We start from the raw sequence: 144,179 nt of genomic DNA, 5'->3' as shown, positions 1-144,179 counted from the left end.
CTGAGAGAATTCACCAGAGCCAGAGTGGAGAGCAGAGCAGGCAGACTGACGAAGTACATTGCTGAGGGGAGCAGTGGGCGGCAGGAGGTCTGCGCGCCATGTGGGACCCTCGCCCTGCAGCTGGGGATCGAACCGGCGCTGCGGAGGCTGTGGACAGCTTTGCAACCCAGCCCTCAGCCGCTGCGCCACCAGGGAAGGCCCAAATTTTCTTATTTTAATTGCTATTCATATTTGTTGTTGATAATATGGAAAATATAGAGAAGTATAAACAAATGACCTGTGATCCTACAGGCTAGTGTATTTGCATAGCACACAGTTTAGCACATTTATTGATCATCCGTTTTTCAGTGCCTTTTCTTCCACTACAGATAACATGATTATTTTATCATATCATGAATATTCTTTTAAAACCTTATTTAAAATAATAGTGTTGCATACCATCTTAATGCATGTAGCATTCACTATTTGCACATTTGTTTTTAGTTTTCAGGAAAAAAAGAAATATTTTCTGTTCTTTTAAGTTAATTGATGATTCTGTGCAGCATAGACAAACACAGAAACAGGTAAAAAGTCATTTGCAATCCATCACATAGATAGCCAGTTTACACTGGACCTGTTCAAGTTTTTTTCATTTTCTTATAAACATACGAACATGTAAGTGCTCATATATATTGAATTAGAAATTGATACTGAGCATTTTATCACATCAATAAATATTTTGCAAAATGATTTTAAAAGGCTGTTGTTTGCATGATATTTCATGTTCAAAATAGATCGCGATTCACTTAACTACTTCTCTATTGAATATTTCAACCGTTCATTTTTCTATATCATAAATTATATCCCATGTGATAGGATATTATGCAGTCTTTAAAATAATTTTCTAAAATATTTCACAACTTGATCAAATGCTGATGCTATATTATAAAATGGGAAAATATTATAAAATGTTATCACAAAATAGCTTAAACATGTCAAAACAACAAATTGTATGCTTTAAATATGTATGGTTTACATTCACTACAACTCAGTAAAGGGGTTTTTAACAGTAAGGTTAAATGCATTTCTTTTTAAAAATCTTATATTTGTGTGATGAGCATCTTAATGCATACATCTTTGTCCATTCTTCGAGCAGGTCCTCAGATGTGGAATTCCTTTTTCTGGATTTCTTGACAACTCCTGACAAATTGCGGGGGTATGTTCTAACACTAAATAAGATAGGAGGACTGAAAAAGATACGAGAAAATGACTCCCCCAACACGCACAAAAATATTTTAAAATCTATTTTGACTCCATATTAGAAGAGGAAGAAACAGAGCCCTATGCAAACACTGCACGGGAGGACACTGGAGCAGAAAGTGCCTCTGCCTGTCTGCACCTCCACGCCTTCACCCTTAAGTAGCGTGCAGAAAACCCAATGACTCCAGCCTTGGAGCTGGAAGGGACAAGGATGCTTTCTCCCCTGGATCCTCAGGGGACACCCTGATTGCAAGCTTCCCGCCTTCAGAACTGTGAGAACAGCTTCTGTTGTGTCAAGGGGCCCAGTTTGTGCTTCTCTACCATAGATCCCCTAAGACACTAAAACACCAGGCAAATCTGTCTGTGTCTCTGGCTAGAACAAGGAAATCTCCCCTGAACACAAAAACACTTGCACTTTTCAAATGATTTACACCATTTAAGTCACATCTGTCTCCGACATGCACCTGTAAACTCCACAAGTGGAGACATCTCTCCCTCCGCAATGCCTGGCATGGAACATTAGGACAGCTGGGAAATGAACAAGTTGTGGTCCTTTACCTGTCACCTATCACCTGTCAATTGGAAGTGCATGGGACACAGGAAGTCAACGTGCCACCCTTTCACTCTGGTCCTGGGCACTTTGCAACGGCTGGGGCACCGGCCATACCCTGTGGACAGCGCAGACCCGCCTGGGCTTACCTCAGTTAACCCTTACAGTGGTTCGGTCAGCCTGTCTCTACGTGCCTCCTTCTTTGCAGAACAAGACATGAAGCTTTGCCTAAGATCCCACAGCCAGAGAGCCGCAAAGCCAGAACTTGAATTTAGGTTTATCTGCTTCAAATCCAGGGGTGTTGAAAAGCCCAGAGCTCCCGGTCCCTTCTGTTAACCAGTCCAGGGACTAAGCTATGGGGGTTACACTTGAAGTTCAAGTTGACAAAGGAAATGTGCAAATGGGATTATTCTTTGGCGGGGTTCCTTATTTGCCCTCCATTCTGCACATAGAGTATAGCAATTTCCCTCATACCAGTCACCTGCTTTCCATCCTGCCTCCTTCTATAAGTTCCCTGGTGCTGTGCATGCTGACTCAGCTAATGCTCCCAGTTCACCGGTCTGCCCGCAGCACTGCTGGTCGAGATTCTAGTCAGCATAGGTCATCTGTAGCCCCCCAAGCGCTGCTGTCTACACCCTCCCACAGCCACTCTCTGAAGGAGCCTCTCCCTCTGTTATGGCTACTCCCGCCTGGGCAGGCTCTGTGGTCACCTGCTCCAAGAAACAGCCCCTCACCCAGTCTGGGCTGGACACAGCACTATCATGTTGGCCTGAGCCACCTCTTCACACAGGACTCTTGGTTACCGGCTTCTCCCATCAGACATCTGGATCACCTGTGTGGTTGGAAGGTGGAGTAGCTTCCTGCTGAGGTGTGGGGAGGGAAGTCTCTGGCCCTGGCACCAGGCAGACCTGGCTTTGCATCCTGTCTTCCCCAGATGCTTGCTGGGACACCTAGGACAGTCACTCAGCTGATCTGAGATTTCTTTCCCTCAGTAGTTAACTGGGCATCCTCTTATCTATCTCAAAGGGTTGTAGGGATACTGGATTATATATAAAAAGAATCGTATGTATTAAAAATGCCAGGTATATAGTGAAATTTCACTCTCTGCATCCATTTCCGCAGAGCTGACATCTTTAGCCAATAAGAGTAATTCCACTGAAAGTTCCAGGCATGACTTTATGCTTTTCTCCATCCTATAAGCCTTGGCAAGTCCTGCTGATACCCCCTACATCTGTGCTTTCCAAAGTGGTAGCCACTAGCCATGTGAACCCACTGAACCTTTGAAAAGTGACCAGTGCAAGTTGAGTGAAATGCACCATTGCTTTTGAAGACTTGATTGGAATAAAAGAATGTAGGCTATTTCAAAGTAATTTTGACTATTGATGGTGTATTGTAGGGTAGGCAAAAGTATCAGGCTTTTCTGTCCTCCCACAATTAGGATTGATGATGGATCCCTGTGGTCCTGAATGCATGCCTGATGGCGGGCACCTGGAGTAGGGTGTGGGCATGCGTAAGTGGGTACACCTATGCTGAGAGACTGGGCTTATAAGGGCAGTGTCACAAGGATGCCAGCAGAACCACGAGAGAAGCAGAGAGAACACGAGAAGGCCAGAGAACCCAGAAAGAGTGAAGTCTTGCCAGGGGCTGGGAGGCTTGCCAGCTGGTACCTCTGCCTGCTGTGTACCCAGTAAAATCCCAGTAAAAGCCTGAAAAGCCACTGAGGACTCCAGGACTCCTCCTTTACTCAGTTTGCTCAGATCATAGAGATCCTGCACTGTACCCTTCCTGCCACTACACGTATGCTTATGATCACTGAGATTATTGGGTTAAATGAAGTGTATTATTAAAATTATTGTCACATTTCTTTTTACTTTTTTATGAGTAGAGTAAAAACTACTTTAAATTACAGATATAATTCATGGGCTCACAGACTACCCTACTATAGTGGCAAGGGACAGGTTTTCTATTGATTCAGGGTAAAGGAGAGTCCAGAAGCCTTCAGTGGCTTTTTCAGGATTTTCATCATCTTTCTATGCCATTTGTAGTGAGGCAACCAGGCACAGGGCAGGCAGGGGGCCAGGGGCTGGAAGGCTAGCAGGCCTCCCAGCCCCTGGCAGGATCTTTACTCTTTGGGCTTTCTCTGACGTTGTCTCATGATTATTTCCTCTGGTAGAATCTTTTCTGCTCTCTCCCACACTGATCTCTGCCCCCCTTCTAGGCTCTGTCTCAGCTCAGGTGTGCCCACTTACGCATGCCCACACTGTACTCCAGGTGCCCGCCATCAGGCATGCATGGAGGACCACAGGGATTCATCATTAGTGCTAATGGTGGGAGGGCGGAAAAGCCTGATACTTTTTTCACTTACCCTACAGTGTGTGTACTAAGCTTCATGATTGGCACTCTTCTAAGGGGTCATAGATATAAGGGACCAATCAAACTGAAGCCACAGAGGGGAACTAAGTGTGGGACATTGGTCACAGAAGAGGCTTCATAAAAAGCAGAGTCCACTTCACTTGCTATGACATTGAGTTTTCCTTGGGCTTATATAACTCAAGTCTCCACGTCTTGGGAGGCGCTTTGCTGCTTTGGCTTCTCCCACAGCATCTGGGCCCAGATCCATTCATGCAGGCACAACCTAGGGAGTCAATCAAGTGCCTACCTGCTGAGGCTGGGGGTGGGCGGGGAACTTCAGACTTTCCAAGATGCTTTCAGTAAGATAGTCATCAAATGAGTGGGGTAAACACCCATTTGCAGATGGAAACATGGAGGCCCAAAGGGCAAAAGCCTTTGTATTAAATAATACTATCCACTCTGTGTTAGACTCTTACTCAATCTACATCAAATTAAAAAAAAATTCTGATTCCAAGAATGATGGCTTTGAGGAATTATGACTCACCCTTGGAAATTTCTGAGAAAATTAGGTGGTAGAGACCAGAAGGCAGATGAAATGAGGATCTAATTAAAGAGTGAAAAAATGCTCATTTACCTCAAATGTCTTTCAAGGAAAAGAATTGCAGAAACCAAGCAGTCAGTTGTAAATTAAAAAAAAAAAAAAGGAAAAGAAATAAGTCAAAGAAAAACTACCATACTTCAGTAAGGAGATACATCAAAAAGCCTGAAAGATAATTAAAGATGAGAATCTAATTACAGAGTATAGGTTTAAAAAAATAATCAAAAGCTCTGCAAGCACATGTAGAAAGTGGAACAATAACACTAAATTTAGAGAAAGAAGTCCAACTTGTTCAGTTCCTTCACCTCCAGAGTCTTCACTTCCTCCCTGGTACCGATGTCAAATCTCCTTTCACATCTAAATTTAAGATTCTGTATGAGACAGAATTAAATGAAAAGTATTTAAAAAAAAAGATTTATTTATTTATACAAGCCCTGGGTGCAGTCAGAAGCACGGGAGGGTGAGAGAATTCACCAGAGCCAGAGAGGGGAACAGAACAGGCAGACTGACGAAATACACTGCTGAGGGGAGCAGCGGGCATGGCAGGAGAGGTCTGCGCGCCATGTGGGATCCTCCCCGGTGGCCAGGGATCAAACCAGTGCTGGAGAGGCTGCGGGCAGCTTTGCAGCCCAGAGCTCAACTGCTGTGCCACCAGGGAGGCCCCAAAGTGTTTATTTTAACTCAAAATTCACAAAGGTAATTTTTGTAGAAAAAGGGAAAATATTGCATCTGAGCAAAAAAGGAAAATCAAAATCATCACTCTCACCAACTGGGGAAAGCTACTGTGAATAGTGAAATGTACATTCTCCCAGATTCATATATATATGTATATTTTTGTGTTTTGTATAAATTTTATTACCTTTTTCCACTAAATACACTATTTCAGGGATATTTTTGTCATAGTTTTGTTACCAATGCACCAGAGTATAATATTAGTCACAGGATGTCTTACAGTGCACATCTGAATCGAAGTTGAGCGGGGAACAAACTATGAGTGACGCCTTCTAATTTACAAAGGACTTTTTATGTAATAGCTTTGTAATCCACTAAGTGTTTTCACATGTCTCCTCACTGCCCGGCTAGCATAGTACCTGGCACATAGGAAACATCAATAAACCCTGCTGAATAGATGAAAAATGAATAAATATACATTAGCTTATGTAATCCCCATAAAATTGGGTTGAGATAGGTATTATGGTCATCATTTTACAGATTTTTTATCTTGTTAAAATCCATTCTAAATTGCATTGCGTTTTGCACAAACTCATCTTATTTGAGCTTCAAAAAGGCTGTGTAATTGTAAGGGCAGGAATGGGCACAGTGCAGCTTTTCTATGATTCCGAGCAGACGGGGTAAAGGAGGAGTCCTGGAGCCCTCGGTGGCTTTTGCAGGCTTTTATTGGGATTCATCGGGTACATGGCAGGCAGGGGTGCTGGAGGGCTGGGGGGCTGGGAGGCTGGCAGGCCTCCAGCCTCCCAGCCCCCAGCAAGTCTTCACTCTGGGCTCTCCGGCCTTCTCTCACATTCTCTCAGCTTCTTCTGTGGTTTTGCTCTCGTGCTCTTCCATTAGGCCTCTGTACCACACCACCACACTGCCCTCTGCTGTGCCACCCTTATAAGCCCAGTCTCTCAGCCCAGGTGTACCCACCTATACATGCCCACACCCCACTCCAGGTGTCCGCTATCAGGCGTGCCTTTGGGTCCACAGGATCCATCATTAGTCCTAATGGTGGGAGGGCAGAAAAGCCTGATACTTTGTTTACCCTACAGTAATTTAATAGAATTTTAGTCCCATTAGAGAGAGATCATTTCAGCTCAAGTCGTCAGGGTCAGACAGTAAACACATGGGAGGGCTTGATTTTCAATGCAAACTAAGACACGTTCCATTGCTTCCCAATAGTGAGTTGTCCTGCTCCACCTTTATTTAAGCAGTCTGCATTGTGGTTGAGATAGAATCACCTGTGTGTAGGTAAATGTTTAACATTCAGCTATGGGAGAGGAAGGAGGCCCCATATGTGTTTGCTGATTTTCCCTGGTATTAATCCTTCTACTGTGGCTGCTTTTAAGCTATAAACCAACTTGATGCCCCTGAATGCAGAAATAAATAGGAGATTCCCATTTATCACACCGGTGCCAATGACTATAGCACACTCCTGGGTGAAATAAATTTTTCTATGCACCTGATTATTAATTCTTGGAGGCCAGGGACTGTGTGTCTTTTCATCTTCACAATGTCATGCACATGACAGATAGATGTTCGGTATAAATCTAGCTTGGCTTTGTTATTTTTCCTTCTCTTTGTTCTCTTTTCCAGCTCAGTTCTCTTCCCTTGGAGTAGGCAGAGTGCGGACACAATTCTGTTTCTTCACCTCCATTGTGTTCTGCTCGTGGTCTGGGGCACTGTCATGGGCCTAATGAGAGAAGGGGACCCTTAGGGTGGGGGTTGGAGAGGGGATTCAGGGTCCCATCTTTATAGTCTTTTTTTTTGTGAGGGATTTTTTTTTTATAGAGGCATGTTTTTATTTGTTTATTTGTTTGTTTGTTTTGTTTATACAAGCACTGGGTACAGTCAGAAGCGCAGGAGGGTGAGAGAATTCACCAGAGCCAGAGCGGGGAGCAGAGCAGGCAGAACGACTGAAGTACACTGCTGAGGGGAGCAGCGGGCGGCAGGAGAGGTCTGCACTCCATGTGGGACCCTTCTCTGGTGGCCGGGGAGCAGCCGGGGATCGAACCGGCGCCTCAGAGGCCAGGGGCAGCTTCGCAACCCAATGCTCAACTGCTGCGCCACGGGGGATAGTCTTTTAAGTCCTCTTCTGTTCTGGGGTGCCAGCGCCTCAGTTTCCCAAAACATCTGGGCTGTTGCTTCGGTGGGGATCAGTAGGAGGTGGAGGTGGCAGGTAGGCAGTAAGGCTGGTCTTCAGACCCAGTGGTACATTTCTTCCAAACTGAACTGGCATAAAATCCATGAACAATTTGGAAATCTGGAAGTTGCTAGTTATACTAGCCACGACTCTTACAGGGGATTTTCTGCCATGGATCTTAAGTAGAGTTTATCTGTGCTGATAAAGAAATTTCCTTTTTTTAATTTTTAAAAATTTTCTTGATGGTGAAATTCTGAGTGAAACAGTAAAGGGTAGGGAGGAAGGTGGAGAACAGGCTTTGGCGCCATCTTCTGGAGGCATCTGTGTTTACATGCCATGTATGAGTTAAAATTGACAAAACAATGTTCTCTTCTGATATATGGTCAACTATTGTTATAGGACAGGGAGAGGGGCAGCCCAAACCCCGCTAACCTGCCTATTCTAAATGGGTTCTGCCATCCGCCGCATCAACACAAAACATATGACACTTTAATGGGAAGGAACTTTAATAAAAACTAGAAAACAATACAGGTAAGGCAAAGAGTCTAGTTTCTAAATGAAGCACCCAAAGTTATCCGTCCCCTCGTGGGTAAAAGTCCATCCAAATGGGATTGGCCCAGAGCAAGGCCCCAAAGCCTGCCACAAGTCTAAAGCACCTTCCAGTGGGGACCCACAGAAAAGGGTCAGAAACTACCAGACAAGGCCAGAAGGAAAAGAGCAAAATCAACATCAAAATAAAAGCCGCCATTGTCTCCTCCCCATGGGTCTCACCCACATCTGTGTCACCCAGTCCACGACCAAAAGACAAGCGCAGTTTCTTCATGTGTCTCTAGGCTCCACGTGCCTCCTCCAGGTCTCCTGGCTCCATCCTGCTTCCTTCCTCAGTCTCTTCTGCTGCCTCTCCTCTTCCTGCTCAGCTCCACCCTCCCTTGGGTGGGGCAGGGAACCTCCCCCTTTCCGGGGGACCACCCTGTTACACTATCAGTTTAAATTTTAACTTTTTTTTAAAAAAAGATTTACTTATCTATACAAGAGATGGGGTACAGGCCAGAGGCACATGAAGGTGAGAGGATTCACCAGAAACAGAGTAGGGAGCAAACAGGCAGAACGACTGAAGCACACTGCTGCAGGGAGCAGCAGGTGAGACAGGAGAGGTCTGCTGCACCATGTGGGTATCTCCCTGGCCAGCCGGGACTCAAACCTGCATTGCAGAGGCTGCGGACAGTCTTACAGCGCTGCGCTCAACCCGCTACGCCACCAGGAGGGAGGCCCTAATTTTTAACTCTTATTTCCCCCCTCCAACCTACTCTCCCTCAGATACCAAAAACCCAGTAGTATAGCCAAGGGCTAGAGAAGGGACAAAAGCAAAGACTATAAAAGACCACCAACCTGGGACCTCGCTGGTGGTGCAAGGGTTTAAGCGCAGCACTGTGAAGCTGTCCGCAGCCTCTGCAGCACCTACTGCTCCCCTACTGCTCTGAGTCACCTACTGTTCCCCTCAGCAGTGTTCTTTAGTCTATCTGCCTGTTCTTTTCCCCACTCTGTCTCTGGTGGATCTTTGCACCTCCCGCACCTCTGGCCTGTACCCCAGTTCTTGTATGCATAAATAAATAAATCTTAAAAAAAAAAAAAACAACCACTGGCCTGGAGAAACTGAGAGAGTATTCCATATGTAAAGCAAATACACAGCCCTCTCTGCCAGGAGAGAGAAATGTGCTTCTAACAAGTTCTATAATCAGCACCTATATGATCACAGCAAAATGGAAACAAGCAAAGTGAAAAACAAGAAATCCAGCACCAGCCTACCTGGGGCTTTGCTGGAGCAAGCAAAGGTGGACCCTTTGCACTTGCTTGGGGCAGGTTGACTTCAAGGAGCCAGCTCTGCCAACACCAACCTCCAAAATTTCATTTTTACACCAAAGAGCAGCTTCAGAAGCTGCAGGGGCTTTTAGTGGCACAGGGGTTAAAGTCTCCACACTATAGAGCTAGCACCACCCACTGTGGCCTATCACCAGCCACTGCAGCCTGAGTTAGATCCCTGGCCAGGGAGCTACCCACATGGCACAGCAGACCTCTCCTGTCTTACCCACTGCTCCCCTCAGCAGTGTATTTCAGTAGATTTGCCTGTTCTGCTCCCCACTCTGTCTCTGGTGAATCCTCTCATGGCCCCCTGACTGCCCCCCCAACACCTCTGGCCTATACCCCAGTTCTTGTATGCATAAATAACAATAAATCTTTTATTTAAAAAAAGCACAAGATGCTTCTCTCTTCTTGTGAGTTTTGCTTCATTCAAATGCATTTTTGATGGCTAATTTTTAGGACACGAACAAACATTGCTTCCTTGCCCCCAAAAGACTTGTTTTCACAGAGATGTTACTTGGTATTTGTTTTGCCACCATCCCAGGCCAGGGGTGTCAGTTCTCACAGACGAAAAGATAATTTTGGAGGTGTTGGTAGCCTTCTAGAGTCCATTAATGCTGAGTCAGGGGACAGACCAGCTTTCTCCCTCAGCATTTATCTGGCCATCTCCTGCCCCCACAATCTCGGGGTGACGCTGCCCTTTTAGCCCTTTGCCCCTTGGCACAGGTGTCCACACTTACACAAGCTCACACCTGTTTTGGGCCCAGGTGTCCCTAATCAAAGGTGCTCATGCCTCACACCTACACCCCTCGGTGCCGGGCATACACGATAGCTGCGTGAGGGTACAAAAAAGCCTGATAATCTCATTTACCCTTCAGTATTTGTGCACCATTTGCTGCTTTTCACACGTGGTCATGGATGTCACCTCACAACACCCTGTGGGCCGGTGAGAAGGTGCAGCTCCCGGTGCCATGGATGAGAAAGAGGGCTCCTGGGCCTCCCCTGGTGGCGCAGGCAGTTGAGCACCGCGCTGTGAAGCTGTCTGCAGTCTCTGCAGCGCCGGTTCGATCCCAGCCGCTGGCGAGGGTCCCACATGGTGTGTCAGACCTCTCCTGTCTCACCTGTTGCTCCCCTCAGCAGTGTATTTCGTCAGTCTGCCTGTTATGCTCCCCTCTCTGTCTCTGGTGAATCCTTTTACCCTCCCACACATCTGGTCTGTACCCCGGTTCTTGTATAAATAAATAAATCTTTAAAAAAAAAAGAAAGAAAGAAAGAAAGAAAGAGGGCCCCAAGCAGGCTGGCAGGACACCATGGACCGTGGACCAGCCCACCGGCCCCTAGTCCACTCGGTGCCTTGTGGGGATGCAGGGACTGGCTGACACTTCCATTGTGTGAAGTTGGGATAGGGTCACACTTGACAAAGCCTGAGTGGGCTGCTGTCCCCACCCCAGGCTTCAGAGTGGGTGCTTTGTGGAGCTGAAGGGAGGGATGTAGGGAGAGAAAATACCCCAAGGACATGCTGAAGGCCCCCTGGAGTTGACTCACATCACAGGGGGATTGTTGAGCACTGTAGGGTAAGGAAAAATATCAGGCTTTTCTGCCCTCCCGCCATCAGGACAGATGAGGGAACCCTGTGATCCTGAATGCATGCCTGATGGCGGGTGCCTGGAGTGGGTACACCTGGGCTAAGACTGTGCTTTTAAGGGCGGCGTCACGGGGACGCCAGGAGCAGCCGTAGAAGCCGAAAAAGAAGAGAAGCCAAAGCAGAAGCCGAAATAGGAGCCAAGAAGCCAAAGAGAAGCCGAGAAGGCCGGAGAGCCCAGATAGTGAGGATCTGCTGGGGGCTGGGAGGGCTGCCAGTCTCCTGGCCCCCCAGCGCCCCTGCCTGCCATATGCCTGTTGAACCCCAATAAAAAACCTGCAAAACCATTGAGGACTCTGACTCCTCCTTTACCCGGTCTGCATGGGATCAGAAAACCTGCACTGTGGCATTCCTAACCTTACAAGCACCCTCTTGGTGCCAGCTGTCTGGGAACCCACAGGGCAGGGCAAGGTCAGGTGCTGTCCTCAAGGGGCTTTCAGTTATCGGAGTGAGGAAGGTAAATGACCACAAGGGAAAGCAGGGAGTGGCCAGTACTTAAGAGGGTAAGTAGGAGGCCACAGCAGGGAGTGCTAAATTGGCCTTTAAGCAGCCTCCCAGGAGGGTAGTAGATATGAGGATGGTTTGAGGGCAGTATGCACACGCACTCACATACTCAAGCACACTTACACTCACATTAACAGAGGCCGGCCCCCTGGCCCTCTCCCCCTGGAGTTCCCTCAGGGACACAGCTCTCCTTGAAACCCTGAGAAGCAAGTCATTCAGGGGCTGATGACACTGAAATCCATGCAGGTTTTCTCCAAAAGCGACCAGTGACAAAGAAGTGTCTCTTCCCACTTTTTCACATTGTAGCCTGGATTTTAGCTTTGCTTGGACCAGGTTGTGGGAAGCTGGGGCTGTGTCACTGGCTTTGTCAACATGACAGCTTTGCCTAGTTTCTGGAACCCATAGGTCTGGTGAATTAAAGACCTGGGAGCTATTTTTGTGTTTCCAAACTTTGTAGAGCTGGGTCAGTGGTGGCTGAAATTGTTCCACAGTGGAGTTTGTACATCTGGATGGCAGGAATTCTCCAGCCAGCTCAGCCTAGAGGATACCTGCTGGGACCTGCCCATCATCCTCAGGATCCTATACCTCCTCCTCCTCCCTCTGATGACAGTGGCTTGAGAAGCTCAAGAGAGGCTCAAGCTCTTTTTGTTAGAAGAGAACTGTAAGGGTAAGGTAAAAAGTATCAGGCTTTTCTGCCCTCCCGCCATTAGGATAGATGACGGAAACCTGTGGTCCCAAATGCATGCCTGATGGCCGGCACCTGGAGTAGGGTGTGGGCATATGTAGATGGGATTCACCTGGGCTAAGACTGGGCTTTTAAGGGCGGCGTCACAGGGACGCCAGCAGAAGCAGAGAAGCAGAAGCAGAATGAATAGTAGAGGGGAGAGACCACCAGAGAAGGCCGGAGAGCCCAGAAAGAGTGAATACTTACTGGGCGTGCTGGGAGGCCTGCCAGCCTGCCAGCACCCCTGCCTGTTGTGTGCCTGGTAAATCCCAATAAAAGCTTGCAAAAGCCACTGAGGGCTCCAGGACTCTCTCCTCCTTTACCCCATATATCCTGCCCTGTACCCATTCCTGCCCCTTACAAGAACCAAGGAAGTAATTTCAGGGATTCAAATATGAAGGGCACATGCCAAATTGATATTAACACCTTCATTGAGGTTAATGATATGTTCTGTCAGTAGAAGAAAGAAAAATCCCACTGTTCTGCAAACATCTGAGCAGGGTAGTTTCAGCGTCAGTTTAGGAAGCTTAAAAGAGAAACTTGGAGTCCTTGGCATTATCCTCACAGGGTACGGGTAACAAGCCAGCAGGGAGACAGCAACTTGGGCCTCTGTAAAGGCAGGACTGGACACGGTGCAGGTTTTCTGATCCCATGCAGACCGGGTAAAGGAGGAGTCAGAGTCCTCAATAGTTCTGCAGGTTTTTTATTGGGGTTCACCAGGCATATGGCAGGCAGGGGTGCTGGCTGGGAGGCTGGCCAGCTAAACTGGCCAGCCTCCCAGCCAGTCTTCACTCTATCTGGGCTCTCCGGCGTTCGTTCTGCTGCTTCTCGGCTTCTGCTGCTGCTTTCTCTGCTTCTGGCGTCCCTGTGACGCCGCCCTTAAAAAGCACAGTCTTAGCTCAGCTGAATCCCATCTACCTATGCCCACACCCTATTCCAGGTGCCCGCCATCAGGCATGCATTCAGGACAAGGATCCATCATCTATCCTGATGGCGGGAGGGCAGAAAAAGCCTGATATTTTCTTTACCCTACAGCCTCCCTACAAATCCCTATATGCTCTTTCCCCTGTAGCTGTTCCCTGACACTTTCCACCACTCTCCACTGCACCATACAGTCTTCTGCTGCCCCCCATCCACTGTGACACCACCCTTATATGCTCAGTCTCTATGTTCAGCTGTGCTCACTCACTCACACCCACACCACACTCCAGGTGCCGCATGGGGGGGGGGTCTGTGTAAGCCCACAGGTGTCGATCATAGATGCTAATGGTAGGATGGCTGAAAAATCCTGATCACTCCCATTTACACTACACCTACCACTACTTGGCCTGTAAAAGTTCTATCCATAGGCCTCATGATTTTATCTGGGCCTCGTTAGGGGACCCCAAATGAATCCTGTGGGTCCCACAGTTCCCACTTCCAGTGGCATGCAGGCTCCAAGAGTGTGGTTTGGGGTTTTCTTGGAATTTGTTAGTGGAAAAGCAGGAAGTCCTTTGATAGAGGTTTTACCCTCATTCCCCACTTTCCCCATTTTCAATCCATAAGTTGAGAAGTAGAATTCAGGTTCATTCATTTGACAAATATTAACCTAACACTTGTTCCTGATCACAACCTTCTATCGGGCATTGGAGATACACAGATGATTAGAATCTTGTGCCTGCACTATAAAATAAACTACATGATATTCAAAGGGTATTTAAAATGGGCTCAGCACTCTTCAAGGCCTGGTCCCTTTTGTGTTTTTTCTTGAAAGATTTTAAAGGAAGCTTTATCCACATTTACAGTGTTCAAATGTTTTTCTTGGTGAAGTGATTATCTCTTAATAGTGAAATGAGTTTATATACACTTAACTTTCATGACTTCACATGAAAAATGTCATTTTCGTTATTAATGTTTAAGTAGTTTTAGTTGTATCTGATAGCATCATGAAATGCGATGAAAAATGATGTAAGAATTATATAAAATAAAATACATATATAAAAAATGCACCATAAAAAAAAATGGCACTTAAACTGCTATCCCTTTTGTTGTTTCTTCACTTTATAACTAAAAGCTACTGTAAGTAGCCTGTGAGTTCCTGGTCCCTTTCTTATGCATTTTCTACCCCTTGCACTTAACCTTGAAACTGAGGTCAATCTGCCTCAGGCCAGTAGACTACACACAGCTGTTGTAATTCAACTTATCTAACCTCCTTTTTAAGGCTTGTTTTCCACAGAGGCAGCTAAACTGCAAGTTCTCCAAAGATGCAATTTAGCAAAACCCCAAGATAAGTATGCAATGACAGATACCTTATGAAAACAATGAGTCCATTAACAAGCAAGATCAAATTCATGTCCAACAAATCAAATTTTGCCAAGTCATTCTTAGTCTTCCCTCCCCCCCACACTACCCCATTTGAAAACCAATCTTAGGCCTGAATCAGAGTCAGATTTGAGTCTTGCCTTCTGTCTCCTGCCTGACTGACCTTACATAATATTGCTTCTGTGTGCTAACTGTCTTCTACACAAGTCGGTAACAGCACAGTGTCTGAGGTTTATGTGAAGGAGCTCAGTATGAAATTGTTGAGTGAATAGTCAAAGATTAAGGGTCTACTTGCAACAATAGTGATGTGTTCAATTTACAAGAGAATTGACAACAGTATGTCTCAGAAAGAACTCCACAGTAACATGAGATAAAGGAATGATTGCTTCTGCTTATTTAAAAAATAAAATAAAACATTTCATTGTAGGAAAGCTGGGATGTTGAAAGAAAAAAAACTCTCCTCTACTCACTGCTCTACTCTGGCCACCAAATATGTGTGGGTTTTTCCACACCAAGCAGTCCCCCAACACCTTCTGTGGTCCTAGTTACCCATTCCAAAGAGTTTTTATCTGGCCTTGACAAACTAGTCAGCCACAGATTTTGAAAAGCCAATAATAGTTTCCAATGTAGGAAAATTTATTGTGGATCACACAATAAGGGACTGTAACTACCATGACTGTAACTGCCTGAGACTACAGGGGCCCTGGTTTTATGGGGTCATTTACCAGGGTGGGGTATCTGAGAGCAGCATTAGTGTGTTTTAGGCTGGGCTACACTGGGGCATGCTCAGATGGGTTACATGTTTCATATGTCACATGTCTCATTGTTAGGGAGAAATGATGTCCTGAGCTAATCCCATACAGGCTTTGTGGACCCCACCCCCACTCCAGACTAAAGCCATCAAGACATTGGGAAAGACAAATCCCATCACCACCAAAGGGAAGGTGGCTGGGACCGGAGGGTGGAGTTCGGCAGGCAGGTTGGATATAAAAACCAAACACGTGGGCCTTGGGCTCTCTCGCGATCGCTCGCCTTCTGGCTTCACGGCTCCTAGCTGGTGGCAGCTCTCAGAGCGCCATTTTGGGATTCCTGATCAGCGGATCGGGTAGGACTCATTTAAAACTTTGTCTCCCACTTTTCTCCCAGAGCTGTACATTTCCTCATTTCCCCTTCCCTTGTAAATAAACCTTTTATTAACCTTTCGCGTGTGCCTGCAGTAGAGCATTGATAAGTCCTTTTAAGCGCGCGGGTGAGGACCCACAGTCAGGCACCCCGTTTTGTATCGGGGTTGCTCTACAACATCATTAGCACATTAAGTCTCCATCAGGAATGTGTTTTGGCATGCTAATGAGTCCTCAGTGACTTCTGGTCAACATTCTGCCATCTTTGTCTGCACAGCAATTAGGTTTCAACTGATTCTGGAGCCATTGACAGAAAGCAGGAAGAGTCTCTTGGGTGAAGGATGTGTTTCTCACTGGTGATTGAATTCCTATTAGTGTGGGGCTGAATAACAGGAAGGGTAGGCAAAAAGATCTAGGCAACCAAGGAGTCTTGCAACACTAGCATCTAATTCAATTCTCAAAACTACTAGAGATAGCTTCAGATCTCTAGGTTAAGGGCTTAGCTCAATTTTATAAATATGTATCCTTTTACCCCTCTCCTCACTCCTCAAACTCCATCATTCACTTGAGACTCCATTCCTAAGCCCAGGTGGTTATTTCTGCTTCTGACCAGCTATAAATTGGAGGTTCCCATGATGCCCAACTTGGGTTTGTTAGAATGGCTCACAGAACCATGGAAAAACAATTTACTTGCCAGATTGTTGGTTTATTATAAAAAGATATAATTCAGGAATATTCCAATGGAAATTGCATAGGGCAAGGCATGGGGGCGGGGTATGGTGTGCTCCTGCCCAATCTGAGCACATCTCTCCTTGAAACTCTAAGTGTTCACCAACCTGGAAGTCCTCCAAAACCCAACCTTGGGGGATTTTTATGGCTGTTTCACTATGTAGATAGAGTTGGTCAATGGAGGTAGATTCAACTTCCATTCCCTCTCCCCTCCCTGGAGGGGGCAGCTAAAAGTTCCAACCCTCTAATCACATGTTTGGCTCCCCTGGCACTTGTCCCCATCCTTAGAGACTTTCATAAAAGTCAACTTATTAACATAAACTCTGATATAGTTGAAAGGGGCTTCCTGTGAATAACAAGATACTTCTTTTACTTTAATGCTCTCACTACTTAGGAAATTCCAGGGATTCTTTAGTTCCTGTGCCAGGAACTGGACAAAGACCAACTATATATCTCTTATTGTAAATCACCGGGAAGTTGCCATTTGAGCTGAGTTTTAAGGGACAAGTAGAATTCACAGACTGTTAAGATAGAAAGATCTATCTTGTAGACAGAACAAATAGGCAAAGTCCCTGAGCAGTGAAAGATGACGACCCATGAATACAGAACTACTGCAAGGGTGGGCAAATCGAGAAATGATGCTGAAAATCTGGGTGAAGGAATTTTTCTTTTGCCACACTTAAGAGGTCAGGCTTTCTCCTGCAGGCAAGGCCAAACCATTAGAAGATTTTAGAACTCATTGTGCTAAAAAATTGAGGTAAAGGCTGGATCTGGAGACATTAATGGGTAGTAGCATTTGTCCATGTGAGAAACAGTGCAAATACTAACAACCCAGTAGATGGAGAGAAGGCTGCAGAGGTGAGAAGTGCTTGAGTTGTGTGGGGAAGGGTGGAAATAAAGAGCTCAAATTTTAGAATTGAACAGATCCAAGTGTCTATGCAGTTGTATATCTATTAGCTTTATGACCCTGAGCAATCAATCTGTGCTCTGCTTTCTCTTCTATAAAAGGCTGCAAATAAGTAACCGAAAATATCAAGGATTATTATAATATTGGATACACAGAATATGCTGAATAAATATTTGCAGTAATTATTACTCTAGCTAGGAATGGGGGAAAGACGAAAAAGGCAAATGCAAAGATTGGACTTGGGTCTCTAGACAGAGCAAGTGGGTGGGGAAAGAAGGGTCTCCTGGAGCTAGAAGAAGAATCCCGAAGGAAGAGCACACTGTGGGAGGGAATTATGTGTTCCATTTATCATATATTCGGATGTTGACTTATGATGTACACCTGAAACTTATATAATGTTATAATGAAATGTAACTTCAATAAAAAAATTATTTTAAAATATAAAAAGTAATAGAAATGCTGAATTTCAGATGCCATCAAATGGGACTGTCCATCAGGTATTTGATAGAGAAACCTAGGCTGGCATAGGGGATCTGGAGCACGAAAGAGGAAATTTAAGCTGGTAGATGCCAGGAAGGCACTTGGTAAGAAACCTTTTAAAACAGTACTAAGAGACAGTGCCAAGGTGGGGTGGGGACAGGTCACTGTGTGTTCTCACCTACATGCTGACAATTGCAAGATCACTCACAGTATGGGTCCATAATAACAGGTTTTATTTAACAAACAGGAGATTGGGGGAAAGGAAAGAGTTTCCAAGGTCACAGTGGCTGGCTGTCTCACCCCAGATAGTGCTCACAGTATCCAGTAATCCCAAGCAAAGGCCACTTGTGCAAGATGGACCCATCAATGAGGGCCTGGAACTGGCAGCACACCAATAAACAGTGTACCAGGATCCAACTAACTGCCAGCTAGAGGTGCTCACAGGTGGGGCCACTGAGGTGACACTGCAACAGGGCACATCAACCGTCTGAAGGCCACACTGAATGGTACTGGATGTCACACCAGGTAGCAACAGTGACATCAGCCCCAGGATGTGGTCCCAGATGATCAGAAGCAGTGGACAGCTCTCAAATGTGACCATATATAGAGAGCCAGTCATCTGTCAGCAGTGCTGGTCAGCACTGGTCACTGGGAGGCAGTGTCAGAGACACCAGTGTTACAAGTCTACATGTATGAACCAATAGCCAACAGCTCTTTGAGACACTTGGCTGAGTCTGGCAGTGCTCCAGACATGCATGTCAGAGGCAAGGTCAGAAGCAGGTGCAGCAGAGGGTCTCTGAGAAGGTCTGTGGTGGTAGAGCCTATGGAGGCCTGGAGCCTGCAGAGAGCTGTGGAATCTCTGTCTCTGAGTCTATGGAGGTCTGCAAAGTCACACAGAGGTTGTCTGCTTGATGCTTCTTCTTTGGAAGCGATTTGCTTGATCCTTCTTCTCTCTTCAGAGGCCAGCTACTGAGTTTTCTCTTTGGAGGCCAGCTGCTCGGTGAATCCAGGATGGCTCCTGCTCTGCCTTAGATATTCTTCAGGGTCCCCCGACCCCGCAAGTCTAATTAGATCATTTTCCTTCCTAAGCATTTCATTGGTGCAGTTAAGCGCCAATCAGTTCACTGAATTTTCTATCTGCATGCTGAGGCAGCTGGAGAGCTCCAACCTGATTGGTCCACTTACTTGCCAGATACAAAAGGGAAAACCTAGCAAGTCCCGACTTCCTTTGAGGTCAGGACAGGCTCTGGGTCAATGAACTCTAAGAAGCCACCTCTGGAATCCACTTCAGAGGGAGCCAGAGGCACACAGCTCTCCAACCCCTTCAGTGAGCTGGGTGTAACTACTGGGGAAAGGGAGGGCCACAGCAGCAATAGGTCGGCAACAGCACTGGGACATGGGTTCCAGCAGCTGCAGAGTGGGCTTTGCTGGGAGCCCACCATGTTGGCCCCACTCTCTGCAGGCCTCTACTGCATCGAGCTCCAGAGGGGCCAAAACTCCTCTCCACACCCTGCACTAGTAACTCTGGGGCTGTGGTCGCCTCCACTGCATGCCCTTGGGTGGCAGGGCAGGGGGCCATCGTGCCTGTGGCTGCTACTACTGACCTGGGCTGGCATGTCAGAGCCACCTTAGGGCTGATTGCACTGGGGAGAGCTGGCAGTAAAATCCCCGCCACCGCTGCTGGAGTGGATGTTGCTGGTACCCCGGGAAGCTCCAGTGCTGAAACCCTGCTGGTGCCAGGGGAGGGGCTATTTGCAGGTGACTTGCTTAGGCAGGGGCTGGAAACTCCTATTACCTCTGCTGCCATAGCCTTCTGAGAGGCCTGAGTTGGCTGCTGGAGCCCCACAGGGACTACCACTCTAGATGGCAGGAGGTAAAATGCCCACTGCTGTTGTGTTCAGAGGCCGCGCTGGCCCTCAGCCTACACGCACTGGGCAGTGGCCTGCGGCAGCATGCTTCAGCTCCAACAAGGCTGGTGTGCTCTGCTGCTCAGGTGGGGGGAGAAATCAGCCATGCCCACAGCTTGCACCGTGGGCATCTGGGTTCACTTGGAATAGGCAGAAGGGAGAACTCAGAGGACACCCTGCATATAGGGTGGGAGGAAGGACACCCACTTTGGCTGGAGGGATGATTTCCCTCTCTTGAGAGACAGTAGTCATCTTGACCCTTTGGTGGATTCAGTGTGCGTAGTATAATACTGGTTCTTTCCTCTCGCAGCCCTCTGGTCTTGCCCAACCTCTTGCTTGTTTCCTGCTAGGAAATGCCTTGGATTGTCCATTCTCCTGGTGGGTCTGCTCTTGGACCTTCACCTCTCCACCTTGGGCCCTGCCGGGCTGGCCGAACCATTACCCAAGAAGGAATGGTTGATTTTTAGCATTTGATCTGGAGTCTTTCTCTTTCCTAACCCTCGCTTCTCTATTCCCTTTGAACCTCTCAGATTAAATAACTTTGAGCACATGAGAGTTTGATCACATTGCTTGGTGCACATGGGTAGGCATGAACTGTTAGAATAAGCAACATGGGATTTTCTGCTTAACACTTTGGGGGCCCTGGACACCCTTGGGTTTTGCCCAGTGTCAGTTTTTGTTCCCTGCAGTTTTTCCCAGTTTTGCCTCTCCAACTTTGCTTACTGGCTAGAGACTGCGAGAGAGCAGGTCTACTGAAGACACAACAGGGGAGGGTAAGCCAGACCAGATGTCTCTTGTTGCCTTCCAGTTCCACAGTCTTGCCTGGCCCCAGAGGCGCAAGACATTGAGAAGTGAATTAATTACTCTGGCATGGAAGGAAGGAAGGAAGTCTTCAAGGTCTGTGGCAATGTAATGCAGCTGCTTACAATCTTTGTTTTTGCAAGAGATACATGCATTTCAATAAACATTAAAGCATCTTTAGTTTTTCAACAATGTTATTCCCGGCTAGGACAGCAAGAACATACATTTTTGCAATGTGACTGATCAAATCTAAGTGTGTGTTAGGAGACTGAGAGGGAACTAAGTGATGGGACTCTTTAATATTTGCTCACACCAGGTCTCCCTGGTGGCGCAAGGGGTTAAGACTCAACCTATGAAGCTCACCACAGCCACTGCAGCACAAGTTCAATTCCTGGTCAGGGAGATACCCACATGGCACAGCAGACCTCTCCTGACTTGCCTGCTGCTCCCCTCAGCAGTGTATTTCAGTAGACCTGCCTGTTCTGTTCCCTGCTCTGTCTCTGGTGAATTCTCTCACACCCCCCAACTCTGGTCTGTACCCAAGTTCTTGCATGCATAAATAAATAAATCTTTAAAAAAAAATTTGCTCACACCCTCAGCAGGTTAGTGTGGATCTGTACCTCTTTTGCCCCATTGCCTGTCAAATTCTGGCCCCACTGTGATGAAAGGGTACCCCACTGCAAATACACAAATCCTGATAGATCCTTCTATGGATTAGATAGCTCTACCCCAGAATCAAAGACTGGAGGTGCTTGCCTAATGATGGCTGCATTCCTCAACTCTGTTGAGGGTGCACAGACTGAATAATGTGAAGTTATTTTTGGTTCTATGCAAGGAAACCTTGGGGTGTAAATGGAATTCAGTTTAACTTATAATTGATAAGGATGATAGTTACAGAAAAATAACAAACACATCCCTAAAGTGTCATGATCCCAGCATTGCTTTAAGCACTTTACATACAACAACTTTACCCTTAGAACAACTATGTAAGGTAGGTAATAGGATAGCCAACTGAAAAAAGGAGAAAATTGAGCCAGAGAAGTTAAGGAACTAGCCCAAAATTGCACAGTGAATAAGTAGAGTGTGCAGAAATTGAACCCAAGCAGGTTGTGCAAGTTCATGTTCTCGTTGTTCCTAGTTGCTGTATCTTGCATAATCTCATGTCTTGTTTACCTTTACATAGCTGCTTCTCCTTCTTCTTCTCCTTCTCCATCTCCTTCTTCTTCTGTAATGAAGTCTCTTTTAGCCCCATCCTATTCCCACTTCCACTTTTGCAATTAACTCTCTTGAGTGCCACCCCTTGCCAATTCACGCAAATTTTCCCTTTAGGTTGGCCTTGGTGTCTCTGTTCCCTACTGGCTCACAGCAACCTGGCTCCCTCTTCTGGTAGATAAGTTCTCATTTGCCTCACCTGGATATACTTCCCAAGGAGGGTTATGTCCAAGACCATCCTCTAGAAGGATAGTAAGAGTCATACTTCCTGGAATTGAGAGGAATCAGGAGATTGATGACAGAGGTTGAGAAGCCTTTGATATTAGCCAAGAATGACAAAAATGGGGCCTCCCTGGTGGCACAAGGGGCTGGCCACTGCAGCAGGAGTTTGATCCCCGGCCAGGGAGCTGCCCTCGTGGCATGGTGGGCCTCTCCTGGCTCGCCTGCTGCTCCCCTAAGCAGTGTATTTCAGTCAGTCTGCCTGTTCTGTTTCCCACTCTGTCTCTGGTGAATCCTGTTACCCTCCGCGCCTCTGTCCTGTGCTCTAGTTCTTGTATGTATAAATAAATGAATCTTTAAAAAAAAATGACAAAAATGAAGATGACTAATGGTATCAAGGGTTGATAAATATGTGGAACAACCGGGATTCCTGAAATTGCCTGTGCTACTGCACCACGGTACACTCACTTTGGCAACAATTTGACTTTGTAAGGATTGCCCCACCCCCAAAATATTCAGATAGGTTTTTTCCAAGATGTTGCAGGGGTGCAAAAATTTTCCACCCCCAAACAATATGTTGGTGGAGGTTACTTTTGAAAAAAGATATTTATATGTAAGTTTATCTCTTTTCAATGGAGAAAGCAGAACTTACTCCACATACTTTTGCCTACGGTGCCTTCCCCAGTAGCCTTCCTAACTGACCTTCCTTTTTTCCCTCCTTCCTCTCCAAAGTCCTCTGTCTTAGCTGAACTATTTAAGATTATGTCTGAAGCCATGTGGGCAAGTTACTCAATCATGCTGGATCTCTCCCAAGTATACAGGAAGTATACATATTATTATTAAAATTCAGTTTTTTTCTTTTATCAATGTGCCCGATGCTTGATTATTGGCTGTCTATAAGAACTCAGAGGGGTATGGGATGATTTCCTATGTCCCTGGCAATGTCTAAGGCAGACTATTTCTATTATGTGTCTCCTTGGTGTGTGAAACTAAGATCAATTGGTGCTCTGTCGGTCTTGGGAGAAACTGTTATCATAACTTTAAAGAATGCAGAGTACCCAGATTTGAATTTTTTTCTAGAAATGACTTTTTATGGGAGAAATCTATCTTACCGCAGGGCCAACATTTAATGGTAAGGTTTTGACATGTAAGGCATACTCCACTCATCATGTGAGTCCCCTCCCTTTTTTCTTGATGTTCCAGGCCCCTATTCCATTCCTAAGCTTAGAATATAAAACCTCAGTCTGTCCCATTTACTTTAGAATTTTCAGCTAAGTAAGTTCTCCATCCATAAATATTTAAATGTGTCCTTTTTACCTCTACTATTCTAATAATTTGTTTGCTTGTTTAGTCCAAGAAGAACCCAGATAGTTGGACAAGTTTTCTTCTGTGCCCTGACAGTAGTTCCTTTAATATATACCTACCATAGTGGCCAGCAGTCCTACTCCTGGGAACTTACTTACTCAAAAGGAATGAAAACATATGTACACATAAAACTTGTATGTGAACATTCATAGTAGCTTTACTGTAGTAGCTAGAAGCTGGAAACCATTCAAATGTCCAACAACTGGTGAACGGATAAACAAATGTTTGTATACACATATAGAATAACAATCAGCAATTTAAAAATAGAATACACTACAGCTATATGCAATAACAAGGATAAGCCTCAAAAGCAACATGCCAGACACAAAAGAATATATGCTATTTAATTCCATTTTTGTGAAGATAAAGTGTTATAGTAGTGCTAGCAAAAAAACAAAAATACAAATATAAAGGGATCACATTGCAACTTTGTAAATGCAAAAACATAAACCTCAGTGACAATCAGTAAGGCTCGGTCAAGTCAATTAGGAAGACTCTATCCCTTGGAATACAATGAACTGTCAGACAACATAAGCTAGATCCATATATACAGACATAGGGAAACCTACCCAAAAAAACCTATGTGTCAAGCAACAACAGAATTAAGAAATTATTAAAGAAAAAGTGTGCATGGCAGTGACTTCTAGTAGTTTGTCAGTATCCCTTCTTTATTTCATTTAATCATTGAATTCTGGCCTCCTTTTACTCCTGTCCATTTTAAATGGACAGCTAACAATTACCTTAGCTTGGAAGTATTTAAGAATCCAAGAGGGCAGTATAGCCCAATCTTTCATTTAAGCAATTAAGCTAATAGCGAAAGCTTCTTTTACTAGCCAAGCTTGAGAGGTTGAAATTCTGGCCTATGATTGGAATGTGAGCAAAAATGACATGTGTAACTAAAGGGTCATATCCTTCAAAAGAAATTTGTTCATGTCCTCTGTTCACTTCCCAAAGCTAGACCCCAGAAGTAACATCAATGCAGACCTCTGCTAAGGGATAAAACTTCACAGGACAACTACCCACCATGTCTCATCCTCCAACCTCTTCTAGAAAGAGAAAGAAACTTCTTTCTTGCTTAAGCTACAATAGTTTGGGAGTCTCTGTTACAGACCCTAATTCTATTTTTTTAATTATTTGTTTTTATATATTTTACATCATTGTTCTTTTTTTTAAGATTTATTTATTTATGCATACAAGAACTGGGGTACAGGCCAGAGTGTGGGGGACGAGAGGATTTACAAGAGACAGAGTAGGGAGCAGAGCAGGCAGATCTACTGAATACACTGCTGAGGGGAGAAGCGGGCGAGTCAGGAAAGGTCTGCTGCACCATGTGGGTAGCTCCCCGACCAGGGATTGAACTCGTGCTGCTGTGGCTGCGGATAACTTCATAGGTTGTGTCTTAACCCCTTGTGCTACCATGGAGGCCCTCTTATTCATTTTTGTACAACGTATACTTTCTTGTACCTGTAAAATTCCCACCACCGATTCACCCGTGTACCATCACCGTAGTCCCTTGTGCTCTTCCCACCCTCATTTTGACCCCTCTCCTGCCCGCTCCTGGCAAAATGTCTCTGATTTATAATTGTCTGTTTATTTTTGTTTTGTTGTATTTTTTTATTGTTATTATTTTTTCCTTGATCGCTTATTTGGTTCCCCTATATTCCTCCTAATCCTAAGTAATGGAGTATGTTTACACCATTACACTACTAATAATGAGGACAGACACTTAGACATTTAGTGCCAAGCATTGTTCCATGTAATAATTTATTTAATCCTCCTGACAACCCTATGAGGGGAGTGCCTTAATTGTCCCCATTTCACAGATGAGGAAACTGAAGCACAAGGAGGCAAAGTAATTTACCCAAGGTCTTCCGAGAGTGGCAGAGCTGGGACATGCACCCCCACAGTCTGACTTCATAGTCTGTGTCCCTTAATACAGATCCTAAATGACCTCTAGGGTGTGGGAGGGAAGAAAGAAGGTTTCTTTTTTACATTGTATGTCTTGGAATGTTTGAAGTTTTTTGTTTGTTTGTTTGTTTGTAACAGTTGGAGGTGCTCAGAGCACATCTCCAAGATGTGCCACTTTGGCATATGGATTATTTTGAACCAAGGTCAATTGGGGCCCTGCAGACTCTAGAGAAACTCTTACCACTCCCTTAACTACCTAGAAGAATGAAAATTGGGGGTATTATCTAGATTTTTGGAATATCTCCAGAGATAACTGTTCTATTGAAGAAACCTATTTATGTATTAGGGCAAACATGTAATTACAGAGCATCTGATCCATTTATTATGTGACTCCCCTGCCTCTGTTCTTGAGGCCCCAGGCCTCTATTTCATTCCTAACTCAGGAGATACACCCTCATTCCTCCCAAGGAAATTCTTGTCTCTATATAGATATAGATTCTCTCTACATATGTAATTAAATTAATCTTTTTCTCCTGCCAATCCCTGTGATACTATCTTGTTTACTCAACCAGTTTGAGAAGCAGCTTGAGGGCTAAGGGGAAATTTCCCCTCCTCATTCACAGTCATGCATTATTTTTATAATTTAAAAAAAGGGAGTTTCATTTTTTTAAGTCTAGACATTTTAGAGAAAAGTGAACCCAAAGGAGAATGTTAACATTAACTTAAAATACTCCCACTAAAAAAGAAAAAGTATCCACTTCTCAGCCTGATCTTTACTCAGCATCACAGAGAACAGAAAAGTTGATATTATAATAACACAGTAAAAGATGGATTTGATGCTAAGAAAAGCAGTAAAGAATGGAAAATGTCCTGTAGATAGGCCAAAGGGCCGGCTGATGCTGTGTTGTCCAAACAACCGGTTGAACACAATTCTCATTTTTCATCATTTGTTTTGCCATGAAATATCTTCAGTGTAAACCTAGAAAAGAAAAAACCCAAACCTCTAAGTCACCACTCCTCTCTTGAGAGAGTCTCTTGCTCACCGTCTCTCTACTCATTTGTAAATATTTAGCATTCTAGTTCCTGGAAGAAGATTAGTCCTTGTCTTTCATAAACCTTCATGAGTTTCATGACAACCCCATGCGGTATGTGTTCTGAGTCAAAACATCACACCATATTTGGATGGAAGTGACTGGCTTGCTGCTTGTTTTAGTTTCAGATCTCCTAGTTTGCACCAAGGACATAAGGCCCATTCAGTTCCTGGATCCTCAAGAAGTGGACTCAGGCCTCTGTCTATTTATCTGTAGAGCTTCAGGGTGGAACAGAAGAGTGTGTGCATTACACAGAACCACAAGTGAGCCCCATATTTGCTGATTTTAAGTGAAAAGGGCATTTTGCACCTCAGAATACTTACAGAAAAATAATAGTTGGCCAAGTTGTAGGTTAAAACAATCCACTCATAAGACTGTTTCTCACTTTTTTAAAGATGATATATTAATAAGTGTCTCATCACTGGTGTTCTTATTTTAAGAAAATGACACCACCATAATCAGCTAAGTTTTCTCTTTCATGTTAACTGTGGAATAATGTTAGCCAGACAAATGAAAACTCCATTTCTATGGGCAACAGTTTTAATCCTTCTAAACACTGAGATCAGTGACTAGGTCTCCCATATAGTATTTGGAGTTATCACCCCAAGGAGATGATTTCTTACCTAATATCTTGTGTCTGAGTCACTCTCGTTGAGGAAATTTTACTTTGAACAGGATAGTTGTGACGCAAAATTCACTCAGTGTGGTAAGTACCTCATAAGCTCCGATTCTGTCCTTCCTGCCGTGGTAGAACCTAAAGGTGAACAAGAAACTCAGAGTCCAGTAAGGAAGATTCTCTGTTATCAGCACAACCACAAAATATGAATTCTAAGACACAAGTGATAAAGTCTGTCTTCAAAAGGGTGAGAGAAGGAAAAAAAAAAAAAAAACCCTTGAGACAGGGGATAACAAGTGAGCAGGGTTTTACAGACAAGAAGGTGAGCACACAAAGGCTAAGGAGAGGAGAAGGCAAGAGGCTCAGGAAACAGGTTGCAGAGTGGGGAAAGCGTGAAGTGGGGTGGGGGCAGAGGGAGTCTGGGGAGGGCCTCATGGGCCGCCTTACTGAGTTTGTGCTTCTACAGGCCAGTGGCTCAAAGGCACTGTGCTGGGGCCAGTTTTATTCTGTGACAGAGTTTTCATTAGTCTGCAGTAGAATTGTGGAAAGTTATGTTATAATCACATATTAAATATATGTATATGCACATGTACATAATGCACATATAAGTTATATACATATATATACACATTTACTATGAACTGACATTTTCACATTTCATTATATTCAAATAAAAGGACTCATTTTATTCTGACACTATGTCATTCCTATATTCTTTTCTTTTTAAAGATTTATTTACTTATGCCACAAGAACTGGGGTGTAAGCCAGAGGTGCAGGAGGTGAAAGGATTCACCAGGGACAGAGACAGAGTATGGAGCAGAACAGGCAGATCTACTGAGATACACTGCTGAGGGGAGCAGAGGGTGAGACAGGAGAGGTCTGCTGTGCCATGTGGGTTGCTCCCTGGCTTCCTGGAGATGGAACTCATGCTGCAGTGGCTGGGATAGCTTCATAGTGCTATCTTTAATCCCTGTGCCACCAGGGAGGCCCCATTCCTATGTTCTGGTATTAAAATGACCTGTCCACTTCTCCAAAGAAGACATACAGAAGGCCAGCTGCCACATGAAAAAATGTTTATTATCACTTATCATCAGGAAAATGCAAATCAAAACCAAAAATGAGATAGCACTTCATACCTATGAGAATGGCCCAGTTCCAAAAGCCCAAAAACAAGTTCTGGTGAAGATGTGGAGAAGAAGGAAAGTTGTGCACTGTGGTGGGAATGCAGACTGGTCCATTCCCTATGGAAACAGTATGGGGTTGTCTCAAAAGATTAAAAATGGATCTGCCGTACAACCCAGCAATTCCACTCCTAGGTATCTGCCCAAAAAACACTAATTTGAGAGGAAACTGGTACTTCTATGTTTATTGCAGCATTATTTACAATAGCCAAGCTATGGAAACAATCTAAGTGCCCCAAAAGCATATGAGCGGGTCAGGAAGATGTGATTCACCAAGGAATACTACTCACTGATTGAAAAAGATAAACTCATGCCATTTGTGGTATGGTGGAGATAGAAATTACGATGCTAAACAAAATAAGACAGAAGGAGAAAGATAAATACTAGATTGTATCATTTATATGTGGACTATAGAGAAACTAAACAAAAGATCAGAGAAAGACAAACTGTTAAGTCAACACTTGAAAGATAACCATAGAACTAAGACATCCAGATGCGGGGTGGGAGAGGGAAAGATGAGAACAGGGTGGGGAGACAGCACAACGGACTGTGGTGGAGGACAGGCGGTGCATGGGTGGTGGGAGAGCTATGGTAACTACACCTGAAGGGGGAGATCCTATCCTGTCAAAACACTAGCAAGGATGTGAAAGAATGGTACTTCCAAAAAATATTTTTAAATAAATAAATAAGATGGCCTATTGTAGGGTAAGGAAAAAGTATCAGGCTTTTCTGCCCTCCCGCCATCAGGATAGATGAGGGAACCCTGTGGTCCTGAATGTATGCCTGATGGCGGGCACCTGAAGTGGGTACACCTGGGCTGAGAGACTGAGTTTATAAGGGCGGCGTCATGGGGACACCAGCAGAAGCTGAGAGAAGAAGAAGAGAAACAGAGAGAACACCAGAGAGAGCCCAGATAGAGTGAGGCCTCCCGGCCTCCCGGCCCCCCAGCACCCCTGCCTGCCATGTGCCTGGTAAATCCCAATGAAAACCTGCAAAAAAGCCACTGAGGACTCTGACTCCTCCTTTACCTGGTCTGCTGGATCATAGAAAACCTGCTCTGTGGTCTTCCTGCCTCTACACCTATCATTCATCAAATGATGGTGACAATAAAAAGTTGGCAATTCTACATTGAGCCCTGTAGGGTAAGGTAAAAGGTATCAGGCTTTTCTGCCTTCCCGCCATTAGGATAGATGACGGAACCCTGTGGTCCTGAATGCATGCCTGATGGCGGGCACCTGGAGTAGGGTGTGAGCATAGGTAGATGGGATTCACCTGGGCTGAGGCTGGGTTTTTAAGGGTGGCGGCACGGGGATGCCAGCAGAAGCCAAAAGAGAAGCAGAGAAAGAAGCAGCAGAAGCCAAGAGAGAAGCAAGAGAAGCAGAAGCCGAGAGAAGGCCGGAGAGCCCAGAGTGAAGACCTGAAGGCTGCAGGCCTCCCAGCCCCGAGGCACCCCCGCCTGCCATGCACCTGGTAATCCCAATAAAAACCTGCAAAACCACTGAGGACTGTGACTCCTCCTTTACCCGGTCTGCTGGATCATAGAAAACCTGCTCCGTGCTCCTTCCTGACCATACAACCCCTTCAAGTTTTGCTCAAAAATTCATAGTTGCAAGGATTCCACAATTCTGGGAGTCACTGAAAAGAAGAAGTAGAGGATCAGATGGTCCTTTCTGAAAGCTCAGGCTAGCATTGGAATGCAGGGTAGGTGGGGACTGGCAGGATGGAGACAACTTAGGCTCAAGAACAGAGTTCATGAGGGCCCTGACCCTTAAGGTCCATTTCTGAGTATATTTCAGCACAAAAAGTACCCTTGTAAGCCTGGATTCAAGCAACTCAAGTCCAGCTGGCCTGGATATGCCCTAAAACAGAGAGCCACCTGCCTTCCCTTCCTCTTGATACACATTAATTCCCCCACCCCTCCTTCTGGGAGATCTCGCCTTTCCTGGAAGTAACTCATTTTTCCTCCTTCAGTAAAGATCCTAAAAAAAAAAAAAAAAAAAAAAAAAAAAAAAAAACCAGAAAAACCAACCATTTCCCACCTAGTCCTTTCAAAGCCAGAACCTCTCAGCTCTAATACGAAATCCTTTATTTGTTCCCTTTATTTCAAATTTGAGCAGCTACTTGAATGTTCCAGTGATATTTTCAACTCTCCCTTAAGACTGAGACCCTGATAATCAGCTTGTATTCCCACCTCTAGTTCTTCTCACTGGCCAGTAGCAATGGGAGATCTGGGTCAAGCCATGGCAGAAACTCAAGAGAATCAAATGGAATGTTCCTTCACAGGGCTGGTATCGGATCCTTTCTGATTTAATTGGGATGCACAGAATGCAATCAGGCTTAGGAAATGAGACAGCGTTCAGGCACCAAGTGTGCACCCTCCACCCCCAAAAGCATCCCCTTTAAAAATCTGCTCTGGGCCTCCCCAGTGGCGCAGTGGTTGGGCGCTGGGTTACGAAGCTGCCCGCAGCCTCTGCAGCGCCGGTTCGATCCTTGGCCGCTAGGCGAGGGTCCCACATGGCGCGCAGACCTCTCCTGCCGCCCGCTGCTCCCCTCAGCAGTGTACTTCGGTCCTTCTGCCTGCTCTGCTCCCCGCTCTGGCTCTGGTGGATTCTCTCACCCTCCCGCGCTTCTGACTGTACCCAGTGCTTATATAAATAAATAAATAAATCTTTAAAAAAAAAAAATCTGCTCTGCTCCTCTCCTCACAAGACCCCCCCACCACCCCCACCACGAACCATACACGTACATACCACATACACAAACACACATACCATTGTAGAGGCAGGATGGGCCACTGGGCAGGTTTTCTGTGTTTCGGCAGACCGGGCGGGTAGAGGAGGAGTCTTGGAGCCCTCAGTGGCTTTCTCGGGCTTTTATTAAGCTTTATATGTATTGCAACAACCAGGTACATGGCAGACAGGGGTGTCAGGGGGCCAGGAAGCCCGCACTTGCCTCCAAGTCCCCAGCAAGTCTTCACTCTGGGCTTCTCTGGCTTCTCACTTGCTCTCTCCTGCCTCTGCTTCTCTTGGTGACTGTCTCCATACTCCTCCCACGACCCACAGAAGTAAGTAAGACAGTTTGCAACAATGTAACAACTGCAGGTGCCCCATCAGGCAGGGCAATCCTAATGGTGGGAGGGCAGAAAAGCCTGAAAACTATTTACCCTGCAACACCAACACACCAATGAAATACACTAGCCACACACATATCACACAAACACACCAATCACACACATACCACACACACAATAACCACATATGACACCATACAATCACACACCGACAAACTTATTTCACCTACTATTCCCCTGTCTCACTCTGGCTCTAGCCACTGGCCACCCCACTGACCAGGGATGTTCCTGCCTCAGGGCCTTTGCTTTGACTGTTCCTTTTATGTTCCTCTGCGTGGTTTCATCACTCATTTCTTGACTTCCTTTTAGTCATTGTCAAACCTTTCTGGGCAGGTTTTCCCTGACCACATTTCCCTCCCACTCTGCATTCCCAACATACCCACTCTTTTCTAGTTTCCGATAACACTTACCCCATCTTATACTTATATAATTAACTTATTATATTTGTTTTCTGTCTCCCTCAATGAGAATGTAAGTTCCATTACAGGACTGTTCTCCTACTTCATACAGTGCTGTGTCCTGAGTGCCTAAAACCAGGGAAAGCAAACAGTGGTCCCTGGGCCAAGCTCAGCCCAGCAAGCCAAAGAACAATTTTTACCTTTCAAAATATAACCCAAAAACCCTACCATGATTAGCCTTTTGGAGAGAAAAGTTGCTTCAAGAATTGTGAACGCTGCCTCCTGGATAACAGAGCCTGAAACATTTATGATCTGACCCTTTCCAAAATTTCTGCCTAAAACAATGCCCACCACACAGTAGCTGCAGAGCAGAGGACAAATGAGTGAACTGACCAATGACTATCCCTTTACTTTCAATTGAAAGAACTCAAAAAGGAATTTATGTGCTCCGGAGGAATTTGGTTTTCAGAGTTATGACTCCACTAGAGATAATGCAGAGTTTTTTTTTTTTTTTAAAGAGTAGATAGAAGAGGAAAGAGAAGGTATAAGGGACAAAGTAAAAGGAAGACTAAAAAGAGCATCTTGTAAAGGGAAATATGTAGAAGGGGAAGGGAAAGGAAAGTGAGAACAGAGTGTGGGACTGAGGCATCATAAATGTGTGACATAGATATTAATGTCCCTCCCAGAGACCAGAAGAGCGACTGAGCCAAAGAAGGTATCAACTCTGTTGGGTCTAAAGTCATTCACTGACCAACTTACATGTGCAAGGCCCTTTACTAGGCTCAGTGAGGAGAATTCAGAAATGATCATACAAATACCAGACGATTGGAGCTTATGGACTTCAGCAGTGGGTGTCAAACTTCAGAATCCTCTGGAGAGTCTGTAAAAACACAGATGTGGTGTCTACTCACAGAGTTTCTGATTTAAATTTGAATTCAAAATTCAAATGGGGGGGCCTCCCTAGTCCCCTAGAAGTTAAGTCTCAGTGCTATCACCACTACAGCCTGAGTTCAATCCCAGCCAGGGAGCTAACTCACACATGGTGCAGCAGACCTCTCCTGTCTTAACCACTGCTCCCCTCAGCAGTGTATTTCAGTAAATTCGCCTATTCTGCTCCCCACTCTGTCCCTGGTGAGTCTTCTTACCCACTGCACCTCTGGCCTACACCCTAGTTCTTTTATGCAAACAAAACAAGAACATGAACAAAATTCAATATGAATTTTAACAAGTTCCCAAATGCTGCTGCTGCTTGTCCCACATTTTGAGAACTGCTATGCTAGTGTCTCCTCATCAGAGAAGTCTTCCTCGGTGTTTTTATCCAAGTAGCATGGCCCCCTCTCCTTACTTGCAGCTCCACACTTTCTACTCCATTCTTTTTTTTTAAGATTTATTTATTTATTTATTTATTTATTTATTTATACAAGAATCGGGGTACAGGCCAGATGCGCGGGAGAGTGAGAGGGTTCGCCAGAGACAGAGTGGGGAAGAGAAAAGGCAGACTGACCGAAATATACTGCTGAGGGAAGCAATGGGCGAGACAGGAGAGGTCTGCCGAGCCATGTGGGACCCTGGCCGGCAGGCCGGGATGGAACCTGTACTGCAGAGGCTGCGGGCTGCTTCACAGCGCAGCACTCAACCACCTGTGCCACCAGGGGAGGCCCTCTACTCCATTCTTATCCACAGCTCTGCTCACCACTGGAAATTTTAGGCATTTGTTTATTATCTCTCCCCACCCCCACCTTTAGGAATGTCATGAAGACAGGGGACTTTGCTTTGATCTGTACTATTTCCCCAGAAACACACACAGTAGTTAGTAGATAAGTGTCAGTGAGGCAGGCGCACAAACATGGAAGACAGTACAATACAAAGCACAGTAATCGTGCTATGAGTGAGAGGCAGACATAGGTAGGTATTTGTATTCATCCAGGGAATTAGGAAAGGCTCACTGGGATTTAGAGCATTTGATCTAGACCTAAAGAATGAAGAAGATAGCAACAGAAGCTGAGAGAAGGCTGGGCAAACCGTCCAGACGTTGGCATCATCAGGAGATGTGTACTGGGACACGATGAGTAAATGGGTCCAGTAGAAGAATTATGTAATAGACAGGGCTTCCATGTGGGATTTGTCTAGAGGTTACCTTCCAAGGACTTCACAAATTTGTGGAGTTTCAAAGGAATCCATTTCTAGATCCTCAAATTCCATTGTATTCCTTCTTTAAAGCAATGTGCCTCTCTCTTATAGAGTCTTTGGTTATTTCAATAACAAGTAATTTATAAATGGGAAAAATAATACAACTGTCACATTTTTTATTTTAATACATTGCTATTGAGTTTCCTGGTCCTGCTCACAGGACTGAGTGTTCCTTTGATGGCAGATCCGAAAGCACTAATGGGTAGTGACATCAACTAGTGGGTTACAATAAGCTTTAAATAAATGGATTTGGATAGAATAGAAAAGAAAATAACAGCGTGTACTGCATTTGTGTTTCTTTCACCACCACTATTCCTCTGTCCCCTTGTCCCTTTTCCTGACCCCTCCCTGTTAACCTCAGGGCCCTCGCAGTGTTTATCGATGACCACTGTTTTTTTTTTTAAAGATTTATTTATGCATACAAGAGCTGGGGTACAGGCCAGAGGTGCGGGGGGTGAGAGGATTCTCCAGAGACAGAGTAGGGAGCAGAACAGGGAGACTGACTGAAATACACTGCTGAGGGGAGCAGCGGGCGAGACAGGAGAGGTCTGCTGCCCCATACGGGTGGCTCCCTGGCTGGCCGGGAATCGAACTCATGCTGCAGAGGCTACAGATAGCTTCACAGTGCTGTGCTTAACCCCTTGCGCCACCAGGCAGGCCCTCCACTGGCTTTTAAAAGTGTTTTATGTAATCAAATTGTCTTCTATGTGAATGTCCAGTATTTGTTTTTATTGTTCTGACTTACTTTGCTACATGTAATTCTCTCAGACATCCTCCATTTATGTCACATTCTTAGAGCAGATAAAAATGATTTATAACAGACTCACTCTAGTACATATATTATATATACTACATACAATATATATTATATATTACATATGTAAAATACATATAATCACTATATCACATAGTTGTATATGTAAATAGAATGCTGCTGTTTTCCTATCTTTTTATCTAGGTGTATGTTCTTAGTCATCGTGTACACACAGACTTGAAGGGAAAAATGTTGCCAGAGAGTCCTCCGAAATTTCAGGTGTTACACTGTGTCTTAGCTAGGGCTGCCATAAAAAGTACTATTCTAGAAGCTTAAACAACTGACATTTTTCACAAAACTAGAGGTTGCAAGCCCAATATTAAGCCGTCACTGGGTTGGTTTCCCATGAGGTCTCTGACCTTGGCTTAAAGATGGCCGCTATCTTGCTGCACGTGGTCTTTCATCCCTGACCCCCTGGGGTGTATGTGCACATTTACTCTTCTGGTCTGGACACAAGCCATATTAAATAAGAGCCCATCCTAATGGCCGCATTTTAACTTATTTACTTCAATGCACAAGGTTTAGGGGAGGCTCAGTTCAGCCCATCCACACTAGCTTTTCTTGTCTAGCAATCATTTCAAAATTACCCTCTTCTCACTTCACTGTGAAAGGCATTCTCTTCCTCCGTGCCAAATCCTGCTGTTCACACCTTTGAGGTGTGAACACCTTCCAGGCTCAAAAAAAGAAAAGGAATGATACAAAACACTGGTGTTGAGAAAGCCTGTAACTTTAGTTACAGGAACAGATTCATTTGCACACTACATGGCTCCCAATTCTCTGATTGTAGAGAGCCTGCTCCAGTTGTCACTTCACCTTTATTTTCCATTACCTTCCATCATCAAAAATCATTTATTCAGGCCTCCCTGGTGGTGCACAGGATTAAGCACAGCACTGTGAAGCTATCTGCAGTGCAGGTTCGATCCCCAGCCAGCCAGGGAGGTACACACACGGCACAGTGGACCTCTCCTGTCTTGCTCGCTGCTCCCCTAAGCAGTGTATTTCAGTCAGTCTGCCTGTTTGTTCCCCACTCTGTCTCTGGTGAATTCTCTCACCTCCCTGCACCTCTAGTCTGTACCCCAGTTCTTGTATGCATAAACAAATAAATCTTTTTTAAAAATCATTTATCCGACCTTCCACACACCCTTCAGGCTGACTTAAGTTTAAGAATTACTTTTTCTGTCAAATTTGCTCTTGAGTTTCCTATTAATCTGATTTAATCTGTAGTCAGACATTTAAAAGGGGATGAACAGGGCCTCCCTGGTGGTGCAAGGGGTTAAGATGCAACCTATGAAGCTATCCACAGCTACTGCAAAACGAGTTCGATCCCCGGCCAGGGAGATACCCACATGGCACAGCAGACCTTTCCTGACTCGCCCGCTGCTCCCCTCAGCAGTGTATTTTAGTCAGTCTGCCTGTTCTGTTCCCCACTCTGTCTCTGGTGAATCCTCTCACCCTCTGCACCCCACCCCCCCACACACACACCACTCTGGCCTCTACCCCAGTCCTTGTATGCATAAATAAATAAATCTTAAAAAAAATAAAAAGGGGATGAACAGAAATATGTTGATTTCACACTCTCCCATTTCCTTCTATAAAAGATTTGGGGAGATTTATAATTAAAATTACAATAAATGAGAATGAGGATAGTATGATAGGAGCAGAAGATAAAGATGGGGAGATGATAAAGGAAAATAAACAAATCATAAGTTTCTGCATAGTTATTAAAGGGGAACTTTATATTATGTTCTAATAGGCTCATGAGTAGACAAAACAAAAGAGGAAATCAGTCAGTTAAATTTTTAAGAAAAAATTAGGGAGAGTGAAGCTTTTTCTGCCACTTGGATTTGATGATAATCTAAGACCCCGGATAATATAGTAAGCAGCTGTCTATAGATGATGGAGTATTTCCTGGAGCTGTTTCAGAATCCCCTTCTGTGAGCCAGGAATAACTTTACATTGAGTCAAGGCATGACATAGTATGAAAAAATGCATGGAGTCAAATAACCGGGTGAAGGTGTGTAACTTCTGATATTCCAGAATACTCTGGAGTCAGCAGAAGGTTGAGAAGACCATGTGTTTCCACTACACATTCTTTACAGGTCAACATATGGATTAAGGGTAGCAATCTGGAACATTTGGGGTGTTTTTGCCTACAAGTAACTGAAACTCCTATTCATCACCAGAGAGTAGGAATGGCTGATTCAGTGGCCACAATGTGTTTAGCTATGAGGACCTAGACCTTCAGCGAATCGCCTTACACCCACTTCACTGCCTCCAACAAATAGTGGAAATCAACCAGGGGTGATCTTTCCAAATAGTTATATTAGTTATAGTGCTGTTCAGCATAAAAATCATCTAATACAGAATTAGTCACTCTATCCAAATGTTTCTATTAATATAGGGTATAGGTTAAGAGGTCTAAACTGCCCAGAATGTGGTCGTTTCTTCAGCGTTGGTGGTGATTTTGTCTGTGTCCAACCTCTCCCAACTCCCCTTCCACTCTCAACAGCAGTATGAAAATGTTCACTTCCTTTGACCCAGTAACCCTACTTTGAGGGAAAGATTTGAGGAAACAATCCCTAGAGAGAGAACAATATTTGCTGCAGATTTTTTTTTTAATAGTAGCTCTCCAAGTAGAAATTGCTAAATGCTAACAGTAGGGAATGGCCAAATTAATTATGCTTTAATCAATGCAATGTATGAAAAATAATAATTAGGAAAGCTGGGTCACAACATGTAAACTATTACATTATTATGCAAATTGAGAAAATGTGAATACAAAATGGTGCTTCTGTACTCCCAATACTTGCATAGAACATTTGCATAATAAAATTGATTGGAATACAAAAAAGAAAACCACTTGTATCTAGGTCATAGTCATATGTTGCCTTAAACATTTTTAACAAGCATTTGAATATCAGTACTCCACTGGTGGAAAGAGCATTGTGTTTGGAGTCCAAAGATCACGCTTTAGCCTTAGCTATGCCATTCATTAGCCTTGGAGACCTATGGCAATCATTTAAACACTTTCAGCCCCTGTGAAGGGGAGACCCTGGGGCATACCTTATAGGGCTAGGGTAATGACATCTTGAGCAGATACTTTGTAAATAACACAGGTAATGAATGAACTTGGCAGTGAATGAATTGGCAGTGAATGAACTTGCCCCCTGAGCCTCATGAGCAGGCAGGGAGGGTTGTCAGACCTCAACCCAGATATGCCTGTGAAAGGGTGGGAGGAGGCAGGGGGAAGACTCTCAGGCTGCAATGTGACTCTTGGCCGGGCCTATGGGGACTCTGGCAGTCACCCTATGGAGGAGCCAACTCCTGCAGAAGTAGGCTTCAACAGCACGCCCCTGGGCTTGGAAAGTGGGGACCACCCCCAATTTGGTGGTGGCTTCAGAAGGCCACCAGCTGGCCTTTCACTCAGCTATGCTTTCTGAGTCAGAGCTAAGTGGCATTTTCGCGGCTGCCAGTTTCTTCCTTTTCTCCTACTGATTCCACCTCTAATGTATTGACAACTTTTCTATTACCTCAGACACTCCATTTTTATGTAATTTATCTACTAATTGCAGGCAAACCATCTTGCCAGGAAAATTTTTGCAGAGCACTGCTTAGCCTTGGCACCACTCAACACTCTCAGTGTCTCCAACCTCTAAGCTGGAGTGACAGGCATTTTCCCAGATTTCTTCCAGCCCCCTCTGTGCCTAACCTCACCTTTCTGTGTCCAGACTATGACCTAGCAGCAATGTGACTGTTCATGTGATTATAAGTTAACCTGTACAAAACAAAGTTATTTCTGCTTATTTTTTTAAAAAGATTTATTTATTTATGCATACAAGAGCTGGGGTGCAGGCCAGAGGTGTGGAGAGGTAAGAAGATTCACCACACACAGAGTGGGGAGCAGAACAGGCAGATATTCTGAGATACACTGCTGAAGGGAGCAGCGGGCGAGAGGGGAGAGGTCTGCCATGCCATGTGGGTAGCTCCGTGCCCGGGGATTGAACTCGTGCTGCAGTGGCTGCTGATAGCTTCATTGTGCTGAGATTTAAACCCTTGCGCCACCATGGAGGCCCATAGTGCTGCTTATATAGAAAGAAATTAGACCTGGACCCTGATTTTTATGTTCATGGGATGTGAGCTTTGCAACCTAGTGGCATTTCAGGAAATGTGACTTAATGAGAAGAGGCTTGACAGGATCCCCCTGGAGTTTTCTGCAACCCAGCAACATTTTATCTGGAAAGGCAGATAAACCATTCCCACCAACCCAAGTAGGTTTCCATGAGGCAGGTGGGTGATTTGAGAAATCATGCTCCAGAATATTCTTCAGCCAGTCATTCTGTTAGGGGGAAAAGGATGTCCTACAGCTAATTCCATACAGGCTTTGTGGACTCCACCCCCACCCCAGGCCAAAGCCAAAGACACTGGGAACGCCAAATCCCATCACCACCAAAGGGAAGGTGGCTGGGATCTGAGGGTGGGGTTAAGCAGCCAAGTTGGTATAAAGGCAGACACGTGGGCTTTGGAGGGGTCCCCCATTTTGACTCTCCGCCAGCTTGCAGTGTCCGGCCAGCTCGGAGAGTGCTTTTTGGGTTTCCAGGTAGTTGGATCGGGTAGGATGCATTGAAGACTTTATTTCCCTATTTTCTCCTTGAGTTGTACATTTTCCTTATTTCCTTTTCCCTTGTAAATAAACCTTTTATTAACCTTTTGTGTGTGCCTGTAGTGGAGTATTAATAAGTACCTTGTAAGCGCGTGGGTGAGGACCCCAGCCACACAACCCATTCAATATCGGGACTACTGGGTAACAATTCCCTTTAAAATTCTCCTTGGTGCTTATTCCAGTTGTCCCTAAGTTGCATGTGATCTCTGCATCAAAGTCCTCACTTTGGACAGAACTCCCACTTTCCCTGGGAACATTTAGCATCCTTCTGATTCTGTCCCTAATGTACCTCTCCCACCTTAGGTTCACTTGTGGCTTCCAATGACCCCTTTGTTCTAGTGAGTTCCCTGGATCACTAATTGCTGTTAGAAGGTAATTTTTGCTTTTCATTTTTTTAAAGATTTATTTATTTATGATTACAAGAGCTGGGGTACAAGGCAGAGAGGTCTGGGAGGTGAGAGGATTCACCAGAGACAGAGTGGGGAATAGAATAGGCCAAAGTACACTACTGAGGGGAGCAGTGGGCGAGACAGGAGAGGTCTGCTGTGCCATGTGGGTTGCTCCCTGGAGGGCCAGGGATCGAACTCGTGCTGCAGAGTCTTTGGATTGCTTCATAGTGCGGTGCTTAACCCCTTGTGCCACTAGGGAGGCCCAATTTTTGCTTTTTTAAATTTTTTTATTATTTTTATTTTTTAAATTAATATTTTATTTTATATACTTCTTATATCATTTTTCATTTTTGCACAATGTATGCATTTTCATTTTGGTTATATTCCCCATACAATTGCACCCCCCATTATTTTGACTCTACTCCTTCCTCTCCCCAGCCCTCCCCCGCCCTGTAGTGTGTCTCTAGTTTATAGTTTCTTGTTGATTTTGATTTTTACTTTGTATTAATTAGTCTTTTTCCTGGTCCCTTATTTAGGTTTTCTAAATTCCTGCTATGAGTGAGAATGAGACCATCCAATATTTTTCTTTTTCTTTCTGACTTATTTCACGGAGCATGATCCCTCTAGCTCCATCCATGTTGCTGCAAACTGCATGTGTTTATCTTTTTTGATTGCTGAATAATATTCCATTGTGTATATGTACCACATCTTGATCCAGTCATCTATTTTTTGGGCATTTGGGTTGTTTGCATAGCTTAGTTATTGTAAATAGTGCTGCTGTAAACATAGGGATGCAGGTGCCCTTTGGAATTAATGTTTCTGTGTCATTTGGGTAAATACCTAGGAGTGGAGTCTCTGGATCATATGGAAGCTCTATCTTTAGTAGGTTAAGAAATCTCCACACAGCTCTCCATAGTGGTTGGACCAGTATGCACTCCCACCAGCAATGCAGGAGAGTTCCTTTTTCTTCACAACCTCACCAACATTTGTTGTTGCTAGTTTTTTTAATATGTGCCATTCTCAGTATTGTAAGATCACACTCCCAGACTTGAAACTATACTACAAAGCCATAATTATCAAAACTGCATGGTATTGGAACAAGAGCAAACACACGGACCAATGGAACTGAAAAGAAAATCCAGAAATAAACCCACAGATTTATGGTCAACTGATCTTTGCCAAAGGAGCAAAGAATATGCACTGGAGCAAAGAAAGTTTGTTCAATAAATGGTGATGGGAAAACTGGGTCACTACATGCAGAAGAATGAAGCTTGACTACTACCTTATACCATGCACAAAAACCAACTCAAAATGGATTAAAGTACTAGACATAAGACCTGAAACCATAAAATACATAGAAGGAAATAGAGGCGAAACACTACATGACATGCATCTCAAAGACATCTGTATAGACACAAAGCAGTGATAGTGAAGGCAAAGATAAACAGCTGGGACTACATCAAATTAAAGAGCTTCTGCACAGCAAAAGTGACTGGGAGAAAATTTTTGCATACAACTAATGATAAAGGACTGATCACAAAAATCTACAAAGAGCTGATAAGACTCAACAAAAACAAAGAAAATAATCCAGTCAAAAAATGGGCAGAAGAGCTAAAAAGAAACTTCTCCAAAGAGTAAACGCAAATGGCCAACAGGCATATGAAAAATGTTCAACATCACTTGTAATCAGGGAAATGCAAATCAAAACTACAATGAAATACCATTTTATACCAGTGAGAATTTTTGCTTTTTAAATGGATGACTGTGTGTAGTTTCCAGCAGACAGGAAGCTTTGGGCTAGAGTCCCTTCCTGAGAGATGTGGAACAGGCATGATAATTAGAGAAGAATCTGGAAGGAAAAGTCCCAGGCCTTCTGTGGGAAACCACGTTAGCCCAAAGAGGACAAATCAGTCAGGTTCCCTTCAGTCCCACAGTGGCCTAAATTCGTCACTCTCAAAAATGACATTAGCAGGGGGCCTCCCTGGTGGTGCAAGGGGTTAAGCACAGCACTGTGAAGCTATCTGCAACCTCTGCAGCACGAGTTCAATCCCCAGCCAGCCAGAGAGCTACCCACATGGTGCAGCAGACCTCTCCTGACTCACCCACTGCTCCCCTCAGCAGTGTATTTCAGTCAATCTGCCTGTTCTGTTCCCCACTCTGTCTCTGGTGAATCATCTCACCCCCCACACCTCTGGCCTATACCCTAGCTCTTATATGCATAAAAAAATAAATCTTAAAAAAAAATAAAAGAATGACATTAGCAGATGACATTTTTCCTAACTTGAATGATACCAGACAGAAACGAGTAAGTGGAGCTGATGAAATCTGGATACCACTTTTGGTGTTACCAAAATGTGATAGGTCCCTCTTTGCAATACACACATTTCTGAAAGTCACCCCAGAAATAAAAATCAGAGGGCTTATGGGGACAATGTTTGAGGAGCAACAACAGCCTAAAACTTCATCAATGGCATATAAAAAAGAGCAACGCAGGAACCAATAAAAATAGTAGCTCAGCTGAATACATGAAATGGTTGAGAAATGAGAAATACTACAACAACTATGGTACTTTACTTTGAATAAATCCTGAAGCTCTTTAATGGAAATGTGTCCCTATCTCCTTGCCCATCACCTCCCCGAGGGGAAGAAAACAAAAAAGAGGTAAGGTGAGAAAAATGTAAGGTAAAGGAAGAAAGAGAACAGAGGAAAAATGCCACATGGGCTCAGTGAAGATTAGAGAGGAGAGCAGAGGCCAAGCTGGCCTTCATAAAGATTAACTACCCACAACATACATATTAATTATAAAGAACAATACATACTGGGCCTCCCTGGTGGCTCAGGAATTAAATTTCAGCACTATGAAACTATCAGCAGCCACTGAGGCATGAGTTCGATCCCTGGCCAGGGAGCTGACCCACATGGCCCAGCAGACCTCTCCTGTCTCGCCAGCTGCTCCCCTCAGCAGCATATTTCAGTCAATCCTCCTGTTCTGCTCCCCACTCTGTCTCTGGTGAATCCTCTCACCCTCACCCCCATCTCTGGCCCACATTCCAGCTCTTGTATGCATAAAATAAAAAAAAAAAGAGAGAGAGAGAATAATACAGTAACTTTACAGTGGAGAAATCTAGGTGCTGTGACTATCCCTGGTGACCAAAGTGAAAACCACCATCAGCAGGGCCAAAGGACATCATATGCCTGAGAGAGACACGACATCATTTTCGTGGTATTCCCACCAAAATTTAGGCAAAAATCTGTTCTAATAAAGAAAATGTCAGATAACCCCAAATTGAGATAATTTATGAAATAACTGATCTGTACTCTTAAAAATATTAAGGTCATGAAAGATAAAAAATGATTGAGGAACATTTTCACATTAAAAAAGCTAAAAGGACATGACAACTGAAAGCCATTTATAATCTGGGATATTCTTTTGCTGTTACAGGACATTGTTTTGACATTTGGTGAACTCTAAGTAAGATCTGCAAGTTGTGTTAGAGTATTGCATCAACACTAATTTCCTAATTTTGGCAATAATATTGTGACTGTGTAAGAGAATGTTTCTATGTTTAGAAACATACACTAATGTTTGCAGAGGCAAAGTTTGTAACTTACCCTAAAAGGGTCTAGATAAAAATATGTGTACATGTGTGCATGCACGTGTGCAGAGAAGAGCGTGTGTGTGTGTGTGTGTGTGTGCGTGCACGTGTAAAGAGAGAAAGCAAAACAGAGACATGGAGAGAGAGAAAAAGTATATGTCAAGATAAAGTACTATCACAACACAACAAAAGGCAAGTGGACGCAGTCAGCTAATGCTGGAGGTCTGATAATAATGAACCTGCAAAGCATCTGGCAGAAAAGAGGACTTAGAAGGATTAAACTTATCCTGACATTTTGGCACACTTCCAAACCAAACACTTTTTATCCAAATATCATTTGAAAATATAATAAATGGAGCACCAAATTCTGTTTGAGTGCCATTCTTTGTTCAGGGATGGTCATTTAATTTATGCTACTTATAGAAGAATTGAGCTTAAGTTGTTTAAAATAGCAATCAGGTTATTCACACACTAGAGGAATTCCATTGAATTGAAATACTAACACATTGAGGTCTCAGTGGCATATACTAAACAAAGGGGAGAGTCAGATTAGAATGGCTGCCCCCTTCAGTAAACTAGCCAATAGAGTGATTTTCTCACTCAACTACCTGAATTTTATCTGAATCAACCAAAAGTGTGTTAAGCCAAAAGAGATGTTACTTTCACTTGTTATAAAAACAGCCTGTTTCCTAAATTTTTCTTCCTGCCTCATCTGGGTGACAACAGTCAATGAAAGAGTAAAAGTCTCAAAAGTACAAGGAGAAACTAAAAAAAAACAACACACCAAACTGGGGTGTAATGTATTTGTGGGTGTATATGTTCCTGCAAATATCAAAAGTACTTTTGACTTCTCAGACTGTTAACTTTTATTAATGTGCCTGAAGTATTGGTGTAGGCTCTGTGAACTTTGGGGAAAAAAATAGAACATATGAAGAGCCCCCCAAAGAGCGTATCTCTGGAGAAAAAAACCATGTATCGAATCAAGGGATATACCTACTTATTACATACACTTTGAAAATGACCAGATCACAATATAAAGTTAAGAATTCTGTGATGAGGATGGTGATTGCACACTCGATGTATCTTGAAAGTATAAATTCTCAAGGAGTGACTGGCACATGGCCCACATTGTCCTCATAGGAGGCACAGTATAGATATCACGTCCCCTAAGCACGCACGGAGCAAATGTGCAGGGAGGGTAGAGCTATAAATAGGAAGGGACAGATAGTTTACAGTATATACTAGACTTTCTCAACCAAGACCATTGTGATGAAATCAGGGAACAGAAGCATTTGTAATTAGAGGATAAATATTCTGTATAAATAACAGCAAATATATCTTGTCGTTAGAATTTGAGAAAGAACCCTCTCCTACAGAAAGACAAGAGGGTATAGAAGAAAAAAATAATAGCTTTGATTTCTGATACACTGGGATTCAAACCCTGGCTCCCTTGCAAACTATGAAAATGGCCATATTAGCTAAACTGTGCAAACCTCACTTCCCCAAACTTACTATAAACAACTAGCTGTGCAAAGATTACTAGTATAAAATTTGATGCTCTATTAAACATCTAACAGGAGCAGGCATTCCATAATCTGTGTCTATCACTGCCTTATGTGTATCTGTTAAACAGCCACCAAGTAACTGTTATGTCTGTTTCTCCAATGGATGCAAAAGGGATGATGTCTTCATGGTCTTGTACTTCATATTCCTAACAGTGTCTGACTGATGGTAGGACCTTAGTAAATATAGTCATAAGAATCACAAAAATCAGAGATATAATGTTGGCTTAATGTAATAAGCACTAACTGTGTACCCAGCTGTCAGCTAGGAACATTTCATGTATCACTTTATTTAATTCTACCAATCCTTTGATGGTAGGTATGAATATACGCACATGAGGGGAGACTGAGATTTAGAAATCTGTCCAAGTATATGGGCTGGTAAATGGAGTGAAGCCCAGACCTCAGATAGACTGGATCCAGGCGCTGCTCTGAACCAGCAGTGGAGAGCTGTTCTTGCTCCTGCAGTAGCCAAGGAAAATTCCATGAACCAATAGGAGTTCAAAAGCGTCTGAGTACCAAAAAGGAAGAGAATGCATGAGAGGGGTGACAGCATTCCAGGCACAGGCGAGAGCTTGAGACCTCTAATGTGACAAAAGGTGGGACAGGGTTTGAAGGAGGAGAGCCTGAGGTACAGGTAGGAAAGGCTAGGATTGCACAGGCTGGGAGTTTGGGGACTGACGTGTGCTGGTGAGCACAGAAGACTACGAAGAGCCTCTGTACTGAGTTCCGGGCTGCGGGGATGGTCAGGACCAGAGCCCAGCAGCCCAGGGAAGGATGGTGTGAGTTGAGGCCACCTATCACCCCAGGTAGAGTCAGGAATGCTTCTGGGGTGTATTAGGGTCTAGGAGCATTTCAACTCAGGAAAAATCAAGAGATTTGGCAACAGACTGCAAGCAGTATAAGGCAGTCTAACAACAAGAGGAAAAATGTAGCAAAACAAAGACTGCTTAACAGTGGTTAAAGAGTGCGGTGCCTGGAGCTGGATAACTGGGTCTTGTGCAGGCTTCTGGTGGTGTGACCTTTAACAAAGTGATTTAAATCTCCTGGGTCTCTATGCCTCTCTTCTCTAAAATGGGGATGATCTTTGTCTCCTAAGATAAATATGATTGCAAAACAGACTAGTCCCTGTAGAAACTTGATAAATGTGATCTCCGAAGGTTAATGAATTTAAAGGAAAGATGAGATGTCGTAAGTAGAGAAAACCCTTTGGAAGTTGTGTTTCCTTGGCTTTTTCTTCAAACCTACTCATGCTCCTAAGTACTAGACAGAACTGGCTGTGTACTAGAATTATTCCAAGCTCGGTGTTTGGGCCTTAATTGTAGCTGGCAACAGGCAATGGGGATGCCCTGTTGACTCCTCTGACACCAAACATAAATCCAATTCCCACTGCCCCAGCTCCTCTTCCCTGGCTTCATAAGACAGCACTAATTTTCCAGTCTTGCAGGCACCCAATTTAAAAATCCTTTCTCTCTGATAGCAAATTCATATTCCTTCTACCACTGCAACATCTCTTCATCTCAATTTTCACCTTTTCTTTTCTTTCCTCTATTTTCTCCCCTTTTCAACAGGTCTCTGATGAATTCCCCATCTTTACTTTCAAATTAATGATCAACTGATTATTTAGAGTGCAACTTAAATCGCTTATCTCCCTTTGTTAAGCACTCTCAATAGTGTTTCTCTGTTGGTGAGAGTTCAAATTCTTAGGTTTGGTATTAAAATTTTTGCTTGGAACAGCCCTTTTCCACACGCCCAGCTGGGGAATGGTACCTTGAATCCACGCACAACTAACACCCCCAGCCTCCATTTTACAGCTTCCCTTTCCAGCTACCTGATGAAATTGCATCCTTTCCAGAACACCTGGTTTGATTCCCGGCTCCATCCCACACGAAGCTGTCCTTGGCAATTATGCCAGCATCCCTGTCCTTAAGTGGAAACCCCACTTAACATTGCATTTCGTTCCATACTCCTGACTTTGTCTTGGAGGGTGAGACCCTATTTCAGGTCAAAGTTCCACATGAACACATCACTCAAAGTGGGAAGAGTAGAAGGTTGAGTTAATTGCCATGCTCCAGGCCCGGTGCCTTCCTGCTAAAGTCCCAACACCTACCCCCTCTTCCTCCCAGAGTCTGACCCTGCAAGCCTGCCCACCGGATGGGAGGCAGCACTGGGGTGGCTGTGTTCCCGAATCCAGAGCATTTCCGCGTCCTCTCCACGAATTAGCCCAGACCAGAGGACAATGGTGCAGAGCCTGGCGCTGCGCTCCCAGCTCCCGGAGGGGCGTTCAGGGGAAACCGAGTTGGTTTCAGGAATCGCTGCCACCAGCGCCCACTGCCCTGAGGGAACTAGGGCGATGCTTCACGACCGCCTGGGGGATTCCTCGTCGCCCCTCGCCCTCCCCCTCTTGGTCATTGGACAGCCTCAGCGGCGCGCCCTGTGGACGGGGCGGGGCGCTCCGCATCTCCCCTCGGCTCTCCACCCCTATTTCCCGGGGTTAGAACGTCGGGAGGCGGGAGAGGTGGAGGGGCTGCCGAGGGGCGTCCGGTTACATCTCCGCCTTCCTCAGTCTCGGGCAGCCGAGCCGCGGGGTTTGCGGGACAGCAGCTGGGGACCATGTTGACCGCAATCCGCCGGAGCGGGGCAGCGTGGACGTGGGCTCTGCTGTTGCAGATGCTGCTGGCGGGGCCCGGGAGCTGTTTAAGCCGCCAGGGGCTCTTTCCCTTCGGCCCCGAAGTAGGGGACGTGGAGCTGGAGGCCGGGGACGACCAGGTCTCCCCTGCCCTAGAGCTGAGCGGGGCGCTCCAATTATTCGGCAAATCCGACATCTACTCAATCTACGTGAGTCCACCCGGGGAAGGAGGTGGGGACATGCGGCGGGAGGGGAGTAGGGGAGGGTGTGCGGGGCTGCGCGGGCGTCGGAAGGAAGGCCCGGGCGGGCCGGGGGCGCCGGAGGAGCCGGACGGACGTGGGCGTCGTGGGCGGGGACCCGGACCCGCTGGCCGCGGGTGCGCGGAGTGTCGCGCTGGGTCTGCAAGCCCGAGGGGCTCCGCGCTGGGTCTGCAAGCCCAAGTGGGCTCCGCGCTGGGTCTGCAAGCCCAAGTGCCCACCGCCAGGTCACTGTCGCCTGAGAAGCACTCGGGTCTGGGGAGTCCGCCCCGTCTGCGCGGTCGCGCGCGCGCGCGCCCTGCAGGACGCTGGGACCTGGGACCGCGGGCCACGGAGACCCGGAGACCGCGGGCAGAGGTTCCTCCCGGCCGCCACGGGCAACATCGCGCGTGGAGGTCGGTTCGCGTCCCGCCTTTGTCCCGAAACTTTGGCTATGAGACCCGGCCCAGAGGGAGCCAGGCGGGTGCGCGCAACCTCTGCAGGCATGACCAGAGCCGGGGTGCAGTCGGCGTGCGGGTCCTGGGAATCCTGTGGGTGCCGGGGCTGGAAAAAGGCGGCCCATCCGCACGCTCCCCGGGGGGAATTTATCCGACAGACCCTGCATTCGTGTGTGTGGACTCCAGCTGTTTCCAGCAGTCGTTCTGTCTCTGACTGAGCGCCTTTCAGTCCAGAGTTCAGGACCGGGGAAGCAAAGTGTCCCGGTGATCCAATTTCCTGTATCCGAACACTGTCACCAGTGGGGGGTGAGGGGGAGGGAGTGCGGCGAATGGGGAACGAGGCCAGGTGACCTTTAGCTCTCTGGAGCCTTCTCAGAACCAGGCTGACCGAAGGACGCTGTCAACTGGAAGTCCTTTCGTGCGCCGCCTTCCCAGCCCCGCACCATGTGGATTTCATATAAAGCTGTGCGCATTCCAGAAGTGGGGGCAGCTACACAAACAGCGGCTGGAGTCTGTCCTCGCGGTGAAATGGCTGAGCTAAGTAGTCTGGCTGGGGCAGACTGGCCTCGGACGACACCCACGTGGAGATTGTCTGCTCTGCCTAAAAAGAATGGGTCCTTAAAGTTTTGACCCACGGCGAGCCAGGCCCTTGTTGGTACACAAACACACACACACACACACACACACACACACACACACACACACACACCCGCGCGCCTCTTGGACAGTCTGGTGAAGACTGAATTCTCCCCTTTTATTTAAGGTATATTTTTAAGGATTTATTTATTTATTCATACAAGAACTGGGGTACAGGCCAGAGGTGTGTGTGGGGGGCGGTGTGAGAAGACTTACCAGAGACAGAGTGGGGAGCAGAACAGGTAGACTGAGAGGAGCAGCTGGCGAGACTGGAGAGGTCTGCTGTGCCATGTAGGTAGCACCCTGGCCGGGATCGAACTCATGCTGCAGTGGCTGCAGACAGCTTCATAGGCTGCGTTCTAGCCCCTTGTGCCACCAGGGAGTCCCCTAAGGTGTTTTGTTTTGTTTTTTAATCGAAGTAACTTTGCATTGTAATGTTTTATTAGTTTCTGGTTGGGTGTGCCTCACTGTACATCAGCATGTGTCTGTACTACCTTAAGTTCAGTCAAAATTCAGTTCTATCTTTCACCACAGAATTGCCCTCCTTCCCTCTGGTAACCACTAATTTGTCTAAAAGACCTTTTCTTAAAAGTATTTTAAAATATTTTTAAATGTATTAATTAAAATCCACAGGATTGGCAAGGAAGTAAATTATGCTGAAAGGCAGATAAAAATATTAAAGCAGAAATCTATGGAGTAATAAATGTGTTTATTTTTAACCACATTAACTAGCAAAGCACAGCAGTGGAGCCTATGGTAGGACAGCTAGTTTTTGAAATTTCAAAATCATGAGGATTGTAAACAGTATTTGGAGATATCTGCAGTGATTACAGTGTGATATGAGGATATCTGTGAGTTCTACTAGTGGCAAGTTCATTAGTACTTCTGTATTCTTGACTATATAAAAATGGAAGGGAATGCTAAATATCAATTAGGAATAACTGGAAATAAAAATGGATTTCTTTTTTCCAATTCTATTCATGAACTCCTATAGATTGATCATTGGACCCTGTGTTAAGAACCTCTGTTGAGTTTGGGGTCTCCTTCCTTCCCTCCTTTACTTATGGCATTGGACCAAATACAAAATATTCTAAAGACCTAGAAAATCTAGACCTAAAAATTATTCCTGACAAATGATACTTTATGTTCTATTTGGGTTTAATCTTCATTTCAAAGAGAAGGAATTCCAGAATTCCTCCTTGGATCTTAAATTTCTGCTATATGTTGGGTTCTCAGGAAGCCTTCTGAGATGGAAATTAGTGTGAGGCAGGGTATTTCATTAAAGTGCACACTTCAGATCCACACCTATGAGGGGAGATATATGAAGAAGGGTTGAACAGTGGGAGAAGCTGAGCTGCAGGGCAGTCCCAACGAAGTTCTCAGCTGAGAGCTCTGAAGGTAGGGTGGCATTTCAGATTGCCCTCTGTGCCATGTGATTGGTCTTTGAGTAAGGGCCCTGGAAGGAGGTGTGACTTTTGGTGAGGAAGTTTTTTCAGTGGAGGCAATCCTCAAAGAGAACTGACTGCTGAGCTTAACCAGCAAGGGCTGCATTCCTAGGAGCTGAAGGGGGAACCTGTCCACTACCTTAGGTGTATAAAAGCTCTTTTTTTTAAAGATTGATTTATTCATTTATGCATACAAGAACTGGGAGTGTAAATGCTCTTTTGAGGAGTGTATATGCTCACAGGACCCTGAGTGAGAATGTAAATTGTCAGGGAGTGTGAGCATGAACCAAATGTTTCTGTAATATTCTGGGCACTAGACTAGGAAAATAAAAGGAAGAGCCACCAATTATAAAAACAAGTATTGGATGAGTATGTGTACATATGACAGGGACTTGATAGTTTTATTTTATCCTCAAAACAACTCTCTCCTTTTTTCAGATGAAGAAATAATAACACAAAGTCATACCATCAGTTAAATGCTCAAGCTAGGATTCCAACACAAATTTGTGCCCGACTTACAGTATTTTTAAGCATTAAGCCTAAAACATGGTAGTGGGTGAGAGTAGTGAGGGAAGACTTTACAGCGAGACACATCCAATTTTGGCAGGTTTAGGGTAAATGGAGAAGCCATTCTAGGTGGGAGGTACTGTAGAGGCAAATGCATGAGGATGAGAAGAAGCTTGGCATGGGCTGGGATAAAAGCAATTCTTTTGGAATAGGAGGTTTCTGTCAGATAAGCAGTGGGGTGAGGAGACAGAATGCATCAGTTAGCTTTTGCCATGTAACAATCACAGAAACAGTGATATATAACAATAAATATTTATTGTGCATGTGTCTGAGTAATGAGTAGGCAGAGGGCCAATATAGAAATCTACTCAGTCATCTCACTGAGCAATCAGTCATTTCACATGAACTCTATTACCTTGTCCAGTAAGCCAAACTCCTTGGGTCGGAGTTCTTCAAAACCGTAACAAGGTTATACAAAACAACAAAAACCTTTTTTTTTTTTCTTTTGGCTGGAATTTTATCATCTCAGTTTCTTTATTGATGGTAACCTCATGCAGATCAGAGACTCTTATTGACCATGTAGACCAATAGAATGATGTCTAGAACAGAATTTTATTGCATATTAAATTATGTCATGATATATAAAAATGGAGGAATGAATTAGTTGTTATTAAATTAAGTTCAGTTTATTTTGGAAATAAAAATCCTTCATGCCATAAAAGTGATAAAAGGATACACTTAGTAGCACAAAGAGTGTACACCTCTATCCTGACCTTCTCCCTGCCTCGAACCTTCTCCCTGCCTCCGTCCAGTTAATCTCTCTAATTACCTCTCTTCTTTCCTTGCCTGCTTTCACTGCCACTTGCTTTTCCTTATTAGTGGACCTTATGAATATTTTCACACCCTCCCTTCATTATTTGTTCACACAAATACTTACCAAATACTTGGTAAGCATCAAGGATGTGGTGGCACAGTTGAATATACGAGTCTGAAATTTAGAAGAAAAGCCTGAACTTTGGCTATAAGTTTGGGAATTATTGGCACATCGATGAGAAGAGAGAACTAAATGAAATCAACCAAGGGAATATGGAGATCCAAGGGAGGCTCCAACTGGTCAAGGAAAAGAGGAAAAGCCAGAAATGGATACTAGAAAGGGGTGGCCAGTGAGGTTAAAGGAAAATCAAGTGAGAGTAGAATCATGGAAGCCAAGGGAAGAAAGTATATCCAGGAAGAAAGAGTGAATCACACATTAAAGGCTGCTGATGGGCCAAAAAGATGAGGACTCTGGCAAGATGGTGGCAGAATGACGATGCTTGGCTCGCCTCTTCCAAACACACATGGCAAAACTGATATAAAATAAAGTAAAAAACAAAACAAAACAAAACAAAAAAAAACCCCGTAAGAGGGTTTGACTACTCCCTTAGGGAAAAATTGACTACCACTCTACACAATAGGAACATCAACCCTATGGAAAGGGGTAGGAAAATCTTTAAGTGAACTCTATTGAGAGTGATAACAGGACAGTAAACTCACCAGAGGGAACAGTGATTGTGGTGCAGAGCCTCCTACAGCTATTGGGAACATACCAATATTGGGCTCCTAAGACCTGCTCCTACACTGGATAAGGGGATGCATGAGCAGGCACCTAGGATGGAAGGTGCATTGCTGGAGAACTACAGAGGTGGGGGTACAAAGTGAATACTACTGGCTTGAGTCTGAGGCTCATAACAGAACAGCTAGCCTGAATTGGGTCAGGGCACCTGAACTTCACTGTAGAAGAGGCTACTGCTGAATCTCAGGTGGAGCTATTCAGAACACCTGCCAGCACACACCCCAGGCTGAGAGATCCAAGACACCTGTTATCCTCCACCTCCCCACAAAGAAATGTTTTGCAAGAGTAAGTTCAGATGTCCTCAGTCTACTTGAGGTGATCCTTTGATGCCTGTTGCCCCAGTCCTTTTTTATACCTACTACCCCATGCTGGTACCCCTCCCCCAACTATTCCAGCAGGTGAAAAACAACAATTGAAAGTCTGCCCCTACTAAAACCCATACAAAATCAGAAATGAGGAGACAAAGGAACACAGTGCAAATGTCAGAACAAAAACAAATTTTCAAAAACCATGAAAGAGCCCTGAACACTGCAGAGCATGACAGAGGGAAATTCTGGCAATAATCCTGGCAATGCTGATGGAACTTTAAAAAAAAATCAGGATGTAAAACAATAACATAATAAAGATAATGAAGGCATGAGGCAGCTAAGTTCAGAAATAATGGAGTTATGAACCACAGTGTCTGACTTCAAAAATACAATTGAGGGCCTCAATAGCAGACAGACAGAAGCAATAGAGAGAATTAATGAGCTCAAAAACACAATGTTGAAGAACACAATAGAACAAGGTCAAGAAAATGAAAACGGTATAGGAGCTCTTTAGGACAACTTAAAGAGTAAGAATATCCATATCTTGGAGATCCCAAAAAGAGAAAGGCATACAAAACCTATTTAAAGAAACAATCACTGAAAACCATTCTGCTCTGAGAAATGATCCAGAAGTTGTGATCTAAGAAACCCAAAGAGCTCCAAACAAAAATCATACCAGATAGACAGACACCATGACACACAGACATAATAAGGCTATGGAGAACTAGTAACAAGGAGAGAATGTTAAAAATATCTAGAGAAAGAAAAGGGTAATCTTTGAGGGAACACCAATCAGATTGTCAGCAGATTTTTTTTTAGCAGAAACACTGCAAACATGAAGGGACTGAAAAGAGATATTTAAAATACTTAAAAAGACTTTCAATTCAAAACCCTTTACTTCGCATACTTAACAATCAAAATAGAAGAAGCTAAGGAGCTTCACTGAAAAGCAAAAACTAAAAGAATTATCAACACCAAGCCACATGAGAGATATCCTAAAGGGCTTATTATAAAGCAACAGAACAGTGACTATCAAGGCAACAGACACCTAAATTACTTAACACAAAGAAGGAGCAGTAGTGATGTGGCCTACTAAAGCCAGTCAGAGACCAGACAGTCCACCAGTAACATATACTAATATATACTAATCTCAGTAGAACATCATATACTAATAACATACTGATCTCAGTAGAACCTGAAGTAAAAAATAATACAAGTAACACATAAAACAGTGGAAATGGAACTTAAACAAATCATAATAGGAAATCCTCAAAAAAAAAAAAAAGACAAGATAAGCCAAGACAACAAAATGTCAACAAGTACATATATCGAAATAATTACCTTAAACATAAGTGGCCCGAATTCATCAGTGAAAAGATATAGAGTGGTTGAGTGGATTTCAGAACAAAATCCAACCTTTTGGTGTTTACAGGTAACTCACCTTACCAGTAAAGACAAGCATGGACTTAAATGTTGGATGACAGTTATACAACAACAAAAATCAGAAACAGGGCCTCCCCGGTGGCGCAGCGGTTGAGCGCTGGGTTGCGAAGCTGCCCGCAGCCTCTGTAGCGCCGGTTCGATCCCCGGCTGCTCCCCAGCCACTGGAGGGGGGGTCCCGCATGGCGCGCAGACCTCTCCTGCCGCCCACTGCTCCCCTCAGCAGTGTACTTCGGTCCTTCTGCCTGCTCTGCTCCTTGCTCTGGCTCTGGTGAATTCTCTCACCCTCCCACGCTTCTGACTGTACCCAGTGCTTGTATAAATAAAAAAAAAAATCAGAAACAGCTATGCTTATCTCTGATTAAATAGACTTTCAATTAAGAAAGGTAATAAGAGATAAAGAAGTGCATTATATTATGATTAAGGGTGTAATACAAGGAGAAATAACACTTAAATATATATGTACCAAATGATGGGGCACTGAGATATGCAGGGCAGTAACAGAACCAACGAGAGATATTGATAACAACAATAATAATAATACTAGGGGACCTTAATACCCTACTTACAATAATGGACAGATCAACAAGACAAAGAATAAATAAGGAAAGAACCACTTTTAAGAAAGAGCTACACCAAATAGATAAATAGATATAACATACTCCTATAGAAAACCCTTCATCCAAAAGCTGCTGCATACAGTTTCTCAATTGTACATGGAATATTTTCAAGATTAGAACATATCTTGGGACACACATCAATTGTCAATAAAACCACAAAGTTTGAAATTATATCTAGTACCTTCTCTGACCACAACCCTGTAAAACTAGAAAAAAGAAAAAACAAGCAAAAAAGGTAAAACTATGAATACCTGGAGACTAAACAATATGCTGCTTAGTAGCAATTAGAAAAAGAGGAAAGCAAAGCAGAAATTAAGAAATACCTTGAGACATAGCAGGAATCTAGAAAACTTAAATAAGGGACCAGGAAAATGAATAACTATAAGAAAGTGAAAATCAAAATCAACAAAAAACTATGAACCAGAGACACTTTTAGGGGGGCGGGGGCGGGAGGGGAGGGATTGGGGTCAGAATGGGGGGGCTGCAATTGTATGGGGAATATAAAAATAAAATTTATTATTTAAAAAAAAAAAAGAATACTTTAAGTTGTTCAGGGAAAACTTACGGTATTGTAAGACAGTGTCACTGGTGACCAAAGTAAGGGGGTGGATTTTGGAACTGCTTCATAGCAACTAATAGGATTTAATTACTGATTAAATAACTCCAAGGTTTTTTGACTTATGTTAGTAATGGCTGATAGTGCCAGTAACTGAAATAAAAACAGCAAAGAACAGGTTTTGATATCAGAATAAAGGTTCAATGTCAGACATGCTGAGTTTGAGGGGCATGCGCTTCAGTACATGAACCTGGCACACCTGAAAACATAACAGCTTAGGGACAGAGACATGAGTCAGCAGCATGAGTGGATAAAGCTCTAGGTATTGATGAGGTTACCTGAGGAATCTATGTAAGGTGAAAAGAATGCTGAGAACTAAACCTGCCAAGTAGCAACTATAAATGAGAGAAGCCATCTCCCCAAGGGGAAAGTAAGTACACAAGTGAATCTGTATGGTGGGGAGCGAGGAAAAAAAAAAAAAAAAGAAATACCTTGAGACAAATGAAAATGATAATACAAATCACCAGGTGGAAATGATAATACAAATAGTAAGGAGAACAACAATTGTAACACAGACGCATTAAAAAAAAACAAATAAAACAGCAAAGGTCCCTCAGTTGGTAACACTCACCACTCACATAAAACTTAAACTAGATTGCTTGTGAGAAAAGAGTTGGTTCTTAATTCCTAAGAGACAGGTCTCTTTAACATTTGGTCTCAGGTAAATTTCTTTACTTAAATTTTTTTTTCAATTATAAGTGTTTGTTAAATACACACAGAAAATATTATCACAGATACCTAGAGACACTTCACCTATATGTAAGGGTTGTTAGCATTTGCCATATTTGTTTCATCAATTTCCCTCTGCTGATGTGTTTAAAGTAAATTACAGTTTTTATATTATTCATTAAATATCTTAGTATGGATCTTAAAAAAAAGAGCATTTCCCTACATAACCAGCATACTATTCTTGCATATAATAAAGTCAGTAATGATTTTCTATTACCAATTTATGTACAGTACAGTTCAGATTGTCTAATGTAAAAATGACATTTAAAAATTACCAAAGCTGACCTTTCTAGCTAGATGTATGCAGACTGGGATCCAAAGAACAACCAGTTACTACATTTGGCAGTTCTCTTAAGTCTGTTTTAATCCTGAACAAAACCCTCCCATTTTGACTCATCAATTTAAGAACCACTGTCTATTATCCTGTAGAATGTCCCACTGTCTGCCTTGCACTATTTCTTCATGATGCAGATTGACTGGTTATTCTATTTTTGTATTTCCTGAAAAGTGGTCATCTTGAAAATATTCAAATTAAATTTTTTTTTCTATTCAAAGCATGGAATTTTATGTTTAATTTGGGAATAATTAATACAGGCAAATGGATTTTTAAAAAAAAAGAAAAAAAAACCTTGTAAAAACCGAAGTTTCCTTCCTATCGTGGCCTCCAGCCCAGTAATTCCCCCCTCAGAACAATCACTGTTCATAAATTTCTTATCTCCTTGCAGAGATTCTCAAATATACAAACAAATGTAACTATACATCCCTCTTGATTTTTTAATCAAGCTTAATTAAAACAGCTTAATTGAGATATAATTCAATGGGGTTCTGATGAGATGTTGGGTTTCAACAAGTGGGGTCCTTGGGTTACCTCTGAGAAAAGTTTCATCAGTACTCCCGTTTCAGTTTGCCAAGGAGAAGAAGGCATTTGCACAGACAGAGGCAGATGAAGATTATATTCAGAAGGGCAGGTTTATTAAAAAAGAGATAAGAAAACACCTTGTAGACACAGGTGGGCTGAGATCTGGGTTTGAAAGGGACAGATTTGTTGAAAGGGCTGCCTACATGGACACAGGCAGGCAGTCTTGGGGACCAGAGCTGCATTTTGCTAGGGCAGAAGTTGTTCTAATATAGTGTTCCTTTGCAGGAGAGAGGTTCATTTCCATTGTGGAAATTTATCTGTTGTTATATCAATCACTTCTAGGGTCTGATTGGGTTAAGCTGTCAGGACTGGAGATTCTCTAATGGCCTTCAATCTCTATGTCCCACCTCTGGTTCACACCTAAGAATTTTTCTGTAGCAATCATTTGTAATGACTGACAATTCCCATATCCCCACTTTTGGGCTGCTCTGAGGATTTTTCATTTCTGTAGCTGGTTTTTACAAGTATATTCATCATTTCTATCCCCATCTCCAGTTTCTGGTCTTGTGCTGCCTCCATCCCAAATTTTCTACTCTAAGCCGCCATCATAATTCACATACCATAAAATTACTTGTTTGATTCAGAGAGTTTTGCAACCATTACCATTACCTAACTCTAGATTATTTTGATTGTTCCTAAACCACATACTCTTTAGCAGTCAATTCCCATTGTCCCTTCCTGCCCCCAATCCCTAGCAATCACTAATCACTAAAACAGGATTTGCCTGTTCTGGACATTTCACATAAATGGAATCATACAATATATGACCTTTTGTACTGGCCTCTTTCACTTGGCATAATGTTTTCAATATTCATCCATGTTTTAGCGTGCTTCATTCTTTCACAGCTGAATGTTTTGTTGTTGGATTTGTCTATTCATAAGTTAACAGACGTTCAGGTTGTTTCTCCTTTTGGACTATTGCGAACAAAGCTGCTATGCATGCTTGCTTGCAAGTGTTTGTGTGTACATCTGCTTTCTTTTGACTCTCTTGGGTATTATACCTAGGAGTAGAATTGCTGGGACATATGGCGACTCTTCTTAAGATTTTGAGAAACAATCAAACTGTTTTCCAAAGTGACCACACCATTTTATGTTCCTACCTACAATGTATACAGACTCCAGTTTCTCTACATCCTTGTCAACACTTCTGAATATCTGACTTTTTGATTCTAGCCATCCTGGTGGATGTGAAATGGTATCTCATTTTGTTCTTGAAGTGCATTTTCCTGATGGCTAATGATGTGAACATCTTTTCTTGTGCTTAATGGCCATTTGTATATCTTTGGAGAAATGTCTACTCAGATCCTTTGCTCTTTTTTTTTTTTAATGATTATTTGCGTTGTTATTGTTGACAAATTAAACATTATTTAACAAGGATACTTCATAAATAAAGTCAAACATGTCGTATTATATACCATCAGGACACAAGTGCTGTCTGGTTATTGCTCTGCTACTGCAGTATTAAGACAATGACAGCTGCATCATGTCTGTCAAGCTATGTTTTTCCCCTTATGAGAAATTAGCAAGCTGTGAGGTGATAATTTGCCTTTATGTTCCTGTCCCCTTGTCCACCAACCTTCCACCAAATGATTTTAGCATCTAGTGATGATCTTTGCTTGAACTGATGATTAAATTAAGGGTTTCCAAATAATAATTTTGTTTTGTTGCTTGCTTATTTTTATCATTCTTTCTGCATTTTAACTGGCATAATTCTGAAAAGAAGAGCTTTCCCTCATTAAGTAGGGCTTTGGAGTTACAATGACATATGTTTCATTCTGGAAAGGTGGTGAATGCTTAATGCTTTCCCTATAATTTCATATTAAAGGATTGGTGTTCAAATTAAGGAACTGACATCATTAAAATTAAGGGAATGCTGGTGATCCACGTGGCACAGGTAAACTGTTAATATCTCCATCCAAGGTGTTATTAAGGATGAGCATGCATCTCCCTAAAGACTTGAGATTTAAGTTTTCTCTCTTCCCTGATCTTTATCTTCTCTTCTGGAATGCGGAAGGACATCAGAAGTTAAAATTTAAAGACCCCCTCCCAACCATCTCTAATTGTTGTAAGTTAATCCCAGGTAGAAATTTCCTGCAGAAGCCATGGGTAACTGATCTAGTCTCCTTAGACATTAACTGGATTAAGTTGAAGACAGTGACTCACCACTTAATTATTATCCCTATGTTGTCCTTTGTTTTTATCTGCTTACCTTTTGTTTCTATTTCTAATTTAAACTGGAGCCATTTCTCAGGTTCTATGGGGGTCAATGGAAAAAATTAGCAATTCAAACTCAAAAGTTGTATTACCACAGTTCTAACTAGGATTGTAGGCGAGGCATAAATTGAAACTCATTTTTCTTTCAAATGGAGAATGAAGATCACATAAATGCCTTCTTTACTAGGCTTAATGAGATAACCGGAGTAAAAAAAAAAGTGCTGTAAACTGTAAAATACCACGCAAATGTGTCAGAACCCATGTGCTCTCTGGGCTGGAGGCGGAAAGTCGGTCTCCACCTTGATTTTGTGATGGATCGGGCAATTTCCTGAATTTCCATCAGTTTTCTTTTCCTCACTCCCTTAGCTTTTTTCTGGCTGTCCGATCTTTATCCATAAAGCCATTCCATGAAGATTTACAACTTTTTTGTCTTTGCTATTAATTTTTCCACACTAGGTAGCCAGATAAAACACAAACAGTAAGGCAGATTATGACTCTGGCAGATAGTGTTGCAAATCTTGGTTGTATCATTTGTGCACTGTGTGACCTTAAGCTAAATCCAATCTCATGTCATTTCCTCGTCTCTTTCCTATATGCGAAAAAGAGAGATGTTTATATTAAAATTTTAAAGATTTATTTTCTAATTTATACAATAGATGAGGTACAGGCCAGAGGCGTGGTAGGGTGAGAGGACTCACCAGAGACAGCGGGGAGCAGAACAGGCAGACGGACCAAAAGCACTGCTGAGGGGAGCAGCAGGCGAGGAGAGGTCTGCTGTGCCATGTGGGTATCTCTGTGGCTGGCTGGGAATTGAACCCGCGGTGCAGAGGCTTCAGACAGCTTCACAGTGCTGTGCTCAACCCGCTGCGCCATTGTGGAGGCATATTAAATTTTTTTTAAATGCAAAGAGATTTAGTAATTGTTCTCAGATTTAGCAGTCAGTAAATGTCTGCTGTCTTTCCATTCTTTGCCCGAAATTATTTTACTGTAAGTTCCTATTTCCCCACCCTTGGAGGTTGCTTTTGCAACTCCAGGCGATTTTTTTGTCTTCTCAGTACGGCTTTTTGCATTTCTAAAATGACCCCATTTGTTTTTCATTTGTGCCTACCTCAAGTATTTTCTAACCACATCTGTTTTAGAGAAGCCCTCCATACCCCCCAACACACACACACACACACACGCACACACACAGCTGCAGGCTGCTCTCTGCCCTGGGGACTGCTACTAGAGTCCCTTAAGTCTAAAAAGATGGCTGTTGTTTGACTTCTTCAGTGTGCATTTGAATATAAGGACTCTAACGTGTCATTTTAATTTATTGAATATCTGCCTTTAGATTTGCTCCATTGATTCAAGCTGTCTGTAAGTTTACTTTAAAGATGAACTAGAGACAGAGGAAGTGCTTTTAAAAATGGGAAACATCCCCCCATAGAGATGGTAGCTCTGTCCCTCCTCTTCTTCATGTCAGCAGGGTTGAAACAATTGCACATAAGTGGCTCCAGCTGCTAGTCATGTGGTGCCTGGCATTTTCACCCTGGGGTGTTTTGTGATATAATTGACATGCTTGGTTCTTCAAACAAAAGGCCATGTTCCTGGGAGCGGGGGCAGTGGACAGACACATTCTATAAAGGGGCGTGAAGTTGTACTTGTAACACATTGAGTCGAATTTAACTTTGTTAAAGGAACTCCTTTATGCCTGTGTGAATTGTAAGCAAGATTTCAGGGCAGAATTTACATGGGTCAATGCACCAATAGCCACTACCTTTCAACCCTTTTGACATGAAGAAGAGGAGGGACAGAGCAACCATCTCTAAGAGGGGATGTTTCCCATTTTTAAAAGCACTTCCTCTGTCTCTAGTCCATCTTTAAAGTAAACTTACCACTTAAAGAAGTGGTATATTTTTTATTCTACCAGGAACCTCAGCTGGGTAATATTTGGTTAGTTTGAGTTACCTTCAGACAATACTGTAATATTATTATGTTTTTTCAGCTCTGGCCATAATTGAGACAGGCTTTCTCAGGAATACATTTAATCTACAAAGGTTTTACTGTGTGATCTAGAGCAAGGCATGCAAGGGGCTAATTGCAAAGAGGTGCAGATATACAGAAGTGAGTGGTAACCCTGTTTGGGAGTTCAGGAAGACTTCATGGGGAGAAACGAGCCTCTGCCACCGACACGAGCTGAGTAAGGGTCATTGAAGCAGAATGGACGTTAGGTGCAAAACATGCGTAGGTGAGACATGTTGTGAATTTAGAGAAGTGTAAGCAATTTAAAAGTTTTTTCCAGTGCCTATATTTCTGCTGCATCCTTCTACTCACAAATATTCATATCAAAGCTAAAATCTCATTCCATCATCCATATTTTTACTGTGCCATATGGGTCAGCTCTCAGGCCCGGGATCGAAATCGTGCTACACACAGCTTCATAGTGCAGAAACTTAACCCCTTGTGCCACCAGAGAGGCCCCCATTACCAGTATTTTTTTTTAGAGATTTATTTATTTATTTATACAAGCACTGGATACAGTCAGCAGCACGGGAGGGTGAGAGAATTCACCAGAGCCAGGGTGGGGAGCAGAACAGGCAGACCGAAGAAATACACTGCTGAGGGGAGCAGCGGGCGGCAGTAGAGGTCTGTGCGCCATGTGGGACCCTCACCAGGGACCGGGGGCCAGGGATGGAACCGGCGCTGCAGAGGCTGCAGTCAGCTTCGCAGCCCAGTGCTCAACCGCTGTGCTGCTGGGGAGGCCCCCCTATGACCCATATTTTTAAACTAGCACAAAGGTGCTGAACAGAAAGCAGTATTAGAGACTGCCTTGCAACCCTTATGTTTAACAATTGTTTCTTCTGGGCTCAGAGGACCGAAAAGAGTGCCTCTGGACTCTGTAGCTTTTGATTGACTTTAATCACTAATTCATTCACCAGCACCTTCTGTTCATTAACACAGTCTAGCGTACCCAGTGCAGCCAACTCTGCTAAAAATCACTACTAAGGGAGTGGCAGATATTTCAAGGAAGGGTGGGTTAGTCTGGGGAAGGGTGGAATTCAGACAATGAGTGCACGTCCTCCTTACAAAAAGAGTATTAGTGTTGGTGCAAGTATAAAAGCCATTCACCCTTCTCTAAACTTTAACTTAATCATGTTCATTATCTCTTTAAATTTTTTTATTATGGAAAATACCAAACATATACAAAAATAAAATTTTTGTATAGTGCACACCCGTGACTCACCCAACTTTAACAATTACCAATTTATAGCTTGTCTTCTTTCTAGCCCCACCTATTCTTAATATCCACCCTCCACCCCCACTCAACTGGATTGGTTTAAAGCAAAACTCAAACATTTTACTCCATTGTAAATATTTCAGACTATATCTCTCAAAAGTGATTTTTTTTCAATTAAAAAACCCTGCAAAATCATTATCACGTCTGAAAAAATTAATTATGATTCATCCAATATCCAAAATCCAAGTAAGTCCTCACTTAACATTGTGGATAGGTTCTTGGAACTACAATTGAAACAGAAACCTATAAATAACATGTAATGAAAACAGGTCCTCTAATAATGTCCTTTTGCTTGAATCTGATTTTTTTTTTTTAGTCAACATTATAATTAAATGATATTGAGTGAAACTATGTTATTCAAGAAACTGCTGTAGCTTCATAAAACTTTTTATTTTGCTTTTCAGTTGATTGGTTTACATCAGGATCCAAAGACCACACATTGCATCTGGAAATAGGTTTCTTAGAACTTTTTAAATCTAAAGGTTCCCCTCACTTCTTTATTTCTCGAAATGTATTTATTAAAGAAACTGGGTAATTGTCCTTCAGAGTGTCCCTTATTCTGAAGTTTGCTGATCATGTTCCTGTGGTATCATTTCACATGTTCTTCAGTCCCCTGTATTTCCTGTGAGATGATAGTTAAAGATGGAGCCTTGCTGGGGTTCACATTATCAACTCATACTCTGTTTTACCCATCAGTATTGCTTTTCAGTGGGAGGAGCCACAGTAACACAATGTTATGATCTTTCATATTGTTACAGGGCAACCCCAATATAAAACGGGTTGCCTGACTGTGGGTCCTCGCCTGCACGTTTAAAGGGGACTTATTAATGCTAAACTGCAGACACACACGAAGGGTTGATAGAAGGTTTATTTACAAGGGAAGGGGAAATGAATAACTCAGGGAGAAAAAGAGGGAGATAAGTTCGTAAATGCATCCTACCCTTACAGCTGACCTGGAATCCCAATGACCCGCCGAACTGGCAAAAAGCCAAGCATGCTGTGTGGCCAAGAGAGCGGCCCCTGGCCACATGACCAGTTAAATACTCAGAGAGCCTAGTTGCTTAACTCCGCCCTCAGGTCCTCACAACCTTCCCTTTGGGGATCATGGGATTTGTAGTTCCCAGTGTCTTGATGGAGTGGGGCTAGTCCACAAAGCCTATATGGATTTTGCTCAGGACATCCTTTCCCCATAACAATATGGCTCACCAAAGGAATTCTCAACCCTCCAGATGCTCTTTCTAAAACAATTTGGCTATGCAGGCCTTATTGGTATGAATCCCCCATCCTGCATTTCCTGGAGAAAGTCAGGAAGGTGGGAACTAACAGGAGCTGGACAGCAGATAAGCCCCGCAGCTACAGCAGTGACCAAGACATGTGTGGTCCTTCCCCACGTACTGGGGAGAGCAGCCAGAGCCAGCAGATGAGTAAATGAGGTCATTACAAACTGTGGCTCATGCCTAGAAGGAAACCAATGGGTGGTGGAATTATAAATGGGTGGAGAGAGAGTGAGGGAAGGGAGGAAGGGTAAGTAGGAGGAGCCTAGGCTGGATGGTTGGAGAAGGAGCTCTTGACCATGCTAATTCAACTGAGACCTGGAGGAGGAGAAAGAACAGTTATGTGAATGCATGAGGCAAGGAAGAGGGATGCTGGTGGTAGTGGGGATGGAGGAAATGCCATAGATGTTGGAGACAGAGCACATGGGACATGGGGTCAAAGAGAGAAAGGAGGCAAGGCAAACTACCAAGTTTTAGCAATAGGGTGACGGCTGGTTATGGAGACAGCCCTGGGGAGCTGGCTGGGCAGCTGTGTGGGTCCTTCTAGAGTCCCCAGTCTAGTCCCTTTGGTCTTTTCTCCTATCTTCCCATGTGCCATCTAGTCCCTTCCCCTTGTGCTTCCTCCCTTTCTATTAAATTACTCGATGGCACTTTAAAATGATGGAGAAAGAATAAGACCAGTGGAAGCATCACTTAAATTAAACTGGCACCCAAATGCAAGAAAATATTGTTCATCAAATTTTCCATTCACTGGTCTGTATCTGAAAAAAGAAGGCTTGCAGGGGAGCTATTTAAAGCTAAGATGTTTCATATGAAACTTCTGTATATTCTGTTTATGACATTTATCTTTAATGTCATCATTCTTCATGATCACAGACAGTTGAGATGAATGTGTAGTAAAACTAAGAAAATAATTTCCAGTACTGATCATAATGAAGTTTACCCAGTCTTTATCCAAAGCATATGCAGTGGTTCGTGATACTTGTCTAAAACCTCAATTCCTAAAGCATTCCTTGTAAAAAATAGAACATTCCCGTGCCCAGATTTTAAATAATAAAGGAGACTGGGAGTGTTTTCAAAACTCATTGGACTGATTTAAATTTCACTGGAAAACAGCTTTTTAAAACGAAGTTGTCTGTATGTGGCCTCCGTGTGGATCACATCCCACAGCAGCTGGTAACTGCCAACTTCTGGTGGCTTGAGAAAGTGAGCTGTTTCCCACGCTCCCACACATAAACCCGAAGTTGGGCTGTTTGTGCTGGGAGATGTTTGAGGGTGAAACACCAGCTGAGCCAAGCTCTTTCCCTGCCTCGCTTCTCTGCGACCTCTTAGTGTATTCCAGAAGATCATTGCTGGTGCCAGGTGATAACTGAAAATATGTCACCTGAACAGTTAACAGCCCATGAGGTCTGGTAACCCTTTTATGGGAGGGTTTTGCTAGGACCTCATTTAACTCTCCAAAATCCTTCCTTTCTCTTCCCAAGCCCCACAGACTCTACCACATCAGACTTTTTCACCAGGTTCTTGGCATGCCATGGGGCATCAGGCTTAAGTGCCTCTCCTTTTTCCCACCCCTGCATCCTGCCCCCCTCTACTAATGAGGTCTGAAATGACTGAAGGAGGAGGAGGTGGGAAATAAATGACCTGGAAAACCCAGGGCCCTTCTAATCAACTCCTTCACAATTGACAGTCTCTTTATTGCTTCTGGTGCTTTTTTAATCTGCAGCCTCTTAAAATACAAACTTTAATTTAATTTTTTAATCTGCAGCCTCTTAAAATACAAACAAAATACAGACATTTTGTAAAATGTTTCCCATTTGATTAGGGAATTTCTTTTTAATTCATGGATTCCTGAAGTAAAATGAGCTCTACAGTGGTGTTCTATGTCGTCGGTGGGTTTTGCACTAACAGGAAAGTGAGAGGGAGCCCCAGCCCCATCTTAGCATGGCTTTGTGGGAGGCCCAGAGCCCCACCTCGTGGATCTTGTCCCTTCTCCTTTCCCCAAGGGTTTTGGCTGGACGAGAATAGTAATATGTTTTTATAGGCAGTTATGACTGATTTCACAAAGGTTGTGCACACACAAACTTGGAGTTGTGTTTCTTGGGTTCAGATCTTAGAGCTACCCCTTACTGGTTATCTTCCCCATCAGAAAAGTGTGGCTAATGAGTAGGACCTAGTTTTCTGGGGTTCTTTTGAGTATTAGCTGTTAATAAGATGCCTGTAACATGGCCAGCATCCAGTAAATGTTGGCTGTATTCTAACATAGCAAATTATTCAAAGTAACTAATAATACCATAGTGTCTAGCTCAAATTTACTTCTCGACACTTACTGGATCATCATCTATTTATGTCAGTCCTTCCCTATATCCTGCTGGATTGTGACTTCCTTGAAGGCAGAGACTGTACTACCCATTTAGGGGCGGGGGGCGCACAGTTCTTAGTACAGCTCTGGTATAAAGAGTTCTTTGAGTCAATAAACAGAGACTTTCATAATGACTTGTGATTGAATGGTGATTTGCAAGGTACAAAGCACACATATATGAGAAGTCTCAGACTGAAGTTTAAGACCTTTGTCCAAGATCTGGTAAGTGGTAGATGCCAGAGTCAGGACCTGTGTTTCTTGCCTTCCACTGGACCTTCCTTTGTAGGAAAGAATACTGAGTCTTAAAGTTCAGGATTATGATGTACTGTAGGTACTGGTATGGTTGTTCTGTGAGTGGGACTCCATCCTCCCCAAAGAAGTTGCTTTATACTCATGTAACTACACTTGGTTTTGCACAGGTCACCACAAATGGCATCATTGCCATGAGTGAACCCCCAGCTGAAGAAGCCCATCCTGGACTCTTCCCACCAACCTTTGGAATGGTGGCTCCTTTCCTGGCTGACTTGGACACAACAGATGGCATCGGGAAGGTTTATTATCGAGAAGACTCATCCCCCTCCGTCACTCAGTTAGCAGCCAAATATGTGCAGAAAGGGTTCCCAGAAGTCTCTTTCCATCCCACAAGTGTGGTGGTTGTCACTTGGGAATCTGTATCTCCCTACCAAGGCCCCAGCAAGGACCCTGCCGTGGAAGGCAAGGTAAGCGCTCACCAGGGACAGGTGCACATGGCCTGACAGGTTGGTTGGCTGTGCACTCTCTTGTCGGTTATGCTCTACCCTGACGTCCATTGTGCCTACGTTACTAATAAAGACAGGACAGCCAAAGCAACATCTAGTAGGCTGGTTAGTGTAGGTTTGAAACTTCTAAGACCACATAAATCTGTTTCAATAATGATTCGATGCAAAGAAAGCCTTTTCCTGAACGGCTACCTGGCAAACAGTATTGCACCCCCTCACTGCTCTTACTTTGGGGTGGTATCATGGGGGTTAGTTTCTAGCTAAAGAGGCAAGTTCCTAACGTGAAGAGACAGGTGAAAATAACCATGTAGTCATGAGGGATGTGAAGAAATGAAGACAAGGCCCACATTCTCATTGGGAAGATGAGCCATTTTCACCATGTGAGGGACTGAGGACCCAAAAATAATCAAAACCCAGATGTGGATGTCCCTGTGGCCTCAGTGGTCAGGAGAGTCTGTAAGGCTGTGGAGAGCTTGGACTTCCTCTTGAAGGAAGGGGAATATTTGAGAAGATCAAGAAACCAGTTCTAGATCTGAGGTGACTCTTTTAGACATGGTTCAATTTCTCCTTGGAGAAATAATTTCACTCCACCATTATTTAATTTAGATAGAGTTAGGGGGAAGAGAGAAACTTTGAAAGGTTCAAAAGCACTTGGTTGGAATGCGGAATGTTCTAAACTGGTCATTCTCAAAATGTGCACCACAGAATACTAGTCCTACAGGAGAGTCCTGGAGGAAAGATAGGCCATCCCTGGTCAAATTAGTTTGGGAAATGCTAAAGCCATATTTCCCTTTTGGTGACTCACTCTGGAAAGTCCTATGTTAAAGAAATCTGCTTAATTTTGTTTAACTGACGTCTCTAAACCTCTTAGCCATATCCTTCTTATGCATTATAGCCCACAGAACACACTTTGGAAATGTGTGCTGTGGGCCTGCATGGCACATTTCGCTTTGCCGCTTGTCTGGGTGCTGTACTTGAAAACTGCTTGAAACCTTCCATTTTTCAAGCACGTGTCATTTTCACTGAAGTGATAATTGCCCAACCCTTGCATAGGACCCTGGTCTGGCTCTTGAGCCTGATCTCCCTGCCCCCTTTCTTCTCTGCACAGCCCTTTCAGCAGCTGTATCAAGTTATTTGCAATTCCCTGAGCATGCATTATTTTCTTCCTCGCAGTATCGTGCACTTGCTGACCTCTGCTTGCGATGTCCTCTCTCTAACCCTCTCTACTTGTTCACTGGGATTCGGGTACCCTCCTCCAACCCTCCTTCCCCTTGTCCAGCCACCCTCCTATTGCTCCACAACTCTGTTATATAGAATCCATCCCCAGTTTTGCCATGTTTTGTTCATATATCAGTTTAACATTCTAGACCATAAATTATCAATGCAGGTACCATGTATTTTTAGTCTTCCTATCTACAGTACTCAGCCTGGCATGCAGGAAAGGTGCTGACATTTAAGAATTACCTGCTCTGTGCCCAGCCCTTCATGTCATCTCACGTAGTATTCTGAACATTTCTTTGAAGTAGGTGCTAATTTTATCTCCCGGTACAGATACAGAGACATAAGGAGCTTAAACAACATACCCAGTTTCGCACAACTAGTGAGGAGTAAGGCAGGCATCTGAATCCAGAGCTGTTTTCTCCCAAAGCTCATGTTTTTTTTCTACTGTATGGTGCTTGGACTCAATGAATATTGGGTTGTCAGAAAAGTCATTTTTCATGTTTTCTATGCAAAAGTGCATCATGACTTTTCCAATAACCCAGTATATGCTCAAAGATGAATGTTGCTGAATATGTTTAATGGCCATGGAAACAAATTCTCAGGGTGAGGGTTTGCTAAATTGCTTGAGGTTTAGACTCCTGTCTGGAGGTACCATCTTTAATTTTTGGTTAGTCTTAGGGTCACGGTTATGCAGAAGGTATTCATTCATTAATAGGAGAATTTCATGTTAAGGTAGCCTCAGAGATTTTTAAGTGGAACTATCCTGGAAGAGTTGTCCTTGCCGTAAATGTACTTCTTTTAGAATCAGGTGAGAATATTGCGATCTCAGTACTTTTATTGTAATCTAGTGAAGAACACATTTTAAGATCCATAAATGTTTTCCTGAGTAACTGAATCTTCACTCACATTTACAGAGAAACACATTCCAGGCGGTTCTGGCCTCCTTTGATTCCAGGTCCTACGCCATTTTCCTCTATCCCGAAGATGGTCTGCAGTTCTCTACAACCTTCTCAAAGAAAGACAAGGAGCAAGTGCCTGCTATGGTTGCCTTCAGCCAGGGTTTAGTGGGACTCCTTTGGAAGAGCAACGGAGCTTTTTATATATTTGCTGATGACAGAGAATCAGTCGGAAATTTGGCCAAGTATGCTGTCTTTGTTCTTCAGTAGATTCTCCCTCAATAAGATTATCATTTTATTATTTTATTAAGGATAATGTAACAGGCATTATAGAACATTACCTAAAAATGCTCCCATGGATTTAATTGTGTATATAGTTTTTTTATTATGCAATGCTTTTTCTCTGAAGAACTCAAGGGAATATGCTCATAGAATGAACAGGTATTTTGTATTTTCTATATCACTCTCATCTGAAACAGCTTCTGCCATCTCCTCTTTAAGTATATAATTTGAAATAAAGGTTATTCAAACATATCTTTTGGAATGAACCCAAAGCTAAGAAAATCCTTGCCTTTCCTTCCCCACATGGACCTGGAGGGAAATTCTTACAAAAAAAAACATGCTCTCTTGGGCTATTTTGTAGAATTTTGCAAGAAGGGGGCAGGAGGGAACCAAGGCTGGTTTTTCTAAAATTAAATTCTTTTCTCTCCCATTACATTAATCTTTAAAAAATCGAAACAGAACTTCCCTCGCCCAATTTCATATTGTCAAATCGAGCATCAAAGATCTGTACCCTTTATTTCATCATACGCTGGTGAAAGTTTTTGCGGATGGGCAAACCCTCTCTCATAGCCTATGCCTAATTACTGTGGTGTGAATAATCCTACCATGGCCAGTTCATGTCCTTTCACTCACAGGGAGAGGAAAAGATAAACCAGCGTATAGTATTCTCACCATACACATGCAGTAGACTTCAATAACTTTAACATAGGTACTGGTAAAATAATTTGGAAATGATAGGTTTTGAGCATTAATATAATTTATTAATTGTATATTTATATATTGTGTATTAACTGTATATTAATATAATTTATTAATTGTATATAGATGATGGTAAAATAATTTGGATATAAGTTTTGAGAATTAATATAATTTATAATTGCATATTTATCCAATTTAATTTTTTGTGACTCACAATATTCCTAAAATCTGACAACCAGTAAACTCCTGTGTACTACCGCCTTTCCTTGAACCCTGGACACACGGATTGAAAAACATTCTGTTCCTACAGGACTTTCTTGATTCCTCATTTACAATCCCACCCCTATTCCATCCCACCCAGTGTTCTCCACTGAGTCATCTATATCCCTTCTTTCATTGTGTAATCTGGTTTTATAAGTTTATAATTTTACATAATTTTGACAAACACTTCCGGTCAATGATAAGTAAGAATAGTAAAAATGGTGGAGCAAGAAGTAGAGATGAGGATTATTCTATTATATTTCATAACTATAAAGTGCCTTTAGAATCTGAATCTCATTTGTTTTCCACTATATCCTTTGAGCACAAAAAGGTAAGCTGAGACCTGTCTAAGATTCTATAGCTAATGGAGAGATGGAATTTCTAATAAGCCACATCTGTGCTGTTTTCACTCACATTTCTGACACCAAATATGTGAGGTTTTAATGGGATGTCCTACAATTCAGTTCGTTTCTGACACTGAGTACTCAGATTAACTCAGTCTCCAGCTTCCTCTCCTCTCCTAGGAGGTAGGGGTTGAACCTAAAAATTCCAACTAATCAAGCATGCCTTGATCTTTCTAGTGACCAGCCCCTATCCTGAGGCTCCCTCGGGCCTCCAGCCAATAGTCAACTCATTAGCATCAAAAAGACACTGTTATCACTCCAGAGATTATAAGGATTTTAGGATCTATGTGCCAGGAACAGAAGATAGAGATGAAATACAGTTCACCCTTCAATGATGGGTCATGGGTTCAACCAACAACTAACATCAGTTGGTTAACTCCACAGATGTAGAACTGAGGATATGGAGGGGTCAAGCATCCTTGGATTTTGGTATCCACAGGGGATCTGAAAACAGTTCCCTAAGGATGGTTTCAAATGATGACTCTAGTTAAGCTCTGAGGGAGTTAAACGTTCACCTAATGTTTCTTCCTATAACTTATCATGCATGCAAAAAGAGAAATGATGGAGAGAGAGAATAACAGAGAAAAATGAAGGACTCCATTCAACTATTTGCTCAAATAGTAGGGTGTATCATCAGTGATGAGTATAAATCAAATTTCAAGGCCTATGTCCCTGGAGTTCACCTCCCAAATGACTGAGGGCAAGCCTTGGCCCTGGGCAGTCTCTACTCTGTGATGCCCAGACCTGACCATATCTGCTCTCCCACTCTCCAGCCCCAGCTGTGGGCAGAAGCAGATGATGGATTTCAGTTCCACACAGATCCTCAGGGCTCCTTTTGCTTGGTTAGTGGGGCTGTTTGTGGATTTGTTATAGGGCAGCCCCGATACAAAACGGGGTGCCTGACTGTGGGTCCTCACCCGCGCGCTTAAAAGGACTTATTAATGCTCTACTGCAGGCACATGCGAAAGGTTAATAAAAGGTTTATTTACAAGGAAGGGCAAATGAAGAAATGTACAGCTCAGGGAGAAAAATGGGAGACAAAGTTTTAAATGTGTCCTACCCGAGCTGCAGATCTGGAATCCCAAATGGCACTCCGAGAGCTGGCCGCGAGCCAGGAGCCGTGAAGCCAGGAGGCGAGCGACAGAGCGAGAGAGCCCAAGGCCCACGTGTTTGGTTTTTATACCTGACCTGGCTGCTTAACTCCACCCTCGGGTCCCAGCCACCTTCCCTTTGGTGGTGACGGGATTTGTCTTTCCCAATGTCCTGATGGCTTTGGTCTGGAGTGGGGGTGGGGTCCACAAAGCCTATGGGGTTAGCGCAGGACATCCTTTCCCCCTAACAGATTGATGGCCTGTTTCAAGAAACCTGTCCTTCCCCCTAGGAGCAGCAACTTTGGGCAGCAGGGCGTCTGGGTGTTTGAGATTGGGAGTCCCACCGCAGACAGCGTCGTGGTGCCCTCATATGTGAGCCTTGGACTGGACTACCGTGAAGAGTATGATGATGAAGATTATGACACAGCGACACGCCTGGGCCTGGAAGATGAGGCCACCACATCCTTCCCCTTTGAGGTTCGACAACGGGGAGACACTGACACATACAAGGCACCCAGTGTCCTCGCCCCACGCCGCCTGGATATCGAGGACCCCCCTGGACTTCCCACAGAGAGAACCAGGTCTTTCCAGTTGCCGGCGGAGAGGTTTTCCCAGCAGCACCCACAGGTCATAGATGTGGATGAAGTTGAGGAAACGGGAGTTGGTAAGGCTGTTTCTGTAGCTGTTGGCATGTTCTTGGACTCTTGGGTTTCCACACAGGAGTATTCTGGCAGGTTATTGGTTATGTGCATTGTGGCATGATTTGTAAGGTTAGACTGGGGGGGAGTCGGAACACAGCCTCAGCACGTTGGCGGATAGGCCCAGTGCTTCAGATTCTCCACCTGGTCTTTTGGGGTTAGGGCAGAGATCGTGGAGATGGTTGAACTGTCTTCTTTCAAGTTTCCTATTTTTCTTTTGTCTGTTGTAAAGAGAAAAGTGCTTTAGAATTATTTTGAAAGTCAGATTTTCTTATTTGTGAGTGCTGAGATCAGAGGTCTATTCACCCACCTGAAAAAACATTTTAGAAGTTCTTTAGCTCTTTACGCAACTTATCTTGAACATTTGTTTCCTCCTGAGTTTGGAATGAGAATGGTTGATTATTTTTCCTCCCAGGTCCTACCAGTTTCAGAGTTAGTTTGTAAAAGTAAAAAATAAGTAGGTCGCTCCCCTTTAAAGATAGTTTTTAAAGATAGTTGTTTAGAAGTGCTGTATCTTTGATCAACCATATTATGTCAGATTTTCATTGCAATTTAAAGAAAACACCAATTTGAACCCTGCTGTGCTTTGATTTGTCTTACAAAACAGATTCAAACTAAACTGTTTATTATTTTTCGCTCCTCATAATTGATATAAAATTCACTAGGATTTCTATAAACAGGTTGATCCAAGTCTTTAAAGGATGTTTTCTATGACTCCTGCTTCTACTATGAAGTTATCAATTATGTGCATTGTGTGGTGTTTTGTAAGGTTAAGGTGGGGGGGGGATGGGCACAGCCTCAGGGCATTGGGGGAGGGGCACAGCCTCAGGATGATCTTTTGGGATTATGGCTGATCATGGAGATGGCTGAACTGTTCTCTTTCAAATTTCCTATTTTTCTTTTGTCTGTTTTATTAAAGAGAAAAATCCACTCCATTCCACATTATTTACTCACTTCTGTGTCTTCCTACTTGTTCTGATTTGTCTCATAGCAATACTTATGAGCAATACTTTGTTCTTGTGAGGTATCCTAAGCATGGACAAGATCTGGTCACCAGGGGTAGTGTGTTAAGTACTTCTGATGCACAGCAATGAGAGGTTACCCTTTGGTGGCATGATGAGGACATGGGCTCATGTCTTGGGGTTTTGCTTGCACACACTGCATCCTGGATTTCCTGGGGGGTGCTGATGTCTGTAAGCATTTGGCATTCTGCTCTGATAGCTGGGTTTCAGAGTGTAGGCTGTGTTTACTTGCAGAGGTTGAGTTTTGAGGCATATCCTGTTTTCACCCCATCTAGGTATCTCATTTGTGAAGCTATCACTTTGAAATCAGACCATATCTAGCCCCTCCAGCCACCTTGAACTAATGGTGGTTTATTCTTTGGTACTGGCAAAAGCTTACAATCGAACCCCAGAGGTGTCTAAAACAGATACTTTTCTGTCATTCCATCCCAGTTACTTTGTTTTTATTAGCAAGATCATTTTTTCTGTAACCAGCAGTGCGTTCCTGATGCTATTTGAATAGTCACCCACAGATACACAGACTGTAACACACCAACAGCTGGAACTTAAATAGTCAGTTACAATCACTTCTGTTTAACCCAGGATCCAAACACTATTGTAATGCACACTGGAAATGCCCTTCGGAGTATTGTAAGACCAATCAAGTCTACCAGGGGTTAAACTTTACTTTTATCTTCACTCATAACAGTTAATTACAAGTTGGGTCGTTATCCTCTCTGAAAGTTCTTTTTCTCTTCTGCTTTTGAACTTCACTCCAAATTAAATTTGCTCTGGATTATTAAGTTTAATGGACTAGTTCACGATTTTAATAAAATGAAACAAGGAGGTAGAAATTTAAAATAGGAGGAAATTCTTTTTGCTTTTTGGGTCATAGGCTTTTCAGCCAGGAATGACTGAGGAATTATTTCTAATCAGCTTTTGAGTAAAATTAGAGTTTCTGAGTTATCTCTTGGGGAGAAGAATAGGCAAAAAAAGCTTTAAGATAATATAAATTCATTAAAATGGCAAATTATATACATATATGTACATATACATATATGCATATATATAAATCAAATAAAAATCTAGTAAAAGAACATTTTAAGGTCCTCCAAATGTGAAACTTATTATGCTATGTACATTGGATGGACACCATATTAAGATTGATTTGGGATGGCAGTAACCTAATACTGATTCTGTGAATCTCCATACACTGAATTATAGCATTTTAAAGTAATTCACTCTTGTGATTTCTCAAACTCCGTTTAGATCCATTTGCCTTGATGGTTTGAGTAGTGGAGCCACCATATTAATTAAGTAGTTTCAAGCAATGAGGCCTATCCCCGAATTGCCCTAGCAGATATGGATTCCTACAAGGTTTGAGGACACGGTGTGATAAAGCTTTGGGGCGCACAGCCCTGTGAGCGCTCACTGATGTGTGTATTTCTCTGAACAGTTTTCAGCTACAACACGGATTCCCGCCAGACTTGTGCCAACAACAGACACCAGTGCTCCGTGCATGCAGAGTGCAGGGATTTCACCTCAGGCTTCTGTTGCAGCTGTGTTGCTGGCTATATGGGGAATGGCCGACAATGTGTTGCGGAAGGTATGTGGCTTTCCTGTGTCCTGTTCATGGGGGGAGAAGGCGGAGGAGTAGTGTGTTGTTGTTGTTGTTTTTAAGATTTATTTATTTATGCATACAAGAGCTGGGGCATAGGCCAGAGATGCGGGGGGTGAAAGGATTCACCAGAGACTGAATGGGGAACAGAACAGGCAAACTAACCGAAATACACTGCTGAGGGGAGCAGCGGGCGAAACAGGAGAGGTCTGCCTTGCCATGTGGGTTGCTCCCTGGCGGGCCTGGGATCGAACTCATGCAGTAGAGGCTTCGATTGCTTCATAGTGCGGTGTTCAACCCCTTGTGCCACTAGGGAGGCCTGAGTAGTGTGTCTTTTGAAATGTGGCCTTTACTCAGAGTTTTAAAAGTGGGGAGCGTTTTCAGTAGAACAATGATGTTTAATTTCTCATTCCCCACTCTTTCTCTTAACTTCTTTCATGGGTGTTGCTAGGGAATACCTATTTTTCTAATGAGGTGATGTCTCTTTCTTTCCTATGCTAATTTCTCCATCTTTGATATGACTGCCATAGGGAACCCATCTTCACAACTACCCCTGGCACAGAACTGATGCAACCTGGACCAGGATTTGTTAGTGCCGCCCATTTTCCTTGGTTTCTTTCAAACCTCTTTTTTGGTATTGCTCACAGTCAGACTGTCCTAATGGTTGCTCAAACCCAGTAGGGCCACAGAACTGGTGTTGGTCAAAACTTATAGTGGGTAGGGTCTATTCCAATCTCCTTTCCCCGTTGGTTTCCCTTTCCTTGCGCCTGTGAATCCCCAGCATGGTGATGGTGGAGTCCCAAGGGTACACCATGGTTCATTCTAGAGCACCCAATCCACTATGGGGTTAACTCCCAGATGGATTCAGCTGTGGAAGGACAAAGGTTCTGATCTCAGGCCTCCAAACACCAGTGTCATGTTATCAGATGATCAGAAATCTTCCTGCACAGGTCTCAGGCATCTGGATAACAATTTACTCAGAGAATAAGGCGCTCAGAGCCTGAGATGTTACAGTGTGATATACATAGAAAGGGGAAGTTCCAGGTTCCCTGCCCCACCTAAGGAAGGGTGGTGCTGAGCAGGGAAGAGAGGCTAGAAAGAGTGGGCAGAAGGTATGAAGGAGATCAAGAATACCTGGAGGAGGTGAATGGAGCAGAGACATGTTAAGAAGCTGTGCTTGCTTCTTGGCCTAGGACTTGTACCAGGCACTTGGGGAACAAGGAATACTTGAAAAAGACATGGATGAGAGATCCATGGGGAGGCCGACAATGGCAGTCTTTATCTTGACTTGGGTTTTAATTTTGCTCTTTTCCTTCCAGACTTGCCAGACCCCTTCTGCCCCTTTCCTATGTGTTCCCCCCAGGAGGTGCCTTAGACTTGAGGCAAACTTTTGGGCCTCAGTGGTCTGGCTTTTGGCCAACCCATTTTGGCTGGGCATTTAGCCATGAGGGGATGGGTAATTTTAGGTGTTTAATTGGAAACTATTTTAATTATATTCTTTCACTTTTCTCATATACTAATTGTATTCAAGTTCCTTTCCATTGAAGGTCTTATGCACTGGAGTATGTTTTGTCTTAATGTAGCAGATGGCAGAACCCATTTAGAGCATGCGGGTTTAGGGACCCTGGGGTGCCCCTCATTCTGCACTGTAATAAGATCATAAACTAGAATTAAACAAAAACAGCAAAACATACTGAACATTTGTCCCTTCAGATGCCAAGTCGCCTCTTTTGTCATAGGTTGTTTACTTCAATTGCTCTGCAAAATTTGACTAAAGAAAACTCAGAGTAATGTTTTGTTTTTCAGATTTGCCATAACTATAGTTAAATATTTCATTTTAATTTGCTAAAAAGTTTCCTTATGGGTCACAATTCGATAAAGTAAGTGTTGTTCACACTATCTTAAGCAATGAAAGAAAAAAAATTTTGTATTCTTTTCATGTTATTTTGGGGGAATGTTTTTAACTTCTAAAATGTGTTTTATATTTCCTTCTTAATCCTACAAATCCAGGGGTGGTGTGCTTTTTGCTTCCTTGTTTTAGGTTTGGCCTTTTTACTTCTCCCACCCTGGGAAAAGCTTCCAAAAGCTACAATGAGAGCTTATTCTTCAAGAGCAAGCTCATTAGCTCTCCGCATGCCAGATAGAACTGGAAAGCTGAGCGGTTTGTGTTTGGCCGCTAGCTCAGATAAGACAAACTATTCAGCTATGTATTTTGACTTTACATACATGCCTGATAATAGTTTTGAGCTTTAAATATTTGTTGGATTATTGCAGATTTGAAATATTTTTCTAGCTCAACATAAGGGGGGGGAACCTTTGTTTGGTTTACTTCATTTGGCTATCCTGTTTGTTTCTGTAATTGTCCTTAGGATGCATTTTTGGGGTATGAGTCTTCTAATTTGACAGCATTCCCCAGCGTAATGACACAATTTTTGTGCAGAAATACTCAGTGTCAAGTATGCTTTGACTTGTCAGTGACCCTGTTTAACAGCTTGAACTTACTGAGCACAGGTCTTTAGAACAGAGGTGATGGTGCCAGGTTAAAGTTAGGGTTATTCAACAAAGTTTTCTGTGAACTGATCATGTACAGAAACTTTGGTGGGGGCCAAATGAGGGATCTGGTTAAGGAAGTTCTGTCCCTAATAATTTATAATGCAGAAAGAGAATTAAAAGATGTGCAATCAGTAACTGCTAGAATTTAATTCTACCTCAAACTTGAACAGTCCAAGGTGACCTTTCTTTTACCTCTTTCTTTGTTTTTATTTTTAAAATAAACATTTTCAATTTAACAGTCCTTTAAAGTATGCTATTTGGTGTTTTTTAGTATATTCACTAAGTTGTGCATTGTTCCATCTATCTAATTTTAGAACATTTTCCTCTCTCCAGAAAGAAACCCTGTATCCATTAGCAGTTACTCCTTTCTCCTCAAGTGCTCCAGCCTGATAATAACTAATCTACTTTCTTCCAGTATTGGGTTTTCTTATTCTGGACATTGCATATAAATGGAATCATACAATATGTGATCTTAAGTGTTTGGCTTCACTTTCTTAGCATAATGTTTTAAAGGTTCATCCATGTTTTAACCTGTATCAGTACTTTCTTCCTTTTTTCTGGCTGAATAACATTCCACAGCATGGATATACCACATTTTGTTTTACCATTCATCGATTGATGGACATTTGGGTGGTTTCCCATTTTGGCTATCATGGAAAATGCTGTAAGAACATTTGTGTACATGTTTTTGTGACGGCATGTTTTCTATCCTCTTTGGTATATACTTAAGAGTTGGAATTGTTAGGTCATATGATAACCTTTAGTTTTCTTATTTGAGTACAAGAAAAACTTAATTTCTTCATATCTTAACTTGCATATTGTAAATATATGCAAATTATAAATATTATAGAAATATATAGTATAGAAAATGAAAGGTCACTGTTACTCTGATTTAACCATCATTAACTGTTAGTAGGTTTGCATATGTCTTTTCAGATATTTCCCCCTAGGTATTTGCTAATACTTATTATTAGTGTATTTTTTTTAACAAAACAAAAGTGGTATCCTAATATACTATTTGGTATAAAAGTAGTATTCTAATAGGCTCTTTGGCAATTTATGAAGAAAGTTTTTAAATTTGACATAGTAGGTTTCATATCTTCCCAGTTGTGTAAACGAAACAATAAATAAACACCCCAGTTTGGTTCTACATCAGAGGGGGTGTGTGTGTCTCTCTCTCTCTGTGTGTGTGTGTGGTCTGTAATGTCCATTGTGCCCAAATCTGTTCCTGTGTGGGCTGGATATAGTACCAGGATTCCAGGGCTCAGACTGGCAATCATAACCCTGAGTAATAGAGATGTATCGATATTTATAGATCCAGAGATATTTATTAAGATGTACTGTAGATTGGACAACAAATGATCCAGGTTCCTGGGACCATCCAATTTATCTCTGCTATCCCAATGAAATTATTAATTTTGTCCCTTTACTCTCAGAAGTAATCAATTATATCACTACCTGGTTCCAGATCACCTGTGATACTGTTCTTTTTCTGAGGTTATTTTATTTGCCCCAGAAGTTCCTTCATCCCATAGTGACCCCCCAGTGGAATCACCTCCATGTCATCCACCATCAGTCAGCCTGGAAGAAAGGCAGGAGTTGGGATTTCTAAAGTTCACTGTCTTCCAGGAAAAAACAACTACTTTTGCTTATCCCAATATCCCAGCACTGTTCTGACTGTGCATTATAGGAACAGGGGTCCTACCACACATATTACTCTTTTTTGAATGATTGGCTTCTTTGTTTCTCGCTCAGGTACTCCTCAGAGAGTTAATGGCAAGGTGAAAGGAAGGATCTTTGTGGGGAACAGCCAGGTCCCCATTTTCTTTGAGAACACTGACCTGCATTCTTATGTGGTGATGAACCATGGGCGCTCCTACACAGCCATCAGCACCATTCCCGAGACCGTGGGGTATTCTCTGCTTCCTCTGGCCCCTGTTGGAGGCATCATTGGGTGGATGTTTGCAGTGGAACAGGACGGATTCAAGAATGGGTTCAGCATCACAGGTAATTTATATCCATATTAACATTAAGGAAGCAGTGAGTCAAATCCTGGTCCCTACTACTGCCAGCACAATCTCAGAGACAGAGCCAGCCCTGGTTTATGGCTTGAAATCAGCTTCTCTCCTTTGTGCATGACTCAGTTGGGCCACATGGATGTCCCAGCTCTATCCTCAGTGTCACTAACCACATTTCTACCAACCAAATGAAAGCATCTTCAGACTTTGTGACATGGAACCTAGGGTATGTATATGGCGGCTTCCCTGAAAGTAAAGTGACAGACTGACCTTGTTTTTCAGGGGGCGAGTTCACTCGCCAGGCCGAGGTGACTTTCGTGGGGCACCCAGACAAGCTGGTCATTAAGCAGCGGTTCAGCGGCATCGACGAGCACGGACATCTGACCATCGACACTGAGCTGGAAGGCCGTGTGCCACAGATAGCCTTTGGCTCCTCCGTGCACATCGAGCCCTACACCGAGCTCTACCACTACTCCCCCGGGGGTGAGCTGCAAGCCACGTCTGGGCTCAGTGGGGCACTGGCCACAGCTTCTGATTCACCCACCTCTGCAACAGCCCTGAGTTGGTGCAGACTCCTGGGGCCGACAGGGAAATACATGGGGCATTGCCTTACTAAAATCACCTTTCCCCCTCATGTGGACATAATTCACGAACATGGTAGGGAATGTAGTGCAAAAAAGGAAAATAAGCATGACATCATTGTAAAACCAGGATATTATTAAATTTAAATGTATTTCCTTTAACCTTTCCTTATATATTTCCCAATATATATATAAATCCCAACATATTATATAACCTCAAAATAAAGTAATGCAATTTTATTATAAGTCCTGGGGAAACAATGTACAGCACGGATAGCACTTTTTTATCTTAAATAATTTCAAATTTACAAAAAAGTTGAAAACAGCACAATTTTTTATGCCACTTACCCAGCTTCAGTTGTTAACATTTTGTGTTAACACTTAGTGTTTTTCCAAACAACAAGAACATTCTCTTAGATTACTACAGTATAGTGATCAAAATCAGGAAATTTAACATTGATGCAATATATAATGTACAGCCAGGCATATCATTTTTATTTAAATAAAATTGCAATCCTAACACAGTATTATAGCTTCACTTTCCCATGGTTCCAAATCATGAATATTTTATAGTTTCATTGGTTTGGCTTTGGAAATACTTGAAATGCATTCTATTGTATGGCTAGTTAATTTAAGCCAGTCTATTTTCTAAAGCCAATTTTCCCTTCTCATATGAGTTGAAATGACTGTATTCATCATAAATCTTGACCAAATTTGTTACTCTCTTCTGAGACTCAATTCCTAGAAATAAAAAGGTAGAGGGGCCTCCCCGGTGGCGCAGCGGTTGAGCGCTGGGTTGCGAAGCTGCCCGCGGCCTCTGCGGCGCCGGTTCGATCCCCGGCTGCTCCCCGGCCACCGGAGGAGGGTCCCACATGGCGCGCAGACCTCTCCTGCCGCCCGCTGCTCCCCTCAGCAGTGTACTTCGGTCCTTCTGCCTGCTCCGCTCCCCGCTCTGGCTCTGGTGAATTCTCTCACCCTCCCGCGCTTCTGACTGTACCCAGTGCATGTATAAACAAAACAAACAAACAGACCAGCAAACAAATAAATAAAGCATGCCTCTATACAAAAAAAAAAAAAAAAATAAAAGAAATAAAAAGGTAGAGTTGAACAATAGCAAGTTTTTAAAAGATGCTTATGAAATTGCCACCCAGAAAGCTTATACCAATTACCAAGGCCATGTGGCACAACTGGGCTCTCTTGGGGGTGCCAAGAGAGGATGAATAGGAGGTAGAACCAGCAACAGGTACGGGTCTGCAACCAGATGGTGTTCCTGGCAGCCCAGCACGTGGGAGCTGGACAGGAGGCAATTTACACTAACCTTTTATTTATCCTCTGGCTTTTATTATGAACTACAGCAGAGCACACAAATATAAAGAGTCTTTTATCCTTTTTTTAAAATAGGAAGTTGAGAGTTTTATTGTGAGGGTGAAAGCAGGCTTTCTTATGAGTACAAAAGACTGTCTCTCTGTTTAGGTCTGCTCCATTCTGTAGTAACTTTTCAGAAATTGGCTACTGAAACTTCTTTAATGTCTTCTGTTTTACTGTCACAGACTGTTCGATTTCGGGTTTTCCAAAGCAGTATTTATTGACTCCTAAGTGAGCTCACCTCTGTGAAGCAGTTGGCACTTGAGTTACTTGATCAATGCTCGGCAAGTGATAGTTTTTCTTAACTAGAGTGCTAGCCTAGTCCATTGCAAAAACTCTGCAGATATCTCATCCTCGCCCCTACTCACGTTATAAAAAAGAAACTGAGGCTGAAGACATGAGTATCCTGCCTGTGGTCACACCTGTAGGAGTGACAGTGGGAGGGGTGAATTCAGGTGGCTCTCCTTCCTGGCCTGTGTTCTTTACACCATACCTTAATCTCTGGTTGGCTCAGGAATTTATAAAGACTTGATGAGAAAAAAACAGCCAATGCTACTAATGCAAAGAATGCCGGTGGTGTGGAAATCTTAGGCAGCAGAATGAGACCCAACACAGAAATAAATGGTCTTTTTTTATCTGTTTCAGCTTTTCTCACCTCCAGTGGTATTATGGACAGGGGTTACTGTTGATAGTTTTAAAGCCTTTGATTGGACTTTGCATCCTTAAGATCTCTTCTCTGCCTCCCAGTGATCACATCCTCCTCCACCCGGGAGTACACGGTCACAGAGCCCGAGAGAGGCGGTGCCTCCTCTTCAAATGTCCACACTTACCAGTGGCGCCAGACGATCAACTTCCAGGAGTGCCCCCATGATGACTCCCAGCCCACCCTGTCCCGCACCCAGCAGCTTACCGTGGACAGCGTGTTTGTCCTATACAACCAGGAGGAGAGGATCTTGCGCTACGCTCTGAGTAACTCCATCGGTCCTGTGAGGGGTAAGAGACGCAGCTCAGATTGGGCATCTGAATATGTGCCCGCATGCCTGCTCTGTGCTCTTGGACATACTGTACCTCTCTATACTCAGTATGAAGAAAATTATGCTAAAGTATCTCCTGAAACAAGCAAACAAAAATCTTGTTGTCCATTAAGACAACCTATTAAGGTAACCCACCTTAAAGAACTGACCTCCCAAAAAGCACAGCTAGCTTCAGCAAAGCATTTAAACCCTCTAATACTCAGCCAACACGCACTCAGGGCCCATGGAAATCTAAATAATATGATGAAGTTCAGGCATGGAGCCTGCAACCAATCGTGCCCTGTGACCATGCACCACGCATGCTGACAGCTGGTCTGTCCATGCTCTGGCTGCAGCGAAGGAGCTGGCATTCTGGGAGCTAATGAGACAGCTCAGTGTCAGATTTCACCAGGTCTAAATCTTTAAATGCAGGAGCTCTGAGTATTTGGGTTCCAGGTATGACGGTATTTCTCTTTTTCGGTTGTTTTTAGATCTCCCTCCATCCTTAGGCCTCTTCTCCAGCTAATCAAGTTTGCCCTTGCCTAGCTCCCTTAAAGTAGCAGTTGTCCTTTAACAACTGCCGCTGCAGGCATCAAGGGGAGGCACTTTGTTTCTTAGAAGACCAGATAGTAAACATCTTAAGGTCTGCCAGTTATAGTCTTTGTTTTTAAACTTCAGTCCTAGGCCTCCATGGTGGCACAAGGGGTTAAGCACAGTGCTGTGAAGCTGTTCGCAGCCTCTGCAGCACAAGTTCGATCCCCGGCCTGCCGGGGAGCTACCCACATGGCGCAGCAGACCTCTCCTGTCACACCTGCTGTTCCCCTTAGGCAGTGTATTTCAGTCGATCTGCCTGTTCTGTTCCCCACTCTGTCTCTGGTGAATTCCCATACCTCTGCCCTGTACCCCAATTCTTGTATACATAAATAAATAAATTTAAAAAAAGTAAATAAACGTCAGTCCTGCCATTGAGCACCAAAGCAGTCACAGACCATGTGCAAGGGAGTAGGGGTGGCTGCTTGTCAGTAAAACTATCTTTATAAAATAGGTGTGGTTAGGAGAGATGCCTTTTGCTGATCCTGCCCCAGGTGACACAGGAGTCAGCTGGCTTGTCCTCTTGGTAATCGGCCCCGTTTTCTTTTTTGTGGAAGGAGGAAATGTATAAGAGTTAGAACACTCACTTGGTTTCACTGTCTCTGCTCACAGATGGCTCCCCTGATGCCCTTCAGAATCCTTGCTACATTGGCACCCATGGGTGTGACACCAATGCCGCCTGTCGCCCGGGCTCTGGGACACAGTTCACCTGCGAGTGCTCCATTGGCTTCCGAGGAGATGGGAGGACCTGCTACGGTACATCTATCAGTTCTGATCTTTGGGAGTCTGGGGGGAGCAGACTAGCTAGAAGGAAGTGTCTGTAAATCAAGAGCTGGGTGAGGCAGCTCTGTAGAAGCAGAGACATAAATACTGATGGACACACCACCCCAGTTACTTAGCCCACACTCGTGTTCCCAGGGGAGTGTTAGGGGTTCTGCCCCTTTCTTTCATCTGATTAAAAGCACTGATCATGCAGTAGAGCAGAATTTAGAAGGCCACACTCTACCTAAAGAACACACAGGTTGAGGACCTCCCCTGATGGCGCAGTGGTTGAGCGCTGGGCTGCAAAGCTGCCCGTGGCCTCTGCAGCTCTGGTTCGATCCCCAGCCACCGACAAGGGTCCCACATGGTGCACAGACCTCTCATGGTGTGCCCACTGCTCCCCTCAGCAGTGTACTTCGTCAGTCTGCCTGTTCTGCTCCCCACTCTGGCTCTGGTGAATTCTCTCACCCAGTGCTTGTATAAATAAATAAATAAATCTTAAAAAATAAAAAAAAATAAAATAAAAAAAGAACACACGGGTTGAAAGGGAAACAAAAGTCAGCGCCATTTTTAACACTAAGAATTTAATGATAAACATAATGTTGCCTAGACACTGTCTTATTAGGTGCTAGCCATTTCAACACCATTTCACTCAGTTCAACAGTTCTTAATGTGATAGAGTCTTTTCATTTAAGTGTACAATTCAGCTGCATTAAGTCCACTCCCACTGTTGTACCATCATCTCCAGACCCCTTTTCATCTTGCAAGACTGAAACCCTACTCCTACTAAACAACAGCTCCCCATTATACTTCCTCCCATCCCTGGCAATCTCCATTGCACTTTCTATGTATAAATCTGACTCCTCTGGATCCCTCATATATGTGGAATCATACAGCATTTGTTCCCCTAGTTACACTTAGCATAATGTCCTCAAGTTTCACCCATGATCCAACATGAGTTTTCGAATTTCCTTCCCTTTTAGTGCTAATTGTATTCCATTGTATGCAGAGATGGCATCTTTTTATCCACTTACCCATCACTGGGTCCTTTGGTTGCTTCAATTCTTTGACTATTGTAAAGAATGCTGCTGTGAACATGGTGTGAAAATATTTGTTTGTGTTCCTGCTTTCAGCACTTTTGGGTATATCTACCCAGAAGTGGAATTACTGGATCATAAGATAATTCTGTTTGATTTTTTTTTGGGGGGGGGAAACTTCATACCATTTTCCACAGCAGCTACACCATTTTACATTCCCACCTATGGTGTGCAAGGGCTGTATTTTCTCCATATACTTACCAGGACTTATTTTCTGTTTTTTGTGGGGGTTTTTTTGGGGGGGTGGGGGGTGGTGATCATCCTGATGGGTGGGAGATTTATTGTTTTTATAAATGAGAAAACTGAGAATCATTACATTATCAGTGACAGATATTAGTGCTTGAGTCTGACTCAAGTATGTTTATTAACTTGCCTTCTCATTGCACTCATTTATTATTTATAGTTTCATTCCAAAAACTTTCATATAGACTTGATATTGATGTTTTTGTTACTAAATTTCAATCCCCTACCAGGGGCAGTTAGTTGACTCCCGACTCAATGCAGAAACCATACATCAGAGGCCACTCATGCAAGAACATCGAGTGCTTCAACCAGTGCTCCTAAATCTGCAGCAGAGAGCCCACTGGTGAGCATAGGGAACACTAGAAGGTTTCTGTAGTAACGTGAGTGGTGTACATACACATATGTTTGACCAGAAAGATAAGCAGGCCCCTTAATTGACTGGGATATAAGAATCTGGTGAGTTTGACAGCTGTGGAATTTTGGAATGCTATCTTAGCACTGAAATCCAATGCCTTCAATTAATGATTGATTTAGTGTGCTGATTTAACTTGAAGGGTAACAGATCCTGCTGTCATGGTATTGTCCTTGCTCCAGAGTGAAACTTTATCTAGGGTATTCATTGGAAGGTCTGAAATAATGGAGAGCAAAGACTTGCAGAGAAGAGATTGTCCAATTGTTTAGCTAACTTGCTGATAACTTTGGACATGTGGTAGAATTCAATCTGAGATTCACTTTCTTTGTAACATACCATTGGGGAGGGGACATAGTTCTACTCACCTCTGATCATAAGAGTTCCCCAATATTTCCCCAAACAGCCCAGCAGTCTTGAATGACTGAATTGGTTCAGGCAGATTTGAAACAACATGTGTGTATATGAGCAAAAGGCCTCCCAGGGCCACGCAGATGGTGATGGGTACCAGGCAGGGGTGGGAGCCCCTTATTTCTCTAGTGGAAGTATAGACCTCGTTAGTCTTTAAGTAGTCCTACTTCAATCCATAAGTCAACTGAATTTTAATGAAGCATGGAGATACCCAAACCTATTGCTTCTGATCTATAACCTTTGGCTAGTTCCATCCTTGGTGCCTGAGCTCTTCGTGGTGGGAGAGCTTACATCACTTCACAAGGCACAGCTGTCCATGCTTTCTGTAATCTGATGCTATTGTAGAAAACTCATAGCAGGAATTTAGAAAACCTAAATAAGGGACCAGGAAAAAGACTAATTATAATAAAGAAAAAATCAAAATCAACAAGCAACTATAAACCAGAGACACACTATGGGTAGTGGGGGCGGTGAGGAAAGGAGGGATTAGGGTCAAAATAAGGGGGGTGGAAATTGTATGGGAAGAATAACCAAAATGAAAATGCATACACTGTACAAAAATGAAAAATGATGTAAGAATTATATAAAATAAAATATACTAAAAAAAAAAAGAAAGAAAACCTCCACACATGATAGGTGATCATGTGTGGACTTGCTTTAGTTCTGTGGTTAATCCTTGTTTTGGCAAATTAGCACCATGGAATGGGGTATATTCCTAGTCAGACTATGTATTTTTCTGAATCACTAGCATGTGCCTCAAAATATTTATGCATAGAGATGCTAGGCAGTAGATACAAAATTGCATTCGGCAGATCACTTCATGTATTATTTTGACCTAGAATGTGCAGTAGAAGAGAGTGAAGGATGGGTCTTTGTAATTCAGAATATGTAAGCTATACATCCTCATTACTATAATGAGAGATGACATCTAAAACAAGGCTTGTGGGATACACACAACAGTTTAACACCGCAGGATAATTTGGAGATTTCCACTTGAATCACAGAACTCAGGTGCCTGGCAGAATGGCTTCCATGTATTTCTCAATTAAGAGTCTGTAAATACAGTTTTGGCTAATCTCTCATTGAATAATTTTGAGAACACACGAGATATTTAACAAATCAATCAAAAGACTTTCCTCAATGAAGCTGGCCCTTACAAAAGGGCCAAATTGGAGAAGTTCATGTTGAAACAAGGTAGTAAGTAGCCAGTCTGAAAAAAGTGAAAAAGGAAGCAGTAGGGCCTCCCTGGTGGTGCAAGGGGTTAAGATGTAACCTATGAAGCTATCTGCAGCCTCCTCTGCAGCATAAGTTCGAACCCCGGCCAGAGAGCTCCCACATGGCACAGCAGACCTCTCCTGTCTCTCCCGCTGCTCCCCTCAGCAGTGTGTTTCAGTCGATCTGCCTTTCTGTTCTCCACTCTGTCTCTGGTCAATCCTCTCACCACCCACACCTCTGGCCTTTACCCCAGTTCTTAGATGCATAAATAAATACATCTTTGAAAAAAAAAAAAAAGGAAGTCGTAAATGACAAGAATAATCCAGGAGTTTCTTATTGGGTTAGAGAATGATTTATGTGAAAGGCAATCTCTCCCTAGAGCAGGGGTCGACCAGATATTGAATAATAGGAATGGAAATCATTAAGGATCTATTGTGCTATTTTATGAGCGACAATTATCACCAATTCTTTCTTTACACTAAAGAAAGGATTAAAATCCTAGCCGCAGTTTACATAAGGGAGGATTAAAATTTGACATTAGGAAGAATTTCCTAATGGAGAAATTGTTAGGGTCTTGCTCTACAGGAAGGTATGGTCCAGCTTCCATAGTACATGTAGACCTGCATGGAGGTACAGGTTGTGCTCAGTCGGGGACCATTCCCTCCCTCACCCCACAGGCCCCAGATCCTATTTACCAGTGATCCTCCAGGTAGGGCATGACGATCAGGCACTCTCCAAATCACCTAAGAAATTGTTTTAAAACCCAGTGCTTCCCTTTCCATAAACCTTTCCTGGTGACTGGGTGGGAGGACTGGAGTTTGGAAAATATCCCTGGTGATTCTCTTCTTCCCCTTTGATTGGAAGCTGTTGCTCTGTGCTGTTGCGCTTTGGCAGTTGTGTCTCAGCCTGGGAGCCCTGCAGTCTGTACAGTGTGTCCAGACATCTGTGCTGGGAGTGTCCTCTGAGGGTTGTACAGAGACAGTGGAAGCCAGAATAATCTCTTTCTCCCATGTGGTGGGAGCCACAGCTGGAGGATGGAGCTGTGAGGTCCACGCTTGCTCAATACCCCTCCCTTCGGCCCACTTCTAGCTCCAGGTCACAGAAGGAGCTGCTTTGGGAGTGATTTATTCTGTAACTTCCCAGCTGTGCTCACTCAGTCCCCTTGTTGGAGGGCTTCACAGCAGCATACATTGCAGTATAATTTTTAAAAATCTGACTGCCATTTGTTTAGAGGTTTTGTCTTGATGTAAGTCAAACTAGGGGGTTGATGTAGCAAAATTATTTCCTGGATAATGTCCAATTAGCATTTGTCTCAAGAACGAAGAGACACCAGTATAGACATCTCGGGTAGACATGTGACATTTTAGTCTCTCAGGTGTGAAAGAGCTTGAGGGGTGTGGGTGTTGAGGGAGAAGGAAGGGGAATTGTATAGTCTTTCTTAGCCATTACTGAAGTTTTTCTCATATACTTCTCAGAGTTGTAGAAATGTACAGTTGTAGAACTGTATATTCTCTGAGCAAGAGGTTTGTATAGGTAGGGACTTTGTGATTGTATTCATTTCAATCATTAGCGGACAGGTGTATCGAGGCTAATGACTGGTCACTCAGTTTCTCGTAAGGGTCAACCAGCCTTATTGTAACAGTAGCTAGAGACTGGCTCCTGATGCCCAGTGGCCACCTGAGTGCCATGTTCCTAGAACCGGCTAAATCTATTCCCGTGGCTGGTAGTGAAAGGTGAATCCTTAGAAAATATAATAATAGCTGCCTTTCTTGAGCATGCTAGGTGTTGCCTGTGTTCATTTTCTGTTTTCTTAGAAGAACCCCTCAAAATGAGTGTTATGCTTACTTACCAATGAAAAACCGAGGCCAAGTGGTTAGATAACTTGCCCCAAAATCACAGAAGCTGGTGAGTAGAGGAGATGGGATTTGAAGCTAGCTACGTTCACTTCCAAAGCATCTGCTTTTTGCTCCACACATCCCATGTGATGGCTGTAGTATTCTCACATGAAAAGACACCTCCCACTGTGAGTTCATTTACAGTCTTAGGAGTTCATGGCTTTGCTTTTATTTCTTTAAACTTCAGTTAAGGGCCTCCCCAGTGGCACAGCAGGTTGAACACAGTGCTGTGAAGCTGTCCACATGCAGCCTCTGAATCGCCGGTTCATTTCCCGCTGGCCAGGGAGCACCCACATGGTGCGGCAGACCTCTCCTGTCTTGCCCGCTGCTCCCCTCAGCAGTGCTTTCGGTCTGTCCACCTGTTCTGCTCCCCGCTCTTTCTCTGGTGAATCCTCTCACCCTCCTGCACCTCTGACCTGTACCCCAGCTCTTGTATAAATAAATAAATATTTAAAAAATAAATAAACTTCAGTTGACATTCAAAACTTTAAATATTTGAACTCAAACTTTTCTGTGCAACTGTAATTGGAGAAAGGTACTATTTTTGAACAGGTATTGAAATATGCTCTGCAGGTTTAGGACTCTTTAGGGACACTTGTCCACACTTCTTTCTAGTATGAATTTGCCAATGTGATGTTAGTGCACCTCACTTAGCAACTAAGTCCAGGGGAGGCGAGGGATGCACCCAGTCACTTAAGAGAAATAAACTTTTTTTTTTTTTTTGCTTTGGGATCAAGTTATGTGTGGAAAAAAGAAGCCAACTTAATGGCATTTTTGGAATATAGAAACATTTGTTTCAAAATTGATCTACTCACAGACAAAAATGCTCTATTTTTCTTATTTTATCACTTAATATGTTTTATTAAGTGATGTTTGGAGAGGTTTAAAAAGAGTGCTTTTTTAAAACTGTGTTGTAGATATTGATGAATGTTCAGAACAACCTTCAGTGTGTGGGAGCTACGCCATCTGCAATAACCACCCAGGAACATTCCGCTGCGAGTGTGTGGAGGGCTATCGGTTTTCAGAGGAGGGAACATGTGTGGGTAAGTTTTGCCAGTCATTTTTCAGAATAGTTATTCACATAGTGTATGTTAGCACCTGCATAACAGATACTGCCCCAGGTAATTACACTGGCTGTGATGGAAGGTGCCTGGTTTTGGAGTTGGACAGATCATTTACCAAGATGAATCAGACTTTGTTCCTTCCCACCAACTACCTGGAGAGTCATGGGTACCAGGAATAAGCAAATCTATTCCCTACACTAATAATGCCATCACCTCGGGGCCTCCCCAGTGGCGCAGCGGGTTGAGCACAGCACTGTGAAGCTGTCTGCAGCCTTTGCAGCACAGGTTCAATTCCCAGCAGGCTGAGTACAGCACTGTGAAGCTGTCTGCAGCCTCTGCAGCACAGGTTCGATTCCCAGCCGGCCAGGGAGATTCCCACATGGCGGGACAGACCTCTCCTATCTCGCCCGCTGCTCCCCTTAGCAGTGCTTTTGGCCTCTCTGCCTGTTCTGCTCCCCACTCTGTCTCTGGTGAATCTTCTCACGTTCCCGCGCCTCTGGCCTGTACCCCAGCTGTTGTATAAATAAAAAATAAATCTTTAAAAAAATAATAATAATAATGCCATCACCTCACCAGTTACCTTTTATATTATATCCCCTTCTTATCAAACTCCCTTTAATTCCTTTCAGTGTTCTTTTAGAAACTATTAAAACAATGAGACGTGTTTCTTCTTATAATTAGTAGCCTTGGGATTCTCGTGCATGGATCACATTATAGGCACCTGTGTCATTATCTGCCTTCGGTTGAATTCTTCCTGATTTACATGTAAAATTTCATTGTGCACCATTCCGTTCATGGATTTCAATTTTACGAGTCATACGTGGTTGCATAACTTCTTAGCTTTATCAAAGTAAGTGAAATGAGGGTCTTCATTGGGCCAACTATACTTGTGGTGGTGGTGGTGGTGATGGTGATGATGGCCCAACCCCAAACAGGCAGATTGTTGAAATTATTCCACTTTTTCCTATTGCTGCACTTGGACCTGTTGGTGCCAAGAGTTTTAATTTCAAAAATTCTTGGAGATTTCCAGGTCTGGAGGGCAACTTGCCAAATGGGTCAGCTGAACTCAACATGTCTTCCTAATTGAAAATAGATTCTTCTTTGCATCAATGAACCATGGCCTTGCTTCTTTCTTTCTGTTTACTAACCCTAACATGCTTTCAGTTTATTTTATCTTGAATCTCAGATGAGGCTGCCGCAATCCCAGGGTGAGTGGTGTCTTGAGGGCGGGAGGGAACAGGCAGTTCTCATATTTTGAGCATGACCCAAACATCTGTGAATTTAGAGAAGCCAGTTCCTTTTGCACAGAGTTGAAATTTCAGCTCTGTTAAAGTTACTTCTAGCTTTGTTTTTTCAATAGAGAATAACAATTTCTGTGCAGTTGGCCTGACTTCCTTCTCTGCTTTTTGAGGTGAAGGAAATGCAAATGTTTATTTTTAATGGCAGCACCATTTGCATTTCAGCTCAAATTTGGATGGTGGAACCTTTACTCAGTGGGACAGATTTGTGTGATGGATACAACCATTCCTGGTATCCCACTTCCTGGAAGGGCAGGTGGTATGCGAGACAGTGGTGTGCAAATGTCTACACCTAGATATTTGATTTTTCAAGAAGACACTTAACCTCATTGAACCTCAGTTCCTTATGTGTAAAATGAAGGGATTAGATGGATCATGGATTAACTGTGTCCCGTGGGGCCCTTGGAGATAACACAGCTGCTGCTAAGGAGTTTACAAAGGTGCATGTGTAGACTTTGTCCCCTGCCTCTAACCTCTAGTCTTTCATTTTCTACATATCAAATTTTGTGAAGAATTTTGTTTGAATAGTGAATCCAACTGCTCAGAAACCAGTGTGAAGATCATTAAGAATCAGCTTCCTGATTCACCCTTTTAATCGACTCCTTTGAGACTCACTGTGTGGGATGATGGCTTGCTGGGTAAAACCAAGTCTGCCTAAGCCCATTTAAATGACTAACTTGGGGCCTCCCTGGTGGTGCAAGGGGTTAAGCGTCAGCACTATGAAGCAATCTGCAGCCACTGCAGCATGAGTTCGATCCCCAGCCAGGGAGCAACCCATATGGCACAGCAGACTTCTCCTGCCTTACCTACTGCTCTCCTCAGCAGTGTATTTCAGTCAGTCTGCCTATTCTGCCCCCCACTCTCTCTGGTGAATCCTCTCACCCCCACACCTTTGGCCTGCACCCCAGCTCTTGTATTCATAAATAAATAAATCTTAAAAATAAATAAATAAATAACCAACTCTGGAAAATTTAGTGGTCAGTTTCACCTCTCTCAGAATTCCCTATTAAAGCAGTACCCTGATTTTGAAGCCTGGTTTGGGAAGGTTTCTCTGAGTCAGAGCTAGGAAGGATAAGAAAAGAATCTTGACAGGTGAGGAGACCAACTCTGTGTTCTGCCCACCATGAGGCTGGGACCCACATGGCACATGGAGGCTGGCCAGAGGCAGTTGTCTTCTCACAAGGATTGGATTCATTATAGGAAAGGCTGCTTTATGGACTTCCATAAATGGGATTTTCTGGAAATTGGTGAATTCTCTTTTCCAAGCTTTCAGGTAATCGGAATGTGTAAAGTATATTTATAAGGAAGAAGATGGGCCTTATCTTTCCCTAAATCACCTTTCTGTAAAGACATTCCCTCCATCATAGGGTGGACATGCCCTATGATACTGGCCAGGTGTGGGAAGCTTGGGGAAGTTGGAGGTCCCATTGATCACTCACACTGTCACCTTTTTTGGCATGCCCTTGGCAGACTGGAATAAGGCCAGTTTTAGGCAAAAGGCTAAGTATCCTATTTTCCTTCCCTTGCCTGCCATATTGTTAGAAAAAAATTATTTTAAAGCATTTGTTGTTGTTATCTTAGTCTCAGAATGTAAAGAAACTTGAGGCCGTGTGAAACCACACTCCTTGGAGCTCTTCACACTCTACCCTTCTTCTTTGCTCAGTTTCTCCTTCCCTCACATTTCTCCCTACCCACCACCCCCATTGCATCATTTCTGGCCCCAGCCAGCCTACAAGTGAATCTCAGGGCCTGCCTCCCTGATCTGCTCATTTCAGGTGAGGGCATAGTCCTTTTCCAAGGTTCTCTTCAGGAATGAAGGAACTGGAAAAGGGAAACCCCAACTTAGAATTTAATTGTAAAATTATTTTTGAATTCCCATCAGAGCCCAAAATGTTTTCTTCCATTCCATCCTGAGGGATAGGGTCAGAGCTGTCAGGAAATTGCCACTCTGCAAGGCTAGGAGCCTTTAATGAAAATGAAATCAGTTACCCAGTATCTCCTTGCGGTGTTAGATTCCCTCCAGGCTGCTAGGGCAGCAACTTCTCTTTTGTAAGGATGGGTCAGTGGCTGTCCTGGTTTTAAATGACTCTTCTTGGAATGAGCACAATCGGTAAGACACTTAGAAATTCTATTTGTACAAGAATTGGAGAAAATCTACGCAGGCTATGGTGAGCAGAGTGGCCACTGTGAACCGTAGGAAATATTTGCCTTTTAGTTGACGTGAAACATGTGCTGAACAATGCTTTGTTTAGTTTAGAAATAAAAAAGAGTAAGCTGCCTGAAGTTGTAAAGCTGACTTTTAAAACCTCTATAAAAAGAAAGTTGCTTTAGCATGAAAAATGGTCTTACATGCAGGGAAAGCTGGCTTTGGGGACCCTGATGTGGAGAGTGGCCTGAGACACTAGGGTGAAACTGAAATTGCAGCCAGGCTGGGTGACCAGCTGTGGAGTCAGTCTATTTAGACCAGTCAGAGGCAGAATCCAGGTGGGAAGAAACAGGAGGATAGCCAGGGGGACAAGGAGCGGAAACCTAGAAAGATACCAGGAGGTCTGGGGTCCAAGCATAGTGCACCCCGGCCCCCACCACATACAGTGTGGAGGGAGCTTGGCTGGGCGCTGGAATGCTCAGGGGACTCTCTTCCAAACACTGGGCACCCACTTTCTCTTTAAAGCTGTTGCGGACCAGCGCCCCATCAACTACTGCACAAGTGGACTCCATGACTGTGACATACCCCAGCGTGCCCAGTGTATCTACACCGGAGGCTCCTCCTACACCTGCTCCTGTTTGCCGGGCTTCTCTGGGGATGGCCGAGCCTGCCGCGGTGCGTAGTTGCTCTGAAGTTTCTTTCTGTTTAACCTGAAAAAATTCCCCTGTTAATTAGTTACCCCTGAATTTAAGAGAAAAGCATTCTCTCAACTCTGTTGGGGGAATAGGCTGTATTTCTTATCTCTCTAGTAATTTGAACATTGCATTTTCTTTGGGGGACTAGTCTTAACTGGGAGAAACACTTGGTTCCCCATACTATTATTTTATTCTATGTGACTTGCTCATTTAGGTGACAATTAGACCCCTATTATCTGCAGGAGCTGGGAGATTATTTGCCTTTCATTAAACGACAATCTTTGCTTACATGGCGCTTACTATGGAGCATTTGATTAAGAGATACAGATATATATATATATATATATATATATATATATATATATAAAATCATCACTTGGTCTGCACTATATATATCTATATCAGATATAGATATATATAGTCATCAACATATATAATGTTCTGCTTCAAAAAAAAGTGAGGTCCCTTATTGAATAAAGACTGCAAGGGCAGAGAGTAACTCACTCCACAGAATTCTTGCAGACCTGAGATCAGCCAGAGTTACTCTTAAAGATAACTTTAGTAAGATAACTGTGAACATAGCACCCCAGTCCCTTGATTTACAAAATTACTTAACATCATATCATAGGGTATTTTTGAAAGGTCCAAGCTTTTTGAAGATAAATTATAATTTCTGAGATTTTTTTCTCCATTGTTGAACATGTGGATTTTCTCTTGTCACTGCAAAGCAGTTAATAATCAGACTCCAAATTCTCAGACATATTCAAAGCCTCAGTTATTGCAAGAAGGATCATTTTATAATGCAAAAGAATTCTCTGTTTTCTTTTTGCAAGCTTAATTGTTCATGAACACATCATCAAAGTGAAATATAGCTGTAATGCACTAGATAGAAATCAGGAAGTCAGGGGGTTGGTAATTAATGTTTAGTGAGTTCTCAGTCACTCTTCCAAGATCAGAAACAGGGTCCCACATCGAGCAAGTAGTTTAAATTACTCTCTAAACTGTGAAGTCCAGCAGTAACCTCACTGTCCCGGGGTGTGCTGGCTATTTTGCAGATGTGGATGAATGCCAGTCAAGCCGATGTCACCCCGATGCTGTCTGCTACAATACCCCAGGCTCCTTCACGTGCCAGTGCAAACCTGGTTATCAGGGAGATGGCTTCCATTGTGTGCCTGGAGGTAAGATGTCTGGGGCACATTTGGAGTTGGTAGGCCATTGTGAGTGCTAAGTGCATGGCCTTGGGATGGGGGGCTGGTGGGCCGGAGAATGGGAGGCTCTGTAGAGTGCCCGAGGGGTTGATGATGTGGGAGGTCAGAATGTGAGCTGCAGGAGAGAGCCCTGCAGGCTGTGCACTAGTCCCGGGGTGCCACACACAAACATAACTCAACTCAACTGGTCCGTGCTTGTCAGAGTTCTCCAGAGAGACAGAACTAACTGGACACACACACACACGCACACACACAAAGATATAAAGAATTGGTTGCTCATACAGTTATAAAGGTGGGTCTGTATTCTCCAGAAAAGCAGAACTAGTAGGATGTGCATGTGTGTGTATAGAGATGTATGTGTAAATACATATGTATGTATGCATGCATATGTATATATACATATGTGTGTAGATACATATATATGAGATTTATTATAAGGAATTGGCTCACACAATTATCAAGGCTGACAAGTCCTACATTCTCCACTTAACACATAGGAGACCCAGGAGAGTCAATGGAAAGAAAAAATCTCAGATGAGGAAGGAAGGATTCTCTCTTACTGGGGGAAGGGTCACCTTTTTGTTCTATTCTGAGCTTCCACTGATTGGATGAGCCTCACTCCCATTAAGAAGGGCAATCTGCTTTAATCAGGATATGGAGTTAAGGTTAGTTTCATCTAAAATTCCCTTACACAGGGCCTCCCTGGTGGCGCAAGGGGTTAGGCACTGCACTGTGAAGCTGTCTACAGCCTCTGCAGCACAGGTTTGATCCCCAGCCAGGGAGATACCCACATGGCACAACAGACCTCTCCTGTCTCTCCCGCTGCTTCCCTCAGCAGTGTTTTCAGTCAATCTGCCTGTTCTGCTCCCCACTCTGTCTCTGGTGAATTCTCTCACCCTCCTGCACCTTTGGCCTGTACCCCGGTTCTTATATGCATAAATAAATAAATCTTTAAAAAAATAAAAATAAAATTCCCTCACAGAAACATCCAGAATAATATTTGACCAAGTATCTGTGGCCCCATCAAGCTGACACATAAAATTAACCATCACACATTCCTAGAAATCATATGTAATAGAGTAGGTAATAGAGCTAGGGTGGGTATGGGGAGAGAGGGGTGAAAGGACAAGAATTAGAGGAATGTGCAGGCTGATGACTGCACTAATTGTCCAGATTGCTATTATACAAGCACTGAGACTTAGTAGCATATTGTTATATCATAAGGTTAATAACAGTTCTAAATCAATACCTGAAATTAGTTTGGGTACTTATTAAGTACTCAAAAAATGCTGTTGAATGAATGAGTATAACTGGCTGCCATTTGTGTGGAAGCTACTAGAGCTATCTTTACCTACACTATCTCATGTTGTGTATGTAACTATCTTTTTACACAGAAGGTGCTAAAACTTAAAAAGATAAAGATACAAAGTCCTATAGGTACTAGAACTGCAACTCAAACCAAGGACTGTCTGATAGACTCCAACCTGGATTCAGCCCTTTAAAACACCAGTCATGAGATTAAGAGAGTTTGACATCTAGGACTGGAGTTAGCCTGTTAATGCTACTTATTTTTAATTACTGGTGTCATTGTTGGCCACTATATATATTTATGCCACCATAAATATTTCAGTAAGTAGTAAAAGGAGGGTTTCCCTGGTGGCGCAAGGGGTTAGCACAGTGCTGTGAAGCTGTCCACAGCCTCTGAAGCGTGAGTTCTATTCCCAGCCTGCCAGGGAGCTGCCCACATGGCACAGCAGACCTCTTCTGTCTCTCCTGCTCCTCCCCTCAGCATTGTATTTCAGTCAATCTGCCTGTTCTGTTCCCTGCACTGTCTCTGGCGAATCCTCTCATCCCCTGCACCTCTGGCCTGTACCCCAGTTCTTGTATGCATAGATGAATAAATCTTAAAAAAAAAAAAAAGAGGTAAGAGGAAATTTGCATTCCACCACTTTTTAAAGCAATTAATAACTGTTTCAGTGTTCCCTTCACTGGCCTGTGAGTGCCTTGTGGAGAAGGGCCACATGCATTTTATCATTGTGTCCCCAGTATCCAGAGGAGTATGTGGCCCATAGTAGGGCCCACAGCTACTTGTATTATTGAGGAAATAGATTTATGAATGAACGGGTTTTTACTCCTACCCACCATATATAAAAATATTTATCTACACTCTCAGCAGGACTGCATATGCCCAGTTTTTAGGATAGTTATCCATCTAAATGGAGAAAAAATAACAGATTAAGGTTTTGATATATGATACTCTGTTTTCTTGTGCTTAGAACAGGGGTTAGCAAACTACATCTCACAGGCCAAATCTGGCCCACCACCCATTTTTGTAGGTCAAGTTTTATTGGAACACAATGGCACTCCCTAGGTTAAGGTTCACAGTCTATAGTTTATATAGCTGCTTTCATTCCACAAAGGCAGAGGTCAGTAGTTGTAGCAGAGACTCTCAAGCTCGCAAAACGTAAAATATATACCTCCTGGCCTGTGACAGAAAAAGTTTGCCCACCCCCAGCCTAGATGAATCCAGCCTGGTCCAACATTTTGTTGCTGAAATCATGGGTAAGTCCTGTAGTGCTGCCCATAGATTTGAATAAGCAAATAATAATAATAATAATAATAATAAAGTTCATGGTAATTTGAGTTAAGATATTCAGCAGCTATTAAAAATGACTGCTTATTATTTTGCGTCTCACTTCATATCTCTAGTTCAAAAAGAAGCAACGTTTCATTTTTGGTGGTTTTTTCTTAACCTGACTCCTTGACCCCTCTGTAAGACTCTGTTGACTAAACAGAAACAAATTCAGACCTGTAGGCTGGGTTATGAAGATGAGACAAGGATAAAACCAGTAAGAGTTATGTAGTTAATCCTGTTCCCTTAAGAAATTCAACATGTAGTTATATGCCCCAGAGAAAGTGTGCACTAGAATTATATAAGATTGCTCACTGAGCATTATTTGTAACAAAAAATTCTGAAGAACCATCCATAGGAGGAAAATTTCTGAAGGACCATCTGTACAAATGGACAGGTGCATTTTGTACAATTCATACAGTTAAAATGAGTGAACTAGAGTTAATGAATGAATCTCAAAAACGTGCTGAGTAGGGCCTTCCCTAGTGGCTCAGGTGGTTGAGCGCCGCTCTGTGAAGCTGTCTGTGGCCTCTGCAGCGCCGGTTTGATCCCAGCCAAGGGTCCCACATGGTGCAGCAGACCTCTTCTGTAGCACCCTCTGCTCCCCTCAGCAGTGTATTTCGTCAGTCTGCCTGTTCTGTTCCCTGCTGTCTCTGGTGAATCCTCTCACCCTCCTGTGCATCTGGCCTGTACCCCCACTCTTGTGTAAATAAATAAATAAATCTTAAAAAAAATGCTGAGCAAAAAAAAAAAGTTACAGCAGGATATTTGCAGGCTGCTGCCATTTAAAATATAACCGTATATAAAAATTAGCCTACATATTTGCATACATATGTAAGAAAATTATAAATGCATGCATGGGAATGAGAAACAAAAACTTCAGCATAAAGATTACCTCTGGGGTGGCAGAGAGGGTGTGGGTGCTGGGGAGGACCACACAAGGGCTGCATTGTATTTCTATTATCTTCTTTATCAGCTGGATAAACTATAAAATAGGAACACAGTTTTTCATCATATTTTTTTTAATTTTGTATGACTAAACTACCTAGCAGCAAGGGGCCCTAGAAATTCTTTAATTCGTGTCCTTTGTTTTATAAATAAAGATCATGAGACTTGGGTCATTTCTTACTTTTAGAATAAGGTTTCTTGAACTCTTCATATAAAGGAATTTTCTGTAGCAACTTTTCTCAAAATTGAGTAAGACCCTTTTTAAAAGAAAAACATTTGTAAGGCCTTCAGTGTTGGCTTAGGTTATTTTTATTATAGATAAATCTAGGTATCACCTTTTCTAACACTGAAAGCAAAACACATTCACAAATTAAATACAAACAAAATTAGAAACAATGCATTTCTGGGGCCTCTCTGGTGGCGCAAGGGGTTAAGATGCAACCTTTGAAGTTATCAGCAGCTGCTGCAGCAGGACTTCAATCCCCAACCAGGGAGCAACCCACATGGCGCAGCAGACCTTTTCTGTCTCACCCGCTGCTCCCTTCAGCAGTGTATTTCAGTCAGTCGCCTGTTCTGTTCCCTGTTCTGTGTCTTGTCAATCCTCTCACTGTACCCCCACACACACACCTCTGGCCTGTACCCCAGTCCTTGTGTACATAAAAGAAAAGAAAAGAAACAATGCATTTCCACTCAACCTTAATTTTATGTACCAGATTGTGGTTTGTCTGATATGAAACTGCTATTCTTGCAGTGTCCTCCCTCAACTCAGTGGGCTCCCTGTCCATCTCTATTGGATAATTCCAGACAGCCTGCAGAGAATCTGTGATATTTCTTAACTAAAAGACAAACAAGAATGAAATCCTCCCTTGACCCTGTTCGCCTTTCTCACCGACATCTCATTTTCTTCCTCCCTTTTATAGTTTTACTCATAAGGGTTATCTGGCTTTGCGCCTTCTATGTTCTCTTCTCCATCTTTCTCTCCCTCCCTTACCTTTTTATTGTAAAATAAAACAGATACAAGAAGTCATTGAGAACAAATGTATGATGCAAGGAATCATTCTAAGGTGAACCCCTCTGTAACTATGACCCAAGTCAAAAGGTAGAACTTTAACAGAGCAAACTCCCTACCCCTGCCAGTCCAGGTGCTTTGTTCCAGTTACAACAACCTCCTACCTTTTCCCAAAAGTAATCACCAACTTGACTTTTATAATATCAAATTACATTTCTTTATAGTTTATCACACGTGCATTCCTAGACACTGTCGGTTCAGCTTTGCTCACTTGTGTGCCTATAAGTCTTTCTTTCATTCATTCTTTCCCCTTGCAGCTTTTCTATTGAAGAACCTAAGACTTTTGACCTGTTGAGTTTTCCCTTGGTCTTTGGAGATACTGCAATCATGTGGCTTAGGTTTTGAACAGGAGTTAGGGGGGAATAAAAGTGAAGAGAAGGTGGTCACTTTCCCTGCAGTGCCCAGTGACCACCACCTCCATGCCTTGCAGATGGCATATGGTCTCATTTCCAAATCCACTAAGTCACTGCCAAACCTTGTGACTGCTCCATCCCTTTTTATTCTGGAAGTCCTCATTAACCAAACCCCAGGGAGTATCAGGTTACCTGCCCTCACCAAACCCTGAATTTCTGGACTTCCTATCCTTCCTCCACTCAAGCCTGAAAACCTCCAGCCTTAAGTCAGTCAACCCTATACACAGGCCTCTGGGCCCAATCCCTTAGCTCTTCAGATTAGGGACACCCTGGTGTCAGGTAAACCCTTGACTGAGGAGGATTGGGCAGAGCCCCTCTCTGCTCCAGGAGCAGCTTGTGCAGACTGTTATTTTGACAGGCCCATGATCTCTGAGGGCCATCCTACTTAGCTCTGATCTCTACCACAGGCCAGACACCTGACTCCTGCAGATTTCAGTAAATGTTGGTAACATAATGCATAAATGACTTGAGGAACTGTGGGTTCCTGGTCTTAGAAATATAACAAATAAGGTGATTTTTAAAAGCTTACGCTAGTCCAGAAGAGGATGGATGCAGGGAAGTGTTCCAGGAGATAGGCACAAGCAAAACTCTAAGGTGCTGTTTCCCACAATGAGAGGATGTGAGCCGGTGAGAAGGCACAGGGATGGGAAGTGAGTTCTCTCTTTTCTGCTGTTGTGTGACCTTTCTGCTTTCCCTTCCCTTATCCCTTTCTGGTTGCTAGTTCATGTCCCCTCCCTAGGCATTCTCCTTCCTCGCCAGTCCTGTATGGATTGGAGCAAATTGTGCAGGAGTCTGTATAAATAGTGCCCCCCAAACTAGTACCTTCACCCCATAAAATACAGCAGAAGCTACAGGTTATTTGTTTGAATTCACACAAGCAACAAATTTAGTTAGGCAAAGGAATGGAATGCAAATCAAAAGATAAAAAATTGTGCTTCCTTCTTATTTCCCTTTCTAGTTTGTTTTTCTCTCATTCTCTTTGTCTCCAACCTCAAAAAAAGTTACCCTAGGACTTCCTTCTGTTCCAGAGAAGTAGCAGATCTTGAATGCTTCCTGCTCAGAACAGATCAAACTGGATAAGTAAAAAGAAGCTTACCTAAGTTATCATTTTATCAACCAGAAACAAGGTCAGGAAATAGGTCTTTAGACTCTATCCCCTCCATTCCCACCAGGCTTTTAATGGAAAATTCCCCATGGGGGTTCTCAGCAGGGGGCTCCCACTGCTATTAGGCTGAGAAGTCATCCCAGGAAACCCAGTGACTGTCCTAGCTTCTCATAACGCACTTGAAATGCAATTTCCTGAGTTACAATTGATGTTTTTCCTTTTTTTTTTTTTGGTTCAAGATACTTCACTAAAGAGTTTCACAGCAAATTCTAGATCACACTTGAGATTTCACATGTTGGCTAAACGCCCTGTCAGCAGAAAACCCTGTCAGCTATGTAAATGAAGCAACCCCTACTCCCTGTAACATTTGGTTTGGTTAACATTGTACAGAACACCAGGCCTATTGCCTAATTGGAAAGAGCAGTGTATATGAGTGTTGATGCAAAGAAAACGAGTCCTTGGGCCACAGAGAATTCCAGGGAATATGAGCCTGCATCTATCCCTGTTGATACAACATGTTCAGTGTGTGTGAGCTGTCCTGAGACTGGGCATGTGGGTGCAGAGGCAGGGCACTAGGAAGCCAAAGATCCAGGTTCTAACTTGAACTGATCTACTTACTAGTGGTGTAGGGGAACCCCTCAGCCAATCTGAGCTTCAGTGTCTCATTTGTTATAAAAAGCAGAATTGCGTATTGCACAGGATTACAGGAGCAATTAAATGAAATGTATGGATGAATGGAGACATACTATTTGGGAATCCTTTAAGATATTTAGGAAGTAAACAACTTCTACATTCAAGGAAGAATGAATACTAGTATTTTTATTCTCAACCAGATGGCTTATTTGTATCTTTCTTTGGCTCTTCCTACATCAAATATGTTTTGTTTTATATTAGCCTCTAGGACAAAAGAGAAAGCATACCAGATTTTCCCTTGCCAGGTTCAACAAACACTTTTCTGGCATGCTAACTGCTTATAATAAAGGAAGCAACTACCTTAAACAGGCTAACGTGAGAATTGGCAAATAGACAAAAGGCACTTTGAACAGTTATGGGCAACACGCACACTAAAGTCACTGTGAAGTCCTGGTATAGACAGTCACAAATGAACATCTGAGCATTAAACTTGAAATTCCACCTGTGCTCATTATTTGTCACTTTCCATTTGTCAGAATAAGACTGAGATTAGTTATCGCTGCTACTGCTGTTCTATTGCTGAGGGGAGTACAACTTATTCAGCTTTGTTGACCCACCTGACATAACGCCAGTGGTAGAATTAGAATCAAGAAATATTTTTGACTAGAAATTCTGTGAAATTGATCATTTATCATCCTACACTTTTGTTACACCATGCCTAATTAAACATTATTTAGTAACTCATATTAATATAATAATCAGCATATAAATTTTTTCCCAAATGTCATTGCCCTCCAGCAGGGGTTGGTGACTGTAGTCCCCCCGACCAAATATGGCCCACTGTCTGCTATTATAAATAAAGTTTTATTGGAACACTCATTTATATATTAAGCTTTGTTGCTTTCATGCCACAACCACAGGATGGAGCAGCTGCGACAGAGACCATATGGCCCACAAAGCAGAAAATATTTATTCTTTGTCCCATCACAGGAAGAGTGGGGTAGAACCCTGCCCTGGACCTATACACTCACAATCTTCCAGATATCACCAAAAACACTCTCCAAGCCTTATGGAGAGGATCTCTTCTGTGTATCTGTTGTATCCTGGGATCTGATGTCAACACACTTACTTGCATGATTATAACCATGTTCCCTTTCCTCCAGACAGTGAACTCCTTGGTGGCTGCCCTGTGTGTCATTCCCAAGGGTATCCCCATTCCAGCCTAGTAGTTGCTTTCTGAGTCAAGGTTAAGGAGATGAATCATATGCTGCCTAATCACAGCCTAGAATCTGCTCAGGAAGACATAAGACAAGGAACAGCCCCTTAGCATCTTCACATCAGTGTGATGAGAGCTATAGCATAGGACAGCCCAAGTGCCCTGGAAGCTCATGGAGGGGCACTGGTCCCAGCCATGGAGGGCCCGGGAGGCTTCTTGAAGGAAGTATATGCCTGAGCTGGTTTTGAAGGATTAATTGGGATATGAACAGCACGTAAAAGGCCTGGAAGAGAGAAGTAGCGACATGGTTCAGTTTGACTGAAGTGTAACTCCCAGCAGTCAGTGTTGTTCCCACATTGTCAGGGCATTGCTTTGTGTGAAAATACCACAGAGGTGTGTCAATGCTAGTGTGGCCCCCATGATGGCTGGGCTCAATTAACATTGACCTGTACAATAGAATATTATTTAGCCATGAAAAGGAATGAAGTACTATGGACATGCTACAACATGGATGAAACATGATTTATAATAACCAAGAGCTGGAAACAACCTAAATGCCCTTCAACAAGATGATTAGATAAAGATGTAATATGCATAATAATAGAATATTACTCAGCTATAAAAAAAAGATTAAATCCTGCCATTTGTAACAACATGGATGGATCTAGAGGGTATTATGCTAAGTGAAATAAGGCAGACAGAGAAAGACAAACTGTATGATTTCACTCAGGGGGGTTTATAGAGAAACCAAATAAATAGCTGAACTAAGTAAAATGAAAATGAATTTTTAGACTGTAAGACCAATTAGCAGTTACCAGAAAAGAAGAAGAGAGGAATGTGGGTAAATTGAGTAAAATGGGTCACCTGTATGGTGAAGGATAGAATTGGACTTTTAGAAGTGAACTTAATGTAATCTATATAGATGTTGATGCTTAATGATGCACAGCTGAGACCTATATAATGTCTTAACACTGCATCCAACGTTACTTCAATAAGAATTTTGTAAAACTAAATTAAAAAAAGAAAGCAGGCAGACACACGAGGTTACATGCTGCCTGTTATATGATTCCATTTATATGAACTGTCCATAAGAGGTAAAGCCAAAGAGACAGATGCATATCGGGGGTTGCCAGGGCTGGTAGAGGGGAAGTGAAGAGCACTGCTTAATAGATATGGGGTTTCCTTTTGGGGAAAATGTGTTGGAATTAGATAGAGGTGCTGGTCACACAGTGTTGTGACTACCAGATGCCACGGAAATACACATTTTAAAAACGGTTCCCTTTTTATGTCAATTTTGCCTCTATTTTTCCAAACTGGGGGAAAAGGGCCTAGGAGAGAAAAGAAAATGTAAATATAATCTTCTTGAAAATTAAATCCATTAAATAATGATGTTTCACATTTTTAAAGATTAATTACAGAAAACCCAGTGACCAACAGCAGCTCTTGTGCTTCCGAGTCAGGTAGGGACTTCCGCAGCCACAGCCACCCAACACCGACTGCCCATACAGCTGACTGTCTCTCCCTTGCTTGTCTCTCTGTAGAAGTGGAGAAAACCCGATGCCAGCATGAGCGAGAACACATCCTTGGGGCGGCAGGGGCTGCAGATCCACAGCGGCCCCTGCGGCCAGGGCTGTTTGTCCCCGAGTGTGACGAGCACGGGCACTATGTGCCCACCCAGTGCCACAGCAGCACTGGCTACTGCTGGTGCGTGGATCGTGATGGCCGCGAGGTGGAGGGCACCAGGACCAGGCCCGGCATGAGGCCCCCCTGTAAGTTGGAGGGCACTGACTTGGAGACTTGTGCCTGGGACCAGAACTCCCAGCGCTCATGTACAATACTGTGGGACCTTTGCTGAGGATGCAGTTGGGGCTTTCACCTGCCCTGCCTGCTGAGCCCTCCATTCATGGAATCCCATTCCCTCCCTCCATTCCTTTCTCTGCTCTGTACCCATCTTTTTTACCTCCCTTGTCATTCACCCCACTCTGCTCATTCTCTCTTTTCAAAATGCCCTTTGATTGAGGTATTTCTGCTCCTCGTGCTCAGATATAAAATGGGCTTTGTGAGTAACTGTGCAGTTTGTGGTGCTATGAGAGCAATGTGACCTGGTGTGTGTGTGTGTGCTTGTGCATGCATACACGCATGCGTTCCTGCATGTGCATTCTGACTGCACACAAGCCTCATTCATTGACTTCTGCCTCCCAGGTCTGAGCACAGTGGCTCCCCCAGTTCACCTAGGACCCTCAGTTCCTACTGCCGTGATTCCCCTGCCACCTGGAACCCACTTGCTCTTTGCCCAGACTGGCAAGATAGAGCACCTCCCCTTGGAGGGAAGCACCATGAAGAAGACAGAAGCCAAGACATTGCTCCACGTCCCGGTGAGTGTGGCCTTCTTGCATTCAGTGACAACTTCTGCTTTAGTGTCACAGTGAGACCAGGGACCAGGGCTCGACCCCTGACTCAGGAGCCTCTTCATTCTATGTGACCCGGGTGTCCATCTCTGATGGGGCTACTGTATTCCTGAGTTGCCCATTTGGCACAAGGGGGACAGAGAACAGAATGTCATTTTGGTATCAGATCCCTTTGGTGGTAAGTTTCATACCTTGTCTGAATGTGTCTGCTGGGTGTGATCTTGCCATGCCTGCTAGAATAGGAAAGAGACTCACCTTTTAGCAGCCCCTCAACCCAAGACCCTCATACCTGCCTGGAGGCAGCAAAAGTTTTGACTTAGAGCTTTTCAAAGCTTCAAAGATGCATTTAGTGAGTCTGGAATTTTTGTCCATTAGATGGAAATTGGACACTTCTGAAAAATAATTGTTTTTTCTGCCATCCCCAACTCTGCCAGAAGCCAAGGGTGAGAGCTGGACTGCACCTTCTCTATCATTTTTACTGTTTCAGTTATCTTTCAAGTGTACAGTTCTTGGTATCAAAAACATTCAACTCCCTCCTCCCCCAGCCCTTGACAACCACCATTCTACTTTCTATTTCTATAATTTTTTTTCTATTGTCAACTAAGTGGAGCCAGAAAGTAATTGCTCTTTGGTGACTGACTTCCTTCACTTAGCATGATGTCTTCAGATTCAGATTTTCTTCCATATTATAGGATGTGTCAGAATTCTCTTCCTTTTTAGACTGCAATATACTCCATCATCTGTACACATCACATTTTTACTCATTAATTCATCCATTAAGGACTCATGGGTTGCATCTACTTTTGGGCTATTGTGAATAATGCTGCTATGAACACAGGTGCACACCTGTCTAAGTCCCTGCTTTCACTCCTTTTCTATGTAAATCAGATATAGAATTGCTAAATCATATGGTAACTATTTTTAATATTTTGAGAAACCACCATACTGTTTTCCTTAGTGATTGCACCATTTTACATTCCCACCAACAGCGCACAAAGATTCTAATTTCTCCATATCCTTGCCACCACTTATTTTCTGTCTCATGTCCATCTTAATGAGTGGCACCTAATTGTGGTTTGGGTTTGCATTTCTCTAATGATTAGTGATGTTAGCATCTTCCTATGTGCTGAAGGACCACTTATATATCTTTTTTGGGAAAATAACATTTCCTGATAAATACTCATATCCATTGTCTATTTTTTAATTTAGTTGAGTTGTTGTTATTTAGTTGTAGGGATTCTTTATATTTTTAGATAGAATCCTTATCAGATATATGATTTCTCTCCTTCCGATTGCCTTTTCACTCTGTTGAGTGTGTCCTTCTATGCACAAAAGTATTTTATTTTGCTAAATCTCACTTTATTTATAGTTGCTTTTGATGTCATGTCCAAAAACCATTTTCAAATCCAGTGTTATGAAGTTCTCCTTATGTTTTTTTTCTAAGAGTTTTATGACTTTAGCTTTTCCATTTTGGTCTCTGATTTTGTGGGGAGGAGGAGTTTATTTTGGTATATAGCAAAAGGTAAAGATCCCTTTTGACCTGACCTCTCGAGTGGAAATGTCTGCTGATAACCTTGACTTTCCCAGTTAAAAATCCTTGTCCTCCACTTTTATGCACTTTGCATTTACCTATACTTTTTAGTAGCCTTCCCCCCCTCCCCTGCCAAAAAAAGAAAAGCCTGCTGAGATTTTGATAAAGATGGCATTGAATATAACTTTGTTTAGGGATAACTGATATATTAGCAGTGTTAAATATAATCCATCAAACTAATTTATCTCTTCATCTATTTGAATTTTCTTTAATTTTACTCTACAATGTTTTTTATTCAATGTAGAATCTTGTACTTTTAAGAGTACTCACAAATACTTTGTTTTTACATTTTTATAAGCACTATTGTTTTAAATTTTTATTTTTTGTTGGCTTTAGAAATATAATTTTATATTAACCTTGTAACCTGCAACATTGATAAGTTCAATTATTAGTTATAATAGTTTCATAGGTTCCCCAGGATTTTATATATAATCAATCATACCATCTTAGTAAAGAGTGGTTTTATCTCTTCCTTTCTATTATTTATGTCTTTTATTTCTTATGCTCTTTAGGTTGGCAAAGATTTCTTAGACAATATACAAAATGAATTAGCCATAAGGGAAAAAATAATAAATTGGACTTAATAAAAATTACAAACTTTGCTCTTCAAACATATTAAGTGAAAAGGCAAGCTAGCTACTGAGAATAAATATACATAAACATACACACATGCACACACATTTATATATGACAAAAGATTTTATCTGCACTATTAAGTGTCTCATAACTCAATAATAAAAACTTTGAAATGAGCCAATGACTGAAAATACTTCATTAAAAAGATAGCACTGCCAGTAATAAGCACATGATGGATTCCTACCATATTAGTCACCCAGATGCTAGTGGGTGAACCACTCTCAACTCTGTTCTGCATTTCCAGGATAAAGTCATCATTGGACTGGCCTTCGACTGTGTGGATAAGATGGTTTACTGGACCGATATCAGTGAGCCTTCCATTGGGAGAGCCAGCCTGCATGGTGGAGAGCCAAGCACGATTATTCGACAAGGTAGCCAAATAAATGTCTTCATTTTTTTTTCTTTCTTGCAGCCCAAGTGGCTCTTCGGGGAGAGTATCATTGCTTACAAGGTGTGGTGATATGGGAGGGACTGGGTTTCAAACTCCACCCTTTCCAGCCTCCTCTGAAGAGTCCTCCAAAAACGCATTTAATCATGAACGCCTCAGCTGGGATTTTTGCTAGCCCTTGAGGAATAAAATCAAAACTGGGTACTTGTCCATGCCTTTTTCTCAAAGCTTATGTAGCCAGTCTTAATGAACAATAAAGGCCAATAAAGGCCAAACTCACCATCCAATTTGGATATACATTTCTCCTGTTAGGCCTAGAGTCATTTCTCAGAGTGCTTGCTCTCCTGTATATGTCCATTAGAGTTTTCCCAAAGGCAACAGGCAGATGAATGATAAAGTTGGGAGGGTCATAAACATATTTCCAAATATTATCCCTCATAGTTGAGTCTATTCCGAAGATAGTTTTCAAGTTAAAGGGTTTTCATATCAATCTATAACATTGTGGTGGGGGAAGTGTCCTCTTTTCTACCTTACCCCCACTGGCACAGAGGAGCACATCAAATCTGGACAAACTTTTACAGATAGTTCTATTTTTTTGTTGTTGTATTACTGATGATAAAGTGCATTGTGCTTGGGCACAGCTTACTCCTGACTATTTAACTTCAATTCCTTAATTTATGAATGCCAGTGTAAGCCAAGAACTCTATGCATTGCTTCAATGCCTACCTTCCATCAGTGAAGACTGTTTTATGTAGGTATGTTTTAACCAGGTTAAAGACCATTACAATAAAAATCCAAGACCTATAAAAATTCCCCTGTACTGAAAAGTTCAGTTAGTACATGTTGCTAAATCATTGACTCATCAGCTGACTTGAGAATATTTTCACGCGTAAGACATTATCATGCTGATATTTGCTGTGTAAAATCATTCTTGCTTCCTCTGCAAAACATTCAAATCAGGGTTCCACCTTTAAAATATGACCCTCATTTGTCATTTCCTTTTACTGGAGGCTGAATGCAGCTTTTGAATTTGCCAATTTAATGTTTTTCTAACCATTGATATTCCAGAATGTTCTCTGTGCTCTCCTGAGACATATTTTTTTCCTTCCTTGGCTCCTTCAGAAGAGATGATGCAGCAGGAATTAAGCTGGGTTGAGTTAAATATGTCTGCCTTTGGACTTACACCCTGAATCCTTTCTGGAAGAAGATGTACTGTTTAAAGTCTGCTAGTTTTCATAATTTGGCTTAGTGAATAGAAGTTTGATAATGTTTTTGCATTTTATCTTTATTAAAAATGTTGTTGCTATTATCTATGATTTCACTTCAAAACCCAGTGGAAGGGAGGAGAGGTCATTCTTTGCTATTTCCTGTTTTATTTTTTATTTATGTATTTTTTTTTTTGTAGCTGATAATCATCCAAGAGAACTTTAAGCACAGTAAGAGTCCAGGCAAAAGTCCACTGTGAAAAGCACAGAATTAAACCAGAATGTGGTTTCTGTAGAAGAAAAATTAGAAAGAAGGGCCTCCACGGTGGCGCAGCGGTTGAGCGCTGGGTTGCGAAACTGCGCGCGGCCTCTGCGGCGCCGGTTCGATCCGCGGCTGCTCCCCGGCCACCAGAGGAGGGTCCCACATGGCGTGCAGACCTCTCCTGCCGCCCGCTGCTCCCCTCAGCAGTGTACTTCGGTCCTTCTGCCTGCTCTGCTCCCCGCTCTGGCTCTGGTGAATTCTCTCACCCTCCCGCGCTTCTGACTGTACCCAGTGCATGTATAAACAAAACAAACAAACAAACCAGCAAACAAATAAATAAAGCATGCCTCTATAAAAAAAAAAAAAAAAAAAAAGAAAAATTAGAAAGAAGCTTCCACTGCAATCACCATGGAACATGATTATGCACCTCCAGGGAGTGAAGTGGCAGTGGGTGTCTCCCAGCCCCCACCCCCATTTCATCCAGTCTGAATCCTGGGCTTTTCTTTCTTCCTTTGACCTTTTTCTTTTCTTCCTTTCCATACCTTTTTTTGGCATTTGTAGCCCATTAAGAATTATTTTCCTGTTTGGAAAAGGAGGCTTGGTGGATCTTGGGTTTAAAGACAGGGCCAAGCCTTCTTATAAGGACACACCATCACACAGTGTTCTCCAGGGTTCCTCTGGGTTGTAAAGATTCACAAAAAAGCCTCCTCCCTTCTTCCCTCTTTTCTCTCTTTCTCTCTCTCTGTTTATTTTTCCCTGGCTCAAAGTCATTCACACAGGATGTGCTCATTTCAAATATACCCCAAAAAGATTTTTTCTGGCTTTGTCTGAAAGTCAAAAGGGAACTTTGGAGGTCAGTATTGCTGTCCCTTTGCCTCTGGGGATGTGGGAAATATTTTAATATTTCATAACTCTCTACTTTGAGTTGGAATCATAAAGACCTTGTTCAACTGCTGTTTGTAATGCTTAATAAACCTCTTCCAGTGAGTTCCTCTCAGGGGATCTTGGCTTTTCCAGCATCCACAGTCACAATTATGTTGGGAATCTAACCTCAGGAATCCACATATGATACAATGTAATCTGAATGACAAAATAACATAAGGTTGGGATAATTTCCTGATACCTGGGATTGCTCAGATGGGGTAGTTTCAACCTCCACTTCTCCTTCCTGCTAACACTTCCCATCATACTAAATGACCCTTGATTCTCAGATCAGTAGATGGGGAGAGAATCCTTTGTGACAACGGTAAAACTCAGAGCGTCGATTTTAGTTTCATCAGGAAACCACTGCAATCTCTTTTGATGAGGTTAAATGGGTATCAATAGGGATGGATGATATCGAAGGTTCACCTGGTTGCCTTGTGTCGGTATCTAGCTTGAAGATCAATAATCAATCACTTTCACCCCTTCTCTGTACACAAAATACTTGTATAAAAGTAATAACAGCCATGACTTCTTGAATACATTAAGTCTCTGAAATGACCTTTTATCCATCAGTAACTAACAAATAAGTTAAATTTCTTTGTTCCATTTCCCATCTTAGTATCTTCCTATGCCTCCGCTTGGCCTGTGGGACAAGATCTAAGCTCATTAACATGGACATCCATATTTCTTCTCTGGCCAGTCCCTGAGGTCTGTCGTCAGACAAAATTACATAAGCCATGTCCAGTCTTCCTTTATGTCTATGTGCTGGTCGTACTATCTGGAATATTCTTATCTAAGATCTTTACCTGGCAGACTCACGGGTCCTTCAGGAAACAGCTTCATGAGGTGTCACCTCTTCGGAAATCCTTCCTGGGCCTCGAAGGTTGAATGCAGAGTCCCTACTATGCTCCCACAGAACCAGAACTCAGTCTGAATTGTGCATGGCTGTGGGATCATGAAGGCAGGGCCACAGCTTGCTATCATATGAGCCTGGTTCTCAATGTCATGCAGAGGGTAGATGTCTATTAGCATCTTTTAATCTATCATTTTGAGTGTCATTTACCTTATAAACACGCATTTCACCTTTCCATTTGTTTTCTCAAATCTAATCAGCTTAAGAAAACCAGAAGTATTCTCTGTTTGCATCTAGATCTTGGAAGCCCAGAAGGCATTGCCGTTGACCATCTTGGCCGCAACATATTCTGGACAGATTCTCGTATGAATCGAATAGAAGTGGCGAAGCTGGATGGCACCCAGCGCCGGGTGCTGTTTGAGACAGATTTGGTGAATCCCAGAGGCATCGTAACAGACTCCATAGGAGGGTAACTTTATGTAAATCTGTGTGTGCATCTATTCTTTGGCACCTGCCCATTTGAATATTTTCAAAAGTTAGACTCTCATTCCAGCATCACCTTCCTAAAATATGTGAGAACAGAGTAAACGAGTCTACAGTTGTTGGTGAAATGCCAGAACGTATATTCCGATCCCTTGTGGTCATGGACTCAATACTATATTCTACTTTCAAATCTTTTACCAAGACACTGTAAGCTAACAGGTCAGAAATTGGGTGTTTGCATTTGGGTTGAATGTGGATCAACTCCCAAGTTGTATCAACCCCAGAAGGATATCCAGGTAGCATAAAAACCCTGGAAGAGTATCAGGGTGGTGTACATGTACCCCTGGGGCTCAGTCCAAGGGCTGACCCAGTGTGAGCATTTTAGAGACAAGATCTTCCTGGAGGGCTTTGTCAATACTTCAGTGCTTTCCTCTGTCTTTCCCCTTACTGCCAGTTCTAAATCTTAAACACCAGCTTCTCAATTCCTTGACACCTCGATGCCTTCATTTTGAGATAGCATCCCTTGTTCTGTGGCCAACTGGCCACCTTCCCCTGGCCTTGACCCTGCCCTGCACACTGACAACCCTTGGAATTTCCATGTGCTTATGTCAGATACGATGTTTCATTGTGTCTTTTTGAGATGTACGCTGTACATGAGTAACAGAATAATCCAATTCTGGTGAAAAACCAAAGTGTTTTGGCAAAGGAAAATGTATTTTATCATATCCAGATCCTCTTAACCATTCTGCGTTTTACTGTCTGCTAGTGTCTTCATCATAAGTTCTTTTCAGTGTTTATCTTTTTTAAATAAATGTTGCTTCGGGTGTCTTCATTATTTCTCTTCCTTTTCCCCCTCGTTTTCCTCCTCCAGGAACCTTTATTGGACAGACTGGAATAGAGATAGCCCCAAAATCGAAACTTCCTACATGGACGGTACCAACCGGCAGATTCTTGTGCAGGATGACCTTGGCTTGCCCAATGGACTGACCTTCGATGCCTACTTATCTCAGCTCTGCTGGGTGGATGCAGGTGATGAATGTTCCAGGGCACTGCTGGGGTTGGAGCAATGCCTTAATTATTCCCAAACAATTTTTGTTACCCACTGTGAGCTAGCCCACCATATGCCAGGAACACCAAGAGTGTCTATTTTGGAGAAGACAGCATGAGAAGATTGGTTCTCTTCTGTTTGTAAAAACAGCTGAATATCTTTGCTTTGAACTCTATTGCCTCTTTAATCTTGACACTGTCCAGGGTGACTTGTCAATCTTCTAAGTCAGCGCTCAGCAAACTACAGCCCATGGACCAAATCCAACCTGACACCTGTTTGGGGATAGCCCAGGAGCGATAAATGGTTTTGACTTTTTTTAATGATATATTTTAAAAGATTACATAAATCACTATGTAATAGCCCAGATTTTGCCTCTTGGCCCACAAAGAATTACCATTTGGCCCCTTAAGAAAAAGCCAATCCCTAGAATGTGCCGTCATTCTGGTTATTTCTTAGCAATTCATAGCTTACATTCCTTAGCTCCTGCTTGTTCCCAAGGGCTGAGGCAGGCCTTGGAGCCAGGAAGGTAATGCAATGCAGTCTTGATATGGGCCTCATTGGGAACATTGGGGGTGTCCATGGGGTAAGAGACATGGATAGAATGCTCAGTCAGGGAGGAAGTTCAGGGATGCCTCTATTCTCTGCTGAGTATTTGCTCCATTCCAGACACTGTGTCAGGTGTCTTGGAAATGCAGGGAATGCATCTCACACTTGGGGGGGAGTAGGGTGTACACAATTAAATGAAAACACAAGAGCCAGGTTAGTCACAATGTGGATGTTGGTGGGAGGCTGTGCACAGCTGTGCACCAGAGGTGCGGTTTAGCGGTTCTGGAGAGCTCTGATTTCAGGGAGAGGCTCTTGGGGGGACTTGAGCAAGAGCTGGAGCATGGTGTATTTCCTACTAAGTCCCCAGATGCTCCAGGAAGGGGGAAGATAAGGCGTGTGTCTTCTGCTCCAGCTCACCTCCTCCATCAGGCTAGGTGAGGTGCCTGCATGGAGCAGGCATTGGCCGAGGAGAGAACAAGAGGATCAAGAGATGACTTCCCAGTTTTTAAGAACGAGTCTCATGTGACCTCTAGAATTTGTTGTTGTGATGCTGAATTTCTCTCACCCTTGCCCTTGTTCCTCTTGTGTTTGGACACAAAGGGGCCATTACTTGTCTGAACAATGCGTGGCTTGTCTGTGTTCCACACAGGCACCAATCGGGTGGAATGCCTGAAGCCCGGTCAGTCCAGCAGACGCAGGGTTCTTGAAGGGCTCCAGTATCCTTTTGCCGTGACGAGCTATGGAAAGAATCTGTATTACACAGACTGGAAGACGTAAGTCGACTGATGGCTGGGGCACCAGAGACCCGCCTCTGCCCCCCTCTGTGTCTTGGAGGCCAAGCTATTTCCCTTTGGCCTCTTGGCTTGACCTTCCAGCCTCCAGAGATGCTCCCTGCACCTCATCCTTCTGCTGGTCCAGAGCTAGGAAACAAGGGTGAAGAAGAGGGAGGGGCAAGCCTTTAAGGGGAGCTGGAAGTATCTTTTGTCATCTGAACTGTCCTGAATGGGCAGCTTCAAGTCTGTGGCTCTGGATTTCTGAGCCTGTCTATTCTTTCCCCAGGAGCTGCTCCAGGGTCACTCAACTCGTGGGCTCCATGCCCCTACTTCATTATAGTTCTGCAACTTGCATATTACCACTGCCCCTTCTTAAACACTCTGTCCTGCAAGGAGGGGTTAAACCAAGCAAGCATGGGGGCGGGGGTGTTGGAACATCTGTAGAAAAAGCAGATTTCCCAGCTTGGAATTTAGAGCAGGAGAGGAGAGCTCCCTGGTCTTTGGTCTTTTCTAAAAAACCAGAGCAATGCAGGCTCGATCTGTCACAGGAGGCCTGGGGAGGCCTGGGGAGCAAGGCCAGTTTATTTGTTTACCCACAAAACTACAAAAGAAACTGCCCTGCAGACAAAAGCTCACCGCTCAGTTGTGTTTTAACCTTTTGCCCTCTAATGTTCCGTAGGAATTCTGTGATCGCTGTAGATCTTGCTATTTCCAAAGAGATGGATTCCTTCCACCCCCACAAGCAGACCCGGCTGTATGGTGTCACCACTGCCCTGTCCCAGTGTCCCCAAGGTAACTCACTGTGCTCGACTGTTCAGGGGCTGGTGGGGGTGGGTTGGGGACAGAGTGAGGCTCAGAGCCCACACTGTTCCTGCGACCTTATGGCCACAATAGTCCTGACAAGGTGTAGTACACGTCCTTCAAGGGCTTCATTATTTAGTGGGTGGGCCAGGTAAGTCAATAGAAAAACATTAAGGGAATGAAGTGGAAAGTGGACAAGGGTGAGAAAAAGTGTGGAATCTTGGCTGGTCTAGAGGAATTTCGGGGTTCCCAGTGGCAACATCTGTATTAGGATCTCTGCTACTTTATTTTTATTTATTTATTTTTAAAGATTTATTTTTTTTATTTATGCATACAAGAACTGGGGTGGTGGACAGAGATGTAGGGGGAGAGGAAATGAGAGGCAGGGTGCCTGTTGTCATTGTGCCCACTTTATAAATAAGGAAACTGAAGCCACTTGCCTGAAGTCCCACAGTTCATAGAGGCACAGCTGGGAGTGAGTCTGAACTGCCTGGTTCCAGCATCTGTCCTATTCTGTCTCTCCAGGCCCCCCCCCATGCCACCCCTCTTTCCTTCCTGGCTTTTCTCCAGTTAACTGTAGAGCTCAGTGGGCAAGGTAACTAGAGAGTAATTTGTACTTTAAAATTCCAACTCCATGTTGTCGTCAGAGCTGATAAATCTGCATAGCACCAAATCAGGACTCTGTGTTTGCCCAGCTGGCAGAAGTCCTTACACATGAGCAGCCAGTAGACTGCCTGACACAGCCTCCAGGATGTCCACAAGCTCAGCGTCACAACAACCAGAAAGGGGTCCACTACGAGGGCCACTGTCTTTGATGGCTGTTAAGTCAGCTTGGAGAGCAGCCTGTTGAGCTGGCTTCTGCCTCTTCTAGGTCACAACTACTGCTCGGTGAACAATGGCGGCTGCACCCACCTCTGCTTGGCCACTCCAGGAAGCAGGACCTGTCGCTGCCCTGACAACACCCTGGGAGTTGACTGTATTGAGCGGCAGTGAAGACAAAAGTGCCTCTTTCCCTCTCCAAGTATTTCACAGCAACATCCTACTTGAAAGGGTCCAGACTGAAAGCTGTCTGACTTGGTGGCTGAGTGGCCACCAGGCCCAGGTCCAACTCAGCCTGCGCCCTGACAACATTCCCTCAGAGTTCCCCAAAACATACCCTGGGCTTCTGAAACAGAAAGCTTCGATCCCTAAGTCCGAGCCTTAGACAAGCTCTTCTACCCCCAGTGAAGCTGCCCTTTGCCAGTAACTACTCTGGAAACTTTCCCTAACCTTAGCCCCCAGGGGTGAGCTGAGCCTCCCCAGGCCTGAGCATGCCCCTTCTCTGTGAGCTCAGCCTTACTCTGAGATACCCCCGCCCGGGCCCGCACTGTCGGCTCCTCACACAACAGCCAGGGCCACCTCAGCAAGGCTGCAAGTGAAGGAGGGAGTTAGCCCTCCCATACTTTTTCTCTTGGTGCTCTCATTTCCCCTTTTATGCTCCCACCTTGTGACCCCCCGCGTTCTGTGCCACCTGCATCCTGCCCACATCAGAGTGAGCAGGCCTGCCTTTAGATCGAAGCCCACCCTGTCTTAGGGAAAATGGGTATTTGGTGAGTGACAATGAGCAGATAAATTATTGGCATTTCACCAGTAGCCTTTGATAATCAAAAGCTTAAGTCAAAGGAGTGTTCCTTGGTTGCAATTTCAATGTCTAGAGTCAAATGTTTGAGGATGGGGATTCTATGATGTGCCTTATATTACGCCAAAGATTACCAAATTATTCCTGTTTGCCCAAAGCACTTGGATCTCAGCATCTGGTCTCTTGGGCAGCACAGCCCCATGCTCGCACTGATGTCCACTCTCCTCGTGGGGACCCATTTGAGGCACAGCCTGGGGCTGGTACCCTTGATGACACCCCCTCTGCCCCCCCCACCTCTGGTGTCCATTCATCAGAGCTAATCTACAGTCAACATGAGCTTGCCGCAACTCCTTGGTCTCTCCCTCTATTCATGGCCCTTGCTGACTGTGTTCTCATCCAAAGGCACAGTCCAGGAGGGCCAAATTGAATATTTATATTATGATCCAGGCCCTTTATTACTCACTGGTATAATGAAAGTGACCATTGCCAAAGTTCATCCATACGTTTCTGTGATTTGTTTAGAAAACATCTCTGGACCGTAGGAATAGCTAACATTTTTTTTTTTAATCAACTGATTCTCACAGTAGAAATGCTGGTTTGAAAGCTAAGCATAAGGAGTTTGAGTTGGTAAGGTAAGGAAGCAGAGAAGACTCCGTGAGAAATATCGCAAGGAGAATGCTCACCAGCAGGAATGGAAAACCCAAGAGGCATGGATGGAGGAGGGTATTTCACAATAGCGATAAGAAAAGCTTATCTCCAAAGAGACACTTATGCTTGAGCACATGGAAGAATTAGTGAGATTTTTCTCCTTAGCAAAGAGATTCCTCCCCTTCAAACCCCAATAACAGCCCAGCACTCACCGGCTCCTGCCTTAGTCCTCATCTGCTTCTGCACACATTGGAACCTGAATTGGGAGAGAGACTTCCTTGAATAATTGTTTATTTTGAGAGGCAGATATATCCCTGAGAATCACAAGATTTGGGGAACATGTGAGTCTTTTATATAGTCCAACCCCATAAACTAGTTTCACTTTCTTTTTATATTTATCATTTCATATCAAGCCCTCTATATCAAATGTTCATCATGATTTAGTATAATTTTATAACTATTTTATTCATTTTACTAGGTTCACTCTCAAGTTTTTTAAATGGTAAATTCTTAAACTGTGGAAACCACTAAAGGTGCTTGTTAACTGCTGCCCAGATGTAGACAAGTATTGGATGATTTCTTGAGTTTACAGCTGTATAAATATTAGTACAGAAAATAAAAAAAAAAAACCTCATTTTGTTAAAAAAAGATCTTCCACTATCTTGTTTGAATGAAGAGCTGTACTGCTGGGAGGCTGATTCACAATGGAAAGTCAGCCATTTAATAATCTGCAAAACCTGTGGAACCCGAATATGGCCAACGGGTGGTCTGTTTCCCAAGCAAGTTCACGAAAGATTTGGAGATTATAGGTGACTTAAAAATTAATTCCGTCATAGACCCCAAATTACTCTTTTGGATTTTTTTTTATTTTTTAGAAAAATGTGTCTGAGCCGCAGGCAGACCTGATAGAGGGCTGAAGATGAGGCATGTTCCTGCCCCTCCTCATCTCCAGAGGGAACAAAGACACTTTGCACTAGCCATGAAGTGAGACCCCCACTCTGGTCTAAGCTGCCACCAATGGGCAGTGCTTCCCATACAGGCCCTTGGTGGGATGACAATGGGTTTCTGGCCTGTTTAGAATGAAGAGGGCTCAGAATGTTCTGGAATAAGGTGCCTAGAGCTGTTATTGTAGGGAAGAGAATTGGTGTGTGAAACAGCAACTGGATTGCAAAACAGTGCCATCGGTGAAATTGTTACAGCCTGACCATGAGAATTTTTTGGGGGGTGGGGGAGCTGGGGTCTTGCCAAAGTAAGGGGACAACTTATGTTAGGGCTACAACTTCAAGTGTTTTATTCAGGTCATAAAGTTTAATTGCATAGAGGTGATATCAGAGATGATGGGGGAGCAGGGAGCTCCAGGAATCCATCTCTCCACCAAAACAATGACTGAAGTGGCAGGAGCTGTCTCAGTAAACCATTTTGGCACTTTCAGTCTAGTAAAACACTTGCGGCACCCGGGGCTTTATGAAGTGTCTGGCTAATTTTGGTTAATTTTAACTTTCCCCTAGCAGTGGCTTCAACTCCCCACCCACTTCCAACCCAGGGTGGTCAACTGTGGGGACAGCAGCCCACTCTCCAGATGGGTGGGTAAGAAGGATCTTATTCTCCGGAGAGTGGGGTTGTGGGTTCTGATTGTTGATGTCAGCTTTTGTTCATTGAGGAAACAGAACAGAGGTGAAAATCTTCATGACACTGGATTCAGTAATGGTTTCTTCGGTATGACACCCAAAGCTCAAGCAACAAAAAGAAAAATGGATGAATTGGTCTTCATCAAAATTAAAAATTTTGGTGCATCCAAGCATACCTTCAAGAGAGTAAAAAGTCAGCCAACCCATTTAAGGGGAGAAAATGTTTCAAAGACAAAGCAAATGTAAGAGGGAACATGGTCTTTCAGCAGATACTGGAATGAGATTTGGAGACCATTGGCTCAGGTTTGACACTTGGCTCCCGGCCCCAACTGCACAGAACTCTTACTGCCCAGCTGTGACTTTGAAGTCCAGCGCTGGCTGCTTCCCTTACTCCTGCTCCCTCATCTCCTCCTCCACCTTCCTCCTCTTCTCCTTCCTCTTCATTTTACAAGGACAGGTTTATTAGAAAAAGGAGAAAGAAAAAAGAGAGATACCTGCATTGACACAGATGGGCATTCTTAGAAGAGCGGTTACCCCCTCTTCCTGAGCCCAGATGTGGGCACTGCTTAAAGCTGCAGTGCAAAGGATCAGAGTCCCTAACTACAGGGAAGGGCCTCGACAAGGATAAACAGCACATAATTAAAAGATGGAAAGGCTGGAAAAAAGGTGCTTTGAATGACATCCTCCTTGCTTTTGAACCATGCAGCTGGGGATAAATAGCCCAGATTACAGCCTGAGAGCACTCCAGCTCCTGGGCTTCAAGGTTTTACTCTGTGGCAGTTGTTCCCAAAGGCAGTTCCATAGGAGACCACTAGAGGGCAGGAAAAACCCATTAATGCCTCTTGGGGTTGGTGGGCAGGAGTTGGAGGCTACCCAGGCCTGGAGTGTTCAGACTTTGCCATCATCCCGCTCAAGAATTTTCTTAACGGGCCTGGTGGTGCAGCGGTTGAGAACTGGGTTGCGAAGCTGCCCTGGGTTGCGAAGCTGCCCGCGGCCTCTGCGGTGCTGGTTCGATCTCTGGCTGCTCCCCGGCCACCGGAGGAGGGTCCCACATGGCGCGCAGACCTCTCCTGCTGCCCACTGCTGCCCTCAGCAGTGTACTTCGGTCCTTCTGCCTGCTCTGCTCCCTGCTCTGGCTCTGGTGAATTCTCTCACCCTCCCGTGCTTCTCACTGTACCCAGTGCATGTATAAACAAACAAACAAATAAATGAATAAAATACATGCCTCTTAAAAAAAAAAAAAAAGAATTTTCTTAACAAGTTGGTGAACTGTGTAACCTGGTACTAAAGGGAGTCTAAATGGAGGAAAACGGAAGTTGTAGGAAATTGAGGAATAGAAATTGAAAAAAAAATAACAGGTTAACTAAAAAGAGATGTCGAACAACAAGGGCTTCATAATTATTACAAATAAAATATCCCACCCAACACTTAGTAAACTGACTCTTTGGGGGCACCTAGTGCCTGTTAAAGGATCGTTCTTCTTATGCTATGTCATGACATACCTATTATTCTAAATCATAAAATGAATAAAAATAAAAATAATTTTGAAACTTAATAAATAAAGAAATGTTACAGTTTCCCAAATGTGTTAAAGCCTCTTAATTTTAATGCAGATTTCCCCCAACTAACAGCACTTTTCCTCCCAAAGTCGTTTTACTTGATAAACATTTGCAGACACCTGTGGCCCTCCAGCCTGAGCGCTGTGTGCACGCTGTCAGTGCAGAAGTGTGTTCATTTCATCAGGGCCAGATTCTGAGTGTATCTAGGAGGAGAATGATAGACAATGCTGGAAAATGCAGGCTTTGTCACAAAATATGGCCCTCACCCAGCAAATGTGTGTCCAGTTGCTTAGCAGATAATAATGCAACATTCTGCTAAATCATTGTTCAAACATTAAGAACTTTAACAGAGAAGGGAGAGCGCTCTGTGGGGATGCTGGAGTAAGAAGCTTTCCTTTATTGACTGATAATGGGAAAATAGGATTCCCTCCTGGGAAATCTTGGAAGTAGATTTTTTTAAAGATTTATTTTATTTATACAAGAGCCGGGATACAGTCCAGATGCACGGGAGGGTGAGAGGATTCACCAGAGACACAGTGGGGAACAGAACAGGCAGACTGACGAAATATACCGCTGAGGGGAGCAGCGGGCAAGACAGAAGAGGTCTGCTGCGCCATGTGGGTTGCTCCAAGGCCGGCGGGGATCGAACTGGCTCTGCAGAGGCTACAGATAGCTTCACAGCGCTGCGCTCAACCGCCTGCGCCATCAGGGAGGCCCCTTGGAAGTAGATTTTCACACCCATTAGGAAGCTGAGGCCCACGTGAAGTAACCTGGTAAAAGTCTGACAGTGAGATCAGCAGGGTCCAACTCCAGGTCTGGTTTGCTCCGGAGACCCTGCTCAGTACCTCCTCCCACCCAACTTTTGATGAGATATTTTATAATGTTTTTTGTGTTGAGAATTGCATAATTTTTTTAATTAACATTGTAGAAGTTTATTTTTACTTTATTATTTCCTTGTGTTTAACACATTTACATTTAGAAAACTGGAAAATAAAAATAAGGCACAAGAAAAAAGAAATCACTAGACATCTCATATAGTAATCATCTCATTAATATATCAATATCTTATTCCAGAAATGTAAATATACTCATACAATTACGTTGCATATATTTTCAATCCAAATATATCCATACATACGTATATCCACAGATATGCATATGTCCATGCATATTCATCAAAAATGGAGTCCTGATAAATATACCTTTTGGTAAATTTGTTTTCCATGTAAATAAATATGCATATGATTCACTTTTATCAGTATAAAGATAACATTTATTAAATGCATTATGTACATTTAGAAATTGTGCATATAGGTTTTTATTTTATTTCCTCCCCCTTTTTTTAAAGATATATTTATTTATGCATACGAGAGCTGGGGTGTAGGCCACAGGTACAGGGTTGTGGAGGGGATAAGTAAGAGGATTCACCAGAGACAGAGTAAGGGGCAGAACAGGTAGATTGACTGAAATGCACTGCTAATGGGAGCAGCAAGTGAACAGGAGTGGTCTGCTGCTGCGCCGTATGTGGGTTAGCTGCCTGGCTGGGATCTAACTCAGGCTGTATGGTGACAGTGCTGAGACTTAATCCCTAGGCCACAAAGGAGGCCCTAATTATTTTTTTAATTGGGACAATTTAATTGATTTATAGAGGTCTTATAAACTTTAAAGTTAATTAACTTTTGATACAGCAAATAATAAATCCCAGGGATTTTTGCATTTGGGGGGTTTCTTTAACATACAAAAAAAATTTGAATCTATTTGTATTTAACACCTGCTTATTCTACATGCTTTTCAAAGCAGCTTGAACTGGAATAAAAGTCCCTGTCTGTCCCAGCTCCACCCTATGGCAAAGGGTGTTTTCCAAGAGGGCCTCAACACCACTGCCCATCCCACATATACTTACAATGTTGTGTTGATGTGATGTTGACACTCCATTTAGCAAGAAGTAGGTGCTATATTATCTTTGAATCTAGGGGAGGCTGGTACTTCAGAGGAACTACCAGTTAGGTGATTTCTGAGATGAGGCCATTCAAGGTGAAATGGTTTTCACCTGCTCCTCAGGATTCTGTCGCTAGGATCGCAGCCTCCATGGAGGAAGCCAGACCACAAGGAGAGGCCACATGTAGGTGTCTTAGCTGGAGGTCCCTGACGAGGTCCCAGCACACAGCAGGCATCACCAGCAGACCCATGGGTAAGTAGAACTCCCAGGCACCTCCAGCCCACAACAGTCTGATGGCCACCCTATGAGCACAGCTGGGTAGATCCTAGCCAACCCCTAGGACCAAGAGATAATAATCAGATGATTGTTGCTTCCAGCCCTATGGTTGGAGATTATTCATTACACAGCGAAGGATAGCTGGCATTTGTTAGGAGTGATTGATGGTAAAAGCCTGTGTTAGCACTGGGGAATGCCCCTGTTGATTTTTTTAAAGGTTTATTTATTTATGCATACAAGAACTGGGGTATAGGCCAGATGTGTGGGGGGAGAGAGGGTTCATCAGAGATAGAGTAGGGAGCAGAACGTGGATCTACTGAAATACACCGCTGAAGGGAGCAGTGGGGAGAGAGGAGAGGTCTGCTGCAGCCATGCTGGCCAGGATAGCTTCATAGTGCTGAGACTTAACCCCTGCGCCACCAGGGAGGCCTGCCCTTGTTGATTTAGATGTAGCTGCATTGTTAGCAGTTTTCTTGTCCTTACTCTGTTTCTTATTTGGAAAATGTGAATACACAAAGCAAGCCGAGTCCCTCTCTCGAGGAAGCTCTTCACAGCCTCAGGACCTGTACCCCTCGATCCTGCCTGGAGGTATACACAATGGGTAAGTCACCCGTGACCGCCCCTCTCTTGAGAAACAACTTCAGTTCCATCCACTCAACAGGAAAAACGAGAAGAGAAAAAGCCTGGCCTGTAGTCTGTCACGGAATACATTTTACAAATGATTACATTTGAAATTGCCCGTTGCCACGTTTATTCTGGCCCATTGGGAAGCAGTCTGATTTGTGTAGGGAACACCTTTGTGGTATTGAGATACAAGGAGTGACTTTCGGAGAGGAAAAAGGAGAGTCTGACGTTTGCGATAAATAGCATTTGGTGTATTTGGAGGTTCAGCGAGATTCAGGTTTGAACAATTCACAGTGAGCATTGCTTTGCCCACCCTTTGGTTACAGACAACTGGTGATGAGCTACTTGGGGGTTCCCAGGCTCAGGATGTGCTCTTTCCCGCAGTCCATCCAGGAGATGCCTGTTGCAGGTGTGGGGGGAACGTGTGAGTCTTGGGTCTGCCTTCATCTCTCCATCTCCATTTTTTCTGTTGAAAAATTTGGTTATCTCAATAAAAAATTACAATTTTTTAAATAACTTACTTCCCTTGTCAGAAAAATAAGGAAAAAATAGAGATTTCTAGAATGATAAAAAAAGAAATAAATCACATTTCACAGCCATTTTGGGATTCCATTTGTAGCGGCGGGAAGGGACAGAGCAGGCTCTCTAGAATTCGAGCAGATGGATAAAGGAGAGTCCTGGAGCCCTGGCTGGCTTTTACAAGCTTATATTGGGATTTACCAGGTACATGGCCGGCAGGGGTCTCGGGGGGCCAAGAGGCTGGCAGGCCTCCCAGTTTCTGGCAAGTCCTCACTCTTACTGGGCTCTCCAGCGTTCTCTCATGCCCTGTGCTCCTCTTTCGCTCTGCTGTTCTGCTGGCAACCTCGTGATGCCTCCCTCATAAGCCCAGTCTCTCAGCCCAGGTGTACCCACTTACCTATGCCCACACCCTACTCCAGGTGCCCGCCATCAGGCATGCATTCAGAACCGCAGATAAATCATCAATCCTAATGGTGGGAGAGCAGAAAAGCCTGGTACTTTTTTACCTTACAACTTAGAATAAAAAGTGAAAGTTCCAGTCCCATATAAAAGAACACAGTAAACTGTTATCCCTTATAATGTACATTGTATAGCACTTTAACTCACAAGATGCTTTCACTTTAGGTATGCCTGTGGGGAATGCACGGTAAATATTGCTCTCCCAGTTCCTGGGTGATCAAACTGAGGTTTGGGTAGGTAGAGTTTGTCACTGGTTGAATGTCTCACAGTAAATTTCAGGTATGGAATTCAATCTGACCTTTCTCTAATGTCAAAGCCCATTCTGTTTCTATATGCCACGCCATCTTGCCTGAATGTGCATGCATAGCCTGTGCATTAATTGAGCATCTACTTTGTGCCTAATGTTGGACTAGAAGCAGGATGCAGTGATAAACAGGGGAATTGGGAAGTGCATGCTTGAGGTGAGTCTTGAAGGGAAGGAGTTCACCAAGCAAATAAAAGAGAGTGCACTCTAGACACACAAAGTACTGGAGAAGCTCTCCAAGGACTCTTGGTCGGCTATCAACAATGGGCCACTTTTTAAGAGAAGGCTTGGTGTAATGCAACCATCCCAAACTGGGTAGGTTCATCACCGGTTCAAGCAGCCATGTTGGTGTTTTAGCCATTTTCACGTTCTCCACTGTACTCTGCCATACTCCGCTGTACTCCTCCATACTCCTCCTTGCTCCACACTGCGCCACTCCACTCCACATCATCCTCTGCCACCCTGGTCTTATATGCCCAGTCTCTTGACTCAGGTGCGCCCACCTATGCATGCCCACACCCTACTCCAGGTGTCTGCCATCAGGCATGCATTTAATCTAATGGCGGGAGGGCCAAAAAGCCTAATACTTTTTACTTACCCTACACCTGAGGCCTCACCTGAGTGTCAGTTATGAATTAGATCCTGCTGCAGGAAAATGAGAAGACAGGACAGGCCCATCACTCTGGCCCACAAGGACTGGGATCCGGTTTCATCTCTCATGCTGCCCTCTGCTGGAGGGCACAGCTCTGAGATGCTCTCAGCATGGGCTAGTGGTTTTCTGGGGTTCACATCCTCCTTTCCTGATGCTTAAGCCCATGTATAACATGGCTCCTGCCCCAATAGTTCAGAAGATACATACCCACAAGCCTACAACAGAAGTTACAGTGGGTTTGAAATGTGTATTCCTCCCATTACTACCAATGGTCCTAGAGCTGTTTTGAAGACAGAAAATAGTCACCCAGAGTCTGTCTTGATTCCATAGATATCAGATGAAATCTATAAAGAAGCACAGCTTCATGGAAGGAAAAATAAAATGTATTCATTTTCTTAAGCCATTGAAAATCTTGGAATACATTAACCAATTGGACTGGATTTATATACATCATTAGATAATCTCTTAAAGTAAAATCTCCCCTCGGATTTTCAAATGCATGCCCCATCTGTGACAAGCCTCGGGCACCAGTATAAATAGGAAGTTATTTCCACCAGGGGGATAAATCATTCCAATTTTCAAATAAGTTATTTCATATTACAGAACATTTGGAAGAGAGACACAAGAAAAAAGCTACCGCTAACCTCCATAGGCTAAAATAATGATCTGCAGGGGTAATCATGGACTTGGTGTATTTCATAAACTTGTCTTTAAGCAAATGATCTTTTGAGGAATAAAATACCGAAAAGTGTGCAGATCCTAAGAGTACAGTTGTAGGATAAAGAAAATGTCAGGCTTTTCTGCCCTTCCGCCATCAGGATAGATGATGGATCCTTGTCCTGAATGCATGTCTGATGGCGGGCACCTGGAGTAGGGTGTGGGCATAGGCAGATGGGATTCAGCTGAGCTAAGACTGTGCTTTTTAAGGCGGCGTCACCGGGACGCCGGCAAAAGCTGAGAAAGAAGCCGAAGAGAAGCAAAGAAGCTAAGAAGCTGAGAAAGCAGCAACAGAAGCCGAAGAGAAGCCGAGATCACCAAAGAGCCCAGATAGAGTGAGGATTTGCTGGGGGCTGGGAGGACTGCCAGCCTCCCAGCCCCCCAGCCTGCCACGTACCCACTGAACCCCAATAAAAACCTGCAGAACCACTGAGGACTCTGATTGCTCCTTTACCCAGTCTGCATGGGATCAGAAAACCTGCACTGTGCCCAGTCCAGCCTTTACAACAGTTCAATCATTTCCTCCAAAGTGAACACAACTATAGAGTCACGTTTTACAATGAACAAGAATTTTTTGGGGGGTGAGGGGAGATGTGCTAACAATGAAGGGGCTTTTCAGTGTGATTACTAACAAGAGCAGTGGTAAAGCTGGGCCTGCCAGGCCTGCATGCTTCAGGCAAACCAGATGAATTGCACCCCTAGGGGAGAAGGTGGTGCTGAGGAGGCACAGAGGGGCCTGGGGAAAGGAATGCTTACCTAGCTAGCTGTACCTGGGATGCTTTGTGATTTTTTTTTTTTAATTTTCTAGAGGCATGTCTTATTTATTATTTATTTATTATTTGTTTGTTTGTTTGGTTTATACATGCACTGGGTACAGTCAGAAGCGCGGGAGGGTGAGAGAATTCACCAGAGCCAGAGCAGAGAGCAGAGCAGGCAGAAGGACCGAAGTACACTGCTGAGGGGAGCAGCGGGCGGCAGGAGAGGTCTGCACACCATGTGGGACCCTCCTCCGGTGGCCGGGGAGCAGCCGGGGATCGAACCGGCGCCACAGAGGCCGCAGGTAGCTTCGCAACCCAGCGCTCAACCGCTGCGCCACGGGGGAGGCCCTGTGATTTATTTTTAAAATTTACACAAATTTTGCCTTGAACTCAGCAGTATAACCATTTTCACACATAAAGCACCTTATCTATCTGTTATGGGTTGAATTCTGTGACCTCAAAAGGATATGTTAACGTCCTAACCCCAAGTACTTCAGAATAAAACCTTACCCAGGCAGGTCTTTATTGAGGCAATTACATTCAGGTGAAGTCATAAGAGGGCCCTTAATAAGTTCAGGTTTCTTATAAAAGAGAGAAATTTGGACACAGAGACAGACACAAACAGGGAGAATGCCATGTAAAATGGAAGGAATTTGAACTGTCTACAAGGCATAGACGGCCAGCAACTCCCCAGAAGCTAGGAACAGTATAGGGTAAGGTAAAAGTAGCAGGCTTTTCTGCCCTCCCTCCAGTAGGATAGATGAGGGAAACCTGCGGTCCTAAATGCATGCCTGATGGCGGGCACCTGAAGTGGGTACACCTGGGCTGAGAGACTGAGTTTATAAGGGCGGCGTCATGGGGACACAGAGAAGCAGAGAGAATGCGAGAGAACGCTGGAGAGCCCAGAAAGAGTGAAGACTTGCTGGGGGCTGGGAGGCCCCCAGTGAGGGCTCCAGGACTCATTCCTCCTTTACTCGGTCTGCTGGATCAAATAAACCTGCACTGTGTCATTCCTGCCCTCACAAACAGGTTCCCTCTCATGGTCCTCAGAAGCTCCTGCTGATGCCTTGATCGTGGATTTCTGGCTCCCAGAAGTGTGAGAACATGCATTTCTGTTGTCTAAGTCTGTGGTCCTTTGTTAGGGTAGCTGTAGCGGAGGAAGACACAGAGCAGGATCTCTATGATCCGAGCAGACAGGTAAAGGAGAGTTCTGGAGCCCTCAGTGGCTTTTTCAGGCTTTTATTGAGCTTTTTACAAAGCGGGGGAAGGGGGAGTATGGGGGGAGGCGCCGGGAGGCTGCAGGCCTCCCAGCCCCCCAGTGAGTCTTCACTCTTTCTGTGCTCTCTGGCATTCTCTTGTGGTCTCTGCGTCTCTACTTCTCTTTGCTGCTCTGCTGGTTCTGTTACTCTTTCTCATTCTGCTCTACTGGTGTCCCTGCGATGCCGCGCTATAAGCTCAGTCTCTCAGCCCAGGTGCGCCTACCTATGCATGCCCACACCCCACTCCAGATGCCCGCCATCAGGCATGCATGTAGGACCGCAGAGATCCATCACTGATGCTAATGGCGGGAGGGCGGAAAAGCCTGATAATTTTTCACTTACCCTACAGTAGCCCTAGGAAGCTAATGCATGTGTGATAGTCACTTAAACACATGCAATGTGCTCTACTTCAGTTCTTACCAACATGAGATTTTCCTGGGAATAAAAGAGCACATGGGCTTCAGAAAGGAAACCAACATGAGCAGCAAATGTGTAAGACTCCAATCCAGGAAACTCCACAGCCTTTGCTTACTCAGAATTCAGAAGCTCCCGTGAGTTAGGCAGTTAGGCAGCTGGTTTAGTAAGCTGATTAGTGAGTCAGCTGGTTTTACATGGGAGCTGGGACCTCAGAACCTCCAGTCAGATATCAGTAGTTTATGGCTTCCCACACATGATTCCAATGTGCAGGAAAGGGAGTACCATTGGGAAAAATTCTGGGAAAAAAAAAAAACTACAAAACCTGATGGGATTTTGATAGGGACTATGTCAATCAGTAGATCAACTGCAGGAGGGAGGGTCATCATCTTAGTAACACTGAGGCCTCTGATCCATCAACATGACTATCTCTCCATTTATTTAGGAAAAGCTACAGTTCTTGAGCAACTATTATACTCTGGCCCTTAGCGAAAATATGTGTGAAAAGATATTTTATTGATGTGGCATCTGAGCCAAAAGAGGTCAAGAAATCCATGAATTCAACACAGCTGGGATGCTGGAAATCCTAGCTCATGAGCCTGATACTATTTCTACCTCACTCTGTTGCCCCTTATCACTAATAGTTAAGGGTGTTTCATTGGAGTAATCAGTCACTTAAAAAGAGAGATGAGGAATTGATAACAAAGCGGAGATGGGGTAATCCACAGTAACCTGTTAACATATCCAAAATGTAGAGATAAGTCAGCAGAAAAGCTGCAGAACACTGCACCATACACTACTTTTTTTAAAGATTTATTTATGCGTATAAGAACTGGGGTACACTACCATCCCCGCTCTGCTCCCTGTCCCACGGGGTGGAAAATCAGCTCCCCAAGGGCTCTAGGAGAGATCTCTGGTGCCACCTAGCGACTTGACCCCAGCACAGGCTACTGAAGGAGCTAGTGGCCAGCTGGGGAGTTAGCCCACACCGGGCCCCTTCTGAACAAGTAGTCTGAGCCCACAGGGAGAGCGAGCACCCACAGCCGGGGCAGACCAGGCGCGCAGAAGAGTGTGCCTGAGACCAGAAGCGCAGGGAGTGTGTCCCACATCACCATTTTAGAACAGGGACATTTCTTCAGTAAAGACTACCTGCAGAAGGCTTCCTCAGGAGCCAGAGGTGAGCGGGGGAAGTTCGCCCACGCCAGACCCCCTCTGGCCTGCAGTCCAAGCCCAGAGGGGAGCAGGAACCCACCGCCGGGGCAGACCAGGCGCACAGGGGAGTGTGTCCCCACATCGGCATTTTAGAACAGGGACCTTTCTCCAGTAAAGGCTGCTTGAAGCTGACAGATGACTCCTGGAAGAACCAGAGGGGAACAGAGAAGCCCACCCAAGATGCCGGCAAGTCCCAACAACACAGTGTCCCAACGCATACGGCAAATTAGAAAACAGACAGTAGGGAGGAGAAGAACCACACGCAACCTAGCAACTCTCCAGAGAAAAAGCACACCACAAAAAGAAAGCCAGCCCCCAGATTGCAACGACAATAACTTGGAAGAATTTCTGAGCCTTCCAGAAAGAGAATTTAAAATTGCCGTGATTAAAAAACTGACAGAAGTCATAAAGGAAAACAATGATAAGGGAAAAATAATCAACGATCAGAAGAATGCAATTGAGTCCCTAGAGAGGGAAAACAATGGTCAGAAGAAAGAAATTGAGTCCCTAAAGAGGGAAGTAAAAGAAATGCAGGAGATCAAAGAATTAATGGAAGAACTAAAGAATTCTGGGAAAAGCAATGAAAGCAGAATAGATGAAATGGAAGAACGAATAAGTAATCTTGAAGACACAGAAATAAAAAGAACCAAAACAGAAAAGGAAAGAGAAGTACGAAGGAAAAAGAACGAAGAAAGACTTCGGGAACTATCTGACTCCATGAGGAAAGGAAATATAAGAGTTATAGGAATACCAGAAGGAGAGGAGAGAGATGTAGGAACAGAGAAAATATTCAGAGAGATAATTGAAGAGAACTTCCCAAATGTGAAGAAGGAGCTGAAAATTGATATACAAGAAGCAAGAAGAACACCAAACTTCCACGACGAAAGGAAAAATACAGCAAGACACATAATAGTAAAGCTCCCAAGAATCCAGGACAAGGAAAAAATAATGAAGCTGGCAAGAGGGAAGAAACAGATAACATTCAAAGGAAAACCAATCAGGCTGACATCAGACTTCTCCGAAGAAACACTACGGGCAAGGAGAGAGTGGAGGGACATAGTCAACAGACTCCAAGAAAACAGATGCCAACCAAGAATACTCTATCCCGCAAAGCTCTCCTTCCTCTTTGAAGAAAGAATATGGACCTTCCCAGACAAACAGAAACTCCGGAATTTCATTGCAACTAAACCCCCACTCCAAAAAATACTACAAGGAGTCCTAAAGCCAGAACCTCAGAGCGACGAATAACAATGAAAGAAGGCCAAAAAAAAAAAAAAAGTTATTAAAAGAATAAATAAATAAAATCAAAGGAAAGACAAACACAATGGCAAATACAGATGTTAACATATCAATATTAACTCTAAATGTAAATGGACTAAACTCTTCAATAAAAAGACACAGAGTTGCAGCCTGGATTAAGAAACAAAACCCAACCTTTTGCTGTCTCCAGGAAACACATTTAGCTACAAAAGATAAAAATAGGCTCAAAGTTAAAGGATGGAAAACAATCCTACAAGCAAATGGACCAAAAAAGAAAGCAGGAACAGCTATACTTATATCAGATAAAACAGATTTCAAACTCAAAAAGATAAAAAGAGACCCCAATGGTCACTACATTATGATCAAGGGGACAATACTTCAAGAAGAAATAACACTCATTAACATATACTCACCAAACGAAGGAGCACCAAAATATATCAGACAACTGTTGTCCTCTCTGAAAACAGACATCAGAGAAAACACATACGTAGTGGGAGACTTCAACACACCACTATCAACAATGGATAGATCAACAAGACAAAAAATAAGTAAAGAAACCAAAGCTCTAAATAAAGACCTAGAGCAATTGGGCTTAACAGACATCTATAGAACACTAAACCCCAAAAAAATGGAGTACACATTTTTCTCAAGCGCACACGGATCATTCTCCAGGATCGATCACATACTGGGGCACAAGACAAACATCAACAGATACACCAAGATTGAAATCATATCAACCATCTTTTCTGACCATGAAGGCATCAAACTAGAAATAAACCATAAAAAGAAGGCAAGGAACTTTCCTACCTCATGGAGATTAAAAACCACACTACTGGAAGACCATTGGACTAATGAGGAGATCAAAGAAGAAATTAAAAAAATTTTTGAATTGAATGACAAGGACGACACCAATATCCTAAATGTATGGGATGCAGCAAAAGCAGTAATAAGAGGAAAATATATAGCAATAGAAGCTCACATCAAGAAACAAGAAAGAACGCAAAGAAACAACCTAATCTCGAAGCTCAAAGATCTAGAAAAAGAACAACAAAAAAACCCCAAAACCAGTAGAAGAAAAGAAATAATAAAAACCAAAGCAGAAATAAATGAAATTGAAACTAAAAAAACAATCCAAAAGATCAATGAAACCAAGAGCTGGTTCTTTGAAAAAATCAATAAAATAGACAAACCCCTAGCCAGGCTCACAAAGGAAAAAAGGGAGAAAGCACAAATAAACAGGATCATCAATGAAAGAGGAGAAATCACAACGGACACAGCAGAAATCAAAAGAATAATCAGTAACTACTATGAACAGTTATATGGAAACAAGTTTAACAATCTAGAGGAGATGGACAAATTCCTACAACTCTACAATCACCCAAAGCTAGATAAAGAAGAAATAGAACACCTAAACAGACCAATTACAATTAGCGAAATTGAAATGGTAATCAAAAACCTCCCCAAAAACAAAAGCCCAGGACCTGATGGATTTACAAATGAATTCTACCAAACATTCAGAGACGAATTAGTGCCTATCCTTCACAAACTCTTCCAAAAAATTGAGAAGGAAGGGACAATACCAAACACGTTCTATGAAGCCAACATTACACTAATTCCAAAACCGAACAAGGACAACACAAAAAAGGAAAACTACAGGCCAATCTCCCTAATGAACACTGATGCAAAAATCCTCAATAAAATTTTAGCTATCAGAATCCAACAATGTATCCATAAGATAATTCACCACGACCAAGTTGGATTCATTCCAGGGGCACAAGGATGGTTTAACATCCGAAAATCAATCAACGTTATCCAACACATCAACAAAAAGAAATATAAAAACCATATGATAATATCAATAGATGCTGAGAAAGCTTTCGACAAAGTGCAACACCCATTCATGATAAAAGCCCTTGAAATTCTTGGGATACAAGGAACATACCTCAACATCATAAAGGCCATCTATGACAAGCCAACAGCCAGTATCATTCTCAATGGTGAAAAGCTGAAAGCAATTCCATTAAGATCTGGAACAAGACAAGGATGTCCACTCTCACCATTGCTTTTCAATATAATACTGGAAGTCCTAGCCAGGGCAATAAGACAAGAGAAAGACATCCAAGGAATCCAAATAGGAAAAGAAGAAGTCAAACTATCACTATTTGCAGACGATATGATATTATACATAGAGAACCCCAAAAACTCCACAGAAAAGCTAATTCAACTCATCAATCAGTTCAGTAAAGTGGCAGGATACAAAATCAACACGCAAAAGTCAGTAGCCTTCCTATACACAAACAATAAATCTGAAGAAGAAGAAATCAAAAAGACCATCCCTTTTGTTATTGAAACAAAAAAAATCAAATATTTGGGAATAAATCTAACAAAAGAGGTAAAGGACCTATACAAAGAAAACTATAAAACACTGTTAAAAGAAATAGAAGAAGACACAAAGAAATGGAGAGACATCCCCTGCTCATGGATTGGAAGAATAAACATTATTAAAATGGCCATCCTTCCAAAAGCAATATACAGATTCAATGCTATTCCAATCAAAATTTCAATGTCATTCTTCAAAGAAATAGAACAATTATTGATGAAATTCATATGGAATCACAAAAAACCCCGAATAGCCAAAGCTCTCCTGAAAAAAAAAGAAGGGAATGGAGGCATCAGACTCCCAGACTTCAAACTATACTACAAAGCCATAATCATCAAAACTGCATGGTATTGGAACAAGAACAGACATACAGACCAATGGAATCGAATAGAAAATCCAGAAATAAACCCACAGGTTTATGGTCAACTAATCTTTGACAAAGGAGCAAAGACTATGCATTGGAGCAAAGAAAGTTTGTTCAATAAATGGTGCTGGGAAAACTGGGTCGCTACATGCAAAAGAATGAAGCTTGACCACCACCTCACACCATACACAAAAATCAACTCAAAATGGATTAAAGAACTAGACATAAGACCTGAAACCATAAAATATATAGAAGGAAATATAGGCGAAACACTACGTGATTTGCACATCAAAGACATCTTTACAGACACATCACCCAAAGCAGTGATAGTGAAGGCAAAGATAAACAGCTGGGACTATATCAAATTAAAGAGCTTTTGCACAGCAAAAGAGACAATAACAAAAACAAAGAGAAACCCCACCAACTGGGAGAACATTTTTGCACCCAACACTAATGATAAAGGACTGATCACAAAAATCTGCAAAGAGCTGATGAGACTCAACAACAACAAAGAAAATAATCCAGTCAAAAAATGGGCAGAAGAGCTTAAAAGAAACTTCTCTGAAGAGGAAATGCAAATGGCCAACAGGCATATGAAAAAATGTTCAACATCACTTGTCATCAGGGAAATGCAAATCAAAACTACCATGAGATACCATCTTACACCAGTGAGAATGGCACATATTAAAAAAACTAGCAACAACAAATGTTGGCGAGGGTGTGGAGAAAAAGGAACTCTTCTGCACTGTTGGTGGGAGTGCAAACTGGTCCAACCACTGTGGAAAGCTGTGTGGAGATTTCTGGACCTACTAAACATAGAGCTTCCATATGACCCAGCAATTCCACTCCTAGGTATTTACCCAAAGGACACAGAAACATCAATTCCAAAGAACACCTGCACCCCTATGTTTATAGCAGCACTGTTTACAATAGCTAAGCTTTGGAAACAACCCAAATGCCCAAAAATAGATGACTGGATCAAGAAGATGTGGTACATATATACCATGGAATATTACTCAGCATTCAAAAATGATAAACACATGCAATTTGCAGCAACATGGATGGCGCTGGAAGGGATCATGCTCAGCGAAATAAGCCAAAAAGAAAAAGAAAAATACCGGATGGTCTCACTCATAGCAGGAATCTAGAAAACTTAAATAAGGGACCAGGAAAATGAATAACTATAAGAAAGTGAAAATCAAAATCAACAAAAAACTATGAACCAGGGCCTCCCCGGTGGCGCAGCGGTTGAGCGCTGGGTTGCGAAGCTGCCCGTGGCCGGTTCGATCCCCGGCTGCTCCCCGGCCACCGGAGGAGGGTCCCACATGGCGCGCAGACCTCTCCTGCCGCCCGCTGCTCCCCTCAGCAGTGTACTTCGGTCCTTCTGCCTGCTCTGCTCCCCGCTCTGGCTCTGGTGAATTCTCTCACCCTCCCGCGCTTCTGACTGTACCCAGTGCATGTATAAACAAAACAAACAAAACAAAAAAACCAGCAAACAAATAAATAAAGCATGCCTCTAGAAAAAAAAAAAAAAAAAAAAACTATGAACCAGAGACACTTTTAGGGGGGCGGGGGCGGGAGGGGAGGGATTGGGGTCAGAATGGGGGGCTGCAATTGTATGGGGAATATAACAATAAAATTTATAAAAAAAAAAAAAATAAAAGATATTGACAAGTCAAAAAAAAAAAAAAAGAACTGGGGTACAGGCCAGAGGTGCAGGGGGTGAGAAGATTCACCAGAGACAGAGTGGGGAACAAACAGGCAGACTGAAGTACACTGCTGAGGGGAGCAACAGGCAAGTCAGGAGAGGTCGGCTGCGCCATGTGGGTATCTCCCTGGCCGGGGATCGAACTCATGCTACAGTGACTGTGGATAGCTTTATAGGTTGCGTCTTAACCCCTTGCACCACTAGGGAGGCCCCGTACAAACTACTTTTATACAACCAAAAACATGTCTGTTAGTGGTTAGGGAATATCTGGAAGGAGACACAAGAGATTCTTAACAGTGGTGCTTCCTGGCAAGAATGACTGGTGGCTGCTGAGAAGGATATTAACTTTTATCACATACTGTCCACTCCTCGCATAACCCAGAATGAGTGGCTTAAACAACAGACATGTGTGTCATGACTGTTTCACTACCAGCATGCATGTAGAGGCAGAAATGAAACAGTGCAAGTTTTCTGATCCAGCAGACTGGGTAAAGGAGGTGTCCTGGAGCCCTCAGTGGCTTTTCAGGCTTTTATTGGGATTTACCAGGTACATGACAGATAGGGGTGCTGGGGGGCTGGGAGGCCTGCCAGCCCAGGTGCCTGCCAGCCTCCCAGCCCCCCAGCAAGTCTTCACTCTGGGCTCTCCGGCCTTCTCTCACATTCTCTCTGCTCTTCTCATGGCTCTGCTTCTCTCTTGGTTTCTCTGTCCCTGCTGCTTCTCTTCTCTCGACTTCTGCTGGCGTCCCCATGACGTCGCCTTATAAACTCAGTCTCTCAGCCCAGTGTACCCACTTCAGGTGCCTGCCATCAGGCATGCATTCAGGACCACAGGGTTCCCTCATCTATCCTAATGGCCGGAGGGCAGAAAAGCCTGATACCTTTTACCTCACCCTACAATCCACCCGCTCAGGGTTTTCTGCCAGACAGTCTATATGTTTCTCTTGGCAATAGAACACTGCAGCCATGGCCCCAAGGGGGCTGGGAGGCTGGCAGTCCTTCCAGGCCCCAGCAAATCCTCACTCTATCTGGGCTCTCCGGCGTTCTCTGGTGGGCTCTGCAGCTCTGCTGCTTCTTCTCTCGGCTTCTGTTTGTTCTTGGCTTCTGCTGGCGTCTCTGTGACGCCGCCCTTATTAACTCAGTCTCTCAGCCCAGGTACACCCACTTCAGGTGCCCGCCATCAGGCATGCATTCAGGACCACAGGGTTCCCTCATCTATCCTAATGGCAGGAGGGCAGAAAAGCCTGATACTTTTACCTTACCCTACATGCATTACCCCTAGTATTTAAAGAATTTCTAGTCAAGAGAGAGAGATGAGGACAGGTTTTCCCCATATTGCTGATTACAGAACCTTAAAAATGGGAAGTTCCTTAGTTCCCTTTCACAACTGCTGTGACTGTGGAGTAATTCTGTCCTTCCGAGGGTCACTGGAACGTGCCGCACCATTCAAGGGAGGGAGAGGCAGATGCACACACCCACATTCCTGAGAAAACCAGCCTGTATCTGTCATGCCCAGAGTCCATGCGTATAGCCATAGCTGCTGCTGCTGCCCTCAAGATTAGACTGCAGGTTGTCCCTGTGAGGTGTGCAGGCCACCCACCCCATCTCCAGCGCTGTTTCACCCATGGCTGCTGTGGGCCTTGCAGCAGTTCCTGTTTGGGGGTGAAAGAACAAAGAGGAAGCTGTGGCTGTGAATGTGAGAGTAAGGTTTACAGCTGGCCACCTGCCCTTGGGCCTCTGGGGATGGACTGCTCTTTGGCACTCCTGAAAAAGTGCACTGCATTGAAATGACCTCAGAGGCACAGAGGATGTAACTTGGGGTCCCTGGATACCATGAAGTAGGTGAGACCTTGTTGTGCAACCAGGTCAGGCAGGTTCATTGTTGATTTGGGCAGACAAAAGAGAATCTTAGAGCACTCAATAGATTTGACAGGCCATTAATGCTGAACCAGGGGGCCAGACACATGGGCAGACCGGCAGGCAGGGAGGGAGCAACTGCATCTCCCAGCCCCTGCAATCCCTGTGATCTCTCTGGCTTCTCTCCTCTTTCTGCAAACTCTCCCTCAATCTCCTCTTGGCCTAGGTGTCTGCCTTTATATATGTGTACTCTCCATGCTCAATGGCTTCTCAGCATGGGTGCCTCATGCTCACACTCCTACACATTTTTTGCATTAACGCATTGTCACATATGAGCAATGAAACCTATGAGGAAAGCAAAGCCACAGGTGGCACCCATGGGGGCTGGCTTCAGGAGGTGACAAGGAGGCTGAGTAACTCCATTTTCCCTACAGAAGTTCTCTCTGATGTTCCTCCTGCCATCTGTCATCACCCCCTACCAAAAAGCCTCCGCACCCCACTCTTCCCTCCACCAGGCATATTTCTCCCTGCATTAAAATGACCTATTTATTTTTCTACTTCCCAGAATGGTCTGTGAATTTTTTGAAGGCTAGAACTCTTTCTCATCTTGGCTTCCTGATACCTAGAATCATGCAGGGTACATAGCAGGTACCCCTTAAATATCAAATGGGTGGACAGAACGACCAATGGAGTTAATGCAATAGAAGGTGACATAGTCCTACCCAAAATAAATGTTCTTCCAGCCTGGGTGTGGCCCCACACATCAACCTGCTGCCCAGGGAGTATGGGCTGGGAGAGGCCTGTATCCATACACACACAGATATCCCCACCCTGGAGACACTAAATCTCTATCCTTATTGGCCTCCTTGGGCGCCTGAGTGGAAAGAACAGATTCAAGAGCAGTAAGGTCACTTACTGAGATAATTGCAAGATAATTGCAGAACACATGTCTGATAACTGGTATCTGAAAGTTTACCAAAAAAAATCTTAAAATTCAACAAATGGCCTAATTAAAAGGAATAGCAGAATATCTGAATAGATCCTTCACCCAAGAAGATATACAATAGCAAATAGCACCTGAGAGATGCTTATCATCATAGATAATTAGGAAATTATAAATTAAAACAATGATGAGTTTCTATAACACATCTATTAGAATGACCAAATCCAGAACAATGACAACACCAAATGCTGGTGAGGATGTGGACCAATAGAAAGTCTTCTTTACTATCCTAGGAATGCAAAAATGATTCAGCCACTTTGGAAGACAGCTTGGTGGTTTCATACAAATTAAACATACTCTTACCATAGCATCTGGTAATCATGCTCCTTGGTATTTACCCAGAGGAGTTTGAAATTTAAGTCTACTTAAAAATCTACAAGCAGGGCCTCCCTGGTGGCGCAAGGGGTTAAGCACAGCACTATGAAGCTATCTGCAGCCTCTGCAGCACAAGTTCGATCCCTGGCCAGCCAGGGAGATACCCACATGGCACAGCAGACCTCTCCTGTCTCGCCTGCTGCTCTCCTCAGCAGGGTTTTCAGTCAATATGCCTGTTCTGCTCCCCCACTCTGTCTCTGGTGAATCTACTCACCCTTCCACACCTCTGGCTTGTACCCCAGTTCTTGTGTGCATAAATAAATCTTTAAAAATAAACCTACAGGGCCTCCCCGGTAGTGCAGCGGTTGAGCGCTGGGTTGCAAAGCTGCCCGCAGCCTCTGCTGCACAAGTTTAATACCAGGCATCTGGGCAAGGGTCCCATATGGCACGCAGAACTCTCCTGCCATCCACTGCTCCCCTCAGCAGTGTACTTCGTCGTTCTGGCTGTTCTACTCTCTGCTCTGGCTCTGGTGAATTCTCTCACCCTCCTGCGCTTCTGACTGTACCCAGTGCTTGTATAAATAAATAAATAAATCTTTAAAAAAAAAAAAACCTACATACATGTTTAGAGTAGCTTTATTCATAATAGTCAAAACCTCAGTAGATGAATGGACAAGTAAACAGTGATCCATCCAGACCACGGCCTAGCAGTCAGCACCAAAAAGAAATGAGCTAGTAAGTCTTGGAAAGACATGGAGGCATTTTAAGTGCACATTACTCGGTGAAAGAAGCCAGTCTGAAAAGGCTGCATACAGTATGATTCCCACTACATGATGTTCTGGAAAAGGAAAAACTATGGAGATAGTAAAAATTTCCCTGGTTTCAAAGGGAAAAAAGAAGGGAGAGATGGATCGTATCACGGGTGATACTACAATAGGGGATAACTGTGGTTGGTTAGACACTGGACAAAACCTATAGCAAGCATAACACCAAGAGTGAACCCTACACTATGCACTTTGGTAAGAATAAAATATATCAACATTGACTCATGCATTGTAACAATATACCACACTAATGTGAGAGGCTAATAATAGGGAAAATGGGGTGTGTGTGAGGGAGTCTATGGGAGCTATCTACTTTCTGCTCAATTTTTTTTGTAAACAAAACAACTTAAAAAGATCTATTTTCATAAAAAATGAGCAAAGGAGCAGCCATTGCCAGATAATTATTTGCTATGTGGTGGGAGAGAGTGGGTGTTGCGAGAACTTCTCATTGGCATCATATATTTACAGATGAAGGGTCTTCTCTGTGCCAGGGACTGCCCTAGGGATAGGGCACAGAGGTTCAAGATCAAACATTTTTATATATAAAGCACCTTAACCATATGCTATAGGTTGAATTCTGTGACTTCAAAAGAGTATGTTGACGTCCTAACCCCAAGAACTTGAAAATGGGACCTTACTTGGATATAAGGTCTCTACTGAAGTAGTTAAGTTTGGGTGAGGCCATTAGGTTCCCCTTAATCCAGTAAGATCAGGTGTCTTTATAGAAAAGGGAAAATTGGGGTCCTCCCTCGTGGCTCAGGGGGTTAAAGCACAGCACTGTGAAACTATCCGAAGCCTCTGCAGCATGAATTCCATTTCAATTCCCGGCCAGCCAGGGAGCTACCCACATGGTGCAGCAGACCTCTCCTGACTGGCCCGCTGCTCCCCTCAGCAGTGTTTTTCAGCCAGTCTGCCTGTTCTTCTCTCTGCTCTGTTTCTGGTGAATCCTTTCACACACACCCCCCCCACCCCGTGCCTCTGGCCTGTACCCCAGTTCTTGTATGCATAAATAAATAAATCTTTTTTTAAAAAAATTACCAACTGACTCTCTAGCAAACCAGGTGGCTATTTACAGCAGTGCAGCTTCAGCTTTGACTTGAAGACATCCCCTTTCTTCTGGAAGGACAGGGGGCAGAAGGGGGTTCCAGTGAGGCTCTCCATGAGTGAGCTCCGGGAATAAGCAACAAGTCAAGGCTGGGCTCAGCTCTGTGACCTCACTCTGCTCAGTGCACAGATCCCTGAAGAGCTAAATACAAGACCAACTGAAGCTTTTTGCCTTTGGGCAGTGGGATAGGACTGGAGAGGACAGAGGCTGAGAACTGCTGTCTTTTTAATATAAACCTTTTTCCTCGAGCTGAATTCTAAAACTATGCACCTACAGCTGTCCTGAAATGTTTAACACAAGATGAAATAAACACAAATCAAAGGATTTTTTTTTTCCAGGACTAGAGTTGAAAGTGCTCGAGTTATCTTTGAAGGCATGCACTGTGCTGGTTCAGAGGCCCCTGTTCTAGGCATGGGACAACAGCCCATGTGTTAAAACCCAGGGCTACCAGTACAAGGGGCGGCTTAAGCAACAGAATTTTGTCCTTTCACACCTCTGGAATCTAGAGGTGTGAAATCAAGGGGAGGGCTGGAGCCTCCTACCGGCTGTGACAAGGATCAGCCACAGGCCTCCCTCCTCACCTTAGAGAGGCCGCCTCCAGATTGGTGACCTGCGCTCTCTCTAGGAAGGCCTGCATTCACATTTCCTCCTTCCCTAAGGGCACTGGTCATACTGGATTAGCGCCTACCTGATGACCTCACTTTACCTTCATTGCCTCTGTAAAGACCATATCTCAGAAAGAATGAGGGAGCAGCCACTGCCAGCTAATTATTTGATGTGTGGCAGGGCAGGGGTGCCACAAGAACTCCTCATTGGCATCATATGTTTATGGATAAAGGGTCTTCTCTGTGCCAGTCACGGCCCTGAGGGTGGGGCACAGAGGTACAAACTCGGAAATATAACCATTTTTACATATAAAGCACCTCAACCTTATATTATAGGTTGAATTCTATAACCTCAAAAGACTATGTACTGAGGGTAATGACTTCAATAGGTGAATTTAGGACAATGCAATGCAGCTCCTGCCAGAGCATCCAACAGCCACTGGTAGAAGTTCTTACAGTGAGGAAAATGCCAGGTCCCCAGTGTCCTGGGGGATGCAAAGAATACAGAGGAAATTTAGGCCAGCAGAGTTCCTGGCAAACAGGCTCAGGAAGTGCTGGCTCTGTTTCCTGCCTCTCTCTCTTTCTGCCACTGCTGTGGCTTCCACCTGGCCCCCCAATGACCCTGTCTCATCCCCATGGGTTGGAAAGTCCACACGTCTGCTTTAATCAGCAATGGCTGGGCCAGGGAATGAAGCAGGAGAATTAAATGCAACAAAATATGGCTCCCAGGGCACTGGGTTCCATGGTGTACAGCTGAAAAATTGAATAGCACAGTCAGCACCCCTGAAAACACTGTCTCCTTGTGGCAGCTCTGGGGAGCCTGGAAATTGGTTTGGCCATGGTAAATAATTTGTTGGAGGTGGTTGACTGAATTGTGCACTGGAATATTTGATTGCACGACTTAAGTGGTTATGTGATTGGAATGGGTGCTAGTGTCACTGTCGGGACACATACCTGCATATAGAGTCCACTTTACCCTTGTAGGACTAAGTGCAGGTTTCTGAGAGACCCCAGTCCCTGCATCAGAAGTATAGAGGGTGCTGGCTGCAGCTGGTCCAGGCCTTACACAGATGTGGAAGGATCAGCCTTCCCAGGCATGTCAAGAGCTGCTTTGAGGACCCAGGGCCTCTGCCGTGAGCACTGGTGACTGCTGTGCCATGTCTCTACAACAGGGTATTACCAAATGCAGAGCATACAGGCCCAGGTCCAGCTGTACCTGCCCAGCACAGTGGGAGGCCGGGGCAGTGCGGGCAGGCTCCTGAATCACACCTTCTTTATCACCAAATAGAGTAAATAAATGCAACAAAAGACTTATGAGAAAGCCCAGGGTAACCCAGCCCGGGGTGGAGAACTTTATTTCTGTGACTGGGCCTGGTGAGGGAACAACCTGGCTCCTGCCTATACACCAAGGGGGTTGTTTTACTGAGCAGATTCCATGTCCCTAAAAATAAACAGAGGGGGGTGATCATCTGCCCAGAGTAAGTCAATATATGTTATTTTAGGGCAAATAATTTTATTCAATAATTTTATTCAAATATTATATACCTCACCTTTTCCAAAAAGAAATTGAGGTAGTTGCAAATACCTTATGGAAAATGAGTATTTTGTGGGTAAGGAGTTCTGTGCTCTGGAATGAGTCATTGAAAGACTTTGTGGCTATTTTCTTTTTCTTTTTTTTTTTTTAAAGATTTATTTATTTATACAAGCACTGGGTACAGTCAGAAGTGCGGGAGGGTGAGAGAATTCACCAGAGCCAGAGCGGGCAGCAGAGCAGGCAGACTGACGAAGAACACTGCAAAGGGGAGCAGCGGGTGGCAGGAGAGGTCTGCGCACCATGCGGGACCCTCCTCCGGTGGCCGGGGAGCAGCTGGGGATCAATCCAGTGCTGCAGAGGCTGCAGGCAGCTTCGCAACCCAGCGCTCAACCGCCGCGCCACCAGGGAGGCCCCAGATTTTCTTATTAGGTTCTCTTGACCCTGACCTGAAAGGGAAAATGGAAAATGAACCAAAATCAAGAAATGGGGACCATGCTATGGTGAAAGATAAAATTGGGCTTGAAGCAGTGAGTTTAATGCGGAAATACACATATTGAGTCTCAGTGATAGACACCTGAAACTTGTATTATGGTACAATGCAATGTTATTTCAATTTAAAAATATAATAAGTATGGAAATGAAACAAAATAGTCACAAGCAAGCAAACTGTCCCAGAGAGGACTTGATGTTCCTGAGGAGTTGGGAAGGAAGGGGCTGCCCTGGGCATCAGTTTCCAGCAGACACCTTGACTGGAAGGGGCACCAGTGAGGGGAGCAGCCCAGTCATTGAACTGCTGCCTTCGAAGGTCAGAAACTGGCCCTCTTTTTAGGGTTCATATGTTAGCAGTGTTTTTACCTAGGTTTTATGATTATGTAGCTATGAGTTTTGTCCTTTAATATTTGATTTCCTAAGCTCTTCCCACAGTGGATAGGCCCTGTGACACAAATGAGGAGTAATTAATTCCACTGTTTCAAAAAGCTTGAACTTGCTGGCCATATGTTTAATTTTTATAGAACTCACTT

The 144,179-nt window shown here is 43.5% G+C and overlaps 1 protein-coding gene across 1 annotated transcript; it reads left to right on the top strand.

The window, feature by feature from the left end:
- Positions 1 to 47,520: 47,520 nt before the first annotated feature.
- On the top strand, positions 47,521 to 116,612 carry NID1 (nidogen 1; the record flags this gene model as incomplete). Its single annotated transcript, XM_084254034.1, has 20 exons — positions 47,521 to 47,745; positions 66,612 to 66,911; positions 69,086 to 69,312; positions 72,095 to 72,468; positions 74,960 to 75,109; positions 79,430 to 79,681; positions 79,975 to 80,175; positions 82,386 to 82,631; positions 83,855 to 83,998; positions 90,192 to 90,317; positions 94,308 to 94,457; positions 95,533 to 95,655; positions 105,243 to 105,470; positions 105,904 to 106,076; positions 108,581 to 108,707; positions 112,266 to 112,437; positions 113,323 to 113,480; positions 114,695 to 114,818; positions 115,498 to 115,610; positions 116,491 to 116,612. 20 exons carry the CDS (start codon positions 47,521 to 47,523, stop codon positions 116,610 to 116,612), a joined length of 3,735 nt encoding a protein of 1,244 aa, XP_084110160.1.
- Positions 116,613 to 144,179: the final 27,567 nt, after the last annotated feature.

Source organism: Talpa europaea, assembly GCF_964194135.1.
Source record: "Talpa europaea genome assembly, chromosome: 14".
Classification (NCBI taxonomy): Eukaryota; Metazoa; Chordata; class Mammalia; order Eulipotyphla; family Talpidae; genus Talpa; species Talpa europaea.
The sequence above is the reverse complement of the archived record's forward strand: the minus strand, read 5'-3'. Positions and strand labels throughout refer to the sequence as shown.